Genomic DNA, 135,693 nt, shown 5'->3' with positions numbered 1-135,693 from the left:
GAATCTGACTTGCCTTTTGTTAGTGAAGAATTTCTTCACTATGTTTTTACTTTGGGAGCATTGCAGCAGGTTACATCACTTAGTAATGAAGTGGGGAAGCTAGAGCTGATGGTACCAAAGGCTGAATCTGAAAATGCTAAAGAAAAGATGCAGAAAAATACAATTCCGGAGTTGAAGCAATTACCTGAGCATCTTCACTATGCGTTCTTGGGGGATAGTGATACATTTCCAGTTATTGTTGCTACATCACTCACACCCGAAGAAGATAAAAAGTTGCTGCGTGTATTGAGGGAGCATAGAACAACCTTGGGATGGACTATTTCTGACATAAAAGGAATAAGTCCCTCCATTTGTATGCACAAGATTTTAATGGAGGAGTTTTACAAGCCAACGATTGAGCATCAAAGAAGATTAAATCCAGCAATGAAGGAAGTAGTGAGAGCTGAAATTTTGAAACTCCTTAATGCTGGAATCATTTATGCTATTTCAGACAGCTCATGGATAAGTCCAGTGCAAGTTGTACCAAAGAAGGGTGGAATGACGGTGGTGAAAAATGACAATAATGAGTTCATTGCTACAAGAACGGTCACGGGATGACGTGTATGCATGGATTACCGCAAGTTGAATAAAGCAACAAGGAAGTATCATTTTCCACTTCCATTCATTGATCAAATGTTGGATCGATTGGCTGGGTACTCCTACTATTGTTTTTTGGATGGTTATTCGGGGTATAATCAGATTGCTATAGCTCCTGAAGATCAAGAGAAAACTACATTCACATGCCCCTATGGAACATTTGCTTTTAGGAGGATGCCTTTTGGATTGTGCAACGCCCCTGCGACATTTCAACGTTGCATGATGGCTATCTTTTCTGATATGGTGGAAGATATAATGAAAATTTTCATGGATGATTTTTCAGTTTTTGGTACATCTTTTGATCATTGTTTGCATAACTTAGCTCTTGTTTTGCAGAGATGTGAAGATAAGAATCTAGTCCTGAACTGGGAGAAGTGTCATTTCATGGTTCAAGAAGGGATCGTGCTTGGCCATAGAGTGTCATCTAAAGGAATTGAGGTGGATCGAGCCAAAATTGCAACCATAGAGAAACTACCACCTCCAAAGAATGTGAAGGGAATCAGAAATTTTTTAGGACATGCGGGATTTTAAAGAAGATTTATCAAGGAATTTTCTAAACTCTCTAAACCTTTATGTAATCTTCTTGAGAAAAATTCTGTGTTTGACTTTGATATTGTTTGTTTGCAGGCCTTTAATGCACTCAAGGAGAAACTAATTCCAGCACCAATTGTGATTGTGCCTGATTGGAGTCAACCTTTTGAAGTTATGTGCGATGCAAGTGACTTTGCAATTGGAGTAGTGTTGGGGCAAAGGCGAGACAAGCTATTTAGAGCCATCTATTATGCAAGCCGAACATTGAATGAATCTCAATTGAATTATACGACAATTGAGAAGGAGATGCTTGCTGTGGTGTTTGCTTGTGACAAATTTCGGTCCTACCTCATTGGTACAAATGTGATAGTGTTCACTGATCATGCAGCACTTCGCTATTTGTTTGGCAAGAATGATGCTAAGCCTAGACTAATTCGTTGGATCCTACTTTTTCAAGAATTTGATTTGGAGATTCGATACAAGAAAGGAAGTGAAAATTTAGTGGCTGACCATCTTCTCGGTTAGAGCAAGAGGAAGAAAAAACAGATTCAGTGGTCCAAGAGGCATTCCCTGATGAGCAGTTGTTTGCATGTGAGATCAAACTGCTGTGGTATGCTGATATTGTTAACTACCTAGCTTGTAAAGTTTTACCACCTGATTTTACTTACCATCAACGTAAGAAGTTCTTACATGATATGAATTATTATCTTTGGGATGAGCCTTTATTGTTCAAAAGATGTCCTGATCAAATCATTAGAAGATGTGTGCCAGAAGAAGAGATGCGAGACATCCTCCATCATTGCCATTCATCATCATATGGAGGACACTTTGGAGCCACCTGTACAGCAGCTAAGGTTTATTTAGCATGAATAAAGAGCTGAAAAATTTTAAACTTCGGAAGATTCATCATGCAACCAGGGAAGTTCCTTTTATTTCTTCAATCCTTTTTACTTTTGCATTACAATGAGGACATTGTTTAGTTTAAGTTTGGGGGTGTAAACTCCTATAGTCATTTGATCCTCTTGTTTTCTAAGTCTTGGGTTGTTGATGGGTTATTTGATTCTCTTACCAAGCATGCATTGGAGTAAGATTTAATTCTCTATGACTCTGAAATTTGTGATTGAAGATGGTTTTGAGAAAAAATTTCAAAAATTTCTTTTATGACAAGTGGGGTTTTGTGAGTACTTTGGTTTAAATCTTTGACCTTGAACATAATTGAGCACATAGTCGTTTGTCTCTTATTTCATTTTGCTTATGAATAGAAGAAGTTGAATTAATTGAAAGAGGGAATTTCGATTTTGCTTTGCTCTAGAATCTGTTGATGGGTCCTTGAGGCGAAATCCTAGTTGAGACCAAATATTAGAGAAATGATCTAGACATTTCTTTGGCATAACCAAAAAGCTTTCCCAGCTGTCCTAAATATCATGTCATCATTACATGGTGTGTTTCCATAGTCACCCCCTTGAGCCTTCATAAGCTTTTATTTATTCTTTGAACTACATAAACCATGCTCGCTCTAAGCCTGAAAAACAATGAATCTATCTTTGATAGTTTGAGAAAATACTTTGGTGTAGAGTACATTTAAAAGAGAAAATTTGTTTCATGATGAACCGTATTATGTTTGCTTTGTGTGATCAAAGAAGAAGAAGAAGAAGAAAGGAAGTGACTGAAAAAAAAAAAAAAAAAAAAAAAAAAAAAAAAAAAAAAGAAATCGCTAAGCGGAGTGTGAATTACCTCAGATTTTGTTAAGGGAATTGTTGGTATTGCATAAGTGATTACAGCAATACTAATGCCACAAGTATGAGCATATTGCCAAGAAAGAGCTATGATTTGAATCATGTGGGTATCTCTTTTAGTATTCTTTTCACTAAGTATTTTTCCAATTTGCTTTGATTTTCCATATCCAGTTCTTTCTTAACTCTCACCCTGTGGCCTATCATTACAACCTTATTAAAGACCTTTTAATCTCTGATTTTGGTATTGACTACATTAGTGGAGATGATTTCTGAAAATTAGACTTATGGGGTTAAGTTTTAAGAGAATTCTTCTGATTTTGGTTGTTCTACTTTTATCTGAATTTGCAGGTGGTTTGAGGTTAAATTGACTATATCACACACACACTCAAGGTCTTAGCTTTAGGTTGAAGTAAGCACCTAACTCTTGCTTGACAAATTACAAATTTTTTGATTGATTTTCTTGCTATCTTTGATGTTAAAAGAGTAAGATACTAGAGATGAAATCTAAATTCATAAAACCTTGGTGAGTGATGATACTTCTCTTTCGGGTCGAGTTGATATTGCCTAAACTATCATTTGCTTTTCTTTTTATTTGAGGACAAACAAAGTTGTAAGTTTGGGGGTATTTGATGACTTGCAAAAATTTCGTATTGCAGATTTTATAAGTTCGCTCGAGTGGAAGCTTTCTCGACTGCCACTCAACAGGGAGCTCGAGCGGGTTGCTAAAAAATAAAGATCGCTCGAGCAGAGACATTGGCCGCTCGAGCAAAATCAGGCAGAGTTGAACGCTCGATATGCGCTTGATAAGACGCTCGAGTGAAATCAGGCAGAGTCGAACGCTCGACGTGCGCTCGACACCCCGCTCGAGCGAACATCGTATTTTGACAGATTTAGGGTCTTCCGCCGTCAGACCATATAAAAGGGATTTTTCACTCTATGGCTGTACTTTTTGATTGGAGAACACTTTTTGGGACTGAAAAAGACAACTAGAAGGATTCAATTCATCTGTTTTGGAGAGGGAATTCCAATTATTGCACGTACGTTGGAATCAAACACGAGCACAGGCGGGAGAAAAACATTGAATCATTTTCTTGAGTTTTTGAAGACGAGTTGCGGCTGCGAGGAGTATTTTTCAGTGTCTATTTTCTTCCAATATTTTCAGAACAATTATGGTGAATTCGTTTATGTTGAATTCCATTTCTAGCATGAGCTAAATTTTATTCATTCTAGGAAAATGATGTAACCTATTTCCGAACTATGCTTGATTGTCTATGCTAATTTAAGGCAATTCTCTCTTTGTTTATCTAATTTATTCTGAGTTTATTGCTTTTAATTAACTGGCCATTGATTAGATGATATTTAATCTTGTGATTTGCTATCGAAAGAGGGAATCATAGGGTAGATCTTGAATATTTCAGCATAGGTAAGTATAGAGATCGAAAGACTTGTATGAACCTATGTAATAATTAAATCATTGGTCTTATTGCTTTCTTGCTTTATTAATTTGCATATTCTTGTGTGAATTGATGAACAAGAATAATTTCCAATTGACTATCGAAAGAGGCTGTTGGATGGATTAGAGATTTGTTAATGAACAAAAAGAATTAAATTAAATTAGCTGGATAAAAAAAGCATAGTGAAGAATTAGGTGAAATCGATTTCCTAGAAGTTTTCTTTCCCATTAATTTGATCTTCGAACGTCAGTTTTATTTCATTTGCGCATTCCTCTTTAAGTTGATTTTAGTTTAATTGGCAACTACAAAAATCTTAGTGATTCCTCTAGATAAAATTGAGATTAGTATAATTTTAGTATTTGGCAATAGTAAGGTACCAATCCCTGAGGACGATTATCTTCTTATCACTTTATTATAAAACTACAATACTGTACACTTGCAGTTCTGCACCGATCAAGTTTTTGGCGCCAAACTCTTATATTTATAGTGTGCTAATTCTAATTTATGATCAAGTTGCTAACCTTGTAACACTAATCCGATATTTTCAAGATGTGACTGATTTCCTTTTATGGGTTTGGCGCTGACTAAAGAGAGAAATAGATTAACCGAGAGCTTTCAAAAAAATAAATGTGAGAGACAAAACGTGAGGGATGCTGTGAGAGGAATAGGCCAGTCGACTATTGGCGTGGTGAACTTGGAACATGCATGGTGTTGGATTGGGTATCTTTGGTTTGGTCGCTGCACTTACAAAATTTTATGTATTTTTCAAATAACGCACAGAATGGAAGATATTTATAGGGAGATTTATGAGAGTGTGCCGATGAGTTCGAGTTGGACTCATTTGCGATCATTCAAGAAGATATTTTGAATTTAAAAACATGATCTAGTAATTAATTCAATGTATGATTGGTAATGATTGAGGCTACATAGATGACTTCAGTCAGTGATAATTTTAAGTTGAAATAAATTTGTATAGTTGTTCTTTAGATTTTAAAAAGATTCTAACTCATTTAATAATAAATGAGATCTAATCTAGTTATTAACTCTAATTAAAACTCCTAATCAATTTTAATAATTTATCTTTCATGATCTTATCCAATATGGCCCATCAAATATAATTTAGGCCCAATAAAAATTTTCAATATTCCGACCTTATTATTATTGGGTCGGGTTGTTACAAATAATATATTGTTCGAACGCCTAACAACCGTTCAAACAATACATCAGTATTACCCTTGAAAGGCTGTAGAGGACATTCAAACACAATTCATAACCAAAGTTTGAACAACAATAGGGCATAATGAACTCCCATTCGAATGTGGAGTTGACAAAATCAAATATTATATCAAAGTTTGAAGACTATATTGAACGTTCGAACGTCATTCCCTATTAACACATTCAAACAAATATTAATTCACTCGAACAATCAATGTTATGCAGTCAATAATAGTTGTATGGTAGAACATAAATTATAACGTTCAAATGTTTCTTTGTGGCAATACGTTCGAACGAATTTATTTCGATCGATAACTCAAATGCAATACGTTCGAACATACATTTACCATTGAACAAACAATTTTCACTGTTCAACCAAATATCTGGGATGAAATAAATCATCTTGAAAAAAAATTACGTATTTTTGGGATGAAAGTCAAATTTTCGATCAAAAAAATCTTTTGAGACTGATATTGGGATGATCTAGGAAATTTTTTTTTTTTTTTCGTTCCAAAAAGAATTTTTGAGATGAAATTATAGTTTTTTGGGACAAAAAGAATTTTCGTAAAAAAAAAGACTTCTTCTATTGTAGTGTGGTGACCTTAATGCTTCCAATTTGATCATGCATTTTTTTGCAATGAGCCTTATGGTGATCAATGCTGGAGATATGTTTCAAATCGTGCATTAAGTTTGACGAAGATCTTAGTATGATAAAAAAAAAAACATGAGAAAATAAAAGAGAGTAAAAAATAAGTTAGATTGGAATTTACCTACTTCGACATTGAGGCTTTTGACCACATGGAATTGGTTGAGAGACAATTTTATTATATATAAAGTTTTTGCATATCAAAAGTTATTGAGGCTAAAATAGATTATCACAAAACTCAATCAAGCTCTCCAAAAGATAATGGACATGCAATAACAGATCACCACTAGACTTGGTCAAGCTCTCCTACATATAACACACCTGCAGATCAAATTCAAAGCATTTGTATTATGAATTCAAAATCAAATGATAAAGATAATAATAGTTAGCATGTTTTTTTTATTATATCTACTATAAAGATTATACATATCTTTTGTAGCACACTGTCTGTAATTGTCTATATATATATACACACTTCAAGCTAGCTCCCACCGAAAACATGGGAAGCATTTTTCAGAATTCTACATGGTATCACATACATGTTAGTTAAACTGGGATTTCAAGGCTCCTAGCCAAAAACATCCTTATTTATCTGTAAACGTGGCCCATCTCTAGTTTACATTCTTCTTTATAAATTTGATATTTTGATTATAGGCCCGGACCCAACTCATATAGCCCAATTGATCAGCACTCTTTAGACCACTATTGCTCTCAAAGACCTCGGATTCTTACATTTGTTTTTCTTGGTGTTTAAGCCCACTTCACAAACTCAAGACTTTTTCTAACTTAGCAACAATACATTATTGAACTTCTGCATAAGTCCATCATACTCCAAGCTAAAAGGGTCTCATCTCCAATGTCTTTGACAACTACTCTCACTCAACATTATGGAGCTCCCTTCTCAAATCCTACTCTCTATAGGAGCATTATTGGCTCTCTTCAGTACCTCATCTTCACATGCCTTGACATTGCCTACCCCCTCAGTTGAATTTGTCAGTTCATGTATAGGACTACCATAGAACATTCGACTGCAATAAAATGGGTCCTAAGGTACCTTTGGCAAACTACCCATCATGGTCTCTTGCTCCTATGTTCTAAATCACAAACTTTTCAAGCCTTTCATACTCTGATTGGGCTGGATGCACCAATGTCTGCTGCTCTAAAATAGGCTACTGTCTCTTTTTTGAACCTAACATTATTTCATGGAGTTCTTGCAAGTAGAGAACTATATCTAGGTTTAGTAGAGAGTAAAATACAAGGCTATTGCTAACACCATTGTTGAAGTTGTCAGAGCTAGATCCCTCCTCTCCAAACTGGGCGGCCGAAGGGTCAGCGACGGGAAGGAGAAATGGAGCAGCAGCGCGCACGGGGAGAAGGAGGAAAAAGAAAGAAAGAAGAAAAAAGAAAAAGGAAAAGAAAAAGAAAAGGAAAGAGAAAAAGAAAAAGGAAAAAAGAAAAGATGAGGGAAAGAAATGAGGTCCAGTCCTCACTCTGGAAACTAAAAACTGATCCGCCGAAAACGATATTAAAAACATAAAACGACTAAAATAAATTAAACACCACATCAAATAAAATAAAAATCAATTTAAAATACAATAATTTAAAATAAAACGACTACTATATTAATTAAATTAAAAAGCGCATTCAATGAAAATACACGCAAAAATGGGTCATCACATCCTCCCCCCTTAAAAACAAATTTCGTTCTCGAAATTTGCGAGATCAACCATCAGCACCAAAAAGATACAAGATACAACTCCGAACATATTTGAGAGATACATATCATCAACAACTCCCAACAAATCCAATGGTTATTATCTTCACACCATAAATTACTAATATTGACGACGTCTCTGTTTTACCTTCCGAACTTTCATCCTATTCCAACTTTGGTAACCTAATAGTCACTTCCAAAATCAACCATCCATAAACAAAATTTGCACGACCAAAAGATTAATCTCCTATTAAAACTTTGAATCACTACTAATTCCTCAAAATCAATACAAAATTTGAATACCTAAGTATCTCAAAAAATCATGCTTTCGCGCGCACTCTGATAACTCGCCAAAATACCTAAACGTTATATCTTCATAAATTAACATCATCAAGTACAAGCTCAATCCACACCTAATCACAAGAAAACCCTTACCACATTTCTATAGAAAATAATATACTTCCAAAACCACAAATCTCCACTCATTCCTTAGTTGGTCATCGCTGCCCTAATCAAAATCAACATTCCACAAAAATACATCCATGATTGTTGATAGAAATCAATGCCCATCAACCTCAACATCCCAAAATGAAAACAAGCATCATCCTTTCAAAATAAAACTACCACATCTCAGGTAAGGAATATAACCTAAAAGGTTCGAATCTATATCGACCAACCCACAAGAGCGACTATGAACTTTTACCTGACAATATATATTTAAAAGCTCATCACCTAAATTTTGAATATCATATAATCTGACAATGACTAATCTTAATACGAACCACCATAAAACTCACTAAAACATTATTGAAACTTTCTTGGTAACTTGCCCACTTATATCGACTTCCATAAGCCAGTATCTACACGACTAGTTTCTTCAATTGCACATCCCCATTAAATCTCAAGGCAGGCCATACTACTCAAATCTTCAATCCTCCAAAATTATTCCACAACACTCTTGGACCCTAAAGCCATACAACCTTCTAAATCTATTTATGTTATCCACCGTTGATGCCTAAGTTCTAACCTCCAAGATTTCATCATACACCACACATGGTGACCCAACAAATACTCTTCAAACTAAATAATAATGTATATAATTCTTCCGACTGAACACTTAGTCTCTAAGACACAACATAGCTCCCGAATTTAAATTCCTAAGTGAACTCAAGTCACGATTAATTCCTGCAAATAATCACAACAATCATCACCTACCATCATTCTATTGTGTAACCCACTTCGACTGTACACTTCGATCATCTTACCAAAAACTCACAGCCAAAATCAATAATCATCTGACGTACAAGTGATCCACTGCTACCATTTCCATCATCTAGATTTATATCCTCAAATCAACAAAAATCATTCCTGAATCTGCTTAACTTATATCCTTAAATATGTCAAAATCCATTCCTAAAAGTCGACCGAACATACAGCCCCCAAACCCAAAAATACTAAAATACCAACACTCAAATTACCATCTCCAACACCCCGAATGGACCTATATTTTTAGGATCGACAAAATTATTTCCTAACCTACACCACCTTAGTCCTGAAACCTGAAAAGAATCATTTCCTAAAATTTACCAACCCTATAACCCCCAACTCGAGAATAAGCATCTTCTAAACCATAAATTTCCAAAACTTAAAAAAAAAAAAAAAACAACCCTCTTCATGAGTCAGCAAAAACATTACCTTCTTGAAAATCTACACATCGATTACTTAAATTAGACGAATTGATGTCTTAATGGCTATAGACAAATTAACTCACAAAATGTCATCAATTTGCTTTAGGCAAAATTTGAAAGTTCCAATTTAATCGACTCCTCAAATGTTCGTTGAACCTACCATCTCAGGTTCCATAAACTCATTCCGTAAATCCTATAGAATTTTAACTTTAGATTCTTTGCGCTCTTATTAGTTGTTACCTCCGTTCATTCATGGCTCATGCCTTCGTCCTTATGGATTCAACTAAACCATGACATTTCCCTGCCTAAGCTTAAATCATTAAATAGCCATCTAACCCAAGTACGCGCACTCTATCTAGAACCATCATTGTACTCTAAAAGGTTTGAAACCTCCATCTATGCAAAGGAATACTATAACTTCAACATAATAATAACCATTTTTGAATAATAATAACCATTTTTGAACTAGAGCAATACCCCTAAACCTTAGAAAATACGCTCCTCGAAAATTTCCATATAAAAAACTTAACTCTGATCACCCCTATGGTAATGGTTACAGAGTAATCAAACTCTAAGATAGATCGAGTTAGCATACCAAATCCGCGTATCTAAAACTCAAGTCTTACTATAAAGCAGTTCATCAAGTAATTCTAAACCTTTGATCATCTAAAGATCATTCTCTGAAATCAACAAGATTGAAGACCTTAGATCCGATAATAAAACAATCGCCTCCCAAAACTTTCAAAATCTAAAACATTAGTTGATAACAAATCATTTCCTAGAGTCCACAAAACCTTAAACCTTAAATGAAACTCTCATCAATTTATTCTTGATGTTAGTTGAACTTACAATCTCCTACTCTAAAGACTCATTACATAAATTCTACAAAACCTAAGATCTCAATCATTTTAGGCGACTTAAAGCTAATTCCCCCCTCCTATTATGACTTGAGTTCCTACTCCACAAAGATCGCCTAAACCATATCATTCCCTTCAAGTCTCAATATTATAACAGCAAGCCACATCGATAAAAATTCCAGCCTATTACGCTAAATATTCACACCTAACAGTATTGTCGATCGTACCATCTTCCTGCCATAACACAGCCATTGACCCCATTTAAGAAAAACAAATAAAACCAACAACATAAAACCAAAAACCAAAACTAAACCACATAACAAGAAAACAAAAAGAAACCAGCATGCAATAACATAACTAAATAAATAAATACAAGCAAACAAGCTCAAATAAATAAAACAAATAAAACATGTCAAATAGCAACTTTATTTAAAATAAATTTTAAAACACAACTTTAAAAAATATTATGATACTACCTACGGGACATGTGGTTTTACCCAGAGCCAAACCGCTCTGATACCACCTGTGACGGCCCCGAATCTCCACGCACAGACATGGGGAAATTGAGACGTCCAGATGGTGATATCACGGGTCACCACCCTATCGACGAGTGCCAAGTGTGTGTAAAAACAACAAATGTGCACGAAAAAACACGCAGTGGATAGTAAAGTCATAAACTAAGTACCAGAATTTTTCTTAGTTTAATACAAACCTGTTCAAAACATACATAATAAAATATTACAAACTACAAATATCGTTTTAAAGCCAAATACAAAGCAGAGACTCCAACTTAGAACTCCGGTGGAGCCGCATCCTCGGGCTCAGCCTCCTCCTCCTCCTCGAACTCTACACCAAAATCTACAGTACAAAAAATAGTGCCGCAGGTAAGTAAAATCTAAACACCACTAGATAAAAACATATTAACTCCAACAACATGCATGAAAGAATGCAATGTACATAACCCATAAAAACACATTTTTTCCACGCATGCCAAAAATCCCATTTGGCCCCAAAAACATATTATTTTTCAATTCACGCCAAAAGTCTCATTTGGCCTATATCCAACTCATATCCAATTAATCCGTATGCACCATGACCTCCCCTAGGGGTCATCCGCACACCCTGGCTCCTGTGTCACACCACAGGTAACGACCACGCGTGTGACACCTAAACGAACGATGCCCAGTTCTGCACCCCGTGCGTTCGTAGCCAGGCATCCTCTAGCCCTCGCCAGCGAAGGGCCACAGAGTCGGTACGAAGAGCGTTACCATCCCACCCGCTCTCTTTGTCGCCCAACAACAACTCAGGGGATATCACTCAGTATATTACGTTCCCGAGTGAACAGAGGAGCTCCATCGAGATAATACCCCATCTCGGCTTGGGGTCGTGATACACACGTACCCGAAAATCCATTTACGCCAATAAAACAGGATTTTCTCAATTAAATAAAATGCACATGTAATGCACCATGTAATGCACGCCTCAATGCACAAATAACCAACCAATCACAAAACAACCAAACAAGCACTCTGTCCTCAATCCATCCGACCCCCGAACTCCTCGGACTCAGTCCGGAATCAACCAACCAGCAGTCAAATAATTATTGTAAGAGCAAAATATATTTAAATCTAAAAGTAGAGTTTGAAAAATACTTACAGCGCTATACGGTATTTTTTGAAAGCTCGCGGCGTCGCAAACGGCAGAGGAAAAGTAACGTAACAGTGTATTTTACACTGTGGCCGTGGGTAATAAATTACCCAATTTGGAACGGGGACAAACCAAGACACGAAATTAATAGGGAATGGCCTTGAGATGTTTATGAAGCTAAAGGAAGTGAGTTTTGGCCGTGGGTGGCGGGGGAAGACCAAAAATGGGCTGAACGGAGTTGAGCTCATGGGAGTTGCTCCGGCAACGGATCGAGGCCGGAAATGGGTGGGTTAGGTTGGCAAAAGGTAGGGAAAGAAGCTGTGAAGAGGTGGTGGTCGGAGGTGGAACGATGGCACAGAAAAAGCTCAAAATCCGTGTGGCGTGGAGGAGCTTGTGGCGGCAAACGGTGGCTCGGATGGAGGTGAAACTTGGTGGGGATATTCACCGGTGGGAGGGGAAGAAAACTGGGTGGGTGGTGTTGGCCACGTCACCGGCAAGCGGCGGTTCTGGGATGAGAAAGCAACCGATGACAAAGAGAGAAAGGAGAGCTGGTGCCGTGACTTCCAGCTGTGCGTGGCGGCTAACGGCTGGACGGATGGTCCTAAAAATTGGTGGGGGTGATCACCGATGGGAGGGAAAGATTTTGATGGGGGTGGTGTACTATACGGCAGCAGGACGACGGTGAACTGGGCGGCCGAAGGGTCGGCGACGGGAAGGAGAAATGGAGTAGCAGCGTGCACGGGGAGAAGGAGGGAAAAGAAAGAAAGAAGAAAAAAGAAAAAGAAGGAGAAGAAAAAGAAAAGGAAAGAGAAAAAGAAAAAGAGAAAAAGAAAAGATGAGGGAAAGAAATGAGGTCCAATCCTCACTCCAGAAACTAAAAACTGATCCGCCGAAAACGATATTAAAAACATAAAACAACTAAAATAAATTAAACACCACATTAAATAAATAAAAACCAATTTAAAATATAATAATTTAAAATAAAACGACTACTATATTAATTAAATTAAAAAGCACCTTCAGTGAAAATACACGCAAAAACAGGTCATCACAATAGGAGAGTGATCCATGATTGGTTAAGAAACATGTATAGTTTTGAAAATGATAAAAAAATAATCAAACTTGCTCCTTTAACTCCAACATAGGTTTATGAGGAGCAACTAAAGTTGAAAAGTGAAAGTAAGCCAAAAAGAAAAAGTGAAAGTGAGATTGAGCTAAAAAGTAAGAGTCAAAGTGAGATTGAGAAAAAAAGAAATAGTGAGACCGAAAAGGAGAGAGATAAAAAAAAGATGAGTGAAAAAAATGAGGGTGAGGCTGAAACCTCTAAAAAAAGAGAGAATGAGTTGAAAAACAACTATGAGGCCGAAAGTTCAAAAAAAAGAGGAGAGAAAAAGAGAGTGAAAAGGAAAAAGAGAGTGAGAGGCAAAAAGATAATGAGGCCGAAACATCAAGAGAAAGAGGGAGTGAAAAAGAAAATAGAGACGACTGAGAGTCAAGAAAAAAGAGTAGAGCCATGAGAGAGAAAAAAAAAAGAGATTGTAGAGATAAAATGAAAAATAAAAGTGAGTTTTTATACTAAGGCAAGCTTTTACACTGACGAATTTAACGACTTTTTGCCTAGTGTTGTTTTTTTATTGCAGGGGTATAAGGTCATGATTCATAGCGGAGTGTTTAGTAGATTGCCACCTATTAGAGAGATAGAGTATTACATTGATTTTGTTCCAGGTGCGACAATCCCTACCCGATCTTTTTTTGAAAAACATGAGTTCTTGATGTACTTGAAGAGACAAGGTAAGTTGACTAGAATGCATGTCAAGTGGGAAGAATGTATTGAGACTTTGCCTCATATAATCAAATACACACAAGATAAGAAAAGTTTTTTGGTTGATGCTTTAGCAAGAAGGAATGTCATTGTCTTCATTTTAGATGTAAGGTTATTGAGATTTGAATATAATAAGAAATGACATGTTAATGATGATGACTTTGCTAATGTGTATGGAACATGTGAGAAAGTATTGTTTGGTAAGTGCTATAGAATAGATTGGTATTTGTTTAAAAAGAATAGACTTTGTGAGCCTACTAGTCATATGCATGAGATGTTTGTGCAATGATGTGGTTTGTTGGAACATTTTGGTATAAAGAAGATTTTAAACGTGTTGCATGACCATTGGTGGGAGTATTGTTTGCTATTCATTGAGTTTTGTATATAATTGGAGTGATCATTTTGGTGTAAGGAAGACTTCAGATATGTTTCATGAACGTTTGTAGGAGTATCATTTGTCATTTATTGACTTGTTGCATGAACGTTTGCAGGAGTATATTTGCCATTATTAGGATTTGCATATAAGAGGACTAGGTATACTACTATTTCTTATTTTTCTTTTGAAATTGTTTATGGTTTTAATCCACTTACTCTTTTAACTTTGATACTTTTTCTTGTTAATAACAGGAGTAACTTGGATAGACCTTTTCAAATTCTTGAAAAAATTAATGATACTTCATATAAAATGGATCTTCCAAGTAAGTATCATGTGTCTGCTATTTTCAATATTACTAATCTTTTTCCCTTTGATGTAGGTAAAGATTCGAGGTTGAATCTTTTTGAAAAGATGGGGAATGATGGGCATTAAGGTGGACCAAGTCTTAAAGATCTTTTACAATTTCCAGATGAGGCAATTACAATACTAAAAGCTAGGAAGGTCAAGGAATGATGGACACCAAGTTAGACTTAGTTTGCAAAGATTGGTGCAAGCCACTTGGAATGAAGTTAACAAAAGCCCAATATTTAAGATAGGCTTGAGAGAATGAGATCTAGTTTTGATCCACGTAATACGAACTATGAACAACATGACCTAAGATTTAAGAATTTATTATTTGGGCCTATTATTAAGTTTATGTGATTGAGGTTTTGAACTTGTTTAACTCATTAAAAGGGTTTTTTTATTAGTCATAGGAATTAGTTTAGAATAATTAGGCTTGAAGATGTTTGGCCCACATATGTTTTTATTTTGTTGAACTAGGATTTTAAAAGGCTAAGTTACTATAGCGGTACTGTAGCCGCGTACTATTTACTAGGGATATTTTTGGAAGACTCATATTTTTTTTGCTAGAGTTTTGTTTTGGGAAGGCATATTTAAATACTCTTTGTAGCCACATTTTAACAAGTTTATGAAATTTGATGAATTTTATTCATTGTGAGTTGAGTTTATTTTCTCTTATTCTTGAATGAACTTTTGAACTTATCAAAAGTAAATCACAATTTTTGTGGCATTCCTCATTCGTAGTTTGGGTTCTTGAGACAAGTTTTTCAACGGGTTTAGATTTTAATATAATCTAGGTTCTTGAAACAAGTTCCTCAATGGGTTTAGGTTCTTCCATTGACTTGATTTTGACTTTCTTGGATGAGTTTTCAAATTGATTGTGGGTTCAAGAAATTCCATTTCCTTCGGTTCATATCACAAGGGCACTTTATTACATGGACTTAACTTCTTCTCATACTCCTCTTGAGCTTTGGGCTTACTTTGATACTTATTAGGTTGGTAATCCCACTTATTATTGCTCCACCATTAGTTATTGTTTTTTTCTTGGAATATGTGGCTCTGAGCTTACTTTGATACTGATTAGGTTGGTGATCCCACTGATCACTGCTACACCATTGGTTATTGTTTGTTTTTTCTTGGAACATCTATGAGATATTAGTGTAACATGAAACAGTAAGTCTCGATCTGGTACTAAAGTTGAGTATCACACATTGGCCAACACCACTTCTAAACTATTGTGGCTTAGATGGCTTTTAGCAGACATGGGCATTCATCAAAAGACTAGTTCTTCCATTCACTGTGATAACCATAGTGCTAGACAGATTGCTCATAATAATGTCTTTCGTGAATGTATCAAACATATCGAGATAGATTGTCATTTTGTTCGTCACACTTTCAGCAAGGCACTTTGCATCGTTGCTCGGTAGCCTTAGAAGATAATCTTGCTGATATTTATACAAAATCTCATCCACCCGATCAATTGGATAATATTGTTTCCAAACATTAGTTGACTTTGCCATCTTAAGTTTGAGGGGATGTTAGCATGTATTACCTACCTTAATTAGATTAGTATCTTTTCTAAAATTCTAATAATAATATCGTAATATTTTGTAAATATTCTAGGTCAAATATTTTATATTTAGGTATTGGTTTAATTTGCTTTATCATACAAGTTTGATTACACTATAAATAGGTGAACCCTATACATTGTCAATACACATTGAATTCTTAAGTCTTTTCACGTACAATTTTCTACTAGGTATCAAAGCAGACACCATCTTGGTGCCCCTAGTCACTACAATCCATGTTACTACACCTTTTTGTTGTAGCCATTGGTGTTCTCTTTAAAACTTTTCACACAATATTAAAGTGAAGCTCATCAATCCTCTATAGCCTATTTTTCTATAATTAATCATTCAAAATATTGGAGTACTTATATCTTCCATGTACAGGACTCATAATAGACCAATTAGGTTCAATTCTATAAAATGTTTAGAGAAGAATGGATGAAAAGTACCTCTGTTTCTTTTTCATTGAAAAAATGAATTTACGTACAAGTGTTTCTATATATATTACAATCAAATGAAGATATGTTATATATATATTCAAATTTTAAATACAAAATTCAAATCCCAGAATTTATGCATGCGATTCTCTTATGCTTGATTTGTGGTAACTGATAGCAATTTCCATTTTCGTAGCCTCTATTTCCATAGCTTCCTTTTTCGTAGCTTTCCATTTCCATATCCTCTGTTTCTGCAGCTTCCATTTTCGTAGCTTTCATTGTTTTCGTTACTTGAGATGCGGCTTGTAATTCGGCAGTTACAGGTGCACCAATATCCCCCTGCAATCGAAATGACAGATCCTGCAATTGAAGATTGGCTTGTAATAGAGTGAATCGAGGAGCATTCAGCGCTTTGGTGAGCAAGTCTGATAACTGGTCTTTGGAGGATAGAAATGAAACTTGAAGCTTCTTCCGTAGGACTTGATCACGCACGTAATGAAAATCGATTTCAATATGCTTGGTGCGGGCGTGAAACACTGGATTGGATGAGAGATATGTAGCACCAATATTATCACACCATAACGTTGGACATTTAGGAAGAGAATTATATAGATCATGTAGAATCGATTGAATCCATTGAAGCTCAGCGGCAGCGTTGGACAGGGACTTGTATTCGGACTCAGTGCTGCTTCTTGCCACGGTTTGTTGTTGTTTACAACTCCATGAGACTAAATTTTTGCCATGAAAAATACAGTAAGCACCACACTTCTATGGTCTTCACTATTCCCTGCCCAATCAGCGTCACTAAAGCTATGAAGAGCTTGATCATTTTGTTTAGAGAAGTGAAGGCCGAATGAAATCGTATGCTTAAGGTAGTGAAGAATTCGCTTCATCGCCTGCCAATGAGGTTCTTTGGGTTGATGAGTGAACTTGCTTACATGATGAACACTGTAAGCAATGTCTGGACGTGTAAAACCAAGGTAATGCAATGCGCCAACTGTACTCTGATAGAGTTGAGGATCACAAAAATCGGCACCTTCAAGTTTAGACAGATGGCAGGTGGTTGCCATTGGAGTTTTACATGGTTTTACTTGGTCCATATTCAATTTCCGTAATAAATCACCAATATATTTGCGCTGAGTTAAGAATAAATCATTACCTGTACGCAACGTTTCAACACCAAGGAAGAAAGACAGGTGCCCAAGATCTTTAACTAGAAAAATAGTTGATAAAGTGCCAATTAATGCATCGATAGCCTTAGCATCCGAACCCATTTGTTCATGAGTATAGGGACAAGCAATACGATGTTCAATTCCACAATTTTTAAAATAAGTGTTGAGTCGGCGAAATTCACCTCCCCAATCGGTTTGAACCGCTTTAATTTTTGCATCAAAGTGCCGTTCAACATATGTTTGAAATTGGAGAAAAATATTTTCAACTTCAGATTTATTTTTGAGGGGGAAAAGCCAAATAAATTTTGTACAATCGTCCAAGAAACAAACATAATAACAAGAATTATAGCTAGAGGTAACAGCACTTGGTCCCCACACATCTGAAAAAATTAGTTCTAAAGGTCGAGATGCATGATTAACAGAGTTTGCAAAAGGCAAATTGTGGCTTTTGGTCATCTCACAATCAGGGCAAACAGATTGCCTTTTATTGACATCAACATAAATTTTATTGGAATTTAAGACATTATTGACAGTTTGAAAGTTAGCATGTCCTAGTCAACGATGCCAATCAGAAATGGAAATACGAACACTGACGAAGGCAAAGATGGAAACTCGTTGAAGGGGATGAGAAAGGCAGTACAACCCATCTTTGCTATGGCCCTTATGAAGGATGTTCCCCGAGTAGTCCTTGATGAGAAAAAAATTGTTGTGAAACTTAAAATAAACATTATTATCTCGAGTAAACTGTTGAACAGAGATTAGATTTTTTGTGATTTGGGGAACAACAAGAATTTTATCAAGAACAAATGATTTTGAAGGTGTGGATAAAGACATGTTACCAACTTGGACCATCACCAACTTGGATTTGATCAGTGCCAACATATTCTTCGCCACGTACATTAAGATTATTGAAATTGTTGGTCAGATGATGCGTTGCTCCAGAGTCAACATGCCACTCTTGTTCAGGCGGCTGCTAAGTTTGGGTGGTGGAGAGGTTGGCTTGTGCAGTCCGACGTGGTGGTGGTGGTGGTAGAAAGTGGGGATCATAGCGCTTATAACATCTAGAGGTAGTGTGGCCAGATTTTTCACATAGTTGGCACCACAAGTCAGAGTTACGGGGTGAGAAATTACCTCTACCAGTGCCACGATTTGAGCCTCCAAAGTCACGGCCTCTACTGGAGCTACCACGACCACTAGAAAAATTCTAATGGCGTGCAGCTACATTGGCTGACACAATTCATGGTTGGAGGAATCTAGGAGTGGTGTGTTATTCGAGCTTCACAAGTAAGAAGCATAGAGTAGACCTCCTCCATTGTCAGTGACTCACCGCGAGCAGAGATGGTAGTGACAAGAGAATCATATTCTGGTCCCAAAACAGCAAGTAAATACGTGAGGGTGTCATCAGTGTTCAAGGGTTGACCAGCAATGGCGAGGTTGTCCGTGAGACGTTTAATATGCAAGAAATATTCACTTGCTGTCTGATTGTTTTCGAGCTGTTGAGAGTTGAGTACGGATTTGAATGATTTGAGCCCTGGATTGAGAGGCAAAAGAGGATGTGAGAGCAAGCCACACTTCACGAGAAGTGGTGCAGTGAGCAACCTACGCAAGAACTTCATCAGTGAGAGAGGAGTTGAGACAACTAAGAATTAAATTATCTTGAGTTTCCCAAACATCAAAAAGAGGATTTGGAGTCGTGGCGCCATTGTCGGCAACAAGTTCTTTGGACAGTGGCTTGAGAGAACTATCGAGGTAGCCAAAACATTTTTGGCCTTTCAGATAGGGAAGCATGGTAGCCTTCCAGGTGGGATAATTAGTACGGTTGAGTTTAGTAATATTGAGGAAGGAAGTAGGATTAAAGAGAGGGAGTTGAGTGGGCTGAACTGCAGGCATGATAAAGAGAGGGGGGGAAAAAAAATTTCAAAAAGATGACATTGGTCTAATGGCTTGATACCATGTAAAATGTTTAGAAAAGAATGGATGAAAAGCACATTTGTTTCTTTTTCTTTGAAAGAATGAATTTACGTACAAGTGTTTCTATATATATTACAATCAAATGAAGATATGTTATATACATTCAAATTTTAAATACAAAATTCAAATTCCAAAATTTATGCATGCGATTCTCTTATGCTTGATTTGTGGTAACTGATAGCAATTTCCATTTCAGTAGTCTCTGTTTTGATAGCTTCCTTTTCCGTAGGTTTCCATTTCCGTATCCTATGTTTCTGCAACTTCCATTTCCGTAACTTTCGTTGTTTCCGTTACTTGAGATGCGGCTTGTGATTCAGCAGTTACAAGTGCACCAATAAATTCCTACTCATGCACGTCAATGGGAACATCCAATGGGTCTATTGGTAACAAAGTACGTATCAAAATTCAAAATCGATGAGATGCTAGGACAAAGGGGGTTCTTGTCAACCAAAATCATGTAAGAATTTCCATTATGATCAGCTACGGTCAACTTCCAAATTTACATGAAGATAAATACAATTATTTTTCCTTTAATTCTGCTAGCAAGTTAAACATATATATATCATTGGCAGTCAAGTTTCCATTTTACATAGACATGGAACCAACACAAGCATTAAATTATATATCGGGAGACATTCGAGTATGTACATTATCAATGTCAATCATCTGCAAAGAATTGTCCTGAAAGATTATCCATAACAGCAAATTGCATATTCTCAGATGGTTTCCAATGACGCTTTCGTTGATTTATAAACCAGTTGTTGATCTGCTTCTGATCTAGGCCTGTTGATTCAGCAAGCGCAATCTTATCAGCTTCCTGAATGTTCAAGTAAAGCAAATCATCAGACTAGTCCATCAATCTAAAACGTTATGCAATTTTCCCAACTAAATACTTGATACAAAGAAGATTTCAGACCCTATATCCATGCTTAAAAAAGAACAAAATGGTGCCATATAAAGTATAGATCGAAGAGAGACCTCACCAAGATCTGCCATGTAGTGTCTGGTGTTTATGCAAGTTTTGAGATAAATGTCAGCTGCATGAAATTGCATGGTTTACATATATGGATTTTAAAGAGATGTTTTACCGTTGGATATGGCCATTTATAATGAACATTCCACCACTGAAGCAATGTTTGCCTTGCTTCTCTTGGTAGCTTTCCTTTCTTCTTCTTCTTTGAGAACTCCAGCTTCAAGCTACCAATGTGGCTGCCAAACCTACGTAGAAGCCTGTTTTTAAGATCTTGGTCTTCTACCCTCTGTTTACTGTCCTGAATCTCCACTTCGCCTCCACTAAAATCCTCTCCAGATGATACAGCAGCTTCATCTGGCCAGATGATTCCGAAAACATTAAAAAAAGAACAAAGATAATCCAGTACACATGCTTACAGTTGAAACCAAAAAAGAAGCAAGAAAATAATGAAACTCTTTTAAGAAATCCACACAAGGCAGTGTAAAGCATTGCGACTATCTCCTTACAAAAAAGAGAAGAAAACGGAGGTTGAAATTTTTTACTTTTCCCATGTCAATGCAAAACCATGTGAAAACCTTGTCTCCCCCAATTGGGAGGTGCATTTCTCGGATTTATGCCAGAAAAGATTACCTCAGATATGCTCAGACCAAATCCCCATCATGTTGGATTGTGGAGGTATACAAGGGAGTTGGAGACATTTTAAATTTGAGAATATGTAGCTAAACGTTGATGTCTTTGTGGATATGATTAGACAAAGATGGACGACTTCATATCAGATCCAGAGCACTGAGAGCCATTATCTTGGTAGGTAAGACAACGCTCGAGATAAATTGAAAGCTTTGAAGAGAGATTTGAAGACTTGGAACAAGCAGATCTTCAGTAATGTGAAATGCCAAAAGAGGACTTCGCTGCAGGAGTTACAAGGCTTAGAGGGTGCTGAAGAGGTTAGACTACGCTTGGAGAGTGAAGTCTTCGGAAAAGTCTAGTTTTCTTATATCTTGAGAGGGTGACTTTAATGGAGGAGATATCATGAAGGCAAAAGTTGAGGGCCTTATGGATAGGGGAGGGGGATAATGCATGAAGATCTTTCAACAAGTTGCCAATTCTGAAAGGAGGAGCATTGATACCTTGTTTAAATTCACATAGGAAAAGTTGGAAGGTACTAAAGTTAAAGTTGCAAGTCACTTTAATCTTGCAGACATTTTGTTATCAAGTCCCATGGTAATCACAAGTGCAAAGATATTTGTACGGGAATTTAATATACGTACACATCCAATATAAAATTTGAAGAAAACAAACTGAAAGAGAAGAGAAAAGACAATTAAAGTGATTCAGTCTTGGAAGCCAATGCCCACCGTGCACCAAAACCAAAAGACCTACGTCTTAGTCGACAGGATTATCTGTTACACTCACTAGAAATGTATTTGGTGAAATATTGGAGTACATATATATGCTAACACCTCAAAACTCAAGGTGAAAGGAAAAAGTACTCAGATTGGATAGTGCGGATTCAAAAAATGTAAAAGTGATCAGATTGGTGCATAAAGGATGCAATTGGTTGGTCTAGACCCAAATGTGGAAAAATCTCAAACAAAAGCCATCAAATTTTGACTCAAGACATGTTACCAGGTTGAAATGGTCATAAACAAGAAATCAGAATAGCGTCAAAATTCCACCAAAAATGAAAATGTTTGTGAAGATACGTAGAGGGACACCGTGGAAGTGCATGAGAGAGAGAGAGAGAGAGAGAGAGAGAGAGAGAACAACTCGACAAGAATCAGAACACATAAGAGATGGGAAGCACGTGGCAGAGGTAAGGGTCTAAACAATTTGAGTTCGAGTAGATAATGGGTGCTCGAACCAAACTCAACTGTTCTGCTTAAGAGCCCGAACTTATACTGAACACAGAATAGAGATTTCGGTATTCATCTAAGTCAGCTAGCTGCAATAGTTGTTTGAATTCAACTCAAAAATTGAATTATAATCTAGTCGAATGCTTGAGCTTGAATGAACTCAGCTAGTAGTTTACTTTGTGAACTTTAAAGTTTAACATGATGGTATAAACTACTACGTACTAAAATGTTACTAATTATCAACATTATGTTAGTAACATATTAAAAGAAGTTACATATGTTAATAATGCATATGGGCAATAACAGATAATAAGTTAGCATGTTAGAGATATATGTTAGCAATATAATGTTGCTAACATATTAACTACCATATATTGGATACACTAATTAGTGTGTCGATTAACTAATTAGTTAGCTTATTGATATACCTTTATACTACATATGACGTACCAGCATATATATCTATACATAGATTAATATTTTCAAACAAGCTTTGAGCCTAATTCAAGCTTGTTCACAAACATTTATCGTTCAACAATCAATCATAATTTTGCGCTTACAAATAGTTCGACGGAATAATATTTTCAACTGAAAAATATTAGATCCATATGAGAATTAAAAAATAAAAAGAAAAAAAAAACCTTAATATAACATGCACATAATATTACCTAAGAAGACTTTGTAAAATAGTTTTTTTAATACTTTAAAGCTTAGTTTTGATACAAAAATAGTTTCATCTCATCTCATCTTATCTCAGCATTACAACTTTTTCTAAATTTCCACACAAAATATAATAAGCAATTCAACTTTTTCAAATCCTAAAATAATAATAATATTAAAAATAATATTCTAATAATATTTTATTCAACTTTCATTTAAAACCACATCATCTCATCTCACCTTAGTATCTAAACTACACCTAAATCGTTTCGATATCGACTTTTCAAAATTACTTTGCCCTATTCAGAATAAACTAAACACACAAATATATACATATATATATATATATATACACATTACACAATCATTCAACTCTTTATCACAATATGAAGTGGAGTTGTCCATCAACTTTTGAATCACATTGAAATAATTCAAAATGAGATGAAAATAGAATAAGAGTACCATACATTGTATCACCAACGTGCAAAATTATTAGAATTAATTACAGAATCAATATCAGAGTTTCCAACCAGAAATTTTAATTTTCAACTTTTTCAAAATTAGTATCTAGACTTCAAAAACCTCCCAATTAGAAACATTTGTCAATTTCTTCCATCAATCTTTCAACAAGAGATTGACAAGATATAGATGTATAACTAATCTATGAGAACTGTTATAAATATAAAAAAAAAATTAAATAAAAGTAAATTTATAAATTAATGTAACTTAATATATTTCGATCTACTTTATAATAATAGTAATTTTATAATCTATAGTATTTTATAAAATTATATTAATTTATAAATTTACTTTTATATAATTTTTTTAATCTAATGTATTTCTACAAAAGCAAATACAATTTTTAAAAATTAAAACTGACCTGATAATTATGATTTGGTTGAGTGTGAATTGGACCTAAGAAGAGTTGTATCATTGCCCTACTAACTTATACCTAGAGAGACATTGAAGGGGGGAGGGCAGCTGGTAAAAGATAGACCCACATACATCCTTTCTGACAGATACTCCAGCAGACAAGGATTTGACAGCCTAAGAGAAGGGTACACTGCACACCCCACGCCTAGGTGGCAAACGAAAATAAAAAGGGATAAAGTGGGGCCACTCTCAGTGAATGGTTGCGTCGGTTGTCAGTCCCATTGAGTGAGCTTCAAGAAGATGGTATGAGATTAGATTGCTGGATATGGATATCTACTCTTAACGTTTGTATTACATTTTTACATTATTTTGTGAAAAACCAGCACCCCACACGCCCTCCACTCCTCGTCACACACCCTGCCTGTTTGTTTTTCTGTCTGAATCACTTCATCAATCAGTATGGTCAACCTCACCATCTCCCCAAGACCCCACTGCGTGTGGCGCAATGTGATGCAGACGACGAGTATTATATGTTCGATAGTATTACCCAATGAACCGAAATAAACTGTTTGATTCTGATAGCGCTATCACCGACTTTATGCAAGTCTACAGATGAAAAAAATGACCCTAGCTATGGAGAATTGGACCTCTCTTCACTGCATGCCCAGAGAAATCAGACCATCAAAGTACAGCTTTTAACGCAGCGAGAAGAGTTGACGAGGGTGCCAGACACAATGAAAGCGGACTACTAAAGTGGAAAAGTGCTTGATTTTTTTATAGGGTGAACTCAAAAAAGAGGAAAAGAAGCGTCAAAAGTGTCTACACCCAAAAAACGACAAGATGGAATGGGTGGGGGTGGTGGAGGCCTTGCACCTCCCCCAACTGAAACCTGAAATGCGGCACGTGCCATGCACATCATTAAGCGCGAAGACCCACGAGGTCCAACTACTAAATGTCCATGGGATTGACAGTCAAGCAGTGAGCAGGAGCAGTGTAGACAGAAGAAAGCTCAGTGCGTGGGGATGAGAAAACTCGGACAGACAGATACATACACTCTCTCTCTCTCTCTCTCTCTCTCTCTCTCTCTTACCCCCATAAAGCTGTACATCGCAGCGAAAACTACGGGCGTCCATGTGAGTTTACTTGGGAACTCCTTGGCCACCCGCTCGACCCGGGCTTTAATAGCAAAGCTTAATTTCATCGAACGTTTATTATCCATCCCCTCCCACATTTATTGACACCTCGCGATCACACACACTTACCAAATCACTTGAGCCTAGTTGTAGAAACTTTTTGAAGGAGAGCCACAGACACATCGGAGATCAGACCCAAAAATAGAGGAAGGAAGAAAAAGCATAAGCACTATTCTACAATATGCTAAAAGAAGAAAACCCCTACCTCTAGAATTTTGCCCAATTGCAAAAAGTAAAAAGGTACAGAACAAGGGCTCTACCGCACTTTAAAGAAGATTAACTCAATCATAGCAAAGGGCCGTCTAAACTGTGCCATGTTAATGGAACCCTTGGGGGACAAAATGCTAAAGGTTGTAGTATCCGCGGTGCCCTTGCATGCAGCAAAGACAAATACCTGGGATATGAACTACCTGACTAACAAAGACAACACTAATGCCAGCACAAAAAATAAACAAATGCAATATATAAAGATTGTTTTGCCAACCAAAAAAAGAGAGGGATACAGGAAATTAGTATATGAATTGTAGTTATTGGAACACTAGATTTGTCTCTGAAATGCAGCTCTTGCTTAAACCATGGATGGGCAAAGTAAAGGATAAGAGTTAACCAAATTCCAGTTATCGTCCAAGTAGTACGTATCATATGTGAGCATCATATTGCAAGTACATGACAAGTGCAAGATTTCCAAACCGCCATCGGGAAAAGGACGAGAGTTCCTTGTTATGTGTATCGAGACATTTCAATTCCTAGTACTACAAGGATGTTAAATAATTCAATGCAGATTATTCTACTTTCGTTTGTAACGGGTACTGTCCTATTTCACCCGCATATCAGGAGTGATAATAGCTAACAGAAGCTGACATGTCTTTACAATTATGCGGTTTAAAGATAACATTACTGAAGATGCAAGAGCATGCAGCAACATATCACAGAGACTCTGGGGACTTTACAATCATGCACGTCGGAAAACAAAGGAGATCCTAATATCGTATCAAACAAAGCTTCTCTTTCGTACCCAGAATGCCAACCATCTTACAATGACCTAAAAGCAGAGGTTGTAAATGCTAATGAAACTATTGCCCAGTACACAAATGAATTCATTAATGAAAAGAAGGCCAAAGAATGGGAACAACTTGCCAGTAAGCAACAATAAGAAAGATGCCCTCCAAATGCTAAAAGTTTGTAAAGAGAAGCAAACGTCTCTTATAGGTCATTAACAATCCAACCACGTGAATATATGCCTATAGAATGTCCAACGTCTGGACATCTGCAATGGTCGGATGTCTGAAAAAAATTTATCCCTTTTCTTGTATTTTTGGCAACTTAAGGAATCATACTTTTGCAAAAGAGGTATTTAGAAAACTCACGAAAACAAAGGTAGAGAAAGTCAAATATAATAATGATTATAAAGCATCAACAAAAAGTTGATTTGTACTTCCAAATAAAAGCAATGATGGCAGCCAAACAAAACTAACCAGATTACCGTTATTTACATATTTTTAGCAAAATATCATAAAATATCTTCAGCACTATCTATGGAACAAATAAGGCTGCATACAAGCCACCAAGGGTGGTGCTCATGTTCTTTGGATTATTACTCTCATATGGTTTGGCATGCGCTAGGTCTTGGGTCCAAATTCGAATATGGATTCATCCAAGACTTTTAAGATTACTCATCTAAGGATTCATTGAAGTTCCTAGTGGTGCTGTGATTTAGGTTATGGCTCAAACCTGATTTGATGGAGTGCATGTGGCTTCCAGCCATGTAGGGCCCTCCGATCCAGTTCCTAGCAAGTTACTAATATAGTCGTGCGCAGATTATAAGGAGACCTCCAGTTGTCCCCTCCTACCATTTTCACCAAGAAAAAAAAAATGCAGCTATACCCATGCCAATGGCAAGAGATCCATTCCTGTGCGAATGGAAATCGCAGCATCCTTTTTTGCCACACTTGAAATAAGAAATCTATGACAAGTAAATCACTCTCTTGCAAAAGACTATGTTTCAGATATTATATAACTAACCATATAGCAAGTCTGTGGCACTAAGAATCAACAAACTTTAAAATTAACTGCATGCAAGGAAACACAAAGCAGCATCAAATCATCAAGCCCAAAGGTAAGAATGTCCTTTTAAAAATCACGGCCAGGTATGCTCACATGATAATTGATATGTAAGATTCGTGTGCCAATCTTTTCTTGTTGATAATGAGAATGACTAACTGAATGAACTCCATTTAAGTTGGTTAAATTACTTTCAAACTACCCCAAAACAATTTCCAAGAAAGTATTTTAGATGTAACTTTAGCTGCCAAGCAGCATTTCAGCCGTTGGACAAATCCCAATGTTTATTTTCCAGGTCCAATCATCTGTAATGGTTTCCTCATGCTCTATCGGAACTCGAAACCATAATAAAGCAACCAGACCAGGCATCAATGCATGCCATTACTGTCAACTAAAAATTTTGGCAGGCTCATGTAATTTACAACAGATGTATTAAATGGATGCAATAAAATAAAAAGACACCAACATGTTGTGTCTTACAGTTTTTAATCATTTGTGCTAGAAAAGAGAGAGAACAGACAATGCTCCATCCAATCATATCAAAGAGAAGTACCCTTCCCAAAAGATCTAACAAATTAGATGCTGAAATAAAAGGAACATAGGTATACTTTTAAGTACTTTTTTCCTTCTAATCTGGTGTACTTTAAGTACTTAACTTACTTTATAAAGTAGATTAAGCAGCAAATTAATAAACAAAACGGAAGGCTCAATGATGGGTTTCATATAACATGAAGAAAGAGATAAAATCCCACCCCCATCTCACTCTTTCCTCCGCATCTATTCATGATAAAACAAAAGCTAGCCATTTTTTTCATTTCTTTCGGTTTGCTAATTGAAATGCCGGAAAAAGCTTGTAAGAAGTGGATTTAATTATTTAACTTATAACTTTTTTCACGTATGAGCCATTCTATGCCTTAATAAATAGACAACACGTTGAATAGTTAATTAAATAGGATGTAAAGCGTGTAATTAGGATTCAAGTTCTGGACTTATACTCTAACATCATGTTAAATTATAATTTGTTCCAAAAGTTTAAATTGTTGTGGACATGTGAATCTAATGATTTAATTTAAATTCTAACAAGGAGCATCCATGTAGATGATATAAATTTTTTAACTTTACACAAATTACGATTGTATCTCTTCTCATAATATAGACATTTAAATCTTTCCAATTTTTTGGCACTTTTTTCAGGTGAAAATGAGAACTCTTTCATGTTTAGTAACATAAATACAATTATTGAATTTCAACCCTTTACATTTGAACTCTATACTGCTCAATAATTGGTAACTAGAAATAAAACCACGTTAATGGATGACTCGTATTCAATCAACATGCATGAACTTCATAGAGATGTTACTTCAAAGATGACAACTAAGGGTATATAAGCGATCCTATAAGCTTTATTAATCTACTAACATAAACTTTCTCCATTGATATGTATAGAGCCATGTGTTGCAAGAATAATTAGAACTCATCTAATTAAGTTTATATGAATGATCCACAACATCAGCATGATTTGAGTCATTGACATTATTGGAGTATGGTAACATTATAGAAGCTTTCGAAATGGTTTTCTAATTAACCAATGCATTCTCTAAGCTGAAGAATCCAAAGAATGAAAAAGCATCTGTCTGCACACAGAGAGAGAGAGAGAGAGATCGAGATCACTAGAGAGGGAGAAACCCCATTTGAAGAGCTCGCGAGGAAGAACTGGCCTATTTGGGAGAAGCTTAAAACTGGATTCTCCAACAGTAATGATTATACGGAAAGAAACATGAAATGTCAGTGTTCTGTCATTTAAACTACTATTGGATATGTCTTAGTCATTACTAATCCCTGAAACGTCAAAATCAGAATCTCCAGTTCAAATGAAAACAATAAACTGAAAAGAGAAAAAAGGTTCTAACACTGTATAAAAGCATTCCCAGTAGGTCATAATCCCAAGATACGATTAGTGGGTATGGAAGCATTAGCTCATCTAATTAAGAAGTGGGTCTCTATTTCTCTAGGGTTTTTGTTTGTTTGGCTGATAATTTCCATATCCGATACTTTTGGTTACAATTCCACGAGGATTATCGATCTTCGTAAATTGGGTTCTTTTCGGAAACAAGAAAATTAAATGCAGAGACTAGTACTAGGAAAGAGAAGGTTTTTCGTTCATATGGGTTTCCTATGCTAACGTGAGCAGAAACCCACGGTATCGTGCGCATTAGTGAAGACAATGAAGGATATAGATAGTGATTGCTTCTGTTTCTTAAGACGGGGAACATAAATTGCAGTATTCTGTGCAGCAATAAAACCAATAAATCTTGGATACGATTCATTAAGAAATAACTTACTACTAAAAGTTTAAGCATCCTAATTCCGATTTCGGAGAAGCAGAGACAGAGAGAGACTGACCGGGAAGGCTTCCATTGGAGGCACCTATGCAGAGATTGGTGAGCTGCATTTCGATCTTGTTCAGAAATGTGGTTGCCTCATCTAAAGGCCTCGCAAGATCAGACTTGTACTTTACCAACATGTCACAGTAGGTTTCCTTCAGACATACAATGAAAGCGAAATAACTTAGGAAGCAATTCATGACGACAAAAGCTTATATATATGTAGAGAGAGAGAGAGAGAGAGGTGGGAGACCATGAACTCGTCGAGCTCGGGATCGGCTCCTAAACACGAAGAAACAGCGTGTCGACTAGAAAGCCCGTTTTCTCGCCAGATTTCATCTAACAAACTTACTATCTCCGGAGGCGCTCCTACCTTCAAAAAGAAGATCATTTCGATACATGCATCAAACCAATCTACAAAACACACTTGCAGACTCTCAAAATATGCAGTACAACAAAATTAGGGACTCAGATTTCTCTACCCTTAGAAATCCCAAGAAAGTTAAAGCTCGTAACACATGATTCGCCATGTAGATCATTTCGATACATGCATCAGACCAATCTACAAAACACACTTGCAGACTCTCAAAATATGCAGTACAACAAAATTAGGGACTCAGATTTCTCTACCCTTAGAAATCCCAAGAAAGTTAAAGCTCGTAACACATGATTCGCCATGTATTCAAAAAGAAAAAATATAACTCCTAATATTCCTCCTTTAAACTTAGAATTAACTGGGAGCAAATAGTAAAGGACCTGATGAACTTCATCAAAGCCAATATCAGCAGCGATAGTGTAACAGTACCCTCACCAGGTAGGTTGCAATTAAAAGCCACAAACAGGAAGCTTAAAATTCCACAACCACTTCCTCTTCCAGCTGTAGTAGTACATAGTACTTGACCCAGACAGACGCATAATAACTACATATAATTGAAATTTGAAAATTCCCAAATGAAAAACATGCTTTATAAGGTTAACAAAACCAAGTTTTTGAGTAGTTTGTGGCGACAAATACAAAGAAATGACAGAAAACCAGCGACCAGAACCAAAATATGTTGTGTGTAGATAGTTATATATCCGGCAGGACTAGGAGCTACACCTGCTGCTGGTTTTTGCACCAGGAAAGACGAGGAGGTCGTTATTATTCACCTTTTGGCAATCGATGTAAGCTTGAAGCAAGCGAGGGTAACTAGGATGGGAGGCGATTCTGGCTTTCATCATGCTGGACATGTCCTCCTCGCGTTGAATTTCGGGGGCGATGGAAGCGGCCTCCGATGCTACCGAGAAGGGCTCGTCGGATCCGAATATGGGAACACGATTGTCGCGGAGGGTACTCGCCGAAGAAAAGAAGCTCTGGTAGTAATCCGCCGCTGGAAGGATTAGATTTTCCGGGTACAAAAGCGTCTTGTAGTTGTCCGAGAACTCGGCCATTGAGGTCAGACCGTACATTTCATCCATCCCCAAGCACTCCTTCGCTATCCTTGTCCTTCTACTATCGTCTTCCGAGTAAAACGATGGAAGCAGACAATTCGATATGATGCAAAACAACAAGAACAAGGAGTACTTGGACACTTCTTTCTTAAAAATAACGAACAGTAAACAGCTCAAAATTATCTATCTTCATTATATATAGATATAAATATTGTATTGTTTTTGACAGAGAGTTTGGATTTGATGGAAGTAGAGTAGCAGAGAAACTGCAAGTGTTTTTGTTCTTGTGGGGTGTGCACTTTTCTCTCTCTTTTTTCTCCTTTTGGCGAGCAAACAAGCGGAAGATGTTTGAGAGGAAGAGGATGAAAGATTCAGGAGGTTGAGGGGTCCCTTCGTCTTACACTTTTTCTTTACCCTTTATATATTTATTTACTTTAAAGTAATTATAGCAGTAATTAATATTAGAGGGTTGATTAACAATCTATCATTAATGAGAACACAAAACCACGTGTGCGCAGTCAAATTGTCCGTACCCCTTCCCACAGGCAGCCTTTTCCTCAATGAGTAATATTATCTATGGTCATCAAATGTATCATTTTTGTACATATTTTAAAAAAAAAATTATTATTTTTTTCTATAAATTTCATATTTATTAATACTTTTATAATAACTATATAACGATTACATATTCACATCTCTAACTACCATTTTTCTTTTCTTAATCATGGTCACTACTAATTACAAACAACTCACCACTATTCTCTAAATAGCAATGTTTCACCCGCCCTTCACTCTCCCTTTCTAGTGAGAGCGTTACACTACCTTGATTCCCCACCCCACCACTGATCTTCTTCAAAAAAATGTCACCATGCAAATTGACACTCGTAAACAACATTAACGCATATTAAGCTTTGGTTTTTACTTAATTTCTCTTATAGATAAGATTCCATTAACACATAACCGTGAGGGGTTTGCACTACCTTAATTCGAAGTAAAGTTGCCAGAGATTTCTACACCTTCGCCCGTCACATTCTCGGGATAGGAAGTAAAGCTGGGAATGAGTTGAGTACTGGTAAGCTTTTCTCTACGCGTAGGCTTCACCTGCCAAGGTTATTTCTAGATTGTTGGCGAAGTCGTGATATATAGGCGGATTTCAAGGGTAGAGCGGGGCTTCATGTCGATGTTAAAGCAATAGAAGGCAAGTCTATAGGATGCATGATAATAAGATAGTTTATAAACAAAGAAATGAGATGAGGAAAAAGTTTATAAATAATAATAAGATTGTTTGAATTAAGTATTTATAAATTTTAGAAAAGAATAGATAAAAAGTTAAATAAAAAAAATTATAAATTTAAATATTATTAGAATATAATATTATTTTTAATTTGAAATTTGAAAAAATTAAATTATTTTTTATTTTTTATTCGATAGTTTAAAAAAATTATAATAATTAGTTTGAAAAAAGTTATAATTATTAGTGTGAAAATATTTATATTTAAATGATACTTACAAAGGAAATAAGGCCTATAAGATGAGATAGAAATTATTTTTAAACATCCCTTAAAGTTTTTTCTTCCGACAAAAATAAAAAAAGTGAGGAAAAAATCATGAGTACGGACAAGAAAGTAGAAAACACAAAAATTGGTATTGATTATAATTCATAGCATATATATATATATATGTACGTATGTGTGTATAGATTATATTCATCCTAGCTAGGAAATTTAGCCCCTTTTCGTTACTTGATTTTCAGTAAATTAAATGTTCCGATTATTACAAAATCCCAATGAAATTGAAATCTTAAACCAAATCGGCTATATAACTTACTTATAGGCCAACTTTCATTCTCTCAAGATACCTTAGATTCACAAAAGTGATGGAATCATGTGTGGGCGCTAAAAATGATCTTGAGGTTTAGAAATAGTATAAAAAGGTATAATTGACATGACTGTCGAATGGTTTAAAATCGATCTGTCCATTTAACGAAAGTTTTATGGATGTTCTGTTTATTTCTTACGTGACAATTGACATGACTAACAAAAATACACTTAAAATATTCATCCTTCACCTACGTTTTGTGACATTTTATGTTTTATTTTCAAGTAAAAAATTTAATCTAGATACAACAAAATTATGAAATCATATCACCCATAATTGGTTTATCAGAAGTTTTTGCCACACCCAATTAATAGAAAAATCCTCAAAAATTAATAGATATATCTTTTTGTAGGTCTTTTCAAAATGATTTAATTATTGTAAACGTCTTTGGATTAGTTGATAACACTTTAATTTCTCACTAAAAAAACCAAGAATCAAATCTTCCCTCGCATGTATGGAAAAAAATATTTAATTATTAGTTTATAATTTTATCAAATTAAGCACCAAAATGAAACTTTATGTGTTTCACATTAATGACCAAAATAGAGGTCTGAATTAATTGAAAAATGTAGCTCTAATATTAGTACGTAATTGAGCTTTTAAATAAATAAAACTACTTAGCAATCATTGGGATCAAATTGTGAAAAGTTGCCTCATTTTTTACTTATTTAATGAATAAGATATATAGATTACGCGTGCTACCTACAATCTACCCTTGCACACCAAATGCTAGGGGCGAGGGCAAACACCTTATTTGTTTGCCTCCCTACCCTGCCCTGACAGGGTGTGGGGCCCTACTACCCTCCCCTAGTATATACTACAACAAATCTAACCTTTTGTTATGAATATAATTTCATCCCAAAAGGTTACTTTTAGGAATAAAATTCTTCATTTGTCTTAGAAAGTCCCAAGAGTATGATTATAGTTTGAACAAAAGAAGTGTCGAACAGAAGGATTTGGGACAAAAAACTATCATCCCTAGACATGTTTACTGTTTGAATTGATGGTCAACTGTTCGAACTAACATAAATTTTTATTGGAACGTTTAATAGTAGTTCAAATGGACATTTTGGCATGAGAATTGCATATATTTTGGGTGTAAAGTATTGAACTTTGTTGGAATCGAAATATTGTAGTTCTCGTAAAAAAATGTTGTTTGAACTCACAAATTCTGTTTGAACTTACAACGTTTTGGTTTCGTTAAATATAAAAAAGATCATATTTAAACATTTTTACACTATCCTCATTGTGTAAAACCATTAACTCAATAAAAAAACTATATTAAAATATATAACATGTCACAAAACAAAACAAAAGTTAATGTCTAATAATTATTTTACTCCATGCTCAGAGTCCTAATAATCAACTCTATTTCCTTTAAATGAAAATCAACCCTATTTACATGTTGATCAATGAGAGGCATCATGCTCCCTCAATATTAGCGACAAGGCTTGCCCGTAACTCAAGAATTCCTTCATTGATCTTTGTGGGTAAAATATCAACAATGACAGCATGTATCTCTATGTGCATAATATCAGTAAATGCCTCATGAATTTTTATAAGCACAATATCAACAAACTCCTCTATTCGTCCAACTACTATTGTGGTGGTAGTATGTTTCTCTAAATGAACATCATTTATTTTACCATTTTACTCTATTTCCTTTAAATGAACATCAACCCTATTTACATGTTAATCAATGAGAGGCGTCATGCTCCCTCAATATTAACGACAAGGCTCGCCCGTAACTCAAGAATTCCTTCATTGATCTCTGTGGGCAAAATATCAGCAATGGTAGCATATATCTCTATGTGCATAATATCAGTACAATGCCTCAAGAATCTTTATAAGCACAATATCAACAAACTCCTCTATACGTCTAACTACTATGGTGGTGGTAGTATGTTTCCCTAAAAGTGGAATACTCATGCCCTCATTAGGCTCATGCCTACTACAGAGGAGGCATGCTCTTTTGCCCAATGTGACGATAATTATTGGGCTAATTTATGATTGTCGATGATTAAACGAAGTAACCTCCACTTCTACAGAGAGAAGTAGTCTAGAAATCGTTAGCACAAATGACAGACTACTTTCGGACAAGTACTTAGCCTCATCTTTGATCCGAGACAAGTAATTTAGGGACGGATCAATCAAATAGTATCTCGCCAACTGCAATATGAATCTAGCCGGATTGATACTGAAATTTGTATTTCCTCAAGTCTATGTTATATGTGACAATTAGCGCCAAAATCTGAAAGAATGGTGTGTAGTCAATATGCTTGATGGTCTAGTCACCATGATAAGGAGTTGTATTCTCAAACATCAACCGACATATCTGTTTATCGAAAAGCTCGTTCTCTGGGATAGTTTGCTCCATGAGCTCCTTAGTTCCATCCTTTTTTTTATTTTTTATTTGGGAACCGCTTCCAATGCAAGATATTCACCAATCTCATGAGGGATGTGAAGAATCTCAACTATTTTGTTAGATGAGAATGTAATACTCACCTTCCATATAATGAAGGTGAATGCCTCATTTGCAGCACCCATCTCACTGACTCTATGTTAGAACTAGAACTTGTACACTAGGTCAAGATAGGTAACCACGGATTGGTTGCAAATGGGACCCCATCCCCTATCAATCAATATAGACTCTAGGGCCATGCCCTCCCACATGACGTCGTTAAAATCACTAAACTTAACGACCCTCTCGATAAGTATCGGCCTGGGAGGTCATTTAGTGTAGTCAACGATGTTCACTCTAATGGCCTAGCACGTTTCAATCCAGAAGTAGACATGATATATAAAATTTGTGGATTAAAAAATATGATAGTTAAGATCAATAAATATTGGAAGCATTATGATACACTGGTATTTTAAGTAGTTTTTTTTTTTTTTTTTTTTTTTTGTATTCAAACAGATGGAAACGTCGTTCAAATAAGAGACAAAATTTAAACTGTATTAGAATCAAAACTTGGGTTGGTGTCCGAATTAATATAAGCTTTGTTCGAACAACAAGCAGTATGTAAATAAGACATAACTTGAATTACATATTATAGTTGTTGTTCAAATGAATGTAAACTCCGTTCAAACAACAAATAGTATATGAAAAAGTGGGATTTTGATATGTTATTTGGGTTGGTGTTCTAACACGTATTCGGGTTGGTATTCAAATGAATATTGACATCATTCGAACAATATAGGTGGTCATAGTGGGGAATGATGTGGTCCGAATCAACATATATGGTTCAAATGGAAAGTGCTTACATTTTTAAATAATAGTTTGAACTCTACTGTTTAGTGTTCGAACATTAAGAAATAGTATTTGGCAACTTTACGAGTTTGAACGTTTAGTGGAGATGTTCAAACTCAGCACCTGAGAAGACATCAATTGTTGAGTCAACTTGTTCCCAAAACTAAAACCCATAAATCTTGAAAGATTGATGGATTTTCTCCCCTAAAAATTTAAGGTGATTGAGTTTATACTCCCTCTTTCACATGGTTATCCACTGTGTGTGGTGGCTAGAAAATAAAAGAATGGGACTAGGATCCACAAATGGGATCCTAACCTCAGTGGAAACAAGCTATATTAAATATAATGACAAACAAAGTACCTTTTAGTAGCCAGGAAATTGTGTGACAATGGTGGTGGTGAAGAAATGGGTGAATGGTTGTTGGGTATTCGAAATGGTGTGATAAAGGGCGATTTAAAGTTTGAAAGATGCATACAATGGGAAGGATTCAAGTATTTATTCACACTGGATTTCATTCGAACAGATAATTTAGTGTTGAATAGGACATAATTAAAGTTCGTTCAACATTCTATATAGTGTTTGAACAATATAGTTTATATTCGAATGGCATAACATAAAATTCTATTTATCTAAATTATGTACCTGAATCTATTAATCTAATTTATTAATGTACATAAATAGTTAACTTATTACAAAAACTAAAGCCATCTAATATATGTTTTAGTATATTATAAATATATCTATTAAATATGTATATATATTGTACTAGAAATCTATCAAACTACTTATTATAAGTCTCATTCAACTATTTAAATTCATATATTTTTAATTGCAATAATATAGGAGATTATAAGAGATGGATGCTTGTATCCCATTCAACTATTCAAATTCATTGACTAAGTTATCCGTAATAACATAATTGTCCAGATTGTTATCAAACCACGTAGATAAACGATAACAAAATAATTATCTCATATATAAAAATATTCCTATGATGGTGGATGCATAAATTGTCTAGACATCATCATCTATATCTCATGAAACAATTCTTGGCGCTTAATTGCTAACTCCCTCTGCAGCTCCTCTTATTGTCATTGTCTTAAGTGCATCTCTAAATTAGCTTCATTCAGCTAGGTGGTCTCCTCCATTTCTCTCTAGCTTGATCTTAGTTGCTCAATCTCCAATTTTGCTTTTCTAACTCTTGAGAGAAGTTATTAAATCTACTCTTTGATCCTGAAAAATATTTAGAAGGTTTTACACACCTCCCCAGACCCGTAGATATCCATAAAGAAAGTAAACAATGGATTGAGAAAATATATGGATTTTCCTTAATATAAAAAATTGTATAACATGGAGCTATATATACATAAAGTGTTCGTTACAAAACTAAGTGAGGAAAGAATAATGTTTGTACATAATTTAGGAAAGAAAACTATGAATTATATAAGTTGGTCTAATTGCGTCAACGTCCAACTTCCTTATAAGGAAGCTTTTATTCTTGATAGCTGATTTGATGGATCTTTTCTAGGGATAGAATCCTGGTTGCCTTTGTTATTAACATAAGTTGTATGCTCTATCTTAGGTAGTGTCTCATGCGTGGACTTTCTTTATCACCCCTCGGCCCCCGCAAATTGAGCCGCTGTCAAAGGTTCAGTTTGGTTGCAATCCCTATTAGTTGAACATGAAATAGTGGCTTGATGAACATATCAACTAATTGAAGAGAGCTAGGAACATGACGTGTTGGAATGAGACCCAACACAACATGTTCACGCACAAAGTGATAATCAATGTCGATATCTTTGCTTCAAGAGTGATGGACAGGATTGCATGTTAGATGAAGAGCGCTAAAGTTATCATAGAGGAGCAAAAGGGTCTTGTCTAAAGAAACATCGAGATCACAAAGAAGAGTTGCTAACCAAGTCATTTCGGTAGTAGTATGAGCAAGACTACAACATTTGGCTTCAGTGCTGGAGTGTGAAACAGTATGTTGCTTTTTTGTACTCCAGGAGATACAATTTTGACTGAGGAAGGTGCAAAAACCAGTGGTGGAGCGAAGCATTTCTGGACATCCACCCTAGCCAGCATCAGCAAATGCATAGAGGTCAAGTGTGGAATTGGCGAAGATCTAAAATCTGAAATTGATAGTGCCTGAGAATCTGCTTGACCATTTGATAATGAACCTGGGATGGATTGTGCATGTATTGAGCAACAAGATTCATACTGAATGCCAAGTCTGGATGTGTGAGAGTGAGATATTGTAGTGCCCCAACAAGATTGCGATAAAGCTTTAGATTCGAAAAGGGTGGAGAAGTGCCCAGTTGCTTAGATTTGGATGTCATGGGAGTGACCACAAGCTTGCAATCTGTCATCTAAGCCCGATGTAGTATATCCAAGGTATATTGAGTCTGTGAGCGAAAAAGGACATTAGTATTATGTGTAACCTGTATACCAAGAAAATAATGCAAAGGTCCTAAGTCTTTTATGTCAAATTCACGATGAAGAGCATGAACAAATTTATTCAAGATTGATGTATTGGACCCAGTAAGAATAATGTCATCTACATACAAAAGGAGGAATATAGATGCATCAAATGATCGAAAGGTGAATAAGGGGAGGGGGTCAGATATACAATAAGAAAAATTGAATTCAAGTAAGAAGGAACTAAAACGATCAAACCAAACCCTTGGAGCTTGTTTTAAACCATATAAGGCATGGGTAATTTGCAAACATGATTTGGATGAGATAGATCAATAAACCCTGTCGGTTGCTCCATGAACACAGATTCCTGAAAGTAGCCATGGAGAAATGCGTTTTTGATATCTAACTGTCAAATTTCCCCCCTGAGCACAAGAGTAATGAATAAGATAGTTCTAATAGTACCAAATTTAATAATAAGAGAATAAGTTTCAAGGAAGTCAAAACCATCGATTTGTTGGAAGCCAATGGCAACCAATCGAGTCTTAAGACAATCAAGTTCACCATGAGCATTAAGCTTGGGTTCAAAAACCCATTTGTTGCCAATAATGTGCAAGTCAGAGGTGTAAGGAACCAATGTTCGGGTTTTATTTTTGGTTAAGGCAGCAAGTTCCTCATGCATGGCACGATTCCATCCTTCATGACTTAAGGCAGAGCGGATGTTTTTAGGAACCTATGGCAAGGACAAAGTAGTGCGTAAGTTGACATACTTGGGGTTGGGTTCACAAATACCTGCTTGAAGACGAGTGATCATTTGGGGAGCCATGGCAAAGTTGGGGACAGTAGATGGATTACAAGCTGTGGGAGATGCCATAGGAGTCAAAGTGGTATCCATTAGAGAGGATGACTAAGGTATTTAGTGGGAATGACAACAGAAGAAGCTTGTGCTTCTGGTGATGCAACCTGGGGAGAAGAGACATTAGCAATGGCAGAAGGAAAATCAGGTGCAAAATGGGAGGCATAGCGGCATCACATGTAGCAGAGGAGTTCAACCATTTTGTAAAGACACACATGGTGCCTAGGAGTTGCAAGTGGGCGTAAATATTGGTAGCATTTTTAAAAGAAACTGTTGTTCATAAAAAACAATATGTCGTGATACGTACATTCGCCTGTTAGGAGGATAAAAATATTTATAGCCTTTTTGTTTGCTACTATAACCCATAAACACACATGGTAAGGATTCATGATCAAATTTATTAGTTTGGTTTGTCCAGAGATAAGGAAATCATTTAGATCCAAAAATACTAAAGGATGAGAAATCAAAATGTCAATCATGCAATTAAAAGAAGGGAGAATCATTACCGAGAGTGGAAGAAGGTGTTCAATTTATTAAAAACACAGTGGTAGAAAATGTTTCCAAAAAATGTTTAGGCATACTACTATGAGAGAGCATTGTAAGACCAAGTTCTTTGATATTTCTGTGATGTCATTCAACCACACCATTTTGTTCCGGGTGTAGGGACAAAACATTTGATGTAGAATGTCTTGATCCTTAAGAAAATTAGCAAATTGATTGCTAGTAAACTCATCACCAACATCAATTTGAAACACCTTAATACATGTAGAAAATTGACAAGAGGTTTATTTTACAAAGGCACAAAAGGAATCATAAAAATCATATTTATTTTTTAAGAGAATAAACCAAATGAAACAGTTGAAATCATCAATTAAAACAACATAGTATGAAAATTTATCCAATGAATGTATTGGGGTAGGGCTCCAAAGATCACAATGTACTGTTTCTAGTAAACCATACTGATGATCGGATGAAGTAACAAGAGGTAGACAACTAAATTTACTAATTTGGCAACTGTCACAAATAGATGGTTTATTTTTGCCAACTACTTTGATTAAACCAAGGGACTTTAAAACATCAACCGTTACATGTTGTGGGTGTCCTAGTCTTTGATGCAATAAATCTGGAGTACCAGCTTGAAACCAAGTTGAAAATAATGCTTGATGTAGCTCTCGAATAGTGTAAAGATTACCCTTTTTGTGGCCCCTTAGCAAGACACGGTTGGTGGTTTGGTCCTTAATAACAAAGCCAACACCAAAAAACTCACAAGTAACAGGATGATTAGTAGTCAATTGTCCCACAGATAATAAATTACATTCAAGATCAGGAACAAGTAAAACAGATTTAAGAGTGAGTTGAAGAGGTTTCATGCCAATATATGTGTCACCAATGAGTGTGATGGATAGCAAATTTCTATTATCTACCATTACCTGGTTGAATCCAGTATATGGACGAAGGTTTTGCAAAATACTTGCATTAAAGGTCATATGAGCTGAGGCTTCATTGTTGGTCATCCATTCTTGGTTAGTGGGGTTGTGGATAATAAGCACAACAAGAGCTTTAGGAATATTAGTGTCTTGAAAAGCTTTGTCAAAGCGATGCCAACATTTGAGAGCGTGATGCCCATATTGTTTTCGCAATGGAGGGCCATTGTTAGGAGCAGTGTGATGGTTTCCATTCGAACCACGATTATTTTGATGAGGAAAACTTTGCCTTTGGAGGAGAAATGCTAATTGGTATTGCGATTGCTTCCTTTGTGAGTGAAGTAATTAGACCCCTTTTGTTTGTTATCATAGAAGGTTACATGATTACACGGTTCAGTGGCATGAAGTTTGTGTCAAATATCAAAACTTTGAAGCAAAGGAACAACTTCAGCATAGGAGGGCATTGGAGGCTTGAGCATGGCAGTGGTTCAGTGCTCCAAGACTATTAAGTAAGGAGAAAACTTTCTCTTTGTCGTCCATAGGTTTTCCAATCCTAGCAAGATTGTCACATAGATGCTTAAATTTTAGTAAGTAATCATCTAAAGAGATATCAAAAGACTTATACAGATAGGAGAGTTCTTGCCACAATTGAAATTCACGTTCTTGAGAGGATTATGCATAGGACTCACGAAGAGTTGTCCAGATTTATGCAGTTGAGTTGATGCCAATGACCAAACCAAAGGCCTCTTCAATAATAGTCTCAATAAGCCATCCTGTAAGTAAATGATTAGATTGCTTCCAGGTAGCATGAGCAGGATTCAACACCTTATGTCCATCACTAGAACCTTTAGGATCAGAAATAAAGGGAGCAAGAACTGGGCTTGTACCGGTAAGAACACCAACAAGGTCCTGGATTTCTGCCAAGATTAAAAATTGCTCAAGCCATAAAGGATAGTTCTCATTGTTTAGACGAAGGGTTACAAAATTTCCAACATTGAAGGAGGAAGAACCCATTTGATCAGAGTTGAAAAGAAATAGAGAAAAAAATGCAGAGTCTAGAAGCAGAGTGCTGGCGTTAGCCTTTGTTGGCTCTTAATACCATAAAGAAAGAAAACAATGAATTGAGAAAATATATGGATTTTCCTTAATATCATAAATTGTATAGCAATGAGCTATTTACAATGAGCTATATATACATAAAGTGCTTGTTACAAAGCTAAGAGAGAAAAATGATGTTTGTACAAAACTTAGGAAATGAAACTATGAATTATACAAGCTGGTCTAATTGTGCCAACGTCCAATTTCCTTATAAGGAAGATTTTATTCTGGATAGCTAATTGGATGGGCTTTTCCAAAGATAGAATCCCGGTTACCTTTGTTATTGACATTAGTTGTATGCTTTGTTTTATGCAATGTCTCATACATGAGCTTTCCTTTATCTATCCAGAATGAGGCCCCAAAACTTGGAAAAAATCTCAACACCGCTCAGTGATGATTCTTTAGAAGTAGATTCATTACAGAGTGCGATCATCTTGTCCTACACAAGAAAAAGAATGATTAACCAATATATATATATATATGAGATAAATATGTAATTAATATTACTGCTTTGCTTTGCTAACTGTGCCAACTCTTACATAGTTTGCTTCTGTTTTTGGGACTAGTCCATTCCCATCATGATTAATGTGTGATTTAGCATATAAAATTGTTAGATTATACTTTGTAAGATTCTCTTCTTCCTATAGACATAAAAAAAAAAAAAACATTATGGATTTTGAACCAGTAAGTTAAGATAATGACAAATAAATTAATTTATTTTTATCAGTTTTTTGGAGAGAAGATGAAAAAATCTCATGAGGATGAATCTTTAGTTTTGGTCTATTTATTTTATTTGCACAGCTCATCTCTTACAAAATATAGCAAAATTATGATATTCAAATGGTATAACCTTAAAATAATGCATTCACTTGATTTGCTGGGTCCTCAAATATATCATATAGTTTTTTCCACTTGTTTGGCTACATGCCTTGAAAAGGATTCTGACATGCCTCCTCAGAATTTTCAAATTTTTTATAATGTTTGTGGCATTGACCCTTATACTTGCAATATGAGACTACAAGTAGACTTAATAATAAGTTTATATCGATATCGACTTCCTGTTTTGCATAGGTCGTATCAGAGGACAATCTTAAAGAAATCATGTTTGGCTTTCATTATTATTTCACTAGACAATTTTTCGGAACTTGACTAGTGAAGTAACAATTAAAGTCACACATTTCTTTAGATAAATCTTTGTTCATTCTCTACAAGATTGGAATCTTATATAAACATATTATAATATGTTTTACAACTTTACAAGACGGATAATAATGACTCTATATTGGCTTCCTGTTTTGCATATATTTGAATGGAGAATTATCTTGAAGAAATGTGTGGCTTTCATTGTTACTTCATTACACAGTCTTTTGAATCTTGACTAATGCAGTAGTAATGAGTAGACAATATCTAAATATCAAGAACTGATGGCCTAGCAATTTTGGCATATGAATGATTAGATCAATTTTTTAAAATTACTTGGGTGGAAATAGAAACATCATTTAAGAATAAGCAAAATCTTATCATACGGAACACAAATTTCATCGCAATGTTGAGAAGTTGGTATACTAGGTAATGCATTATTTCATTATGTTAATTCCATTCATTTTTCTTATATATTATATCGTCAATCTAATTTTGCTTCAAAAGATGCATATGATGATATTCCAACATTTTATGCCTCCAGTTCCATTTCACACATTTTGTAGTTTTTTTATTATTTTGTATCATGACTCTAACTTGGAGTTTGATTGTAGTTTCATAATATTTTCATGAAAAATTGTTGAATGATATATTATGTTTGAGTTTCAAGTTTACTACTCATTGTTCAAATGAAACTTCATTTGTTCGAATGTGTACCCTATTTTATGTTCGGAACGTTGTAATCGCTATTTGAACCGTATAGCATTAACATATGATGTTCAAATGGTTACCATAATAGTTTGAACTGCAAGTCATTATTCCATTTGAATGCTACATTTTTTATTTAGATGAACTCACTTCTTTTCGAACATAAACATTTTGACCACAATAGTATTCGAACTGTGACATAAATTGTTTGAACCATATACAATTTCAATATTCGAATGGATTGCATATATCTTCGAACACAAATTTAAACGAGTACAACAAAGCATCCGAATAATAATCACTCATATTCGAATAGTAATAGCATTACCCTATTATGTTCGAATGAAAAGCTAAAACATTCGAACCATTTACGGCCACATTGTTCGAACGTTCTATCATCCTTATTCGAGCGTCATTTGAATTAGGAACTTTCTTATTCGAACAATTCAAATTATAGTTTGAATGGTAACTACATACCTTCGTATCATATATGGTTTTAATATTCAAACACAAATCAATCTTATTTGAATGTGTTTAGTATTCAAATGACCTACCATCCCTTTGAACGTGACTAAAGTGTTCAAATATCATTCTAATATTTTAACTGTTCAAACAATATTTTATGTTCGAATGAAAGTTGGCCGTTCGAATGGCTTTTAGGGAGGCAATGCTTTCGTCTTGAATTTTTTTGTTGTTCAAACAGACTTCGAACGGGGTCGAGAAAATTTTGTCTCAAAAGATATTTTATGGATGAGATTTTTGTCTCATTCCAGAATGTCTTTCTGAAAGCCTTTTTGGGACAAAATTTCTTCATCCCAAATTTTCTTCTAGGACGAAATTCTAATCTTTTGAGACAAAAAAACTCATCCCAAAATAGAGTTTATATGGTAGTGGTATTGTAGATAATAAGATTATAATCTATTATTGAACAATATAATTCTTATAAAACTCTATTCCGATTGTCTAAACCCATATAAATTTGTGTAAAGTAAACTGATTTAATTTTATATAACTTTATATTTGTTTTTATAGAATTATTTTTAATTTTGCAATGAGAATAAAAAAGGTATTTGGAAAGATATATATGAAAATTCATGTTCCAAAAACAATAGATGTTATTCGAAACCTTACGAACAAATGATAGGCAACTATTTATTAAATGTTTGTAAAAACTATTTATTATGTTTTACTTGTGAGCTTATCATTTAATGTTATATCAAGAAATATTGAGAGGATGATAATAAAAAGCATAATAAATAAATTTTTCCTTGTCAAAATTAAGTAGCTTGTGAGAAAATTCAAATTTATTCAAAAATTAATTAAAATGTTCGTGAACATAAAATGTAACACAATAATCCTAAAATTAAATCTCAATTTGTGTTTGAATGAAGACTAAACAAGCTTAATTTTACCACTTATACTCGCTTAAATTTAATTTGTTTATCTCCATATTAAATTTATTTAAAATAAAGTACTTTATAAAAAAACATTGAACTCGTTCGGACTATTTGAATATAAAAAATATTTGAGAATTTTAAAAATTTGTTTGACATTAGGTATGGGGAGAAGAAAGAAAATTCTGAATAAAAACATTTTTTAAAAATAAGTGTGTATTGAAGTTTGCGAAGGTAGATTTATTTTAGAATTTGTAAAAGTCGTATTAGTTTTTGTGATTGAGTAATGATTGGCTAATAATTAGATAAAAATTTAAAATTTTTAAATGGATTATTTTTATGTGTTTGAATAATATTTGAGGATGAAATTATAATAAAAGATTATAGATTTTAAAAAATTTAAAATTGCCAAACATACCCTATTCTCAATTTGCATTCATAAGAAGATAGAATGAATGTGGTACTCATGACTTTAACCTTACTAGCAAGAGGAATTTGGTCTATTTTAATTCATTCTTAAGAAATGTTAAAGATCCTCCTAAATAAAAGATGGATTCACTTTTTGGTATAACTAATTATCAAGTAAAAGAGTATTTTTCTTTAGATGTCAGGTTCTTATTTTTCTTTAGATGTCAGGTTCTTACTACTTTTTCAGAGTTAGTTTATATGTCAGGCTAGCATCATATTCACAACTCTTATTTTAACTTAAATTTGTGAAATGAAATTGATAGTTTATTATTATGATCGAAAAGGAAACATCCCCATCTTTTAAGTCCATTTCATGATTTACAATCACATTCCTCAACTATATATATTAGGATCAATGGAGGGTGTTTGCTAAAGTAAACTCACCTAGAAAAAGAAATGCAGAAGATGATGTCCCAACCTACTATATTATGGAACAAAATCGATAATAACACTTAAAAAGAATAGACGATAGTCACAAAATATACTAATTAAGTGACTTAGACAATATGAAGGAGCACCACTTTTTCACATATATAATATAAATTTGAGATCTCAAAAATTCCTGTTTTTAAATTGCAAGGATGAGTTTCAAAGAGATGAAATGTTTTAGTGTAAAAAAAATAAAAAAATAAAAAAAAATCAATTGGACTTTAATTCTCTTTCAAATATTGAGTACTACTATTTGAAAGCATTTACAAGACATACTATTTATAAGGTATAATTTGATTTGTAAGACTCGAATTTCAAAATTTATTTTCTAAATCGAATTATACTACGTGGATGATGAGTAATATAAAGGTCTTAAAATAGAATTATTCTCAAATATCTTATCTCAAATAAGAAGATTCTAACATTAATGTTTACATTTAATGGTCTTAATCATTTGAAATTAAGAAAACATTTTCTTTAATAATTTCATTAAAGCATACAAGAAAAAAAAGTCTAAATTATGGACATTAACATATGCTGGAAAAACAAAAGTTATTATTTTTTACAAACAAAAGCAATACATCATATGGGTATGATTAGAAATCAATTGAGGTGTGGTATAACTGGTAAGCCCTCTCTTTGCTACTACAAAAAGGAGTTTGTCGTGACTTCTAATCACCATATATGTATATTCTCTTTGCAATAGTAGATTCCTACAAACCCTAAGGAACAATGACCAGCTGTGAGCTATTGCTTATTTTTTAATTTCCTTTTTATGCGTTGAGTTTATTGTAACAAGGTGTTTGTTCGGAGTGCCTCACTCCCTCTTTGTTGTATTTTTAAGAAAGAGTGATTGGTTTACACAAAAATATTATACCAAAAAAAATTTACAAATTGATGTACCTAAATGTTATCATTAGATTATAAAATAAATATGACATATTACATTAATACATATCAGTTAGTCGTATAACTGATGCAATTATGGTTGAAAAAGTTAAATTATTTATTATATTTTATATAAAAATTTAAAAAAATTATAATAATAAGATAAGATGAGAATTTTATACCTTATCCCATATCTTAAATCTGCCCTTAATAGTGTGAAGTACTGCTTTTCAAGATTATATTTGGATTTTGGGGACTGATATGAGCCCCAAGCCCCAAAGACGAAGCTGAGTGGTTGGGAGCATGTTAAAGGCCCGCCTCAGGTCTCACATTGCACGGAGGTTAGCTCAAGAAGATGAGAGCCCAATGAACTCAACCGTCATTGTCAAGGCTTTTATCCACATCTTGGGGAATCTATTTGATTTTGAACTCGTAGGCATTTGTCTATCCAGAAGGATACGCGGACCAGGCAATGGCTTCCCTTCAGCTCTCTCTTCCTTCAACATACAGTGTCAGACCCAGGCCGGTTCGTTGTGCTGACGAACGCCAAACCCTCTTTAACCGTATAGCTCCTGTCTACGATAATGTGCACCCTCTCCACTCCATATCTTCTTTTTTCCTTGAATGCATTTCTTTATTTTATGGGTTCTCTGTATGTTTTGAATTTTCTAACTTTTTTGAAAATATCGCAGTTGAATGACCTGCTGAGTTTGGGTCAGCATCGAGTATGGAAAAGGATGGCAGTCTCATGGAGTGGGCAAGTATTTGTTTATTTAATTTTTGGTTTCCAATTATTGAACTTCATGTTTTGTTTTTGTAATATTGGAATTGTGGGTTTCAGAGCCAAAATGGGAGACCAAGTGTTGGATTTGTGTTGTGGAAGTGGGGATTTATCGTTTCTATTGTCTGAGAAAGTGGGATCTAATGGCAAGGTCATTTCCAACACCGAGTCACCGGCCATTGTAGTAAATTTTATGTTTTATGAAGTTGTTGTGTGATTGTTTTCTTTTACGTTTTTGGGGTTGCGCTTTGCAGGTGACCGGTCTTGATTTCTCAAAGGAGCAGTTGTCAGTTGCTTCACTTCGGCGAAACATGTCCCTGAAAACGTGCTACAAGAATATCGAGTGAGCATTGGTAAATCTAGCAGTAATCATTACTTTGCATATGATACACTGACCAAGAATATAAAGTTGTTCTCAAAACCATGTATTCGGAAAAAGTGTGTGCTATTCTCTTAATTGTTCTTAAAGTCCACTGTAACTGCCTCCCCATTTATTAGTTTTTAGTTAGAGACAAAACTAATGAATGCTACGATGCACTAATATAATGTGTTTCGTTATAGTTGGGTTGAAGGCGATGCCCTTGATTTGCCATTTCCAGATGGCTACTTTGATGCTATTACAATGGGCTATGGGCTACGAAATGTGGTAGATAAGTACAGAGCCATGCAGGAGATGTTTAGGGTCCTAAAACCAGGTCTTCTGAGTATAATCTCTCTCTCCCTGAAAAGAATGAAATGCAGTGAATTTGAAAGTGAGAGCTGATGTTATCATTCTTGTGTGATTTTCAGGTTCAAGGGTATCCATCCTTGATTTCAATAAAAGCACTCAACCATTTACAGCATCAATTCAGGTAGTCAGTGTGGGATGTGAATGTTTTTTTAATGAAAATCTTGTTTTAATCTGGGGCAATTGTTGCATCAGAGTATGCATTTAGTATGCATGTTGTTATAGAATGTGACAAGAAGGTTTCTTCACTAATTATGACTCGCCATCTATGATTTTCAAATGATTGATGGCCTTCCTGTTATCGTTCATATGAGTTATTGTATCTCATTGTATTTTATAGTGCCTTGGTTTTAGGATGTTATGTTCAACACCAAGTGTACCGGTTGCTGAAATGGAAATATGTTTTTCTTAAATGTCTTGATTTTGCAAGGAATGGATGATTGACAATGTTGTAGTCCCAGTGGCAACTAGTTATGGGCTTGCAAAGGAGTATGAATATTTGAAAAGCTCAGTTAGGGAATTTTTAACAGGTTCGTTGTTTCTTGAGTAACTGTGCACATGCTATTTTAGGTGGATCAGTTGGCAATATCTCTGTAGATTAAAAAATCTTCAAATAAAAAAATTTGATTAATTTTGGGAATAATGTATATTGATTTCCACCCTCCACCTAACAGTTGTTTTACATTTTGCATCCCAAACCATCAAAACTAGCACATTGGATCATCAAACTAATAATTTTTTGTCATATAAGACGCTGCATCTAACCGTGACTGTTAAGATGAGGAAAATAGGCTATGCGACACACTCTTGACAGTCAGATCTTAGCAAAGGGTGCTATTTGACTCTGAGCAATAGTTACAGAGTGCAATGTATCGTTTTTAGTATTTTGGGGTGCAAAGTAAAGCACCTATTAATTGGAGTGTGGAAGTTTACTTTTCTCATGCATATTTAATTCCTATACTTTGTATCTAAGATGGATCATTACAAAAGAGTTACTTGAGATTTTTATTGTTATTTCACAATATTGTCATATACACTGATTAAATTTTATGAAGCGCTGGAAAAGTGGTCGGTTTTGACATGGTTTGTCTATTATTTTGTATCTAGTAATGGTAGATTTCCAATACATTAAGAACTTGTCAAGAGGATAAATGGTGGATTAGGGTCAGTGTATTTCCACAGTAATTTCTTTCCAACTGAATTTTATCGTTTGATTCAGGGAAGGAGCTGGAGAAGGTTGCTTTACAAGTAGGATTCTCAAGTGCCAGACACTATGAGATTAGTGGAGGCATCATGGGCAACCTAGTAGCCAAACGTTAGATGCATGGATGGTATTCCTCCGGGTAGAGCCAATTACTTCTTTGCAAGAAAGAACTCATTGTGAATGAATGCCAGTACTCAAGCTGTAGGTTCCAAAAATCTAAAGTTTTCATATTTCTGTGTTTTCTTGTATTGCTGAACTGGAATTTCAGTAGAACACAGCTTATGAATCAATAGCAGCTGAATTTTCTTTTCTGTTCACATTGTTTCTTTCTTTGGAGTTTCAGTTGCTTCATTAGATTTTTAACATAACTGGAGTAGATATTGTAATGTTGATTTCCATTTATGTAATTTATACTCAAATAATACAAGAAAACTGCTAATTGTGTGATTTTGACTGCCATATCCTGTATTTGACAAGTTGAGATGTAAATAAATAACATAAATTTACAACATCGACCACGCAACATTTTTTCGGTGACAGATACTCATTCAAACCCAAATTTGGAAGAGTAGGCATAAATGTCTCCCTCAGTAATGGCTGAGTAGAGAACTTGCAACCAGAAGATGCCATGTTGTAACCTGAGACCTGGTTTCTTTCAGTTGAGTAGAACTTGCGATCACTGGGTTTTCCAAGAAACCATTCATTCTCCCTAAAATGTCACCAAGGCAGAAACAACTGTCCCGAGATGGTCACCTGGGACGGAATGAACTCTTGGAGACCGTAGCAATCGAATCAGACATTCCTGCTTTTGGATGGTAAAATGAGTCTTCACACGTGTTATTCAGTTCCATGGTTGTTTCATCTACAAAGGGTGGATTTGTTGGTTTAGGAAGGTGCTCCTCCTCCTTTGTTAGCATCTGCAAAGCCTTTGACATTGTTGGTCTCAATGACGGAATCTCTTGGGTGCACAGAAGTCCGATGTGCACCACTCTCAAGATCTCATTCTTAATATTGCTGTTGTGGTGATTATGCAGCATTAGATTTGAATCATACAAATCCTCAACTGTCCCTGATTGAAAATGCTTCCATGTCTATTTTGAACACAATGAAAGGGTATAAATGAGAACATTTACTTAATCTTTATACTAAAAACAATCCATGCATACCAAAATAGATTATCCAGAAAGATAAATTCTTTTTGCAAGCCACTTTTAACACCACTGAAATGCAGATTGAAAAAACTTCAAAACTCAAAATTTTAAACCTTTTGCTCCTGTCAATTTAGCATATATCGGTCTGCAAGTAGAAGTACTCATTATAAAACACTAAAATAGCACCTCTCTTTGAAAGGATAAAGTTGTGAAGCTTACTATTGTGACTAGGCTGTCCAAGTATTCCGAGGTTTTGCTCCTGTTGTTCTGCTTACCCGTAACAATCTCTAACACAAGCACCCCAAAGCTGTACACATCGGCCTTTTCTGTCAACTGGCCATGGGCTAGGTACTCTGGAGCCATATATCCTCTAAAAATTCATATAAAGAAATCACTGTTCTGTCTACTACAAGTGAACAAACCTATGAACACATCACCTACCTGTCTTTTATCACTAATACATGTTCTTACGCTGTTCTAAAATGTTAGTTAATTACCAAATTAATAGGAGAGAATCTGACATTTCAAAGCCATTCAATGATTGAAACAATTATATGGGAATCTAATTCTTACAGTGTTCCTGCAATGGCAGTGCTTATGTGGCTCTTATCTTCTTCGAATGTCCTGGCCAACCCAAAATCTGCAATTTTAGCACGAAGTCTTGAGTCTAATAAGATGTTACTGGCTTTTATATCTCTATGAATGATTCTGTTCTTCGAATTCTCATGAAGGTAGACTAAACCTTCTGCTGTCCCTACAATAATTTCATGTCTCTTCTCCCAGTTCAGTGCTTTACCTCTGTTTGCATCTGTCATTTTAATTGAAACAATTGACATAGTTACCATTGTTAGAATCCATCGTTGGGATTACATTTTTGGCACTTAAATGTAAGAATTAAGTGATTACCAAAGATGAAACGATCAAGGCTTTTGTTAGGCATGAACTCATAGATAAGAAGGCTTTCAGGTCCAGAGCAGCTGCAACCTAGTAACCTGACTAGGTTCTTGTGTTCAACACTACTTATAATGTTAACTTCATTGTAGAAATCCGCCACTCTATGTCTATTGTTGAAGAAAAGTCTTTTGACAGCAATCTCTCTTCCATCTGGCAGAATCCCCTGCGATGGAGGGAGGATTGGTTATCTTAAGATAATTTTTGAAATTCTAGGTACATGGAAATTGGAAGAGGGGGAGGATTATGTATTAGGGGTAGGAATGCAGAGAAACTACCTTATAAACTGTTCCAAATCCTCCTTTTCCAAGCTTGTTGGCATTATCAAAAGCACCTGTAGCCTTCTCTATAGTGGAATATTTGAAATTCAAGCTACTGTCATTAAGAATTTTCACCAATTTTTCTGCATCATTTGAACCTATGGAGCCGGAAAAAGGAAAAAAAGAAAGAAAGATTAATTACTTTGAATGTGATCAATAATCAGCAAGAAGTACTACAATGTTCCCAAGATAAGCATTTTTACCTCTTCTTTTCTTTTGTATATATCTGCGCTTCCTGATGTATACACCAATTGCTATTACAACTACCAAAACAATCACCGAACTGACAACTGAAACTACTATCACTATGGTGGTAACTGCACAGCAATAAACCCATGATCAAGCAAAAATTGTTCAATAGAGATGTTATCTTCCTTGATACCACAAGTATGTTATCTTCCTTGATACCACAAGTATGGACCCCTAGCATTATGCTCCATGTTTGATAACTAGATAATTCATTTACCTCTCGAATTTCCATTTCCTGGTTCCTTGTTGAGGAAATCTTTGTCTGAATACCGCATGAAGCAGCCGGTGTTCAGTGCTCGGCCCTCTGACCAAGGCAAGCATTCCAACATCGAAGCAGATGCATTATCCAAACAGACTTTACAAGAGCTAGCATTCAGATTCCTCCAACAATCAGCCAGCACATAAGCTGACTCATTCACTGCCACAGGCACAGCCACATGTGCCCTTCCATACCCTTTGTTGCTAGGTGCAGTCTCGACAGCATGCCTCACAGCTTTTCTAACCGATGCTACGAACGTTGAGTTCTTCCTTGTCGTATTCCCACACACAGCCCTGTCACCAGGTCCTTTATACTCTTCAAAGAAGCTATAATTCTCGGACCTCATGAAGCAACCATCGAGGTAAATGCGACCCCCATTGTAAGGGAAGCACTGAGGAAGAACCGTGCGAGCCTCAGCATAGCATAGTACACAGTCAAGTAATGGGAGATCCCCATAGCACTGAGCAAGGCCAAAGTTAGAATCAGGGCCTGAACCAGTGACTGCGACTCCAAAGCCTGAAACTCGCATTTGCTCACTGATTCTTTCCATTGTAGCAACAAAATTTGGTACAAAGATAGTGCTGTTGTGTTCAAGTTGGAGGCCACACGTTATACTGACTGTTTGTGACCTTGGATCTCCCAGTACTGCTGTTTCCAGTAGTAAGAGAATCTTGATAACAAGGAGAGTAACACATTGACAAGGGACTGAAGGGTATTCTTGCTTCATTCTGGAATGATTCTGGACCTGTAAGAGCATTTAACATGTAACATGAAACTGGGAAAGAAAATTTGTTGGTACAAAGAATGACAATTATAGACAACAAATAAAGCATGAAAACATTCCTGATACTGATTATGTGGCTACCATGATAAGCAGTCCTCCCACGGAAATGGTGGGAATCCAACAACCTTTGGATTGTAAAATACCTTTTTAAAATTTTTTTATTAAAAGAAGTTCTAATATATCAAAAATTCTATTTATAAGCTGGTGTGATAGAATACAGTTTAATAAAATACTTACATGACATAAATGATTTGAAAGAGAGATTTTAAATTTTGAATCTCACAATTCAAATTTTACCAGTGATATAGATAATGTACTTTACACACCGATTTGATAATAAAATAACTCTGTATAATAAGTTAATCCAATCAATTTCTAACCTGTTTTAGTAAGTTTTGTGAATTAGCATTCTCTTTCCGGCATCCAGATCAAGCAAGCACCAATTCGACTGGCGTTATGCACGCGTGATACATCATCAAAGCTCAGAATTTCTCTGTTACTGTACTCTTGTATACTTTATGCCACAGCTAAGTCAAAGAAGATAACCCACCTACCACATCCAACCATTTGTGGGGACTTTTGATAAAAAAAAAAAAAAAAATGGAAAATGATATAAGAACAACTATATTACAATCTAATTATAACTGAGTATATATATATATTTATATATATTTTGTTTCATTTACTTTGAGCAGCTGCAAGAACAGAATTTCAAAACTCGCAAAAAAAAAAAAAAAAAAAAAAAAAAGAGAGTGCAAAAAATGGAAAAAATAAAACTGAAAGGAAAATTAGAAACAACTTAAAAAAAAAAAAATAATAATAATTGAAACTAGCGCCTAGTGCCTGTGTTGCATGTGCTAGCTAGAGAGACTCCTGACAAAAACACCCCGATCACCCCGTGACCAGGTGTTGGCAGTTGGCACTTTGGCAATGACCAAAGCGGTGCTTGGGTCGTGCAACGTCCTAGACGTCTGTAGGGTAACCTATATTTTTGTTTTTTGTTTTATAATGATATTTTAGTTCCAAGTTTTTTAATCTTTAGGGAAACTTTAACGAATTTTTAAGAATATACTAATGGAAGAACTAAAATTATTAAAATCAAGGTTGTATTTGTATAGTGAGGTGATCTCAAATATTCTATGAATAATAATAAAAAAAATATTAAATAGTAGTGAATAGTAATACAAAATAATAAAAAATAAATAAAAAATAATGATAAAATAATGAATAGTAGTGAACTATCTAAACTTAGCCTAAAAATTTAGAAAGTAAAAAGCTTAAAATTACAATATAAGAACCATTGGGGTCAAAAGACAAACCACAAACAATCCTGCTACAGTCAGTCGAGACATGCAAACGCGGGGTAAATGTGCAGGCTACGTCAATTAAATTAAAAGTAAAAAATAAAAAAGACAAAAACAAGAAAGAAAAATACTCAGTTGGTTCGTGTCGTCTTCTTCTTCTGGGTCTCTCTTCTTTGTGTGAGTCTCTAGATCTCTCATCTTCATTTTCGAGTGGGTAGCTGAAAAAGGCAAATCTTTGAGTCTTCGTGTGGGTCATCTTCTTGTATAGATGAAAAATTCAAATCTTTTTCGTGATTTCTACGACCACTACAACATTTGTTGGCGCAAGTAGTTTCTACGACTGGTAGGGATCAAAGAGTTTCATGGATTTAGAGATTTTGGATAACCAAAGTTTTGGAAGCATCTATGAGTGAATATGATCTCGATTTCAAGAGTTTTTTTTTTTTTTTTTTTTTTTCTTGCACAGGTCATTTCAAAGTTTTGAAATCCGTTCCGGAGACCATTTCGGTCGAGGCACTGGAACGGAATATTTCGGTACCGGTACGTTTCGGTGTACCGTTTCGGGATTAATTATATATTATATATAAATATTTATATGTATATATAAACTAACAATTAATAAAATAAATACATATATATGTAAGTGTGTGATATGTATATGTGTATATATATAGAAGAATTAAAGATTTATAAAATGAATATATATTGAAAAAAATCATAAACTTGAGTTAAGACACAAAAATAAAGGAAAAAAAATTAAAGAATAGACAGATTATTAAAAGTAACAATACTTCTAGTGTACGAAAAGAGGTATTTGAATTCTAAAAGTACAATTTTATTCATTATTTTTCAACTTATTTACAATAGAGTTTTTTTTTTTTGGGATTGGAATAGTAATTCCTGCCAGAATACCGGAATTCCGGCCGGAATTGACCGGAACGGCCGGAATTTGACCGGAACGGCCGGAATTTGACCCGGAACGGAATAGACACCTATCCGGTTCTGGTCACTGTTCCGGCACGAAAAATTCCGGCCATTCCGGCCGGAACGGAACGGTTTTTAAAACCTTGGGTCATTTACTTGGAAGCATGTTCTTTCTGGCGTTACTTTTTACTAAAAGAGCTCCATTTCATGACCTTGCTTAAGAATCTTTATTGGCTCTGTTTTTGTATTCCTTAAAAATGAATTGTGAAGCTTTATTTCTAGGATTTTTGTTGACCTTTTTGTGATTGTATAGTCTAGTGCTTTGAATTTATACAATGGGATATTTGTGGTCGTTGCTTCTAGTGGTTTTGTTCATTCCAAGCACTTATGAATTACAAACTAGAGCTAAGAAAGTAGTTGAGCTACCCTTCCTCACTGCAAATTTTGGAAAATTACGTTGGAGATTTCTATAACCTATCTTCTTCTACACAGATGAGCATCTCATGCCAGGACAGTTCGGTTATTGAGCTCAAAATAATAGGAAATAAGCTTACTAAGGTCAGTGGGTTCAATGAAAGGGAAACAGTGTTTGAGCAAAGAGAGGAGAAGATAAGAGGGGAGACGAAGAAGAAGAAGAAAGGAAGAAGATGAAGAAGATAAGAGGGGAGACAGAAGAAGAAAGAAGATTTTCCACGATACGCACCGTTTCATTAAGGACACGTAGGACCCGACTGCTCGGCGACTGTCCCTCCCGTTTGCAGTTAGCATTTTTCAACCACAAATGACTATCTTAATATGGATGATGCTAGTGGACCACCTGGCCAGTAATTACCGTTGGGCGTACTACTAGCACAATTGTAATGATTAATTTTTATATTATTTTTCTAAGTATTCTTTTAATATACTTAATCATTAAGAAAAAAAAATATAATTTCACTAATAATCAATTCTTTAACTATTAAGTAAAAAAAATAAATTAAAAAAATTAAAATACATAGTCGGTAACATTGAGTGGTAAAATTGAGGGGCTCTACTAGTATTTTCATTTTAATATTAAACCCTTGGTAACTATACAAACGTAAATAGTTGACAATTTCTTTTACGAGACATGAATCATTTAGATAAAGAGATGAGATAGAATGATTTATAAATAGTAATAAAATAGTTTGAGTTAATATATTTTATGAAATTTTGAAAAATGAGAAAAGAAAAGTTGAATAAAAATATTAAACTTAAAAAAATTATTATAATATAATTTTTATTTTGAGATTTGAAAAAGTTGAAATTATTTTTTTTGTTTTGTTTAGAAATTTGAAAAAGTTAAATGTTTGAAATTAAAAAATATGTATATAAGTAGTGTTTGAATATTTGAAATGATATGAAATAGAATGAATTAGAAAGATATATTTTGCCATCCATACTAGATCTTACTGGCTGAAATTGTATGGTGTAACTTGTGAGATCAAGAAAAATTCTATACGTTATACTATTATCTCATTTGCATTACATTAAATAAGATGCATGTGACACATTTATCACTATTAAATGATCATTTATTATATGTTTCTTTATCATCAAATGATAATAAATATGTTATATCATATATAATAAAATACAAATAAAATAGTACGTAGTATAATGTATAGTATTAGTACAAGATCAAACACTGGAGAGATCTGTTTTCTTTTATGGTTTTCCATTATCAATAACTTTACGGCCTACACAAAGTTATGCGGCAGTTAAAGGTGCTATGAAGATTTTTTCTTCCATGGTTTCTTATAATTATAATTTATTATAGTTATTCTATTCAAGTCAATGTAATTAGATACAGCACACGACATGAAATTATGGAATGGTACGGTTTGAAACCTTTAATCAATCAAAGATTGCTACCATGTACATTAAACGACATCCATTAAATATCCAATTTGATTGGCGTATCCACCATTCCTACCAGCTCCATCAACTTGTTGATCTGTGACTGTTCTTTGTTCCTATTTTTCTGAAGGATAAGAGCACATCCAGTTTTTTTTTTTTCAAAACGTTTTTTTTCTATATCTGAGAAGAACAACATAGAAATATAGAATGGGGGATTCAGCCCTTGCTGAAATACGTACACAAGAAGTAATACATGATCCTGTGATTTTTGGTTTTGGTCGCAAGACATCTTTATTATCTTCCATGATCAGTTGCAAATGATGCAGAAACAAAAATTAAGCGCCGGAAAAAGGACAGAGCAAGAGCTTCCGGATTCCGGATCAACAAATTAACTATTCCATCCAACAAGCAGAGTATAATTCCCGCCAGATGTTATCAAAAGTTTGCAATACAGAGAAGCTGGGAGTTTAGAATTACCAGATCGGAGTAACTCACCGTTTTCTGGCATCGGAGTCGCTGAAACGACTCAGATTCCGGTGGCGCGTGAAACGATCGAGCTTTTGGCTTCGGTGGTTGAATGTTTCAAGTGGCAGCTGAACAAAGAAGAAGCGCATAAAGGTGAATACTTAGGAAGACTACCGACGACGTTTTTGACGGTTGCGGTGAGTCCACCTCGTGCTTTTGAATACAAGGCTTTCTCTTCCTTCTTCATGTCTTCTTTATTTTATTAGGAAAAGTTTGAAACGTATAAGACGAATAAATAGGTGTAAGCAAAAATTAAGAAATTAAGAAATTTCTCATACCATTGCGAATAACTAGAAGGAGATAAGGTGGGCCTCATTATTTGTATGGAAAATTCTAGTTGTAAGCATAATTGTACACTAATTTATGTATTAATTTAATGTAATTGGTTAAAATGTAGATTTTATTTAAAATAATATTAATTTAAATTTTAAATATAAAAGAATCAATATTGGTATGCAGATTAGTATGTAACTTTACTTATATATAGCAAAACTCTATTTGTATTGACATCAATGACATGTGAAAAAGATATTACTGCTCCTTGTGAAAAGAAAAATTAAGAAAGAGAGAATTCATAAAATGTTGAAGTTGGTTTTCTTTCGAATTCTTCTGCATACAATCGAATTTACAAGATTAGAGCTTAAGCGGCTGGCATGGCTAGGTCAAGATAGGAGAGACAAAACAAATTTCATAGACCCGATTCCCGTTTCCATCTCTCCCTTATTTTTGCGTTTTGCCATCCTAGGCTCCTCCTCACTTGCTTAGATTGCATCGCACCTCCCCCCTTTCTCTTGCTACTCAGATCCCATCTATCACAACTATAGTTGATCAATTTCTTTATAATGCTCCTTGACCCCAAAAAAAATAAATAATAAAATAATAAACAACGTAGTTGTAGCTTAGGGGTGAAAGTTTAAATCAGAAAATTAGAAAACCAACCTATTTGAACCAAACCAGATACCGGTCCGGTCCGAAAGTGGTTTCTATATTGTAAAAACCAGCCAAATCCGGTCCGGCTTCAATTATGTTCTTTCCGAGATTGGACCGGTTCAAAAACATATATATAAATTAAATTTGTAATATTATATAAAATATTTTTTATATTAAATTTTGATATATAATATATAATTATATATGAAATCTTTATATATAATTATATATCATACATTAAATAATTTTATATTATAATTTATAACATAAAGTTTTAATCTTAAATATGAATATTTATAACTTGTTTGAACATATGTTGTAACAGCCCGCTAGAAATTCAATTGTGAAATTTCTAGTAACTTTAGGAACCTCGTGAAAACCTTATAAGTTTTCACGAATCCATTAATCGTATAGGTTTTTGTCTAACTATATAGTTAGTGTTATTATTTACTATGGTATCATAAGTGTATTTTTGATTATTGGAGATAGTTAGAAGTGTCAAAATGTATTATGGTTTGTGCCATTAGATTCGGAGGATTATTTAAAGTCTTATGGCGCAATAATATTTTTTCATATTTTCGGACAAAACGTCTGTTCAAAACTGTAGATATTATTGGATAAAAAGAAATATCTTGAGGTAATTTTCGTGAATATTATTGGGTAAAAATATTTTGAGTTGATAGATATTATTAGATAAAAATATCTTAAGTTGATTTTTTTTTAGATATTATTGGATAGAATATTATAAGATAATCATTTATAGATTTTTTTTGGGTAGGAGAAAACTACACTCAACTCTCAACTCCAGCCTCATCTCTTCCATATCTCATCCATAAGTATCTCCAGCCACCTCTCCCCACGAAATTATCTTCATTTACACTTTCCATTGAAAGAATATCAAACTCTCTCTCGGACAGCTTTTAGGAGGTCTTTTGTACACCCATTTCGAAGCTTTTGTAAGTGTTTTATCATAAAGTCTCCTTCATATAAGTTGTTCCCTTTTGAGTCTAGTTTACATAAATATCTTATTTGCCCCATTTGAAGATCATTTGGTCAGTCAAATATTGTGTAAACTATAGAAAGGTCATTCTGGGAGATAAACTGGAGAATATGTTATAGTTTGGAGTTTTTGACCAAGCTAATGGATAGATATTGATCCAAAATTTTTATGGAGTATTGTTAACATGTATATGTAACTATTGGTTGAGGATTTTGCATGATTAAAGGTTTTGATGAAATATTTTCTTAGATTTAGAAACTTAGAAACTGGAAGAAGAAAAACAGTTTCTGTTTTAAGAAAGTTTAACTCTTTGGTGGTCTAAACCTATTCTAATGACTTTAATAATTTTATTGGAGGATCTTAAGTATCTTATATACATGTTATATTATTATTTTGAAAATATTTGATGTTAGTGTCAAAGATATGAAATTTTATGCAAAGAGATATTCAAATAAGCCAAAGTGTGGATATTCTTGGCTAAATTTATGTTTTGGTTAATTTCTAACCATGTGATCTTGAATTATAAGCTTATATATGTTTTAGGACATCTTTTTAAACCATGTGATGGTTTAGTTTGAAGATCATATATTTATAAGTCATAGATCAAGAGATTTATCAAAACTAGTTGAGGAAAAAGTTTCTGTTTTTGGACTAAGTGTAAAACCAAAAACTCCAAATGTTATTTTGTGATTTTGGTGACTTTAGTCTGATGATTTAAAGCATGGTTGATGTTAGGATGATATTATGAATATGTTAGAAGTAAGATTTGATTTTTGAAATTCTTGGAGATGTTTTGATTTAAGGTCAAAACTTGTGATTCAAGTGCGTGGATCTTTTTACAAAAAAGTTTGGTGTTAATTATTAGCTTTTTCTAAATGGATGTTTTAAATATGGTTTTGAACTTAGGATTGGAAGATGTTTGTTGCAAAATTTTGGTTTAAGCATGAGTTTTGAAGTTGGAAGGAATTGCAACAAAAATCAAGGAAAATGGCCTATGGATGTTTCGGCCATAGTGTGTTCTTCATAGTTGTGTTTTGTTTTAAATTTTTCTGAGTTGATATTTAAATTTAGGACAAAATTTACATGAGAAATGTAAATTTTGGAAACTTTTGGAGTTAGTATGTAAAATCCTTAAGTTATGGGTAAAACGGTCATTTTTCCACATGTAGAAAGTAAAATGAAAATTTTACTCTTTAAGTTAGTATTTTTTCATATTTCAAATTTTTAGTGATTTAGTTCTAACTTTTAGAATCACTAATGACAGTTCCTCGTGATCGCACTTGAAGTTTTATAAGAAACGCGGAGATCGAGGTAAGTTAGCTTTTAACTTACTAGCAGTCTACTGTGTATGTGTGCTAAGTAAAGGAACTATAGTGTATGTATGTATGTTATCATATATGTCATGCTATGCCAAGTTATCACGTAATTATCTATTATACAGAATTTATTTTGTCATCAATTTTTATCTGTTACATAATATATTCTGTTATGTATTACTGTACATTACAAGTACGTCATGCTAAGTATGCCATCTATTACATGTATGTCAAGTCATGTAATATTCACTGTTGCAAATATGTCATGTTAAATATGTTGTCTATTATATGTTATGTCATGTTACGAAATGTTTCTATCTCAAGTTGGTCATGTATTTCAAGTTATGTTCAAGTCACGTTATGTTACGTCAGGGCTTCAGTCCTTTTGTATTCCAGTCACGTTTCATCTTGAGTACATTATGTTTGTGTAGAATACATGAGGCCATAACAACTGTGGAGTATGTATTTAACTACAATTGTGATGCGTAGAATACATGGGGCCACAACAACTGTGGAGTATGTATTTACACGTAGAATACATGGGGCCACAACAACTGTGGAGTATGTATTTTTCATGTTAAGTCAAGTTTGTGTAGAATACATGGGGCCACAACAACTGTGGAGTATGTATTTATACGTATAATACATGGGGCCACAACAACTGTGGAGTATGTATTTTTCATGTTAAGTCAAGTTTGCGTAGAATACATGGGGCCACAACAACTGTGGAGTATGTATTTACACGTAAAATACATGGGGCCACAACAACTGTGGAGTATGTATTTTTCATGTTAATTCAAGTTTCAAAGCAAGTTCATGCTAAGTCAAGTTTCAGATCAAGTTCAGTTCATGTTTCAATTTAAGTTATGTCAATTATGCTATGTTGTACTCCAAGTTATGCTTTAATTACTTATGAATTTGATTATGCATTTATGCTTTTACTATCATCCATGCATCATTAGCTTGTGTGGAAGTTTTTTGTTAACTTACTGAGATTTGTAATCAAATCTCACTTTGGTAGTCCTAACTACCATTCCCCCCGAATGGTAGATCTTGTTACAGGACCTGAAGGAGAATCAGGAGCTGATCAACTAGACACAGTTGACTAAGTGACGGTGCGACATAAATGTTGATATAGTAATTAACGTAAATTACTACTTTTACGATTGAGTTGTATCTCTATTACTTTTTGGATCATAACCATTTTGGACTAGTGTTGTGATCTTAGTTGTTCAATGGATTTTTATGTATGAAGTATGTTTTAAACATTTGGGATATTTTCAATTTGGTGCATAGTATTGCTAAAGAAAAAATTTATCCGCTGCGAATATTGCATATTGTTAGATGCATGTTAGGAATATTGCATCTTATATGTCATGAACGGGGGCAGGTAACCTTGTGTTGCATGTCTCGACGCTTCAAATGTCCGTCCGATCCCAAACGGAATTTGGGGGCGTCACATATGTTATAAGAGTTATAGCATAATATAGTTAACTTAATATGTTAGTATTAATACTATGATATTAGTATAGTATGATACTATGATATATATTAGTATCATACTATGATATTAGCATAATATTATAATTTATAGTAGTAACACTATAATACTATGATATATTAATATATGATATAAATTGACACTTGATTAAAACCAGATCAGAACTGGTAAAATTGGAAGTATCGGTTTATGAAAGTAATAGATGCGGAATCATTTTTAAAAAATGCAAAACTGATGTAACCGGTTCGGTTCTAAAAATTTTTTAAAACTGAATCAAACCGGACCGTTACACCCCTAGTTGTAGATGTAGAACATGTGGTGAAAAGTGAGTACAATAGACATGGCCTTCTCTCTCTCTCTCTCTCTCTCTCTCTCTCTCTCTCTCTCTCTCTATCTTTGCTCTAGTTTTATCTTTTTGATGCTCTTTGAAAGTTAAACAGGAAAACCTATTTCTTAGAATTTGATTTTTTTTTTTCTTATTGGCGTAAAATTCCTTTTCTTTCTTTATATTTTTCTTTTCTTTTTGTAGATTGACATGGCTTCCATTTGTGCTAACTTGCCTTTACCATTGTTGGTACATGATATAGAAATTTGCAAAAACTCCTAGTTTCTTCCATTAGATGTGAGTGTTTAGGCTTTTGCAGGGACTCCTTTGATCTGAAGTTTGCAAAGCAGTGAAACGTGGCCATTTAAATAAAACATATGGACATCCCACGTCACCGACTCTGTGCCAGTTGCGCACTGCCAATTGCAAACAAGTTTCTCTTTTCTTTATAGGGAAAGAGTATATGAGAATATTGCAGAAATTAATATGATATTTTTTATTAGTTATGTATAGCCTAGTTCTATGTAGTAACTCAGTATCATTCGAGGTTGTGTCGAGTGCAAATAGAGATAAGGAGAGACTTGATTCTGTGGTGACTGCTTAGAGGGAGGGCGAGTAAGGCCCCATTTAGTTCCTAAGATGAGACCAAAACCATATCAGATGGTTTTGTATGGGAGAGGGTGTTTGTGTATCCAAACGGTAAACCAAACAAATTTATTTCATCTTACTTGATTTCATTACATCTCACTACTATTTATTGATTGAACAACATGTTGGGCAACTGACATGTCCCATAACATTTACCATCGGGGAAAGAAAAAAGATGACCACAACCACCATTCAATCTAGTTGCTTTTCTCCCCTTGTGCCTCTCTCCATTATGCTCACTTCCTTGAGAGCTCAGGTGCTTTGAGCTCCTATTCCTTGAAGGGCTAGTGGTTGGGGATGCTCGGGTCCTTATCAGACTTCTACTTTCGCATAAGGCCAAGTTTCTTGGCCTTCTTCTTGTAGTGCTCCTCCAAATTCCTTATGACCTTGTGCTTATGCTTCAATGGTACTATCTTGGTTTTGCTCTGAAAAAAAGGAAAAACAACATTAATGACGAAAAATAAGCAACAAAAGATAAGGAAAGGATTTTAAAGATTTGATTGTCGAAGGGGAAAAGGGTCTTTGCTTACTTTTGCTCTTCTTCACCATCTTTGCTTCTTGTGCGAGGTTGGAATTCATAGAGACAAAGGTAGCCTTCCTCTGATGGAGTAGGTAGGGTTTTTGGCAAGGATAATGATAACAGTAGGGTTTTTGGCAACGATAATGATAACCTTACAAATATTTTACAATTATTTAACAACTCTACGTGAAATAGAAGGTAAATTTATAATATTAAAATCTATTTTTAATAGAGTGGTATGATTTTATTGGTTGTTTGAAAATGAATAGTAAATTAGTTGTAAAAGAGATCCAGGATACATTTTGACAAACTGAAACGAGAGGGTGATGAAAAATCTTTGTTAGGCTTTTGCTTTTTAGGGTTTATCATTTAGGTGGGAATTTGAGCCAACCCAGTTTTATAAAAAAAAATTGATATTTTTGAGAATTATTGAATTATATAAATGAATAAATAAAAAGTTTAATTTTGTGATTTTAATATATTTATAAGTATTTTATTTAATAATTGATATTAGTTAATGAGAATATATTCATAAATAAAATTCAATCATTACAAATACCTTTTAATAATTAGTGAACCCACTACTTTACCAAATCTCAATTACAAGTTAAAATGATCTCATCTCACTTCTACATCCAAACACACAGACTTTTATAAACTAACTCATCTCATCTTATCTAAAAAATCTCACTACTATTTATAGAATATCTCATTTCTTCTCATCTGACTATCCAAGCAAGACCTAAATTAAAAAGAGTAATGCTAAAAATAATCACAGCCTGTGCAAGGACTATATATTATTCATTGTGAAAAAGAGTGGAATCTACCATTAAAAAATTAGTTTTTCTATATAAGTCTTATATTTACTCACTTTTTTTGAAAGAAGTGCGAAATGTTTGCACACCTTTTGACTGCAAATATAAATTAAAAATAAAGGGACAATGACCATAAGTTTTGACCCATATTCCTTAGTAGAGCTAAGGAGGCGATCACCATAGGCTTTTTGTTTTGATCCAACTTGTAGGTCGATCGATTGTGCCTTGAAACCTCGATCAATAAAAAGACAATGCATTTGTTTATTTTGGTGTGTTTTGTAGGAAATCTCCACATCCACTACCTCAGTGTTCTCTTTCAGGGATAGTAGGAACACAGTTGGATAGCTAGAGCTGAAAAAACATGATCCTCGATGGCATCCAAAGTAGATCAGTGACTATCTTGGTGCATAAGGTCCACAGGTCGGCAATAATGGAGTGAGATACGATGCATCTTAAAGATGTGAGGCTAAAGAACTTGTTGATGCCGCATGTGATGTGTAGTTATCAAAGTGCTAGAATCATGGAGGCACATGAGCCTCAAGCACTAGTCGAATGATTGCAGTTCATGGCTCTTTTGTGGGTTTGCACCTAAGGCCTTATGTGGTGTGACGCGTGATGTCTTTAAGTGGTTAGAGGGCAATAAATCTATCATTTGCCAACCTAGCTAAGGAGAAAATAAAGAAAAATTAGCAAAGAATAAGGAAAAAGTTGTACCTTAGAGGAGAATGAGATGAGGCAAGTGCATCTAATCCCTCTCCCTAGGCAGAAAATCAATTAGGGCTTTTGGTCTTTTATAGAGAAGGGGGAGAAAGGGTTTTAAGAAAGATAGAGGGAGACCTATTTTTTAAACTTTTTTTTTTTTCCATGTTCTAGTGTTTTAGAATGTAAGAAAAAAATAACATAAGTCTAATTACAACACCTTGAAGATAATTGTTTTATCTATTATTATTATTTTTTTTGAAAAAACCCTCATTTTATTCATATTGAACTTGTATCAGATACAATATACATTTTATCTATATTCAACTGAGTAGCAATTATCTTAGGACCTTCCTCCATCCAATACAAGTCTTCCTCACAATGTAATGCCATTTTAGCTAATTGGTGATCAGCAACCTTGTTGCCCTCACAATGAGTGAAATCCACCTCCCACCTAGAATAGCATTTAAGTTTCTCCTGCAAGACTTCCACCAAATGACTAGAACTGGAGTCATCCCTTTCTTCCTTAATCACAACATCAATAACTCCCTTCGCTTCCCCTTCAAACATAACATTCCATAGCCCTTGATCTTCACACAACACACCATAACTTCCCAAAAAGCAAAACATTCTGCAGTAAAAACACAACCACTTAACACCTTAACAGAATATTTTGTAGCAAAACCTTCACCCTCACAATCTCTGATTACCACACCAATTCTCAATCTATGAGAAGACACATTAATAGCAGCATCAAAATTGGCCTTCAGCATTAAACCCCTAGGTTTCCTCCACCCCTTACCTCCACTCATAGCTGGCTGGATAGCAACTTGGTTCATCTCACCCCTTAGCAGCCCTTGAGCCTTCTTAAAGTTTTCATATCCTGCAAATGAAAGCTATACAACACTAGCAAGAGTTAAGAATTTTTTGTCAAACACAAATTTGTTTCTTCTATGCCATATGTTCCTCATAATCATTATCATTTTCTCAATATTATTAGCAGAGAGTTCATTGTACAATTCCCCCCATAGGTGAAAAAACGTTGTCACTCCGACCCTTATTTTCTATACTGGGCTGCCAATCTTAGCCCAAACATCAGTAGTCGCATGGCACCACCAAATAGCATGCATCATCGATTCCTCATTTGTCAAATAGATAAGACACTTTGCATCCTCCACCACCCTCCTTTGACCCAAGTTCTTCATAGTAGGCAAAATGTTATTAGCTAGTCTCCACAAGAAATGTTTAACTGCACCTGCAACCCCTAGCTTCCAAATTTGCTTCCATATGACTTCTTTTCTGCCATACCCTGAGGTCTCCCACCCCTTTGCCTCCTAACTTGCTGCTCCATATGATAAGCACTTATCACTGAGTACTTTCCATCTTTTGAAGGTTTTCAAATTAATCTATCTTGCTCCCATAGGACTAATAAGTAAAGTTAGTATCAATTCAGTTTCATCCTCATCAAAAATTTGTCTCACCAAACCCACTTTTCATCCTCTACTAGCCTCATCAATTAGCTTGCACACTCGATCCTTAGCCTGGAAAATTTTCACTTGAGACTGCACACATCCAGTAACAGGTTTAGGCAACCATTTTTGTCCCCATTCTAATATTTTTTCCATTCCCAACCCTCCACCTCATACCTCTCCTTATCACTCCTAATGCAGACCATACACTCCTCCAAATAAAGGAAGGGGATTTACCCAAAGGAGCTTCAAGGAAAGGGAAATTTTTTATATATTTATCTTTAAAAATTTTTTTCACTAAAGAAGTAGGGTCCTTCAACTTTCTCCTTGGCTAACATAGCCAAGTTGAAATCTTCTAATTGCCTAAAACCCAACCCACCACCCAATTTACTCTGCCCCATCCTGCTCTACTTCCACTAACGAATCCCATTATCATTTTTATATTGAGACCACCATAACATAGAGAAGAGTTGCTTAATCTCACCATACAATCTCTGAGGCAGTTTGAAGACACTCATCATATATGTAGGAATGGCTTGTAAAACAGCCTTGATCACAATTTCTTTCCTAGCTTTTGAGAAAAAGCCATTTTTCCAATTCTGAATCCTTTTCCAAAACCTCTCTTTCAGTCTCCTTAGAGCATTGTATATTGATCTACCTACAATGGCAGGCAAACCAAGGTATTTCTCATATCTATCACAAATATAGGATTTAGCCTCCTTGTAAATTTCTCTCCTTATATTCTCTTTTGTATTTTTACTAAAATAAATGGAGGTCTTGTGCTTATTGAGTTTGTGACCCTAGGCCTTCTCATAGCATTCAAGTATAGCATACATACATCTCCACTCCTCTAAAGTAGCCCTTCCAAAGATCACACAATCATCTGTAAAAAGCAGATGATTGACCCTTAACCCTCCCCTTACTACAACTACTCCCCTTATCACACATTCCCTTTTAGCCCTCATAAACATTTGACTTATTCCTTCTACACAAATAAGGAACAAGTAGGGGGATAGTGGATCACCTTGCCTCAACCCTCTCAAAGGAAAACATTTCTGCCCTGGCCTCCCATTCACAACCACCGAGTAGCTTACTGATTGGACACACAACATTAGTAGCTTAGTTATCTTCACCCCAAACCCCAACCTAATCAACATAGCTTGCAAGAAAGATCATTCAACACGATCGTATACCTTATACATATCAATTTTCACAACCATATTACATGTCTTTCCTTTTTGGTTGGACTCCATTGAGTGAAGCAACTCAAAAGCAACCATAATGTTGTTAGTAATGAGTCTATTAGAAATAAAAGCACTTTGGTTCTGTGAAATAGCAGTATGTAGAACCTTTTTGACTAGATTAGCAAGGACCATTGAAATTAGTTTGTACAAGATATTGCATAAACTAATTGGTCTAAATTCCATCACTATCTTAGGCTCCTTCACCTTTGGTATCAAAGCTATATGAGTGTGATTTAGGTCTGCCATCATAGATCCCTCATTTAGAAATTCCAAAACTGCATAACCAATATCATTCCCAATAACCCCCCAATGCTTCAGAAAAAAGCCAACCCTAAAGCCATCAGGCTAGAGGATTTCCAAGGTGACGTTTGCTTAAGAGCTACATTCACTTTTTCCCTTCTGAAAGTCCCTTCCATATCTCTCCTCATATCATTAGAGATTTTTGGCTCAATATCTTCAATGCACCTCTCTATATTAGCTTAAGAAGGGTTATTGGTAGTATAGACTTCAGAAAAATACTCTTTAAAAGCTACCTCAATATCTGCCTGCTCCCTTATTAAGCACCATTGGGAATTAGAAACCTCAGATATGGTATTCTTTTTCTTTCTCTGGCTTGCACAAGTATGAAAGAATTTTGTATTACGATTCCCTTGTTGCAACCAATGAGCCTTAGCTCTCTGCTGCCCCCAAACATTCTCTTGTTTTAGCAACTCATTTAACTTACTGCTTACCCTCTTAATTTCAGTAATATTTTTAGGCTCGTCTACTGCTTTTAGTTCTTTGAGTTTACCAGACAAGGACTTAAGCTTTGCCCCTCTCCTTGAAAACTTCTTTGAAACCCATAAACCTAGAGCTTGTCGACATGAATTAAGCTTGCTTTGAACCTTTGACATAATACATCTCCCCTCCATCCCATACCTCTGCCACACTCCTTTCACTATTTCCCCACACTCCTCGTCCTTGTCCCTACTCATTTCATATCAAAATATTCTCTTACTTCTCTCAAGAGTAAAACTATCCCTTGAATATGTAAGCAAAATAGTTAGATGGTCAAAACACCAAGCTGCCACAGTTTCCACTTCTACTTTATTAAAAAATCTTCTCCAAGCTTGATTAGTAGTAGCTTGATCAAGCATTTCTTTAACAAAAGAATCATCAGCATGACCAATACTCCATATATATTTAATGCCCCTCCACCCAAGATCACTTAATCCCCCATTAGATAAAGCATCTCTAAAATCCTCCATTTGCCCCTCCCTCTTTTCATTTCCCCCCATTTCGCTCCTGGAGATACTATCTCATTAAAATTTCCTAGAACACACTAACCCACCTCAGTTGAAGGTTTTAAGATTTGTATAAGCTCTCAAGAACTCTTCCTCTTAGCAGCCTCTGGATGCTGATAAAAACCATTCAAAAGCCACTTAGAACTCTCCCCTTTATACTTCATCCATAGACTAATATACCACTGTGAGTAGTTCCACAATTCAACCCCCTCCACATCCTTCCACATCATCACCAAACCTCCACTTTATTCTCACGGTTCCACCACCATACAACACTCAAATCCCAATTTCTTTTGCACAACTTCAACTTTCTTTGATTTCAACTTTGTCTCCATAATGAAGATAAAGTTTGGCAACTTTTCTTTTGCAATTTTACAAAGGAACTGAACTGTCCAAGGGTTGCCAAACCCTTGGTAGTTCCAACTCAGGGCCCTCATTGATCCTGGCAGGGCTACCTTGCAGCTCCTGCCACTACAATTGTACCTTCAACTTCTCCACCTTCCATCCTTAGTTTCTTAACTTTCTTTTCTCCACTTTCAACCAGCTCCTTCCCCTCCCTTCTAGGCAACCTCTTCTTTTTCCTTATAATTATCCCTTGACCTTTTGGTTTAACCATTTTTCTTGCTCTCTTTTTCCAAGTCTTCTTGCCTTTAGTCTTTTCTTCCATAGTTCCCCCGCAATCCTCAATTAATGCCCCCTCCTTACATCTTATGGATTCCTTCCCTTTCACCTCATTAGCCTCTTCTTCTATCCCAATTTGCTCTTCCCCACTTCTCATGTTAGCAATTTTCTCCTCTCCCCCTTCTAGTTCCTTCTCCAACACTAACTCCCTTCCACTATCACCCTAATCCCTTGCCCTCTCACACCTCTTACTTTTCACCTCTGTTGACTCTCCTTCCTTTTCATCTCAGTTGACTCCCCTTCTTTAGACTCAAAAGAGCCTTTCCATTCCCCAGTAGCTTCATGAAAAGCACTCTCCTCTCCCAACTCATATCACCATTATTTGTTTTTCTCCTCCATGACTGCTTTTCCTCTACTTTCTTATAATTTTTTCTTTTAAGTCCCCCATAAGCTCTAAGCCATATGCCAAATTGTTCCTAAGAAGGCTTTCCATTCCCTAACCCTTCACCTCCTTGCATACACCCCTTCTCCCCATGAGTCAACCAACCACATTGGAAACACAACCGAGACATTTTTTCATACTTAAGTCTAGCCAACACATTCTGTTTATTCACCTTAATCCGTCTACCCTGAACGACAGCCCTCTTCAATGGAATTTCCACTTTGACCAACAAAAATTCCCCCCAACCTATACCATTCGCAGGTATATCCATCTTTATTAATCTTCCTAAGGATTCACCAATCAAGCATCCCTTCTCCTTAGTCATGCAAAACATAGGCAAATTGTGGATCTGGATCAAGAACAACTCATAATCAAAGCACCATTCATTCGGCTAAGCAAAAGTATCAAACACCTTGAGTACAAACAAATGGTTATCAAATAACCATGACTTGCCATCTATAACTCGCTGCTTATCAGCCACAAAGTGAAAATTGATCAGAAACTTGTTATCACATACCTCTTGGAATTCAGCTGGCTTACTGATACGCCAGATCTTATTCATCGTGTCTGATAAAACTTCCTTACTAATCAGCCTCTCTAGACAGATCTTCCCAACTAGGCTACGCTCACCTTGTGCCCAAACTTCCTCCTTAGCCTCCTTACCAACATTGACAACTACTCTATCATCCTTTGATAGTTTTAGCTTCTTCCACTGATCTTCCAAGCTCTTCATCCCGCCAACAGCGGACTCTACCATAGCTACCTTACACTCACTTTCCCCTGCAGTTAGTTGTAACTGCTTTTCACCACCTCTATTTCCAGAGAGAAAATAGAGAGGAGATTTTTTTTATCTATTAGTTGATATAGATTTAATTGTTCACATGGAGTTGATTAGAGATTATATTAAATCAAGAATTTGATCACTTGATTATTATCCTAAAAGAGAGATTTTATTTTCATAATTATCAAATACTTTATCTTATTTCATTTCCATGTAATTTTTCTATAAATAGAAATCTATGCTTTGTATTCAATTAAAAAAGATTAATAAAAATATGGCCATCAAAATTTGATCGATTCTCATTCTTTTCTTTTCCATTTCAATATTTATTATAAACTAAATTAATTCTATCATGATATTAGAGTCTGCTACCAACACCAGGCTCAATGCTAAGTAACTAGTTTCGTGAAATAATTCGCTTGATTTATTCTCTCTTATGGCTCCAACTCTCTCGCCGAATTTTCACCATTGTTCAATCATTTTCTATCCAAAATCTACATGTCTCCACCAATTGCCACACACTTCACTCAGCACTAGTTGATAACTTGATACCCCTTCTATGGTCTAAACGACATATTGTTTGAGGTTTAACTGAATTGACCTTTTATCATTAGTTCTTTCTCAACTTACATGATTTTGAACATCTATTGTGAGTATGGTTTGAGGTCTGAAACCACTTTGTGGCCTATTGTTATTGGTCTTGTTTGTGACCAAGGACTCCTTTCGGCCCATTCTGGGCCCAATTTGGTTTACTGTTGGCAATTTCCTGATTTTAGAGTTTCCCACTTTAAGTTTGAAGGACATTACTAGAAATAAAAAACAAATTATTTATTTAATATTATTGTTTTTTATTTAATTAATATTCATGTATATATATAATATTACTGTTTTTCAATTAATATTCATGTCATTATCATATTCTGGGACTAGTTAGTATAATTTTCAAGACAATATGCCCTTAATTTGCAAAATGCTCCAGAAATAGATTCTTTAGTTTGTTCTTTCTAGCTAGTTAAGAGAAAAAACTTTTAAGTTGCATTTTTCAGCATCCTATTTAAGATTTAGGCCAGGTTTGGTTTCACTAATTTTTAAAACTTTCTTATCTTATCTTATCTCAACATTTAAATACTATTTAAATACAAATATCTTTTAATTTTTTCGTCTAGTTATTACCTAATCATTACAACTAATTTGTCAAACTTCTAATCAAAACATGACAAATAATTCATTTTTTTCAATCTTAAAACAAAAATTATATTCTAACGCTGTTTTAACTTTTTAATTTTTTTATTCAACTTTTTATCTATTATTTCTCAAAATCTCATAAAAATCTTAATTAAAAACATTTCATGCTATTTATAAGTTATTTCACTATTATTCACAAGTTTTTAGTCATCTTATCCTACTCATCTATATAACCAAATGAGACCTTAAACTTAAATAAAAATTAAAAAAAAAAGGCACGCATACTGTGCATAAACATTTCTCTTTTTGAAAAGCTTACAATGCCAACTCATCATCAGAAGCTCAAAGATATATAGCATTCATCGAAACTTAATCCAATATCATGAAGTTATTATATATATAAGTAGATCTAACAAAATAATTAGCACATGAGATGAGACAATGAACATCAAAATAGGGTAATAGCAAACAAATAAAATAGCTTAATGATTATAACCTTTGGAGTTCTTTTGTGCAAACTCAATAAAAACGTGCGTACGGCCATACGTAAGTACTTAACATAAAAATGTCAAAAAATTTAAAATTCAGTATCTTTAGACGTTGCTGATCTGTACGTGATTTAGGCAAGGAAAATAAAATAGAATGCATGTACAATTAAATGAATTTTTGATGCATCACTTGTTAATGCTAAAAAATCACACAATAGAATGGAATGGGAGATGAGAGCCATTTGCGACTCTTGGTGACGACACGGGCCTCAATCAATATGGTTTGGAGCTCCCGCGTGGTCTGAAATAGTTGTTCGGTATCTATATGTATATCCATAGTAGTAAATGGATAATAAGTACAAAAAATATAAATAGAGATAGACACATAAATTTATGTGATTCAATATAGGGTCTACGTCTATGAGTTATTTGAAAGACAAATCTACTATAATATGAATATTTTACAATTTTTTATAGTCTCTTATTTTTTTCTGTACAATAGAGGTCATAAACTTATTTTCTGGAGATGACCCTCTCTCTGGTGCTCTTTTGTAAGGTTGAAAAAGCTGAAGGAATTGTATAAAAGAAGTCGTATTTTATTTAAGTCTCTATTAATAGTTGATGAGAAATTTGATTTTACGTCACCTCATCTCCTTGCATGCCTGACTTTTATCTTTTTTTTCTCATGTTTTCACTCTTCTCCCTTGACATGTGCCTTCTCCTATTGTCTTCTTATCACATTTGTTTTTTCTTTATCTACTCCAGCTTGTCACTAATTCCCACATGTTTTTAGTGGTAATCTTTTGATGGGTCGGGTTTGACAGATCACATTGGCCTTGTGATATTTTGTCCTCTTCATCACACAACCAATATTTTGATAAATAGTGAAAAAGCATAAATATATATATATATATATATATATATATATATATAATCCGAATAGGAATTATCTATTTTTTAGAGGCAGAGAAAAAAAAAAAAGTGAATGTGAATCAACCTAGCTATATAATTTTAAAAGCATTTTCTTTATATTTTATTGAGCCGTACGTCTCATCATTTCATTTTATCATTTTATTTTATTTTATATTCTATATATTGTCTTTATTACGACAATATACCCATTCACTTTATTTACATTTAAGACTAAAAAACGAGCTTTGAAGATAAAACTTTTGGTACCACTTAACTCTTTTAATATTTCTTTTACAATAAAGAAAAAAAAGATTATTCATCTTATTTTAGTTATTTACTTCGTTATCTACTCTTTTAAAATAATTTATTTTAATTATATACCAACTCAAAAAATTAATAAACATCGGAAAAATCGTCCGTATATATACCGGCATTTATATAAACATAGGAGCTTTACCAGCTATTTTAATTAAATTAGGTACGTAATATTAAGTTTGACTGGGCGGGCTGTTTGTTTTAACTGTTACAGCCTGGAACAACAAAAAGCCTACAATTACAGAGACAAGATGGTTTCTTTCTACAATCATGGTAAACCTCAAAAACTAATGCATGTAAGTACTTACCAAGTCTGTTTTGTTCAAACATTTTATTTTAAGGTTACCAAAAATAGCCAAATACAGACATAACTCCCCAGAGGCTGAGGCTTTTGATCATTGACATGTCTAACAGCTAATTTCCACCATCCATGTATCTGTATCTATTTATATGGAAATCTCCCTGTCTCCCTCATTTACGTGCCAACTCCGGCTGCGGAGATCTTCTTATCACAGATTCGAAGGGACCCAAAAACGTTCCTCAGTAATTGGAGCCAAAAACAAGCCACCCCCAGCCATGGCAATCAAACACTTCGCCTCTTTATCTCTGGTCATTCTGGCATTGGCCACAACCCTCCTCGCCGGACAGGCTGAGGCTCGCCGTGGCTTAGGAGGTAACCTCTGCCGCAGAGCCAACTATCCCGCCATCTGCCGATCAGCAGTAAAGGGGTTGAGGAATCCATATGCCGCCATGTCTTCAGCCATTAGGCAACTGATTGCCCAGACCAACAGGGCGAAGAGGTTGGCTGCCAAGCTTGGAAGGTCCGGCGCCGGGGAGGTTTGCAGGGAAAGCTACGCGGATGCAATTGGCGACCTCCGGACGTGCTCGGTTAACCTGAGAAGGCATGACAAGCCTGGCCTGAATATTAACCTCTCGGCTGCACTGTCGGCTTTCGGAGACTGCGACGACGCATTATCAGATTATGGAAGATCTCCACTGAGCAGAAAGAACCAAGCCCTCCATAAGATGGCTAGCAATGGCTTGTATTTGGCAACTCTAATTCACTAGACAAAAGCGGGCGGAGAGATGGATCTAGGCGCGTTTTGGATATCATGATTCATGCATGCAAATATATGTACACTTAATTTGATGATCGAGGAATCAATTTGATCGATCTTGTGGTTTTTGGCTATTTTAATGAATACATATATTATGCGGGTGAAGATGTTTGTATGGATCGAGGAGTCAAATGCATAGTTCTCGTGACTGTCTGATCGATCATGCATGACATGCACAAACTTTCTATCCCAACAATTTGTTTATGAGATGGTCATTTTATTGAATGATAAAATTCTCTTTTAAGAAATTTTACCTGCATGGACATGCATATATATATATATATATAATAGTTCTCACATATATGTACAATATATGTACGTACATATATAAATAAACACGTATTACAAAAAAAATATTTATAACAAGTTATTTACGATGAAAATAGTTATTTGTGACGATAGACTTATTTTAAAAGGAAATAATTATTTAATAAAAAATAAATTGATTACAAATAAGTAGCTTTTTTTGAAGCATGCGTAATATTCTAACGTTTCCTTTTCTTTTACATTGCGGTATAAAAAGCATACAAGAATCTTATTGGATGTACAAAAATGTTTCAATTCTTTAATAGGAAAAACTCCAATTAATTGTAATAGCCAGTAATCAACCTCGATTCTGGAGGATTAATACGGTTTACAAAAGCCTTTAACAAAAGCCTACGTTCTGCACGCACAGGTATTACCCTTATTCTCGGCCCAAATCCTTTTCCCACAGCCCAGCTCACAGTCAAGAGGCACATATTAATGCAATCAACCAAGCCCAAGCCTCAAACATCCTTTCATCTATTTTCCCAAACCTATGGAGCCTTTCATCTAGCACAACAATCCTCCCACACCCTTTCTTCCCCTCAGCCAAACCACCTTGAAGCCCCTACCATCATCACGGAAATATATGAGAGATGGACATACCAAACAATCTCGTGACCGTTAGGCCCCAACCCCTCTTCATAGTGCCCGAATCACCCACCATCCTTGTTAGGGGATTTTTCCCCTAGGCCCAAAAGGCCCTGAGGCTGGGTCCAATACCTAGGAGCCCATACTAGTCGAGTCATCCATTGACCCAATTGAAGGGCTATTGACCTGGATAAACAAATGTTGGGCCTTGGGGTAGAGATCAATCCACTACCCAAGGTGCACGAGAAAACTACCCTGGCAAAAGAGAATGGGAGTATGCCATCTCGACAGGACTAAACCCTAAGATGAAACAAAATATCACGCCACATAAAATGTGCCCACCAGAGGATCACACTGCATTAATTAATTACATCCTCCATAGGGCCATGCCGCATTAAATGGGTATGGCGGAAGGGACTTCAGGAGGACATCCCTCCCCCCAGCCGATAGGGTATGGCTACTTGACCCTCGAGGCCTGGTATAAAAGGGAACCCCCATGTATCAGAAGAGAGTTACATTCTAGACTCTTTGAATTCTCTCTACACTCTTGCACACTTTTCAAAAGCATTACTAAATTTGGCATTGGAGGCTCTCCTGACCACCACAAGAGCCACCCCTTTTGATATTTTCTTTGTGTTTGTAGGCCTCAAGATCGAAGACTCGGACTATGGAGAGCCCAATCCAAAGTCATACGAAACACGACGTTAATAGTGGTGTTGTCTATTGGATCCTAGAAAACTTTTGCATGTCCTTTGTATGCCTACAAGAACCTGTTCTTAGGCAATTCGAGACCAGGAGGAAGCAACATCATCAAACATGGAAACTAGACTAGTAACGATGGCAAAACTAATAGAGAGGCTAACCAGGCCCTTAAGGATAATGCCCAAGAACCAAGGCAGGATGAAGAACCCATCAACAGTGAGCATCATGGGTCCAGAAACGTCGGGGGAGATGATGATGAAGATGAAGAAAGGAAGAACATGTAGAACAAACTATGCAACCTTAAGGGAAAATATGAGGAGATGACGTAAAAAATGGGCACCTTGACATCGATAGACTAGTTGCTCGTCAGCTCAGGCCTACCGTACATCACAGAAGTGATGGCGGTACCCCTACCGCTGAAGTTTCGGGTCCCCCTTGATGGGCCCCTGGGTGGACCGAACCTTAGAGATCCTTTGCAAGTTCCAAATAGGCAATCACAAGATCAAAAGCTAAGAAGAGCAATGAAGTAATGCATGAATTGGTGTAATCTACCTAGGTAGCAAGAGCCCAACATTTAAGATGGGCTTAAAGAATGAAGATCCAGTGTTGATGAATTTGATATAAGCTATGGAAGGGGGCAACAACATGACTCAAAGGCTTTGGGCACTTTAAGACTTTCAACTTGTTTAATTCATTTAAAGGACTAATTTTATTAGTTTAGAATAATTAGTTTTATTATGAGAAGGACTTAAGGGCATGTTGAAAAATTTATTATTTTGTTGAGCTGGGATTTCAAGAGGTTACTATAGCCGAGTTACTGTAGCGTAGTACTGTAGCTGCTGCACTATTCACTCATGGGCATTTTTGGAAGATGGGGCTTTATTTTACCTAGGATTTTGTGAGGTTTTAGTTTAAATACTCTTTATAGCCTCATTTTAATATATATATATATATATATATATATGAAAGTTTATGAAAACTGATGAATTTTATTCATTGTAAGTTGAGTTTATCTCTTCTTATTCTTCGTTGAACGTTTGAACTTATCAAAGGTAAATCACAACCTTTGTGACATTCCTCATTCGTAATGTGGGTTCTTGAGACAGGTTCTTCAGTGGGTTTAGATTTTAATATAATCTAGGTTCTTAAAACGAGTTGCTCAATGGGTCTAGATTCTTCCATCCATTGACTTGATTTTGGTTTTCTTGGGTGAGTTTTCAAATTGATTGTGAGTTCAAGAAATTCTAATTCCGCGGGTTCGCATCACCCCCTATGGATATGTATGACTAGACCCGGGACCCAGTCGAGCATTTTGAAATCTTCAAGATGCATATAACCTTGCATGGCTTTCTCAAGGAAGTGGTCTATAGAGCCTTCTGCTAACCTTGAAGGGACCAGCGAGGGTGTGGTTTGGTTCCTTGGCACCCAGCTCTATAAAAAACTTTAGGGAGCTGGCCTGCCTATTCTTCATGTAGTTCATGGCAAAAAGGAGAAGAAGGTGCCACGCAGCATTCCTTTTCCCCATCAAGTAGGGAGAGGACAAGAGCTGGAAAGCTTATCTAACCAGGTTCAATAAGGAGCACATGACGGCGGAGGACCAGGATGAGAAGATCACCTTGGCGGTGCTCTTAGAGGGACTGTGGCCTCGATCCTACTTCATGCCAGAGCTGGCCAAGAGGAACCTAGCCGCAGTATAGGAGTTCATGGACCAGGCTGATAACTTCATCAATGCCGAGGACACACTATGCACCTTAACCGAACCAAGGAATAAGGAACTAAAGCTGGTGGATAGGAAGGGAAAGCCGCGACTAGGAGCCTTGCTCGCGAAAAGGCAGATAGGAGGCTGCACGATGGACGAAAAGAGGAGCTCCCCTCAACTGGACCGCTTAGCCCTTGCCATCCAAAAGGATGAGCGCCAGCCAGCCCAGGAGGACAACCAGCCAATACGTCGCTACTGTACCTACTACCAGTTGACCACCCACAACACGAATGACTGCCACTCCATGTGGGGAAAAGGCGACCATTTAGATCAAGCAGCGCCAAGATATCTCCACATTTGAAGGGAGGAACAAGTATGAAGGTAATGAGAAAGAAGCCCTGATAGGAGCTATAGGAAAAGGAGAGAAGAAAGCCCGTGAAAAAGAAAACTTGAGTGAGTTGTATCCCTAATTAGGGGAAATCAGAACCATAGCAGGGGGATTTGTCAGCGAAGAAGCGACCTCTTTCAGGAGAAAGGCACACGTTAGGGAGGCCCAATATCGAGAGGTGTACTCGGCAGCATACCGCCCAAAAAAGTATAAAAGAAGCAAACCTACACCTGTAATCTCCTTCAAGGAAGATGACAAAGAGGGATTCCTCTACCTATACGATGATGCTTTAATGGTGACCATGCTAGTCGCCAACTTCACCACAAGGAGGATCCTCATCGACAATGGCATCTCATCTGACATCCTAATTTGGGAAGCATTTACCCACATGGGGATAGATGCTACCTGACTCCAATCAGCACCGATGCCATTCAAAGGCTTCTCCGAAGAGATGGTCCTACTTGCCGAGACGATCACTCTATCTGTCTTGGCGGGTAGCGCTCCCTACTCAGCCCTTGTCATGGTTGACTTTCTGGTCGTGAAGGCCCCCTCCTCTTACAATGCCATCATTGGCTGCCCGTCCCTGAACAAGCTCAAGGTAATCACCTCCACCTTCCACCTGAAGATGAAGTTCCTGATTGCTTAAGGAGTTGGAGAAATCTGGAGAGAATAGATCTTAGTGCGAGAGTGCTACATGCAAGAGCTAAAGCCAAAGGTTGGCAGGGTACCTATGGTGCGCTCCTGGACCTGTTAAGACCAACTAGTAGCGTGGGTATGCACCTCATATGAAGTCGCAGCTAGCTTTTGTCAGAGACTTAACTTGCCACAATTGGAGGAGGAGATGAAGGCTCATATAGGAAAAACGAGGAGCAAACTGGTTCCCCCAAAGGCCCTACAAATGTGTAAATTTCATTTTGTAGAGCTTTCTTAATATTATTATCGTTTTGAATTTAAATTGCTGTGTAATTTATTTTAGTTTGTTTGGGATTTAAAATTGTGTGGTTAGTTTTTATTAGTTATTTATTATATTTTAGCTTGATGTGATGTTTAAATTATTTTATTCGTTTTATACCTTTTAAAGTTGTTTTCGTCGAATCAGTTTCTGGACTCTAAAAGTGAGGATTGGACCTCATTTCTTTTCCCCATCTTTTCTTTTTCTCTTTTTCTTTTTCTCTTTTCTTTTTCTTTTTCTTTTCTTTAAGTTTTCTTTCTTTTTTCTTCTTCTTTCTTCTCTGGTTTTCTCCCGTGTTTGCGACACACTCTCTCTCTTCCATTTCCGTCCGTTTCTTCTACCGCCCAGCACCGCCACTCACCGGCGACGTGGTCAAGACCACCAATCCAAAAATGTTCTCCTCCGACCGGTGCATCTCTCCACCAAATTTCACCTCCATCCGAGCCAGCGTTAGCCGCCACGAGCTTCTCCAAGTCGCACGGTTTTTGGGCCATTTCGCCGCCGTCATTCTATCTCCGGCCACCATTTCTTTACCACATCATCACCTACATCTTGCCGTCCTAAACCGCCCATTTCCAGCCCCGATCCATTGCTGGAACAGCTCCCATGAGCTCATCTTCGTTTTTACCTTTTTTCGCTTCCACCGCCATTTCGTCCGCCACTCACGGCCCATTCTCAATTCTATTAGCTTCATAAATACCTTTAGGCCATTCCCTATCAATCTCAAGTCTTGGTTTGTCCCTGTTCAAAAGTGGGTATGTTACAACCCATGGCTACAGTGTATTTTACACTGTTAAGTTGCTTTTTCTCCTCCCGTTTCCAGCTCCTTGATCCTTCAAAAATTAGGATATAGCGCTGTAAGCATTTTCCAAACTTTACTTTAGATTTAAATATATTATTACTTTTACAATAAATTCATTGACTGGTTGGTTATTCCGGACTGAGTCTGAGGAGTCGGGGGTTGGATGGATTTGAGGACGAAGTTGTTTGGTTGGTTGTTGTTGATATTGTGATTTTTTGGATAACTTATATCTTGAGGTGTGCATTGCATGGTGCATTCATGTGCATGTATTAAATTAAGAAAAATGGGTTTTATATGTGTAAATGGATTTTCAGGTACGTGTGTATCACGACCCCAAGCCGGGATGGGGTATTATCTTAGTGGAGCTCCTCTGGTCATTCGGGAGTGGATAATACTGAGTGACATCCACTGGGTTGTCGCTGGGCGACGACCGGATCGCACGATACGGTAACGTTGTCGTGTCGACTCCGTGGTCCCTAGGCTAGAGGGGACTAGAGGATGGCCTGGTCCAAGTATCCGCTAGGCGCGAGACTGGGCATCGCTCGTTTAGGTGTCACATGCGTAGTCATTACTTGCGGTATGGCACAGGAGCCAGAGTGTGCGGATGATCCCTAGTGGAGATCATGGTGCATGCAATAAATTAGAACTGGTTTTGGATACTGGATACGGGCCGTTTTCTGGGAAAATGGAATGAGATTTTGTTTGACGTTATTGTGATCCATGTTCTGGAAAAACAATAGTTTCCTTGGTTTGGGCCATTATCTCGGATAATGGCAATGACTGGTTTTAAAAGATATGTTTTGGGCCAAAATGAGATTTTTGGTGTGTGTGAAAAAATGTAAATTTATGGAATATGTGCATTTGGCATCTTTTCATGCATTTTGTTGAGTTTAATATATTTTATCTTGTGGCGTTTGGATTATTACTTACCTGCGGCACCATTTTTAGTACCGTAGATTTTAATGCAGATGTTGAAGAGGATGAGAAGGCTGAGTTCGAGGAGGCGGCTCGGCCGGAGTTTTGATTTGGAGTTGTTTATGTCAAAAATTATCTCTACTAGTTGTATGTCTTGTAATTTGGTTTGAAACGATTTTTGAGACTTGTAATATTTTATTACGTGTACTTTAAATGAGTTTGTATTTAAACAAAAAAATTCTGGTACTTAGTTATAAGACTGTTATTATCCGCTGCGTGATTTTATGGTACACTTGTTGCATGTACACACGCTTGGCACTTGGCGATAGGATGTGTGACCCGTGTTGTCATCATTCTGATGATTCGATTTCCACGTATCCGTATGTGGGAATTGGGGGCGTCACAGGTGGTATCAGAGCAGTTCGGCTCTGGGTAAAACCACATGTCCCATAGGTAGAGTACCAGAAAGTTTTAAAAGCTTGAGTTGATATTATCTTGTTTATTTAATTTGAGTTGTTTTTATTTAACTTGATTTTATTTTATTTGATTTAATTCCATTTGAGTTGGTTTGGTTTGGTTTGATTTGATCTTATTGGAATTGGAAGTATGTTGTTTTATTGTTTTATTTATTTCAGTGTATGTTATTTTATTTATTTTGTTTTAATTTATTTTGATTTGTTTTGTTTGGAGTTGAAATTGGGGTTAAGGGTTACGTATGGCAGGAAGGCGGTATTATCAAGAATACTATTATTAGGCATGAACATTTAGTGTAGTAGGCTTGAATTTTTAGCGGTGTGGTTTGCTTTTATGATGTTGAGGTCTGAAGGGAATGTCATGGTTTAGGCAATCTTTGTAAAGTAGGATATCACGTCGCAATAAGGGGAATTAGTTTTAAGTCGCTTAAAATGATTGAGGTCTTAGATTTTGTAGAATTTATGTAGCGAGGCTATAGAATAGGAGAGTCTAGGTTCAACGAACTTTAAGGATATGTTTAATAGAATTTTATTTAAGGTTTGAGGCCTTATAGATTTTAGGAAAATAAGTTTATGGTAATTAAGGTGTTAGGTTTGACAAGCTTTGGGGGAAATAATTAAATTTCAAGTTTTAAATTTCGTTGATTTGGACGAGTAATTTGTTGGCAATTGGGGCTTTAGATTTTACAAGTTTTTAAGGTGAATGTTTTGGATTAAAGCTATCAATCTTGAGAATTCAGAAAATAATTTATTATCCATTAATGTTTTAGATTTTGAAAGTTTTGGGAATTGATTGTTCTATTATGGGGTGTAAGTTCATTGATCTTAGAAATTTCAGAAAATGATTCTTATGTGATTTAAAGTTTTAGAATTGAAGAGTTGAAAGACCGATTTATAATAAGAGTTGAGTTCTTAGTTTTACAGACTTGGTGTGCTAGCTTGATCTATTTTGGAGAGTGATTAGTTTGGAACCATTAGATTGGGTTGATCCAAGTTGAATTACTGATGTGTGAAATTTTTTCAAGGGAGTATTTTTTTTTTTTTTTGGGATTGAAGGTAATGATCTAGTTCGTGTATTTCTCTAATGAATGAAGATATCGATCTAGTTCAGAAAATGATTATTGTTAACTTGAGGTTGTAGTAGCAGATTTTAGGAAATGATTTTTATTGATTCGGAAGAAATAGGTCCATCGAGGTGTTGGAAAAAGTGGTTTGTGTTGATATTGAATGTGGTCGAAATTGAGGCTTTATGATCTATAGACTTTTGGGAATGGATTAATAGCAGGTTTTAGATTAATCTCGGTACAAAACTTTAAGCAATAGCTGTTTGCTAATTTTAAGGGTATAAGTTGAGCAGATTTAGGAATGATTCATGTTGATTTGCGGATATAAGTCCAGATGATGGAAATAGTAGTAATGGATCACTTGTACGTTGGAATGATTATTGGTTTTGGCTAAGGATGCATGAGATCGACACGTGATAGTGGTGAGTCGATTAGAGTGTTCAGTCGAAGTGTGTTACTCAATGGAATGTTGGTTGGCAATAATTGTTATGATTACCTTAAGGAATTAGTTGTGAATTGAGGTCCTATAGGAATTTAAATTTCTGGAGGCTACACTCTACTTTGAAGATTGAGCATCTAATTGGAAGAATTATGAACATTGTTATTAATTTGGAAAGATATTGTTGGGTTGCCATGTGCAGTGTATGATAAAATCTTGGAAGTTGAAACTTATGCATCAATGGTGGGTAGCATAATCATATGTATGGGGTAATAAAGTGTTAGGATCCATGAGTGTTGTTCAATAATTTTGATGGATTGAAGATTTAAACAGTATGGTCTGTCTTGAGGCTTATTTGTGATGTGCGATTGAAGGAATTAGAAGTTTTAATACTAAAGTTTTTGAGAGTACAAGTAGGTGGGTGAGTTACCAAGAGCGTTTCGATTATGTCTAGGTGAAGTTAATGGTAGTTTATAGTGAGTTTAGTTATTGCAAGATTAGATGTTATTCAAAATATAGGTAATGAGCTTGAAGTGTGGGATATCGGATAGAAATTATAGGCGCTTGGTTGGCCGGGAAGGATTTGGGCCTTTTGGATATGTTCCTTATCTTTAGAAGAGACAGATGTATTTTGGGATGATGTTATGTGTTTTCAATTTGGGGCCTTGAGGTTGATTAGTATTGATTTCTGTCATCAATCAATGGATGTATTTTTGCGGAATGTTGATTTTGATTAAGGTAGCAAGAGCCAAATGAGGAGTGAGTAATAATTTATGGCTTTTGGAGGTATATTATTTTCTATTGAAGTGTGGCAAATGATTTTCTTGTTTTCAGGTATTGAGTTAGCTCGTGCTGTTGATTTATGAGGACATAGTCTTTTGTGTATTTTGGCGAGTTATCAGAGTGCGCATGGAAGCATGATTTTTTTGAGATAATAAAGTATTCAAATTTTGTGTTGATTTTGAGGAATTAGTAGTGATTCAAAATTTTAATGGAAGATTAATCATTGGTTGTGCAATTTATGCTTATTGATGGTTTACTTCAAAAGTGACTAATAGGTTACCAACTTGTGGAATATAATAGAGGTTTGGAAGTTTTCTTTTAGCATGAGAGTCGATTGAGATTAACACAGTTTATGGCGTGAAGATAATAACCATTGGAGTTTACTGGGTGTTGTATTAAGTTTTTGTGGAATTGGAGATTTCGGATTACATAACTGCCTTAGGAGTACTAGAAGTGATGGTCATTGGGAGATTAGTGCAGGTATGATGGAATCGCCTATAGGAGTAGACAAGAGAGAGAAATATCATTAATTGTTTGGGTGTTAATGATGGTATGTTTCTCCCAAATGTGTTATGAGTTGTATCTTGTATCTTGCTTTGTCAATGATGTTTGACCTTACAAATTTCGAGGACAAAATTTATTTTAAGGGGGGAGGATGTGATACCCTATTTTTACGTGTATTTTCAATGAATGAGTATTTTAATTTAATTAAAATATTAGTTCTTTTATTTTAAATTATCGTATTTTCATTGGATTTATTTAGTTGTGATATTTGTTTTGTAGAGCTTTCTTAATATTATTATCGTTTTGAATTTAAATTGCTGTGTAATTTATTTTAGTTTGTTATGAGATTTAAAATTATGTGGTTAGTTTTTACTAGTTATTTATTATATTTTAGCTCGATGTGATGTTTAAATTATTTTATTCGTTTTATAGCTTTTAAAGTTGTTTTCGTCGGATCAGTTTTTGGACTCCAAAAGTGAGGATTGGACCTCATTTCTTTTTTCCATCTTTTTTTTTTCTCTTCTCTTTTCCTTTCTATTTTCTTTCTTTTTCTTTCTTTTTTCTTCTTCTTTCTTCTTTGGTTTTCTCCCGTGTGTGTGACACTCTCTCTATCCTCCATTTCCGTCCGTTTCTTCCACCGCCCAGCACCGCCGCTCGCCGGCGACGTGGTCAACGCCACCCACCCAGAAATCTTCCCCTCCGGCCGGCACATCTCCCCACCAAATTTCACCTCCATCCGAGCCAGCGTTAGCCGCCACGAGCTCCTCCAAGCTGCACGGTTTTTGGGCCATTTCGCCTCCGTCGTTCCACCTCTGGCCACCATTTTTTTACCACATTATCACCTACATCTTGCCGTCCTAAACCACCCATTTCCAGCCCCGATTTGTTGCCGGAGCAGCTCCCACGAGCTCATATTCATTTTTACCATTTTTCGCTTCCATCGCCATCTCCTCCGCCACCCACGGCCCATTCTTAATTCCATTAGCTTCAAAAATACCTCTAGGTCATTCCCTATCAATCCCAAGTCTTGGTTTTTTCCCGTTCAAAAGTGGTTATTTTAAAACCCACAGTCACAGTGTATTTTACACTGTTACATTGCTTTTTCTCCGCCGTTTGCAACTCCTTGATTCTTCAAAAATTAGTATATAGTGCTGTAAGTATTTTTTAAACTCTACTTTAGATTTAAATATATTATTGCTTTTACAATAAATTCATTGATAGGTTGGTTATTCCGGACTGAGTTTGAGGAGTCGGAGGTCGGATGGATTTGAGGATGGAGTTGTTTGGTTGGTTGTTGTTGATATTATGATTTGTTGGATAGATTGTATCTTGAGGTGTGCATTGCATGGTGCATTCATGTGCATGTATTAAATTAAGAAAAATGGGTTTTATATGTGTAAATGGATTTTCAGGTGTGTGTATCACAACCCCAAGTCGGGATGGGGTATTATCTCGGTAGAGCTCCTCTGTTCACTCGGGAGTGGATAATACTGAGTGACATCCCTTGGATTGTCGCTGGGCGACGATCGGATCACACGATACGGTAACGCTGTCGTGTCGACTCCGTGGTCCCTAAGCTGGCAGGGACTAGAGGATGGCCTGGTCCAGGTGCGCGCTGGGTGCGAGACTGGGCATCGCTCGTTTAGGTGTCACATGCATAGTCGTTACCTGCGGTGTGGCATAGGAGTCAGAGTGTGCAGATGATCCTAGGAGAGATCATGGTGCATGCAATAAATTGGAACTGGTTTTGGATACTGGATATGGGCCATTTTCTGGAAAAATGGCGAAGTTTTGTTTGAGGTTATTGTGATCCATTTTCTGAGAAAATTGTGGTTTCCTTGGTTTGGACCATTATCTGGGATAATGGCAATGACTAGTTTTAAAGGATATGTTTTGGGCCAAAATGAGAATTTTGGCATGCGTGGAAAAAATATAGATTTATGGGATATGTGCATTTGGCATCTTTTCATGCATCTTGTTGAGCTTAATATATTTTATCTTGTGGCGTTTGGATTATTACTTACCTGCGGCACCATTTTTGGTATCGTAGATTTTGATGCAAATGTTGAAGAGGAAGAGGAGGCTGAACTCAAGGAGGCGGCTCGGCCAGAGTTTTGATTTGGAGTTGTTTATGTCAAAAATTATCTCTACTAGTTGTATGTCTTGTAATTTGGTTTGAAACGATTTTTGAGATTTGTAATATTTTATTATGTGTACTTTAAATGAGTTTGTATTTAAATAAAAAAAATTTTAGTACTTAGTTATAAGACTGTTATTATCCGCTGCGTAATTTTATGGTACACTTGTTGCATGTACACACACTTGGCACTTGGCGATGTGTGTGACCCATGTTGTCATCATTCCGACGCTTCGATTTCCACGTGTCCGTACATGGGAATTGGGGGAGTCACAAGCCCTCAGCTGCTCCACAACTTACTTTCCTTGTAGGCATCAACAAGCAGGAGTGGGTCCAGTCAAGGACTACCCATCCTTTCGCCATCGCTAGCTCTGCCTCCAGGCAATATCTCTCCCGCTTGCGTAGTGGAGGGTCATCATCGCCACAGAGTGAATTTTCTGATTCTCCTTCTCAACTGCCTCCTGGCTGTTAACGATGAAGTCAACCAACATGTTGGCTTCTTACAACCCATCACGACAGGCAACAGAAGCGAGTGATCCTTCCCCTCACCCAAGATGAGCGGGCTAACCTCCTCGGGCGTCATAGCAACAACCACAATCCGCTTATCAGTTGGCGAGGTAGATACGAGGGACTTGACTTCCATCCATGAAGCCTCATTGCCCAGCCCAACGACATACCCATCTATGATTTGAGCAGCAACGATTGTGGCCATAATATCTATAACAACCCGCTCATTCTTTCTCTTATAGTTATGAGTCTCGTTTTGTGTGTCGAGCCTCGATGGCGTGTTTCAAAAGATATCAAGTGATTTTTAAAGCAAGTCTAATATTTTAAAGCTTATGAATATTTTAAATGTCCTGTAAATATTTATATAGGATATTTCCAATGTTATTGGACTAAGCTTAATTTTAAATAACACAATCATAATATTTTTGAAGAGCTCCAAAAATATTATAATTGTGAAAAATTATTTAATTTAAATAATGTAGTCATTTAAAAATATTTTGAGATTTAAATTATTTTGAAAATTCTAAATTAATTTAAATAGTTTTATTCTCTTCAAGTAATTAACAAGACTTCATTATTTTAATTAATGATGAAGGAATATTATTTTATTAACCTTAGTTTATAAAATAATATTCTATCTTAATTCCTCTCAGTATTTTAAATTAAATAAATATTTAAGCATTTTCAAATCAGTATTTAAGCTGATTGTTAGATCATTTTATAGATTCCTAGACAAAGGGTCTAAATTAAATATCCAAGCCTCTAGCCTTTTTACCTTATTTCCTCTCTTTCCCTCTCTCTCCACCCTCTCCCTTAGCTTGCACGAGAAGCTCTCTCTCCCTCACTCGATCTCCTCAATCAACCGTGCCCAGCCTCACCACGCCACCACCCCAGCTCCACCACCCCACCGGTGACTCCCCCCCACGCCGACGACCCCTCCATGTGGAACCCAAGCGCACAGTAGCTCTCCCTCTCTCTTCTTCTCCCTCCAACCAAAATGGGTTCACCATTTCTACCCACCATAGAGTTGCTGTACGTGGCCAACTGGGCCACCAAGCATTACCATCAGTTCCACCACTTCACTGGCTCCACCTCCATGGCCTTCCTTTCCCCCAACTCTCTCCCTTTCCATTGGACCAATTCATGCAAGCGCACACGGCATGCACGGATTTTCCACCATGCGTCACTGTACATGGCTACCCAGGCCACCACACCACCACCAACGACCACCTCCTCTCACCAATGATCTTACCCAGCCATCCCCATGCCCAGTCGAAGTCCCCACTTCTCTCACTCTCCCTGACTCTCTCATGGGTGTTTCTCCACCTCACGGCTAGATCTGCAGCCTTGGACCACCGTACAGCCACCACCTCACCACCACAACTCCACCGCATCTCTCTCAAGCCCTCCATGTCCAACCATCAACCAACCAACCCTCCCTCTCAATTTCCATGAGACCCATGGCCCAAACTCCCTTCACGAACCATTGTTCATCCACCGCATGCCACCTCAGCACCACCATGAGGCCACCACTCTATGACCACGACCAAGCATTTTCTCACTTAGATCCACACCTGTAGCCACCTCTAATAGCCCAAACAGCCACTGTAAGCAGTTTAACCACCATGTACAACTCTTCTGACGCCTTTGACTATAACGGGCAACGAGCAACACACGAGTTATCCTATCAATGATATACCCTCTATCCCTCGTTATTTATATTAAATGTTAGTTGATAGGTTGTGGACTGTGTTTTTAGTATTGTGGAGTTTGCTGTATAGTGAAGTGTTGGGCTTAATTGTGTAGTGTGCTGTATAGTGTTGTGGACTGTGTTGTGAAGTATAGGTGTGAGGTGTGTGCCGTAGTTGTGATGCGGCATAGTGTTATGAAGGGAGTACACGTGGAATGTACTCCATGTGATGGAGTGATGCACCATATGGCGTGTATGCCATAGTGGTGATGTGGCGTAGCGTGTGTGAAGGGAGTACACGTGGAGTGTACTCCATATAGTGCGACAATGCACTGTGTGGTGTGTATCATAGTGATGTGTGGCATAGTGTGGATGGAAGAGAGTTCACATGAAGTGTACTCTGTATAGTGTCATGATGCACCGGGTGGCGTGTCACCAAGGTCGGGATGTCGTAGTTGAGGAGCGTAGAGCATATTGTGTGGTGTCGGGAACTGTGGAACAGTGTCCCGAAATAGTTGTGATGTGACCCTGTCATAGTGATGGGTGTCACGATGTAGCTTGGGAGTAGTCTTGAGCTATGTGACGTGACGGAGATGTAATTGTGAATGGAGCCTTGTCGTATCAAGTGTTGGGATAAACTTGTAAAGGGATCGGGAAGTAGGAAGGCTTGCTGATTGGGTTTAAATAGACGTTGGTATCGGAGTATGGAGATTGTTTATACAAGCTGGCATTCAATGAACTATAAGTTGATGTTAGGTGATAAAGGGTAAGGTACATGTACATCTGGTGAGACACATATATCAGACGGATTTACCATATATAATGGGTAATCTGCCCTAATCATGGTTACACAATGTTTAAGCCTCATAGTTGGCTTAAAGTCATGTGGCATGTATGGATGAGAATGATGATTGAGTATGGGTTAGGATGCATGAAGGTGGTAATAGATATGTTGTCTAGGATTGGGATGCGTGACTTAGTTGGTCTAAGTCATGCATCGAAATGTGGTTAATAGGAGAGTAAGACGAAAGTCTTAGTGTCATAACTCTAAGGTGAATCACGGAGGTTCATTTTAAAAGATAACACCTCGAAGTAGAACACTGAATTTAGAAAAGGTGACACAAGTGGATCCCAAAAAGAGGAAATGTGATAAGGAAGACATTGAAGATGGAGGTAGTGACTGTAAATAGACTCCGAAGGTTTTAGCATAGTAAATGACACGTAAGAACATAGGGATATACGGAAAGTGTTCCAAGTGAAGTGTAGTTCTATTTCTAAATTAGTTGCTTTGGTACTAGATTGAGAATGACGTTAAGGTTATGTGTATGCATGTAGGTTGCCATCTGACATGCACATGAATGGATTGCATGAAATGAATATGGCATGGAGTCCAGGTAAGTATTACGCTCATATTCTTTTATAATCTTCTAAATAAATGAAAATGAAAATGAAATGCTTTTCCTTACAATGCTTTACGAAATGACATGTACTAAAGAATACTAAGTTTAAGTTTTCAAGAATAAGTATGTAACGGCCCTTCTTGGCAGTCCATTTTTATGCACCCAAAAGTATGTAAGTGTATGCATGTGAATGAATGTTATACGTAATAAGTATTGACTGTATTTTTAAGAAATGAAATGTGAGGCTGACGCCTCATGCTATAAGCGATGCTTTAAAGGATGCGAAGAAAGTGTTTTTAAATATCCCTACGAACTGATACTTTAAACGATGCCATAAACTGATGTTTTAAATGATACCATGAAAGATGATGTTTAAGCTCATGTTTTTAAATGACTTTTATGAATGAATGTACTGAAGGATTGAAAGAACTAAAAGAAATGAAAAGAACTGAAAGGATTGATCTGAATGAAAAGACTGAATGTTTAATGATAAAAATACGTAACGGCCATGATTGAATGAATAATGGTACCGAAGGACTAATCTGGGTAGATTGCAATGCTGGGTAAATAGTATAGGTAGTGCACCTAGTGTTGCACCCTAATGGAATGGATTCGTAACCCATGGCCATGGGCGAAATTAAGGTCCAAAAGACCTCTAACCCTCAAACATGGGGCGTAACAGTGTGCAACGGCCAATGAAAGTGATAAGAAAAAATGAATGCATGTTAAGAAAGAATGTATGTATGCTAAGACTCTTTAAGAAATGAAGGCAGCGAGGCATGGGGAACTGTTTTACGGAAAAAAAAAAAAAAACCCTTTTTAAAGAAAAACCCTACCTCATAACATTTTAAAGAAATGAATATCTATGTATTGTATGTATGGAATGATAAATGCATGACTGAAAACCTATATTGTTATATTTTAACTGTATAAAGTAATGCTTACGAGTTATCAACTCATTTTAGTTTTTATATGTGCCCTTTTAGGGACAAGATGAGCATGAAGTATTAGGATGGACACGGCACAAGAGGAAAAGCATGGAAACCTAGGCATAACATTTTGTATGAGAGATTTTAATTTATGAAATTTAATATTTTCCATTGTAACCCTTTAAATTAAGAAACAAGTTTTATATTATAAACATGAAGTTTTTTGTATCCCAGCATGAAATGAAAAGAAATTTTAAAAAAAATGGTAATTCCCATCTATTTTCTTAAAATCGTTTTCTAAAGGTCCCAGCACAAGTATGGGTGTTACAATATCGCCTGGGGAAGCTTCACCCCGAGAAGGCCCTTGAACAAACGTATTCCACTTGGCAGGGTCGGACACCTCTACGGAGTCACTAGACGCATCTTCAGACTCTTGATCCCCAGCCACAGATTGGGTAGTGGATGCTGAAGAAGGAGTCATCTCCACATTGGCTTTAGGAGGTGGCTTAAACACTAACAGTTGATGAGGAGCCTTCTCCAGAAGGACCCCCTATAAGTGCATTTGGAGCAAGTTATCCCTCTGAGTCGTATCCTGCGGTTCCGTGGGCACCAAAGGAACCTCTGAGTTAGCAACCACCACGAGCTCGACGACTAAAGCAATAGATGAATGAGGAGTGGCCGAGGTGCTAAGGCTAGAGGATTTGCCCTTCCCCAGCCCATGGGTAGGATCCACGGGAGATACTTGAGTGGTTGGACTTTGAACAGGCATTGTGGGCCTTGGCCGCTAGACTATGACCGCCACCACCAGTTGACCCAAAGGAGATGAAGGGTCGCTGCCAGCCCTGGTTGCCTCTGTGCGAGGCTTCTTCCCTTTTCCATTGAGGGGAAGGCTCGGAGAGCACTTCTTCGGCAAGGCTGCTTGTAGGAGAATGGAAGCACCATGACTGGCAAGGATAGTGTGACCAATGGGAGGTAGACCTGAAGAACCTCTAGATGAACAAGAAGGGGGTGCTACCTTGCCCACTCCTTAACGATGGCGATGCGGCGCAACTCTTCAGACGTGGGTGTTGGATACATGGCCTTGTCCTTGGGAACTACACCCCACTAGGCCCCGATCGAGAACTCGGCACGACTAATTTTCCCAGTAAGGACTCCCATCCTTGGCTAGATACCAAGAAGAACTTGTTGGTCCAATTCGCGATCTTGTCCCGGCACCCCTCTTTACATTATGGGTCAGGAAGAATTTGTGGTCGGTCAAGTCAGTATGCTTCAGGTTATACTTGAAGCAGCACATGTCGCCATAGGATGCAGCAATATATTAGTATTCTTCAAGCATTCAAATGGAGCTAGGCAGGAGCTAGCCCAAGATGGTGCAGAACTTCCTAGAGGGTGAAGAAACGGCAGCCTACCCGAAAGAGAACATGCTGGGAAAGAGAGCAATGGGCAATGCGGAATCATCAGGGTCGAGGACCCCTCTCGAGGCCCAGGAACTTTGAAGAACACCGTGTCAGGTATGCAGTAGGTGGAAATCAATGACTGCAGAAACTTGTGAGAGGCCTCTGAGTACTAGTAATGGCCGATGTAGCCTTACTCCGAAATACCAGCCTCGGGCTGGTTTTGCTCGTCAAAGTTCATAGGTTCAGTTGTCCTTTTGGCAGCCATTTTGAGTAAGCACGATGACGGAAATGAAGGGAAGAATGGAGATGCAAAGGGAAAGCAAATGAAGTAAAAAGGGATCGGCGAAAGCAGGATAGAGTTTATGTAGGGGAGCTATGGTTGACCTTCCAGCTTCCACGAACTGAGTGCAGGAGATAGAACAATTCAAATCTGGCACGATGTAGCGCGAAAAAGAAGAAACCCCCTGACAATCATTATTGCGAGGGCAGACATAACTACAACCATTGAGTATCGTGATCCAATCTTCAAGAACTACGTTAAAGAAGTTGGAAAGAAAGGAAAGAAGGAAAAATTCCCAATGGCCTAACCTAATGAGAATTGGCGGAGTAACTGTTAGGAGATTTTTCCCCCAGGCCCAAAAAGCCTTGAGGCTGGGCCTAATGCCCAGGAGCCCATACTGGTAGAGCCATCCGCCAACCCAATTGAAGGGCTATTGACCCGGATAACCAAATTTTAGGCCTCAAAGTAGAGATCAATCCACTACCAAGGATGAGGGGAAAACTGCCCCGACGAAAGAGAACGGGGACACGTCATCTTGACGAGACTGAACCCTATGGTGAAGTAGAATATCATGCTGCATTAGATTCGCCCACCAAAAGATCACGCCGCATTAATTACATCCTTTAGAGGCCATGCCACATTAAATGGGTATGGCAAAAGGGACTTCAGGAGGACATCCCTCCCCCAGCTGCATGGCATGGCTGCCTAACCATTGAGGCCAGTTGTAAAAGGGAACTCCTATGTATCAGAATGGGGTTATATTCAAGACTCTCTGAACTCTCTCTACACTCTTGCACACTTTCTAAAAGCATTATTAATTTTGGCATCGGAGGCTCCCCTAGCCACCACAAAGGCCGCCCATTTTCAATCTTTTCTCTTTTACGCAGGCCTCAAGATCAAAGACTTGGACTGCTGAAAACCCAACCCAAAGGCATATGGCACATGACATTAACAATCCCTTTGGAAGAGCATCATACTGAGAGAAAAAAACATGAAGAATCAAAGGAAGAAAACATTCAACCTGCTAAAAAGAAAGGCAAGTTGGAATCAGATGAAGTTAAACTCGAAAATACCCCACTGGATCAACTCCTCCATTAAAAAAAAAAAAAAATGTAGCAAAGAAGAAAAGTGGGGCTAGGAAAAAGCACAACCGTAGATCCCAAAGGACTTATAAAGCAACAGCCTACACTCTTAAGCCAGGGACTACAATGGTATGGGCAATTACCGAAGCGGTGGCCGGAGCAAGCTAGGAAAAGCTCCCAATTCCATGAGAGTAGCTTCATATTTATGTTGGGAGCTTTAATAAGAGACTATGATCCAAATGCCATCATTTTGGTTGAAACCAAAACTATTGTTGAGAATACTAAAGAGCTCGTAAGAAGCATAGGTTTTCAACTCAATACACCTCCCAGATGGACAACGAGGATGCCTTTTGCTTACATAAAGACTGGTCTTCACTTCGATGTTGTTAGCATTTCTAGTAATATTATCAATATTTTGATGTACTATGGTGTAAATTCTTCTAGTTACTAATGTCTCTTGTTTATGGGCCCGGCTATTGGCAACAAAAAGAAAAGTTTTGGACAAATATGTCAGTCATCATCTCCAATTTCAATTTAGGGCCCCTGATATGTATTGGAGACATGAATTACACATGTTCCCATAATGAGAGGGGGGGGGGGGGGGGGGGGGCGGGGGGGGGGGGGGGGGGGGGTGTCTCCCTATCCACCATTCAAAGTCATCTTATGGAATTTGTCCATAATGAAGGTCTGATAGATAGAATGAGGTTTTTAGGGCTCCTCCGATACTTGGTCTAACAAATAATGAGAGGGGAAGGCTAATATCTGCGAGATGATAGATAGAGGGTTAGCCAATGCTCAATGGAGAATCATTTTTCCCAATGCTCAATGCTCAATCACCCAAATTCTAGCCACCTCCTCTGACCACCACCCCTTCCTCTTTGACGCCAATGGCATTCTTGCAAAACTCCCCAAACCCTTCAAATTCAAAGACTTTTGGTTCAGATACCAGAATCGCTTAACAACCATTTTTGTTGCTTGGAACCACCAATGTTAAGGATCCTTTATCTACATTCTTACTCAAAATATTAAGGTGGTAAAAAAAATTCATTAATGATTGAAACTACAAGCACTTTGTTCATATAAGGGAGCTAATCAAATCGCGCAATACAAAAATAGATTGTGTTCAACGTTTGGCCCTTACAGGTGATAACAAAGCAAGAGATGAAGCTTTGTGCACAACTCTCCATGAACAGATTAAAAGAGAATAAGCATTGTGGAAACAAAAGTCACGACAAAATGGCTCCCCTCCAATGATCTCAACTCCAAATATTTTCATGCTAGTACGGTAATCAAATGTTGCAGAACTCCATTGATATGCTAAGGATGAAGAAGGTAACTGGAGATTGGGACAAACAAACATTGGAGAACTATTTTTTAATCACTTCAAAAAGACATTTACATCAAGTAACCCACAATTTTCTTTGGAACTATCTAAACTCATTCCCGGCCCTAGTTATCGACCCTATTAGCAATACTTTTCTTTGTAGCACCCTAGAAGGGTATGAGGTAAGGAGGCATTATTTTTCCATGGTGCTCACAAAGCCCCTGGACTGGATGGTATGACTGCAAATTTCTTCAAAATGAGTTGGCAAATTACAAGCTAACATATCATAGCTGTAATGAAATATTTCCTTCAACATAACCATCTTCTTCACGAGATAAACCACACTCATATTACACTCGTCCCCAAGAATGAAGCCCCAACCAATGTGAGTAACTACAGAGCCATTAGATTGTGCAACATCACTTACAAAATCATTTCAAATATTCCTGCTGGTAGACTCAAAAAACTGCTTTACAAAATAATATCTCCTTTGCAAGCTCCATTTGTTCCAGCGAGAATTATCCAAGAAAACCCCATTATTGCTCAAGAGATCTGTCATAAGATGTAACACCCACGCCCAGTATGAATCTCGTGTCCATTTTTTTTTTAATGGATGAAAAGTCCACTTAGATTTTAGCGAGTAATTTTGAGAATATTTTGCGGGTCCAATTTTTGGTGTTGATGGTTTATGAATTTTTATTGGACTTGTTAATTAGGTTAATTTCAGTTAATATTTTATAGACCTAGATTTATTTTTATTTGGTATTTGGTTCGATAATTTTGAGCAAGGTAGGCTAGTTTGAAAGGTGACTTGTGACCCAAAATTCAAAGAAAAACCCAAGGATAATTTTAGGCTCCAAGACATGCACGGCTTTACGTCCGTCTCGACTGCACGTTAACAATCCCTTGGCACCTCCTCTCCTGATTTTTTTTTTTTTTCTCTCATTTGATTTTTAACTTCCCACAATTCTACAGTTTGCCTTTGCTTAACTGATTAGATATATACTCAAGACTCTCCCTCTCTTTTCTCTAGGGTTTTCCAGTAATCAATATATATATATATATATAGATGATAACTTCGTCACGGTAGAGAGAAGACAAAGCCAAGACAGTTTTCTCCCAAGCTTCCAGTTTCTTTCCCCTGGACCACGCAAGGCCATCTATAGCCTCCAACCCGCCCCTAGTGCCCGGAATCTGCAACAGACCACTGCATTTCTTCACGGCCAACCACCAGTGGCACACCGAAACTGCCGAGAGGAAGAAACCCACCCTTCTATCTTAGACTCAACTTCTATTTTAATCACCCTAAAAAAAAGAGCAAGTGTGTCCAACCGTGCACTGCAACAGCCACCAGTTGCACCTCTGTAGCCACTTCTCCACGTTTTCAACCCACATGGCAACCACTGTTCTTTACAACAAAAACATATCACTTGCTCTCCAAAAGCGTGAACCATACCTTGCCACAGTTAGACCACGACTCCAACGCCACTCAGCTCCACCCCGGGTCACGGCCAGCCACCTCTCTACCTCATGGTGAGTTTTCTCTTCCCGTGACACCGTGATCTCTCTGTCGGTGTTCTCTCTCTCTCTCTCTCTCTCTCTCTCTCTCCCCCAGTGTTCTTCCATATCACTGACCACCCACGACTGCTGCGTAGCCCCTGGCTCCTCCGCACGCAATCTCCTCTCTCGATGAGCTTGAAGATTTTCTCCCTCGTCGCTCAGTGTTTATAGCCTCTGTAAGCCTACCATTTTGCTCAATTGTACGTTGTCATGTTCAGTTTTTCTAAAGTGTATAGAATTTGGCCTTTAATTACTAAAATACAACTAACTTTACTTTGGCCTTATGTTCCTTTATTTTTTAAGCTCTTTTGGGCTTTGTTTTAACTGTTTTGCTATATACAAGTGTTGAGGATGATTGTGAATCATATCCTCCTTGATTATAGGAGATATTTTTGGGTAATAGTTTCCATAATTAGTTATGTAATATACGATTATATATCCTTCCATTTCTGTACAAAATTGTCAACTTGTACTTTTTCCTATAAATGAAAACGTCCTCACCAAAGCCAAGTATGGTGATTTTACAAACCTTCTCATGGTATCAGATTCCTTTCTGGATTAACCTCCGTCGATCCAATGGCTTTTGACTCTTCTCTTCCTCTTCAAATGATGGTTCATATGATCACCATCAAGCTTTCCTCTACCAACTATCTTCTCTTGCGTAATCAAGTTCTTCCCCTTCTTAACTCTCAAAACCTTCTTGGTTACATTGATGGCTCTGTTCCTGAGCCTCCCGAAACTATTTCTTCTGATTCTTCCCTTGTTCCAAATCCGAAGCACGCTGCTTGGAAATTTGAAGATCAACGTCTTCTTATTCTTCTTCTTTCCTCTCTCACGGAAGAAGCTATGGTAGAGGTGATTGGTCTCTCCACCGCTCACACTGTTTGGACTACACTGGAGTCCTCCTTCAGTCACTGATCGAAGACCCGTGAGATTCGTCTCAAGGATGACTTGCAACTTCTGAAATAGGGTACTCGTAGTGTCACTGAGTATTCTCGCTCCTTTAAGGCGTTGTGCGATCAGTTGGCTGCCATGGGTCGTCCTGTTGACGACGCCGACAAGGTTCACCGGTACCTTCGTGGTCTTGGTCCTGAATTTGTTAATTTTTCAACTGCCCAGCTTTCTATTTCTCCTTTGCCACTTTTTCGTGATCTCGTTCCCAAAGCCGAAAGCTCTGAAATATTTCAGAAATCTCTTGAAGCACCTGCTGCTTCCTCGGCTGCTTTCACTGCCATGAAAGGCTCCTCTGGTGCGTCCCGTAATGGTGGGAATTGAAAATCACATGGCAAAGATGGCTTCTCACATGCTGGTCGTGGCAAGGGCCGTGGGCAGTATACTCCTCACTGCCAGATTTGCCGTAATGAGGGACACACTGCAGAACGATGTCGTGATCGATATGCCCGGGCTGATTCTCATGCCCAGATTGCTGAAGCTTTCTCTCAATGCTCTCTTGAAGTTTCCGATGTTGTCTGGTACACGGATACTGGAGCTTCTGCGCACATGACTCCTGATTGCTCTCAGTTGGATAAGGCTGAACCTTATAACGGTAAGGATTGTGTAATCGTTGGTAATGGAGCTTCCTTACCGATCACCCACACTGGTACTCATTCTCTATCTAAAAATATCACTCTGTTGGATGTTTTAGTCGTTCCTCAACTCACCAAAAACTTGTTATCCATCAGTAAATTAACCTCTGATTATCCACTTTCCATTACTTTCACTGATACGTCTTTTACCATACAGCACTGCGCAACAGGAAAGGTAGTGGCAACCGGTCGTCGTGAAGATGGTCTTTATGTGCTTGAACGCAGTCATTCGACTCTTCTCTCTGCTCTTCAAAATAATTCTCTTCGTGCTTCTTATGATCTTTGGCATGCACGTTTGGGTCATGTTACTCATTCGGTTATTTCTCTATTGAATAAAAAAGGGCATCTTTCTGTTACTTCTTTACTACCTTCTCCTACTCTTTGTGTTTCTTGTCAAACTGCTAAAAGCCACAGATTGCCTTTTATCTCTAATGATAGGCGCTCTTCACATATTTTAGATCTTATCCATTGTGACATTTGGGGCCCCGCACCCGTTACGTTTATTTCTCATTATCGCTATTATATTATTTTTATTGATGATCACTCTCGCTTCACATGGTTTTATCCTATGACATTAAAATCTCAAACCTTCAACATTTTTTTGCAATTTCAAACTTTTGTTGAAGTTCAATTTTCTCGCAAAATCAAAAGCTTTCAAAGTGACGGGGGGGCTGAATTTACGAGTCATCGTTTTCACACCCATCTCCTTGCTTCCGGCATCCATCACCAAATGTCGTGTCCCTATACTCCATCTCAAAATGGTCGAGCTGAATGAAAACATCGGCATGTCACTGAAACTGGTCTTGCCATGTTATTTCAATCTCATGTCCCTTTAGCTCGCTGGGTTGACGCATTCAGCACCGCTGTCTACACTATCAATCGGTTGCCCACACCTGTTCTTGATGGGCTCTCTTCCTATGAGGTATTGTATGGTAAGCCGCCCACCTATGAAAATTTTCATCCTTTTGGCTGTCGTGTTTTTCCTTATTTACGAGACTATGCATCTCATAAGTTTGCTCCCCGGAGTGCTGCTTGTATTTTTCTTGGTTATAGCATGTCTCATAAGGGCTTTCGGTGTCTTGATCCCACTTCTCAACGTATTTATATCACACGGCATGCTCGTTTTGATGAACTGAATTTTCCTTTTGCTGGTTCCTCTTCCTCACGATCTCCTCAAACTTTGGACATCTCTATCTTTTGTGAGCCTGTTTTAGATTCCCTTTCCCCTGTCCCTACATCTTCTGCTCCATTATCATCTATTACATCTTCTTTATCGTTGCCATGTGTGCCTTGTACTGCTGATTCTTCTGGTATTTCTGTGCAGCATTCTCCAGCTGATCCCTTACCACCAGCTGATTCCTTCACACCAGCGTCACCTTCTGCAGTTGATGCCTCGTGCCCTCCCATTGCTTCCGCTACTCTCTCTGCCGAGTCTGCTCCAGCTGCATCTAATCATCACCCGATGATTACTCGGGCTAAGGCTGGTGTCTTTAAGCCTAAAGTTAATGCTTATGTTTGTTCCTTGCCTGCTTCTCCTTTGTTTCATTCTCTCATGGCTACAAAGGAACCCAAAGGTTTCAAGTCTGCAGCTAAGGATCCAGGATGGGTTGCCGCGATGGATGAAGAAATTCATGCTCTTTCTTCCAATCGCACTTGGGACTTGGTTACTCGTCCCTCCAACACCAATATTGTTGGTTCCAAGTGGGTCTTCTGTGTCAAATACTTGGCTAATGGCACCATTGATCGTCTCAAGGCTCGTCTCGTTGCTAAAGGATATTCTCAACTCCTTGGTCTTGACTTTACAGACACTTTTAGTCCCGTCATCAAGGCATCTACTGTGCGTGTTGTTCTTTCTCTTGCTATCTCAAACCGGTGGCCCTTACATCAATTAGATGTCAAGAACGCCTTCCTCAATGGTTTTCTGCAAGAAGATGTCTACATGGAACAGCCTCCGGGTTATGTCGATTCAAGATTCCCTAATCATGTTTGTAAGCTGAAGAAGGCACTTTATGGCCTGAAGCAAGCTCCTCGTGCCTGGTTTCATCGCTTCAGTTCCTTTTTGCTTCGTCTTGGTTTTCTCTGCAGTCGTGCTGACACATCTCTTTTTGTTCTCACTCGCTCTGGCAGCATTATCTATCTATTGCTCTATGTTGATGATATTGTTGTTACGGGCAATGATGCTGCTTTACTTTAGGATTTTATTCAGCGCCTCCATTGTGAATTTGCTACCAAAGACTTGGGCTCCTTGAGTTATTTTCTTGGTCTTGAAGTGTCCTCCTCTGCCACCGGACTCTTGTTGAGTCAAGCCAAATATGCTCATGATATTCTTGCTCGTGGTCAAATCCTTGATTGCAAGCCAGTCTCCACCCCCATGGTTGTTTCTCAGCGACTTTCCTGTGATGGTGATCCTTACTCTGATCCCACCTTTTATCGTTCCATGGTGGGTGCCTTGCAGTATTTGACTATTACTCGTCCTGGTCTTGCCCTTGCTGTAAATTCTGTTAGTCAATACATGCAATCTCCTACTATTGATCACTTCCAAGCAGTCAAGTGCATTCTTCGCTATGTCAAGGGAACACTTTATTATGGGTTGTCTTTTTCTCCTTCTTCGCCCACGGGTATTTTTGCCTATTCTGATGCTGACTGGGCTGGTTGCCCTGACACTCGTCGCTCCACTTCCGGCTATGCATTCTTTCTTGGTGAAAATCTTGTTTCATGGAGTGCCAAGAAACAGCCCACTGTTTCTCGCTCCAGTTGTGAATCCGAGTATAGAGCATTGGCTCTCACAGCCTCTGAAGTTACTTGGCTCTCTCATCTCCGTCAGGATCTCAAGGTCTCTTTGAAGCATCAGCCCTTGCTCCTCTGTGATAACAAGAGTGCAATTTTTCTCACTCTTAACCCCGTTTCTCACAAACGGGCTAAGCACATTGATCTCGACTATCATTTTGTACGTGAGCTCGCTGCCTCGGGTGCCATTCAGCCCCAATATGTGCCATCTCACCTGCAGGTTGCTGATGTGTTTACAAAGAGCCTCTCTCGCCCTCTCTTTACCTTTTTTTGTTCCAAGCTTCACGTTCGGATCAATCCCACGCTTCGCTTGCGGGGGGGTGTTGAGGATGATTGTGAATCATATCCTCCTTGATTATAGGAGATATTTTTGGGTGATAGTTTCCATAATTAGTTATGTAATATACGATTGTATATCCTTCCATTTCTGTACAAAATTGTCAACTTGTACTTTTTCCTAAAAATGAAAACGTCCTCACCAAAGCCAAGTATGGTGATTTTACAAACCTTCTCAACAAGTACGGTCGCATACTAATTTATATATCAATACTAATTCATTCATACTTAAAATTTAAATTAACATTGTTTTCAATAAAATCTACTTTTTGACCAATCACATCACATTGATGCACAGATTAGTGTACAATTATGCTTGTAACTATATTTTTCCTTGTTTTAAATACAAATTTTCTATAAAGAGAATAACTGAGGTTTTAACTGTATTATTTTTAATTTGGGTTATATTTAATATTTTTTTAAACTATGCATATTCCTAGTCAGATAAATATATTAATATGTAATTTTTTTCCATGTAATAGTATTACTCAGTACTAATTTTACAACTAGACTTTTTATAGTAAATCGTAAGTTTTTCTTTTAAACACATTAAACCTATTATATGAAATAAATCTTGGATGGTTTTAAATTATCGTTTTCATAATAGTTTATAGAGATATGAGTTTTAAATATGATTAAGTTAATTTCCTAAATGAATTTAAGTAGATGGAGTTAGCAGTCCTTTTAGAAGTTTGGTAATGTTTAGTATCCTGTATAGGTGACGATTGGTATTCATTCGGCACGATGTGAAATGATTAAAAAAAATTAAAAAAGTCCAGATAAGCGGGATTCCTATGCTAGGCTTTACACGAAATGTTTAGACAGAGATTGACTTTTTGAAAATTTTACATATTTTGTTATAAATGAGAATTTGGGAAAAAAACGATGTCGTTCATTTATTTGCATTACTCATGAAATCTGTATGAAAAAAAAAAGATGTTTTTTGGCATGCATTGTGTAGACATAGCTTCATTTTGTCATGTTGTCTATAAACTGTGAAAAACAGCGATATTGAAATTCTAAAAAATTATGCCTTGATTAGAAAGATGCTCTGACTGTTGTTTTTAGTACATGAGATGATCTGAATATGTTTTGATACTTTGTTTTGTTTTGATATGGCATCTAAAAACCTTTGGCATGGTATACTGATTTTGTATCTGACTCTGTCTCTACTCTACTCTGTTATGCTCTGCTCTGTTTAGGTTGGTACCAACTTCTCTATCTCTGAGTGCACCCACTTTGTAAACTAAATGATTTTTATGTGGTCTTTCCTGTGTGCACACTCAGCGCTCTAAGAATAATAAAGAAAAGATTTTACTTTTGTTTCTGCCCAATTTGGCGGCCAGGATTAGCAAAAACCTACCATGGGAGTGAAATATGGTCTCTGCTTTGTAAGATGCTCTATTTTGATGTGATGATGATGCTCAATTTTTGTTATGCCAAAGTACTCTAAGTTTTATATGTCTTAAAACCATCACCCTGTTATGTTTGAAAACATGTTTTGTTATGCATGGTAACTCTGAAAATTATTTTGTTTTGCATACTGTACTTTGTAAATGCTTATGTTTGTACGCTAGTATATGTCCTCTGCTTATTGAGCTGTTGATAACTCACCCCTTATCTCCACAACATTTTTAAGATGATTTTGGATATTTTAGGTAAGGATCAAATTATGAAGCATTGGGTTAGATGATTTAAAAATAGTGGTTTAAGCTTAGAGAGTTTCTATATGCGTATTGAAAAAATTTATTAAGAAATCTTATTGTGTTATGATGACTTAGCATTTTGAGAAATTTATTATATTAAGGACATTAGTTTGAATCAAAATTTCTTTATGATATTGAGAATTTGAAATCTATAATTATATTGTTGAAATGTGAGTTTAAGTGACAGGAAGTAACTCTCTGACCCCTAGGTGATCGGGGCGTTACATAAGATATGCTAGAAACAAGGAAAAAGTGACAGCATGACTATTAAAGTAGATATGAAAAAAGGTTTTGATAGAATGGAATGAGATTATATTCTTTATGTTCAAATTTGCCTTGGTTTTAGCCAAAAATGGATTCAAATGATCAAAGAATGTATCACCACTCCCAAATACTCAATTCTCCTCAATGGTGTTCCATTTGGCTTTTTCTCTCCCACACGTGGTCTTCTGCCATCTTGACCCCCAATCACAAACATTTTCTTTGCCGATGGCCTCATCATCTTTGCGAAAGCAAACCTGCAAAAAAGCACACACAATCCAATCTACACTTCTTACTTATATGGTGTGGATAGGATAAAGAATCAACAATAGTAAATTCATTGCCTTCATCAGCAAGAATATGCCCCCGCAAACAACTTTGTCCCTTCTCGACACTTTGCACCTAAAAATATCTCCTGCCAAAACTAAACACCTTGGCCTACCCCTAGTTCTTCCAAGCTGGCAAGCAAAACTTGTTTCCCAAGCTGCTAGAACCACACTTATAACCTCTGTGGCTTCGACCATTCATTCCTACAATATGTTAGCATTTCTTTCTTCTCTCCAAGAACTTTTGCAATACCTTGGACACCATGCTTATGAAATTTTGGTGGGGATTCAAACTAGACAATGAGAAGCACCTTTTCTTGAAAAGTTGGAACTCAATCTGTCAACCAAAACCTTTGGGAGGTCTAGTCATTCAAAAGATGCACGACCTAAACATTTCCCTCCTTTCCAAACTCAGTTGGCAACTCTCTATAGGTTGCAATAAACTATGTGCCATCGATAGATTGAAACCTCCCAAAGGCTTTGGCTGACAACTATCAAACCAAATACATGAAAGATGATCACTTCCTAGATTCTAAAGTGAAACCTTTGGATTCTTGGTTTTGGAAAGGCTTATGCAAAACCAAATCTGTAATCTCTCAAAGGAGCTTATTTCATTGTCAAGAACGGGCAATCCATCAACACTTTATCCTCCTTTTTCAAAAAATAAAAATAAAAATAAAAATAAAAAATCTATCAACATTTTCTCTGATAATTGGATCCCCCAGTCCCCTCACCTAACCCTAACCCTAATCTAGATGCCTTAACTCTTGTCTCCGATTTCATCCAAAACAATCTAAAGCAATGGCTGGATAGATATAAAATTTTCTCATCCTTTAAACCCAATATTGCTAACTCAATTATCAACATATGCCTCCCTCAAAATGATAACAATGATGAACTCATCTAGGCCCCATCTCCGTTCGGCAAGTTCTCTATCAAATCCACATACAATCTCATCTCTAAAAATTCAATTCCTCTTTAAAACTCAGCTCACCACACAATCCACTAGAAAAAGATTTGGAAACTCAAACTCCAAGCTCGCCTCAAACTCTTATTCTGGAAAATCAATTGGAACTCCCTTCCTACAAAAAGCATAATAACTTCCCACCTTCACCTTCCAGCCACAATTGATATCTTGTGCCCACTTTGCCACTCATCCCTAGACACCTTAGAGCATACCTTCCTTAGTTACCATTTATTTTGTGTTATTTGACATCAATCTCAATAGAATCTTCTTAAAAAGCATATTAATGTTGAAGGTCCCTGCTGTTTTTGTGCCCAACAAACTGAGACTACAACACATGCCTTACTTTATTGTCCTGCAGTTTTCCCATGCTGGACTTCATATGTTCCTCTTATTCAGCAACTCAAGACAGACTTATCAATCTATCAAGTAGCTTTGGCAGTGTTAAAGCAAGGTAAGGAGGATGAACTAGCTGTGTTCTTTGCTATTGCTTGGGGCTTCTGGGGGAGAAGAAACCAAATGGTCCATGAGCAGAAACTTGTTGCAGTTCAGTAGGTAATGGACCATTCTTTATCTTTGTTAAAAGCCTCTACTGATTTGAAGCAATTGTCTAGGCTGAAAATACGTGAGTTTTATGATTGGAAGCCCCCTCCTTCGTAAATGTAGATGGTGCTGTGTTTGGTGAGATTCATAAGGCTGGGGTGGGGTTGGTGCTCAGGGATAATGCAGGCAGAGTAATTTCAGCAGCAAGTAAGGTTGAATATGAAGTGTCTAATGCTGAAGCCATTGAAATGTTGGCTATTTTCCATGGTCTACAACTATGCGCCAGTATGGGTCTCCAAAGACTGATTGTGGAATCAGATTGCTTGATGGTTGTCCAAGTGCTCAACAATGAATTGGTCCCTGATGCAATGTTAGTACCATTATTGAGTGAAATTAGAAAGTTGAGTGGAATGTTTGTTGAATGTAATTTTCAACATGTTTATCGAGAAGGTAATCGGATTGCTCATATCATTGCCCGATATGCTTGGAATGTTGGGAGTATCTCAATGTGGAATGTTGTTTTCCAGACTTTATTTCTCGGGTTGTTTGGTTTAATAAATGTCTGTAAACTCTTTTTGATTAATGAAAGTTTGAGGTTTTCCTAAAAATAAAAATAAAAATTGGATCAATATAATCATCTCCCCAAATCCCACTCTAAACCTCCCTCTTGATTTAATCCATCAATTCCAGATTTTCGCATCAGTAGCTATGGATCAAATTTGGATGTTCCGAAATAAAGCTAACCACGGGCAAACCATCCCCTCCGCCGTTGAAATTAGGCAATCCCTTCTATTGGTTTCATGCAAATAAATTATAACGCCGCTACTCGAGAAAGCTTCACCATCATTGTAGGCATATGCAACAACTCGAGCAGAAATTCTCAAGTCATGAGCAAAGAGCATTCAAGCATCTACTCCCCTTTATGGTGAAGCACAAGCAGTGTTGTTAGCTATCAAACAGACTTTGGCACTCAAAAGCTCAATTTATTTATCTTGAAGACTACTCACTACTAGTCCACAAAAAAATCAGTGGTTGTTCTGGAGATGTTGACCGGTCTATCCAAACCATTATAGAGGATTGTAGACAACATCTCAACCAATTCAAAGGCTGGAGGTCTTTACATGTCACCCGAAGTGCCAATCATATGGCACATGAGCTTGCATAAAGGTTTGCTAACTCACTCTGGTTCAACAACATTACTTAGGATCCTGTCATGCATGACTCTTTGTATTGGATTCACGCTGGATTTGACCCCCGATACTCTGTATTACTACTCTGTTAATTCTATCTATATATTACTTGTTTGCCGGGGAAAAAAAAAAAAAAAGTCACTCGTCTTCTCTTGATTTCTCACGGGAGGGTGTTATGTAACCGTAGATTGAGGGCAATGGCCAATTTCTAGAGGTTACTTTGATGTTAATTAAGAAACTTCTTTCAGGTTTTGTAAGCTGCACTATCTTAGAGAACATTCTTCAATGAACTTGCCACTGTTTACACAAAATGCATGTGGATGTTTTCCAGGTGTCGGGTTATATGAACAAACCCATTGGCCTTATACAGGGCGATCAATCATAATGGGATTCAATTCCAATGGGGAAGATCTAGAAGCTTTTGCCGGTGCGGGGCTTCATAACAAATGAACTTACAACTCTCCAACACTGTTATAATAGACTACCATGGCTAGATGGATAGTCCATGTTATTACTACTTATACTAAAATGTTAAACTAATAGGAAGGAGTAGATATTAATCATTTATATTTTTCCTAACAGTCACTATGCTTGCATTATATATATTCTCGTATCAATTGCAGGTGAAGTTTGTTCGAGGTCTGTTTATGAATTCCAATCTTATATAGTACGATTCATATTTCTTTTTCGATACTGTGCCAATGATGAGGAGGAAGTTTGTCCCAATACTGTTGCCTTTTTTTTTTCGGCTATAAAATTATATGTTCATGATTGCATGTAGGACAACACCACATGTATGACCGAGGAGATCAAGGAGAAAGAAGAAATACACTAAGAAAAAGTTAAGGAATGGTATAGCTGTAGTAGTTGACACAAATAAAGAATAAAGTAATCTTGGGCATATTCCTCGTTGTTGATCTTGTTGGATTTGGTATGGATATACGGCTTTTGGGTATGTGTCCTCTCAAACTTGGGTGAGATAAGAAGTTCTGAGGCATTAAGAACAAGCGTGGCCAACCAAGAGACTGAAATTCATTAACCTGCAGGCATCATTGTATCATTCATGATCGATCTTGACAATATCCAATGGAAATGGCTTTAATTTGTTTGGTCATAATTTCTTAATGCTTATCAAAACATTTGGAAAATGGAAAGACATCCGAAGTTCAAAGAACTGAACTCTATTTCAAGAATCAAATCAACAGTAATAAATCAGATGCTTAAAAGGAGCAATTCAAGGAATCTCGAAAATAAACATAATCGAAACCACATGTTAATAGCAGAGAGAAGAAAATACAAATAAAAAACCAGTCATCTTGACAAGCTACAAAATCCTGCTCCTGGATCTCATTTTCTGAAATGCATATGATGAATGAAAGGCAATATATGCATTAAAAGCAAACTGTTTTATTATACACGGAATCCTACAATACATACTAGATTCTGTCACGCATCTCCCAACAAGAAAAATCAATATATATTATTTCCCTTGATAGCGTGGACATCCCTCTGCAGCAAAACCAGAAACATCGATCCACACTTCATTTAGGCGACCAGAAAGGTGACGTGAAGAATTGTATTGGGCAACCGAGTAGAAACTTTTATCTACCATTACTGCTCCATTAATTCCAGTCAAGTACTTGTTTAGGATGTTCACAAGAGCTTCACTTTCCTTTTTAGCATTATCATCCTTAGCAAACCCAGTAAACTTTCTAACTGCTATGCAATGACTTCTCCACTTGTCAAACTGCAAATTTAGCTCAGGATTGGGCTGTGGAGGGTTTCCCACATATTTAGTAGAGACATAATATCTTACAATATAGTCGGAACCGCGGGATGGTGGCGATGATGACGATGACGACGATGAGTCGATGCTTGTTAAGACTGGAGCAGTCATTGTAATCTGAGAATGGTCGAGGTTACCACCCTTAAGGTATTGATACAACCTGATGCAAAAGCGACTAGTACAAGTTAATTTAAACTTGTGTTTGAATTTTTTATGGAATCCTCATGTTAATGGGTGAAGTGGCCACAATCCCAAAATTTCCCGTTCAGTCAGCTTTATCTGTAGATGAACAACTACACGAGATCCCCCTTATTTGGAAAGTACATTCAGCATTACCAATACGAAAATTGGGCTCAAATTATAACGTTGCATATTCCATATAGAAACGACAGAAGAGAGAGGATTCTCAATGTAAATTTCCTGATAATTAAAGAAACCAAGTTTCCATTGAAAGTTCTGACATAGATCTAGCAACATGCAACATGGGATCGAAGATTCGAAATACCTTTTGTTGTCATTATTTTTTCCCTTTTGCTTCATTAATTTCCATAACGACCAGAGAGGGAGAGAGAGAAGGATGATACTTCAGAGAGTGTGTATATATATATATATATATAAATAAAGGTGGTCGGTTTGGATGTGAACCTGTGAAAGCCATCTTTGGTGGACTTTTCGAAGGAGGTTGCTCCTCGGACGAGGGCAGACATCCACGAGGGCTCAAGGTAGAGTCTAATCTCGAAATCAGATTCCGAGTGCATCACTGTGTATTTTGGCGATTCGATCGCGTTGCCAGAGATCAGTACGAGGTAAAAGTACATTGCTATTACCAAGTAATAATAATATTGGAAAAAGTAGAGCGATGAGTTTCCCATCTCGATCGGCTTTTGTTTGTGATTCTGTGTCTCTACTGAAAGCGCATTTCCTCTGCTTTTTATAGCCAAGACAAGTATTGCCCGAAGTTTGCCCTATACTTCTTCAGTACCACAAAAAATACCGCTCAGCTGCCGATGCAAGTGCCGCTGCTATTGCATGTTACCTGCACGTGCCTCTCCATTAGTGGGTGCTTATTTCATATATAATTTTTTTTTTTTTGCCCTTTTTTCCACTTTTGCTAGATCTACAACCTGCAATCAAAACACAAATGATGTGGATTGCTGTCCTATTAGCGTTACGTGTGGTACCATCATGAAAAATGTGCTCAATTTTGTTTCTGCATGCATCTCCCTTATTGAGGTTTATGAATTCTTTTTTTACCTCGAGGAAATTCCATTCAAATAACTCAAAAACTCTCTAAGTGACCATTGATACTCCTAACACTACTTTGCGATCATCCGAACCATGGAGCTATCTTCACTACTACTTTGCAGTTAGTTTGCTCAGAGTAAAGAGCCCTAGCTAGTATATATAGTGAAATTTTGACATTGATTTGTACATTTGGTTGTATATATCCTGTTCCCAGAATTTGCTCCCAACCTTTGTAACCTCTCTTAATTTATTTGTATAATTTCTACACTTGTTTTTGGATTTCGATTCTCCAAAATCGTATCTGAATTTTAGGGTATAGGATCAGTAATATGAGACACTCATGATCAGTATAAGATTTGCTTAAGGAATCCAAATCTTTATACTTATAACAATTACCAAATTATTTCCTAATTAAGATATTGCAAGAGCTTCACAATCAGAGAACATGATAAGGCAGATAGAAAGCAGTGTTCCAAATTTTATGTATTAATCAAGGAGTCAGTGGCTTCAGTACTCCCATCACTATCAGATTTTCTTATTGCCCACTTGTGTACGTGTTGAGTCTTGAACGAACTCATGAAATGCTTTGCATATGATCTAGTCATACATGAAAGGCACCAAGTATGAGATGGGCATCTCACCAACCCTAGTAGTGATATCTGCCATAGAACGAATAATAAGGAGAGGCACAGAATTGGCATAGCCAACAATCAGAATCTTATGGGTTTAGTTCAAAATTAATCATGACCCACTTTCCCAAATGACGACAAAGTCATTTTCACTAGTCCATGATTCGATCAACATAGGATACTTTGGAATCTATTAAATTAATAACCCAAGTTCTATATCTATTACTAATGTAACTTATCTTTAATATAGTGGATGATAATGGCCAACTAGGAATTGCTTTTTATTAGAAAAATATATGTTTTTGTTTGCAGCCTCATTTGAAATGCCAAAACTTCTATTTTTATAAGTTTTCTAATTAAATTTCCCTGGTTGGAAAGAAAAGTACTTTCACGGTCAAACAAGCAATAGGGATTATATTCATCTAGTAACAAAGTTTATATAAAAATTAGAAAGATATGTTAAAACAAAAACCCCAATAAATTAAGTGTTCATAAATGTTTGGTTTACAAAAAAAACTTTACAAAAATAAACTTATAAACTGACCTGACTTAAAATGATATGTCAAATTTTAAAGTTCCTTTATTGTAAAGTAGTAGATTTGACACCTGATATTGAGTCACATCAGTCTGTAAATTTACTTTTACAAGATCTTTTTGTAAGCATAATACTTCTTATAAAAGTAACATAATTATCCTATGAAGATGTTTTTTAAAAATAACGAATCACAGGAACTTATGGCCGGGCGATTATGGTGGTCGTGTAGTTCAACAATTTCTTAACCGAAGGAAAGGAGTAAACTAATATTATATAAGTATATATATTTATATATTGTTATAAAAAAATGGTAATTGTTGCGAACGTGTTTCGTATTCCTCTTAATGACTTCAAGTAACCTGTAATAAGAAGATGAGTGGGGCTCGATGTGATGGGGGATAGCTTCGATGTCTGAGTTAGAATGGTCTATCGAGAGAGAAAACCTTAAAATTTTGAGATAATAGTTCTGAATTTACCTTACGCGTATTCTTTGTTGGCCTCTATTTATATTCGTTGAGCATGTGATGATCAGAATGGCTTGCCTCATGGCTTGATATTCTCTAATCCTTGTTGGATTGCAAATTGCTAGGACTTCGAATTGACTATTATGCTGAGGGCAATCAATACATCGGGAAAATGTTATAGGCGGATATCATATCGGGAGATTTCCTGTACGCTAGGCGAAAGTTATAGGCATATATCACACTAGGAGATTTCCTATCCTTTATATTATTAACCCACCATTAATGATAGCTAATTTGAATTCCACACTAGCTCGTTTCGGGTGGTTGGACCTTTGGTATGCACTGAGCAGGCCCTTGGCATTTTGGTTCGTGGGCCTTTATTGTATAGGGTTTGGCCCACTCTTTAAGAGGGACTATTTGGCCCTCCAGTTACCCTGAGTGTGACGAGAATTTCCAACTCTGGTTTTGTTAATCCCTTACAACTTGAGTGTATTGCTTAGGTTATTTGGGAATCTTCTATCTTTGCTTCACAAGTAGCTGCTTCAACAAGACACCTTCCCACGTATGAGATGGCATGTATCAGCTTAGGACAGTTTTGATAAGTAAGATAAGAATTTTGAGTTGAGATGAAAGTTTAAAATATTATTTTTTAGTATTATTATTGTTTTTGGATTTGAAAAAGTTGAATTGGAATTTGAAAAAGTTAAATTATTTATTATATTTTGTATGAGAATTTTATTAAAGTTATGTTAATGAGATGAAAATTTTGAGTTGAGATCTTTTTACCAAACATGCCCTTATTCTTCACGTCTTTTTAGGCAGCACAAGTACACAGGATTTGTTAATTCCATATCTTTGTTAGTGACATTGGTTGCGATCTCGTTGGGGCTGTCTAATAGTCACTATGATATGATGCCCCTAAACTCTACTTGAGATTTGATAGAGGTTGAAGCATTGAGACATGCAATACAAGGTTATACACTCCTACTTACGACAATTAAAATGTAATGCACCTAGAATACTTCTAGCAATATACAATAAATGCAACGGAGATTTTTTTTTTTTTTTTTTTTTTTTATCAACATAGATTGCACCAGAATAACTGATTCCCAAAACATATTTCATTTCATTAATACATAAGCACATTTATCATTAATCCAAAACATGTCTTTTACACAAAAAGTCATCATTCTAGAGTTATAACAACTTAAACTTCATCAAAAAGCATAACTACACACCAAGCCACTCACACAGCTCGGTGATCAATGTCAAAATTACATCCAAAACTGAATTATAACTGCCAACAACTCTTTTGTACTAGTTCCAATCCTACTCAACCTCATCCAGTCTAGGATTTTGTGATCAATGCTGTCCTATCACGTTTTCTACCATTCTGAGTGGGAATGGTAGTTAAGACTATTACGGTGAAATTTTTCAATATCAACAAATTATGTGCTTAAGCTACCATTATTCTATAAAGCATATGTGATAATAGACATAACATGTATGCATGACTAACATGACCTTACACTTGCAAGAAAAGACTTTAGAATTATTTTTGTACTTCATGATATGCTTTCTTAAAGAAAACAAACTCATTTATTCATGTTCATATCTTATAAAGTTACTCAAACAGAATGCCTACACCATGAGTTCTTTATTCATTTCTTTAGAAATACTTACACAAAGTAGACTGCCTATGTCTTAACATTCTATTAGAGATACTAAGACAGAATAGAATGCCTACGCCATGAATATTTCATTAGGTATATCCAAACAAAGTAGAATGCCTACACTATGAGAATCCTATTCATGCTTGACTTGAAATAAAGATGTGACAGACTTACATGGTTCATGACATATGTTCATACTATGTGAAAAATATTCATACTTATGATGTGTGACATCATGACATAGCATAAATATTGCAAACATAACAAGAGTTAAGATAAAACATAGTTCATTTGCATGAAATTTACTATCTAACATACTGTCATACATTGAGAGTAAGTTAGAAACTAACTTATAAATATCCTTATGTACAAACATAGAGCTAGCTAAAATGTAAAATATTCTAAGGTTCTAAGGTTAGAAAATCTCATTTAACTTAAGAAATACAAAATTTACTACTTGTAGTGCAATATTTTTCAAAATTGCCCTCAACTCTTGAGAATTTGTAAATAGGCCCCTAAACTTTCAATAATTATAAACGGGCCCCAAATTTCACCAAACTTGACAAATGTTATGTATTTTCTATTCTAAGTCCATTTAGGAACTTAATATTTACAAAATCAAACATCTACTATGAGAACCCTGCCTTGGCCGAAACCTCTAAACACTAATTTTCAATTGATGTGATTTTTAGTCTTCCTTGCATACCATTTATGCTATAATCCAAATTTAAGACATAACCAACACTTAATCCCTAGCTTAGAATCATGTCAAGCCACCATATACACAAACACTGACTTGTCATATGAAGTAATCAACACAAAACATCAACAACCATATAATCTGAAACCTTGATGCATGTGACAATTCTAGCATTTCTCTTGTAAATGACTACAAGAATCTTAATAAATCATCAACCCTATCTTCTATCATGCTAAGTACTCATTCCTAGTTGATAACACATATCACTAAGCAATAAAATGCAAGATATTAAAGAGATAGAAACTTATATGTGCCATAAACCCTAAACCAAAACATGTTTGTTTTTGTTCTAGAATATTTTGACTAAATCTTTAGGTAACACGAAATTTTATTGAAGTAATTCACCCAAACATATCATATTATTCCCTAGCTAGGCCTTAGCATCATTTTGAAGCATATAATAACCAAATTCAAGATTAACATAGATAACTAGTCACAAACCTCAAAACTTGCATTAAGATCATGTGCTCATACATTTGCATCAAATACTCAACTTAAACCCTTTTCACAAGGCTCAAAATTAAACTGTACATAGATTCAACTCCTATTAAAACCAATTCAAGACTCTAGAGCTCAAAGAATAAAATTTATCAAAGAACTTCATGCTTAAAGTTTCAATTTTCCATAAACCTAATGGAGCATGCAATTTCTTTAATGAAATCTCTTGTGCTATGAACCCATACAAAATATTTGCATACATACATGATAATATCATCATTAGAACCAAAAATATATAATATTATATAATATTTCAACACAAAACCCCAAGGCAAACAATACATGCTAGTCGAATCCTTCAACTCCAACATCCTCAATATTCAACCATTAAACCTTAAGGAATATTATTCCAACACTCAGCCAACAAGATCTTAACTTAGAGCAACTTAAAATGATATAGTGGAGAGGTTGAGAAAAAAACTTTCCAAGATAACTCCAATTCACTCACTCGATTTGTTCTCAAATTTGCCGAAGTGTAAAAGTTGGCTTGTGTGCAAGTGAGGAGACATGGTGGGGAGTGTGGCACTAAGAGGGATGAAGAAGGGGCTGCTTGTGGTTGGTTAGGGTAGGGTGTGGGTGATGTGAGGTTGCTTGCTGGCTTGGACAAAAATCTTTGGTGGTTGGGCTATACAGTTAACCGATTGAGTGGAGGATGGGAGTGGGTATTAAAGGGTAGCATTGTTTGTGGAAGGAGACAAAGAGTGGAGGCCATTAGGTTGGTGCATTTTCCCTAACAATAGATTGCTCTCGTTTGGGCTTTGGTTAAGGTTTCAAGTTCCAATTCAACTTGGGTTGGTCATGGGTGGTACTATGGTGTAAGAGAGGGGCATGTGCATATAAGAGGAGTACTTTGAGGTGTGATGGTTGGTTGTAAAAATTGCATAAGTCAAGTGGGAAAAGAATGGACAAAACCAAGTGGAACATGGAGGTCATTTGGGGTTTTGGTTTCAAACCTCCTTTTGAGGGCTCGTCAAGAAGGTACATGTGTAGGTGGAAGGGTATGGTGGGTGTAAGAGAGGCATGGGCATGTAAGAGAGTATAAGGTTTGCTTGATTTTCACTCAACCTCCTAGATGGTGATGCGATAGCTGCTTGGTGACATGGTGCGTTAGGTGCTAGGTAGCGTTCCCCGATTGACCATTTAGCGTCCGAGAATTTTAAAACTTTTTATTACACCATAAAATCCTAAATTTTCATATAAACATAATAGTACAATCTATTTTATTTAATTATAATCCTAAGCACCTAAAAAAATTCTAGGCATTTTGTTCCCTTAGCGGATCATAATGTTGCTAAGCTAATGAATCTGAATTTAGCTTAGTCTACTATCTATAAGATTTCTCCTACATTTTCATGGCCTATTACAATCTAACTAAAAGAAATTATGGCTATCGAATTCCCTGGGGGTGTTACAGTCACTACTCTTATTTAAACTCGATTTTCGTATTTTTCTATTTCTTGCGGTTGTGCCTTCTTCCCCAAACCCTAGTTACTTTTTACAATGGTACTCTCCTCAACTCTTAACTTTTTCGTATCTCAATTTTTTCTTCTCACTATTCATTGTTTCCAATGGCCCCTCGTAATGCTTATCTCTTCGATTCTCACGACTCCCATCCTTTGCATACCTAGTCATCTCTTAACAAGCTTGAGAGTTTAGTTCCTACCACCCAAATGACTTTGAGGGCCTCCGTTGGTATGCTAGAACTTCAAAGGTAGACCTAGATTCAGTGAGTAACTCGTATGGAGTCTGGGCTTTATAGTTTTGGAGGTTCCTAGGGCCCATCATCAAGACGTTGATTTGGAGGGATTTTTTGAATGGGTGGATCAACATATGAATATGCTTCTAATGGTGTTATGACTCCCCTTTTTTCATTTGATTTGGGACATTTTGGATGATTTGGATCTAGCCCATTTTCAGCTCCACCCTACTGTAGGAAGGATTTTACTGTCATGTTGCATTGTGTGGCATCAAGTTTTGGAGTCTGCTGACGAGAAATATCCCAACCTCACTACTTGGGACTTGTTCTATATCCATGGTATTCTGCATTTTGATAGAAATTTAAGTAGTTTCCGCTCGTGGACTAAGTGTAGGGTGGTGCATCTGGTGACCCACTATTCTCATGCAAAGGATTGGCACAAAAAATATTTCTTTGTATTTGGTTTGGGTTGGGAATACCTGGTGGTAGAAGGTAGCCACCAAGAGTTTCTAGTTCGGGCAGTGTGGGGTGTTATCCTTGAAGATCGTGAGTTCAATGTGGTGCCTTCCACTCTAAAGGAGGCCCACATTCAACAAGTTTATTCTTGGGTTAGATAGAACTCTAAGACAGTTTATACTGATGTTCTTCTTACTTGGGTGAATTTTGACCAATTTCTGATTATGCCAAGCCATTCTCACATTATTAGATGCAATTTTTTTAAGGTTCCATCCAATCCTTGTAGGCAAATAAGGGCCACTTCCATTCCACCAGAGCTCCACCTAGTGATTCAATCCATAGTAAGAATGATACTTCTAGTGAATCTAGCTCTAAGGGTGCTTCCATAACCTTGGTTGTTGCTATCTAGATGTAGGCTTCATCGCTTCCTAGAGGCAGTGAATCGGTACAACAAGTTGATCAACAATAGCACGTTTCTTCGCCTCTAGGAAATAGTGGATCAGATTGTCCAACCTCATCTTCTCATAATTGCTTGGAGGAGATTCTAAAGCAGATGGAAGCTAACTTGTCCCTAGTTTTGGATGCTGAGCCTTCAGGCCAAGGGTAGGTCTATTAGCCCGTATTCGCTCCTGACCGCTTGGTTGTGATCCTTGATTAAGAGAAGGTGGATATCGCCATGGTGCTGCATTCCACAATTCTGGCATTTGTGCCCAAGGGCTCTGTGGGTCCCCTTCTTGGGGTGCCCTTTGAGAATATGGAGGACATGTCTCTGGCCCCGAGGGATTTGGTCAAAGCACAAGAGGTCAATGTATTTCTACAGGATTACTACAATAGTCCCACACCATCCATCCCTTTTGTAGCTTCTGGTGGGAAAACTCTTAACATTTCATTCGATCCCTAGAGGTTATCTCGTAATGATCCCTCAAGTGTTGACCTCAGTGGGGGTCGTGCTTCAATTCCTTCCCCACCTTACATTTTTTCCCCTTTTGAGCAAGTACCTTCACTTGCTAATCTAGAAGGGGTTCTAGATTTGGTTCCTCTTTTGGGCTAAGTTGAATCTTCTGGTAAAGGTGGATCAGTGATCCCTGTTAATGCTCTCTTCACGCCACCATCATTCGTGGTTTCATTGCCCCATCATTCCTAGCAGGCAAGTGGTTCTAGGCCCTCATTCACTGGTAAGGAACTTAATTTTTAGGGTTACCTCACCCTTCCGGGTCTTATTCCTTAAGGCTTACCTCACGAGCTAGCAACCACATGGAAGAACCGGTGTGAGACATCACACCCCGACTAAGGGATTTTTTTTTTTTTTTTTTTTTTTTTGTCTTTGGTAAGCTTCTTCACTTTAGTTATTGCATTATTACCTTTCTTTCCTTTTCATAATATGGTGATCAACTCGCTGGTTGGGTCATTAATTGCCAATTTTATCTAGAAAATGAGGTTTGCTCTACTCTGGTGTCAAGACCACTTGTCAATTATTTCTGAGATGAGGGCAGAGAGGGATGAGTTGGCAGATGCATGTTCTCATTGGGAGTCTTACTCCCACATGCTAGAAGAAGATGTTGCCGGCCTCCGTGACAATGTGATTGGTCTTCGACATGATCTTAAAAAGTTTGGGGAAGAAGTGTCGAGATGCTACTTCGAGGCTAAAATCTTAGAGGAAGAATGTGACACCATGTAGAACAGGCTCCAACGTTTGGAGGAAGAGTTAGAGGAAACCAAACACAGCTCCTTGGAGAATGATGGTATGGCGGCCCAATCAGAGAACACTATTTGGGAGCTTAGTTTAACCCTTGACTATGTCCGTTGTGAGATGAATCAGCTGAAGGCTCTATTCGTGGAAGCTAACAAGGACTTTAAGGAACATAAAGAAAAATTCCTTCAGCTTAGTCGTGTTATGGAGACTCACAGGAAGAAATCTATTGGCTTTGAGAAGAAAGTCACCAAGTTGGAGGATGAGTTGAGAGCTTCCAAAGAGGAGGTTGGCCTTTGTCCTTAACTTGGGGGTTGGGTTATAAACCTGGCATAAGCATAGGAACCACCTGTTGAAAAATCCTTACAGAAATTTAAGGTCCTTGGATTTGAACTCCATTCATCCTGGTCGTGCCACATAATAGGTCATTGATTCCATGGGCCAAGATATGATGTCTGATGCTTTTACTCCTCTAACTCTGGACTCTTGATTTTTTATTATTTTCCTTATATTTACTCCTCCAACTTAGGTGTTACAATTGAGTGCCTAATGATAAAATTAGAAGTTTAATCTTGACACATCATATGTCAATAGAGGCAAAGACATGTCAATGCCCAATCACCGCAATTGCACCTTGATGCATCACTTTGTGCATTGCACCAATTTAGTGCCTAGCACACACCAGATGCACCTCTTTCTCAAGGTAATTTCATGCTTTAATATCTCACATTATTCGTCTTAGTTCAATTTGATTGTTGGACTAATTGACTCCAAGGAAGCAAACCAAAAAGACCCTAATTGGTTCCATTAGAAGCTTAATTGAAGCCAAACCGAGTGGCATTGTGTTTGTTTGAATTTCTGCTCTTGGTTGAGCCAATACCACATGCCACATCCCTTTCCCTACAATCCCCATGAACCCCTCAAAGCCATCATAAAGTCTTGACCAAGTTTTCCCCCAAGCCAACACCACAAACCGATAGGCATCAAGATTGAACCATTCAGCTACTTCACCCTCTTCCATGAGCTACACACACTTGAATACTTGGTAGCCAATCCTCCACCTTCTAGCACCTGAAAAAGCCTTCAAAGAGTGTCATGATACTTGCACAAACCAACCATGGAGGCAAAACAAAAGTGATGCAAGCAAGAGATGAAAATCTGTCCAGATTTTCATACTACTACCCGACAGCATCATGGAATGACTTCATGCCTTTTTTTTTTTTTTTTTTTTTTTTTTAATTTTTATTTTTTACACCATGGTAGAACCTGCACCCACTTAGCATCTTGTAGCATCTGAAATGAAGAATTCATGGAGTTTTAAACATTATTCACCTGCACAAGTGATGACACAAGTTGGAAATCTCACCACCACACTCCACCACCTACTCAATCAATCACCAAGCCCTCCTTTAGCCAAGGTCAACATACCTTTCCCTCTTGAAGCCTATAAATACCTCCCTCACTTCCTCATCTCTCCACACCTCTCTCCAAGCCGCCTCTTGAGTTCTTGAGAGATTTTCTTCCCTTAGTAAGTAATAGAGTAAAACCGAGTGAAGTTCTTAAAGTTATTGAGCGTACTTGTGTTGGGAGTTTTAAGGGCCATGAATTTCTGTAAGTAATCTTGAACTATCTATTGTTAAGTGTTAGAATGAAATTTTAGGCTTTAAATTATGGCATGGGAATGGATTTTTGAGTGAGTTTAATTAAGGTTTAGCATGCTAATGTCAAACCGGATCAAACTTGAAGTTTTGATGAAAAAAATTATTTTGGGTTGAATTTTTTTAGCCATGGAATGACTTGATATGACTTTATGTGATCCAAAAATGTCTTAGAATGAATTTTGAAGGTTTAATTTCGAAGTTGGAGGCATGCCATAATAGGCTTTAATTCTATCTTGTGTTGATCATCTAGCATACATCGGTTTTTGATTGGTTTATGCTTAATTTATGTAAGTTTTGATTATTTTTACCTAGGATTGGATAAAGTGCATTTAGAAATCCCTTGCAATGGGATATGAAGGAAAATGTATGATTTGATTAAGTTTTTGAAACATCTCTTGGTGAAGAAAGCTAGACATATCATATATATGCTTAATGGTCGAATTAATGAAGATTAAGATCTTAAGGTCATGATTAACTATTGTGATGAGCTTTTATAACCTAAGCCTAAGTTTTTAATTTATCCCGAAATTATAATTACTATTGGCACTTAACGAATATGAGTACACATGCATCCATAGAGGTTGAATTGTTGAAATCATATCAAGGTCTTAAGGGATTGCATGCCATGGGTTGGGTGTGTTTGGCATATTTGCACTTTCAATTTTTCAATTCTAAAGAAGTAGATGGTTTTAGAACATAGAAAATATGAGGTATATGAAGTTTGGTTAAATTGGAGTTCATTTGCAAATAGTGAAAATTTAGGGCCTTAGTAGCAATTTTGGAGAGTTGGGTATTTTTTGTAAATACCTATTTTTTTTTTTTTTACCCTTTTGATTTTGAACATCTTCCTTAGAATCTCAAATCTTAACTTACTTGTTTACAGCCGCTACGATTTTTCAAAACTTGGACATTTTGTAAGTTGGCTTTTAACTTACACTTTGATAATTTATTTATGATTTATTGATAAATGCCACATTCATGATATAAATGTCATTTAAGCATGAAATATCATATTATATGATACATTGAGTACATGATTACTTGCTTACATGACATGTGAAATTTTTTCATCCAATGAGTCATTTTATACAAAATTGTCTTTTTCACATGAAGCATTTTTATAAACGCGTGTCATGAAAAATATTCTCAAGCATGGCATGAAAACTTAATTTTTATCACAATCCAAAAAGTTAGGATGGGGATTTATCCTCTTGGAACTCCTTTGTCCACTCTGGAGTTAGTAAAAATGGAGTAGTAAACCCTTAGGTTGACGAAGAATAGTCAACAGGCTTCAAATAGATTTTTTTTAAAGAACGCCTAAGCGAAATCAAAATTTGACGACACCTATGACTGGTGGGTGTATATGTTATGATGTTATGATAATGTTATGTTATATTACCAATGCATTGAGAATGAGTCTATAGACAACGTAGTTTCAACATGAGTTGTACTATGTCATCAACAAGTCCTCACAATGCATATGAGGAATTGAGATGATACCATATGTTATTATTAATGTGATTGTTAATGATACTTAATAGTGATGAAATTTTATGATTTTAAAGTTGAATTAAGAAAATGTTCTCTGTAAGAAAATATGCTTTTTTTTTAAGTTTTTCTGAAAAGTTGAGGAATCTGAATAGAAGACAAATACTAATTTTTTGCATAGCATGCATTTCATATTTATCATTTTTTATGCATAATTTATCCTTTTACACGTTGGTTGTTTAACTTACTGAGATTTCTAGTAAATCTCATTCTGTGTGGATCTACTACCATTCCTCTCGGGATGATATAAGTTATATTAGGACCAGACAAGGACGGACAAGATGGACCAGTGGATTCGACTAATTGAAGAGGAGCTTGATCTCGATCGAAGATTAAATCTTATTTTGATGTTCATAGCTCTAACCCTTCGTATCTTAAAATGTATGAAGGAGTTAATCTAATAATGGAGACTTATTATTTAAGTATTTTATATTGAAAATATGCTACCTTATCGTTTGAACTCATTATGAATATTGATGCTATTGGGATATTTTAGTTCATTCTCTTATCAGTTACAATTATTTACCCTTATTCCATTGCTATTACTGTATACTGCTAGTTAATTGCATATTAACTGTCATAAAGAGGGGTATGTAATATTGTGTTGCATGTTCCAACACTTTAAGTATCTATTACATCCCAAGTGGGGGTTTGGGGGCGTTGCATCAACTTAAGGGGTGTGGGTTGATGCACTTAAGAAAAAGTCATCACCCTTTCGTCACCACGTGTGAGTGCGAGTGCAAGGGCACTCGGCTTAAGGGGCAAAGGCTTATGTACTCAAGCTTTTCTTCTCCTTGTGTCATCATTCTTGCTTCCTTTAAGACTAGGCCTCCAACCTTGAATGATATGATATTGACCCTTTTGTTGAAGTAGTGCTCCACTTCCTTTTATTATCTGTCATTTGTGTTTCAGCTTCTTTCCTTCTTTCCTCCAATAGATATAGATGTTGTTCTAGCCTTATATCATTGGAGTCTTCATTGAAGTGTTAGACTCTGTAACTTAGCTTCCACTTCTACTGATACAACTGACTTGCTCTCTTAAGTCAAGGCAAAATGGGTTTCTCCTGTTGGGGTCTACAAGACTTCTGACAACTCTTCAGCCTATTTTTTTTTTTTTTGTTTTTGGTCCACCAATTTCTTTTTCAAAACTCCAAGCAAGATTTTTTGGTTGCTTCAACTTCCTCGTTGGCTTGGGGGTGGCTTGAGAAGGAATATTTAAACTTGATTCCCAACTTGTCACAACAATCACGGTAATGACCAAATTCGAATTGACACCTATTGTCTGAAATTATGCTCTAAGATATGCTAAATCGGCATATAATAGCTTTCCACAAGAACTTGGTGATATTGTTCGTTATGATAGTGGCCAAAGCTTCTGCTTCCACCTAGTTGGTGAAGTAATCTACAGTAACAATGACAAACTTTACTCATCCTTTACGTAAGGGAAGGGACCAACTATACTAACTCCTCATTGTGCAAACAACTAAGGCGATGTGATCGATGTTAGTTCTTTTGGTAAGAAAGGAGGCAGTAGTGCTTATAATTGTCATTTTGCACATTTCCTAACGAATTCTTCCACATCCTTGAAGATATGTGGTCTTAGCAGTAACTTGTTCTCATGACTTTTCTTGCTAGGGCTTTTCAAAACAAAGTGATTTCCATACACTCATTCATATATTTATACCAATATATATTGTACTTCTTCAAATGAGACACATCTTAAGAGGGGAGTAGAGAAGCATCATTTGCACAATACTCTATCTATTAGGGTGAAGCTTGTTGCCTTTTTTTAGCCTTTCTTGCCTCCTATTTTTCATCAGGGAGCTCTCCTATAGTCAGATATTTGATCACGTCCAGTGCCCATTTTGGTCCACCCAATTTTATTTATGAGACTTCAATCCTTATGGCGGGGATTTTTAACCTTTTTATTTTTACCTCATAGGGAAAAGTAGATTCTTCCATGCCCGAGGCGATTGGTGCAAGCTTATCCAGCTTCTGGTTTTTCTCTTATAGTATTTGCTTAATGTTGAAGTACTAGAAATGGTCGCATTCTTCCCATACTTGTTGTAGGTATTTCTTGAGTTTCTTGCCTTTCGCTACATATTCTCCCATCACTTGAATGAGAACAACCTGGATATCTGCCTTCACATCCATTTCCTTTGCCCCTAATGCTTCTACCAAAATGAATCCTGTAAACAAGGCCTTGTACTCTACCTCATTCCTCTCGGCTTGGCTTGGTGCATCATTTCCTACACTTCTTTGCCTATGGGCTTTGTTTTCTCGATGGAGGTTATCCATTTCTAGAGTCAGCTTTTTTAGTCTTTCTTCCATTTTTGCAAATCTACCCTCCATCCTATTGTTTGCTTGATCACTGGTTGTTGATGTTTCTTGATCGCAGATTACTTGATAGTGCATTGTTGTAGGCATACAAAAGTACGTTGAGATATCAGGAGATCCTACAGACGACGCTAATTGTTACAAACGTGTTTTGTATTCTTGCTAACGACTTCCAGTAACCTGCAACAAGAAGATGAGTGGGGCTCGGTGTGGGAGGGGGGGACAACTCTAATGCCTAAGTCAGAATGATCTGTCGAGAGACAAAATCTTAATTCTAAGATAATAGCTTCAATTTTCGAAATTACCTTAGGTGTATTCTTTGACCTTTATTTATATAGGCTGGGTATGTGATGAGAATGACTTGCCTCATGCTTTGATATTCTCTAATCCTTGCTGGATTGCAAATTGTTAGGACTTCAAATCGTTTGTTATGTTGTGGGGACTCAGTACACTGGGTGGATATCACACCGGGGATTTCCTATTCTTCATATCATTAAATCATCGTTAATGATAGTTGAATTTGAATTGCACACTGGTGCATTCTGGGTACTTGGACCTTTGGTTTGTGCTGAGCAGGCCTTAGCATTTTGGTTCATGGGCCTTTATGATATGGTGTTCTGCGCACTCCTCAACAAGGACTATTTAGCCATTTGGTAATATCATCATGTGGAACAAGTGAATGATTGAGTCGTTGTCTTTTCTATTTCATTGATGTAATTCATGCAAAAGTCTTGCAGCATAAATTAAACCACCATAATTAGCTCAATTTGAAATTATCAATTAGCTAAATTCTTCAATAATTTAGCTAAATTCTGCGCCATGTGGCTTCTCCTGAGAAATCATTTCCATGACAAACTACTGCATGTTGATAGAGTATTATGATTTGAAAAAATAATAATGCTTAATACCCCCCATTTCACAATCTTATTTAATTGAATTGATAAAAGATTATTATATATTTATACTTTTTAAAGATTTTACAAAATTTCAAAAATTTGAAAATGTGAAAAAAAGAAGTTAGTTTTTATTAAAGTTGTAAATTATAAATAATTATCAAATTGGATACTAAAGTACGATTTTTTTCCAAAGAATAGTTAATGATGGGTCCTATTATTTTTATAACAGGAAATGGCTTGTTAAGGAAACCGACGTGGTGTAGAGGTTCGTTGGCTAAACTGATGTCGTGTACATATCTTTTGTTTTGGTGTGAGAATGCAAAAAATTTGGATGGCCACTGAAGATATATATATTTACTATTTTTTTTATACGCTAGCCGAACTCATTTGGAACACTTTAGTTTGACGTATATTCATAAAATTCGTTTTTCCTTTTTGGAAAACGACTTGCTTGTATGGAAAATAATGAGCATAAAAACTTGGAATATTAGTAACAGTCCCTCTTTAGACAAGTGCATCCTATAAGGCCACTTTATCGGAGACCACTTAGAAGGGGACACATCAGCTGAGTACATAAAACACCACTAAACTTGGCCACACCAAAACATCTTTACAGAATACCCAGCCCGCAACTTCTGTTTTCCTCTTCCCCTTTTCATAAACCCAGCCGCAAAACTCAAACAGTGAACTCAAATTCCTTTAAGTTTTTTGCAATCCTCCAAGATCGGGACATTAAAAGCATTAAATGGTCTTATGCTTGTTGGAAGGATAAAAATATCAGTCCCTGAAAGATCTAATTCTTGTAATGTGGAATTACAATTAAGTGTCAAAGAAATCCAATTTTGATATGACAGTTTTTAAGATTGAAAACTTCCAGTGATGGAAAAACTATTGCGGAAGATGGAGTAGGATTTGAACAATCATAGGCATAAAGTTCCCTTAGGTGCTTCAATTGAAACATGTTGCTTGGTAAATGCATAAGATCTTTACAGCCTCCTAAATTCAAAATGCAAAGCCCACTGAGGTTCCCAACAAATGGAGGTAGTTCTTTTATGGCAGTGTTGTCTAGATATAATTCATGTAATCTTTCCATTTCACATTCAATTTTGGGAAAGTTTTATAGGGCTAGGGTTGTTGCTACAATTTTCATGAGCCTCGGAATCCATCACCATCACATACCACTGCCACAAGTGGCCTTCATTGACGCCGACAAGTCTTTCCCTCAATCTCTTTCACTCTTTGATCTCACTCTATCAATGATATATTGCAGTGAGGTTCCAGCAAAGCTTCGCTTAGCCACCACTGCCACAAACCTAATTTCATCAGAGAGAGAGGATGAGAGGGAGAGAGAGAGAGAGAGAGAGAGAGTCAGTGATTGAGAGGGAGAGAGAAATGGGGAAGAAAACTAATAGAAAGTGGGTTCCTCTAGTTCGGTTTGAGAGATAGAGAAAGGGGGGGCTGAGTTGAGGAGGGGGGGAGGAGGGGGTGAAGGGGGATCTCGAAAGATGACCCTTCAATTTGATGTTACTCTACAATGCGCCCCCACTTTGCAGAACATGTATCCCCTACGTGGCTTTCATCTATTAGTTGCTGTTGTTCTACACACAACGGATTCACCGATTTGAAGTTATTCTCTATTAGTAAATGTAAATCTGTTTTGTTCTGCACTTTTCTCTCTTTTATTGGTAAATGTAAATCTCCTAAGGGTTCTTACATTTTTATTTTGCATATCATTTCCTTAAATCCAACTTGAGACTGGAACTTGGTCTCCAGTCTCTAGTTATGACGAAGCCATTATTTGGTTTTCTTATCGCTTGTGGAATCTAATTTGGAATATTATAGGATGCCAAGAGTAAATCATGTTCTCATGTAAGTACAAATATTCAAGACATGAGTATCTATGATTTCTTCCAAGATCGATTAAACTATGTTTCACTATATCATTTCTTCCAAAAAAATATGGCTACAACTAAAGTATGTACACTTAGATATCATTCGGTTATGCTTGGTTCAAGGTTACAATAGAGTAGTTTTGAGGCCTTTTTTTATTTTTATTTTCCGTATATTGGAGAAAATATCGAGTATTGGTGCATTGATGCACAAGTTTTACATATGTATTGTTTATGAACTGATTTCTCGAAAGCCAAACTTCATAATTATAACTATTAATTACACATTTGAGAGTGATATATCATCTATCAACATTATATTACAAACTAGAACAAGTTATCCCACTTCACATTCTAAGAGTACTTTTTACAAACACTATTCTACAGTTTCAACTAGATCGACAACAACAATAGACTATTTTATAAACAACACCAGATTACAAACATCATTGAAAATAATACTCCATAAAGAATTTTCTTAAATTATTCTCTTATTGGGAACCCATAGTTGCAAGCTTCTTTTTGTTATGGCTGTTATTGTTCTCTTTTGATTTATAACTAGTATTGCCGATTGATGTCCTTTATTAGAAGTATCAAGCTAGCAAGTGGTCTCCACCAATAACTGCACTCTCCTTAACATAAATAATGTAACAAGAATAGATTCACATTTGCCAATCCACGATTTTGCAGCTGGTTCTTGCCAGAGTGTTCCGGATGAGTTTCAGTAGCCAGCGTATAGAAAAAAATATGAGACATTTCTTTAGTCATCAGTGGCTCATATAGCCAGGAAAAACAGGAGATATGTACACGACATCGATTTGGCCAGCATAACTTTACACATGTTGGTTTCCCTCAATGAGATTTCCTGTTATTTTTGTAACAGGACCCAAGCCGCACCCGTTAATGATCACCTCAAGTAGGCTACAATCTATGTTTACTAAATCAGGCCTTTTTAAAATAAGTGACTCGGCCCATTTTAAAGAAATGGACTATTAACGGAGAAAGGGCTTTTAATTGTCACTAAAGAATGCCAACTATAATCTAAATTAGCCTAAACTTGAGACTAAAGGGCTTCTGGCCGGGTTTGGACTCATGAGAAGCCTTCCCCCGCACACCCCACCCCCCCCCCCCCCCCCCCCCCCCCCCCAAAAAACAAACACATTAAAAAACCATATAAACTATCGGCACTGAAGGCTTAGATTTTGAAAGTCCAACAAACTGATGTTGTGCCATTTATGTGTAGATTATAACCTATGAATGTTCTGCTAATTTCTAGGGCTAGGTTTGGTTCTTTAGTGATAAAAGATGCAGGGAAAAAGATCATGAGAAACCCATATATCTCTTTATATATATGCTTGATGCTATCATCAATCAGCTATCATCTGTCACCTCAATGTTTATCATATCTAGAATATTAAATTTTAAAATTATTCTATTCTCAAGTCAGTGTATAGAATATATCATCCACACATCACTTAAATGATAAGATTTGATTTATAAGATTCAAAATTTTGAGAAGTTATGTTTCAAATTATATAAATTATACCCTGTAAGCACTTTACTATTTGTCTAGATCTACACAAGACTTAATAATATAATTTTTCTAAATTTAAATCTGAAAGACTGATCATGTGTTGAAGGTGGAGTGCTTAAGGCAGAAGCATAGGTGCTTCAGCTCTGGTAGCAAGTAATCAGTTACAGGTAAAGCAAATCTGTAAACAAAATTCGATGATCATCGAATTTGAAAGAAATGATTGTGACTTGGGAATAAAGGTTTAACAAAATAATTAGCAACCGGCCTAAACCCACAGCCATATGGTGATCAGGATTAATCCATGCATTAAGCCCATCATGCATGATGCCATGATCAGCTAATTTATACAAAAACAACTGTTTGTTGAAGTTGCTTATAATAGATCAAGATTTTCTTAGTTCGATAGCTGGAGTACCCATGCACATGATGATGATGATGCGCAGGCAATATTGAATGAAATATATGATTAATCATCATGTATTGTTCCCATATAGCAAGCAACTTTGCAAAGAGACTCCCCAGCTTTCAGACTCATGTATTTAGTTAGCTCGACCGAGCAACATATATATATGAACATCATGATGATGCACGTGATGATGTATTACTAGAGATGTGGCCCATGCATGATCAGATTATGCCTTAAGGACATCACAAATGAATAAAACATAAAAAAAGAAAAATAGTGCGTATAGAAAAATATTGGTTTTCGACGATCCAATTTTCTCTTAATTAATCATGACCTTTTATGCGCAAACCAGCTGGTTGGACCAAAGGGAAGTCAGCGACATGTTCCGCTGGCTTATGTCCGTCCCTTTGAAAACAAACCCCAGCTTTCAGCCTTTCACCATAGATCAGTTGCTCTACTTTTGACTGGGGAACGGCCTGGATTTTCTTCTTAATTAATTTATATCTTGCTTTAATTAGGAAAGCTGGCCATGCCTCTTAGACAAAATCATTGCCTAACACAACTGTACGCGGTTGTTATTCACTTACTTGTTAGTCTTCCCTCAAGCCGTTCATATCCTCTTTTTCGCCTTTTTCTAGAGCCTTTTGCATTAAAATATGACTCCTAGCTATTTAAAAGAATAATTTAAGAATATCCAATGATCCCTTGTATATTAATTATGGAAAAATCTGATTGTAAGTAATTCTGCGTACCAATACACGCACTCATTTAATGTGATTAGTCAGAAAGTCAGAATTTAATGAAAATTAGACCAATTTAAATTTTGAATATGAAAATAACAGTATTGATACACAAATTAGTACATGAATATTTTGTACATAGCAAAACTCATTAATTATAGAGCGAAACATGCATGTGCCCATTTGATGAGAAAGAGAACGAATTAATTGGTCACAAATTTATATTTTATGGCAATTAAAATATTATATATATTTGAAAACATACATTTCAATACGCTGACATGAAATAATTTAATTAATTTTCTAAAAAAGTTAAATTATTAAATTTTCTTGTAAATCAAATATATAATTATATCATGTCCTTAGTGTGAAGATTGAGTGGTCGGTCATCTACACCATCCACACCAACTTACAAGTAAGACTCTAATTAAATGATTACCCAAAATTAAAAATAAAAGTTGGTATTTATAGAAGAGGCTTTGAATTGGTCATGCAAGCCCTACATATCTATCATAGTACCGCTCTTTAATTTCATGATGAATAATGTTATAAATCATATTTTCATTTCACTTTCATTTTACTACATAAAACATGACATTTTTAGTACTATTAGATATTCATTTTTATTTAATGAAAACTCAAAGGTTAATGGGGTATATATCATCTCCTCATGGTAGAGTAAGTGTAGGATCATGATGGTTATATAGTTTGTAGAATTTTCTTTTCGTAATTTTATGTATTCTCTTCTTTTCATGGTTGTCTATATATAGAAGACTCTCTTTACTGGATTTGACTTTGCGAATACACCAACTTGAAACTAAAATTCAAAAATCAGACGCCTAGATGCTGTTCCAAAATTGCTTAATTGTTTTCTAATTTTTCAATATCATCTTACACTTTGGTCGATCGCCGTACACAAAGGAAATAAAAGAATCAGTGTTTTTTTCATTTACCATTAAATTAATTTGGGGTTGAGATTATCCATAAAAAAATACCTCCTCAAACTCCATGTTCCATATGTCAAAAGATTTCACAAAAAACTTTAATACAAAAGTAATTTGCGAAAGGTTCTTTAGACTTTCCTTTGAATTGAAGTCCACATGAGACCAAAAATTAGCGGCTCGAAATAAACTGAGTCAAGGAATTACAACTATGTCATCATGGCAAAACCTCTTTAATTGTTCTTTTGCAAGCGCGCAGTACTTGAAATTCAAGCCCATCCCCACTGAAAATGTGGTAATGATCCTCACACATGATATAAATACTCTTTGATCACATTCCCCTGTCGGTCATCTTTTTCAAGGTTTCTAGGAATTGGGTCTTAAAAAGCTCACCTTTGGTTCTTCCTTGTGGGGTTCTCAACCCATTAGAAGAATATGGATCTAGTCATGGTGTGTAAGCCAATACAATGAAAGGTTGTAGTCAACCAGCTTTTAAGGAGATATGGGGTCTTTGTCAACTTTTTCTCTTGGGTGGATTTGACCCATATTAACCATAAGCCCCTTGAATTCATCCCAAAAACAATGCTTTTTTACTTGGAATGTAAGACTATCGTTGTGCAAAGCCTGCCACTTGGGATAATAGTCACTCTTGTTCTTCCTTCTTTTGTCCATTTAATCAGGTAAAATAACCTAAGAAAGACACAGAAAGATGGATCCTCTGAGGTGACCATTCTTGTCATGATTCAACTCGCAATCTAGAGTCAATGCAACCAAATGGCATTTAGATGTCAGAAAAGGAGTACTTTGGTTTCCAGCACTCTTGTCGTGTCAATTAACATACATACATTGTGGCCCTTTTGTGAATAAATGCCATTCCTTTTTCTTTATGCAGATGCCACAGGGCCATCCCTCAGAGTCAACTTGGAGACATTATGATTATGGCCGGGTTATGAGAAATACAATTAAAAAAAAAATTAAATAACTCCAATCTAGGCAAATGACCACCTCAAGCATTGGACAACTTGACCAAAGAACCAAAAAAACAAACAGTTATGTGGAATAGTTTTAGACCACATGATTTGAACCACTGATGGTAAGAACATATATAAAGACTACTACATGCTCTAAATTCCTGTCATTATAATTCAGATAGAAAATTCTAGGATATCTTGATTATGGTTGATAATTTTTTACACTATTTTTTAAATTCTACTTGAAATTAATTTATTAAAATTGAGTATAACCCGTTTAATTAAATGGGTCAAGTTCGAGTAGACATTTTTTACACTATTTTTGTACAACTCGTCAAACAGACCTTAACTCAAAATGAGATTAGCACTTGGTCAAGATTGACTCGTAAGGGACCCAAATTTCGCAAAATGATCTGAACTTGACACGACAATACCAATTGTTAGGCCTAGTACTTATTCCTCATTATAATTTGGTTGGTGGGAACTCCCCAAGTCGGAACGGAGACCCAGGGATTGGCAATAAAGAACGGCAAAAAATGATCGGTACTGTGCTAAGGGATTCATGATGGCACTCTTAGATGCTGTTTACCTGCGCGCAAGACTTTCCTTCAATTTGGTTTGCATATCTCCATCTTCTAGCTAGGCATATGCACTGATCATGTCAGCCTTTCTTCCTCAAGATGATGAAAGGTAAATTCTGAAAGCACTAGAAAGATAAAAGATGTCATTCACGTTGCTTCAACAATATTGCAATCTTATGGACTCATCTCATATAATTATGCTCAAATATTTATCTTGTGTAAATTTTTAATACTAGCAATAATATATAATCTTAAAAATTATAGCTTCTATGTCAAGGCCGATAAGCAATACGCAGCTTTACTGATTCATATATATACACTCAGATACATGCTGATGGAATTATATATCCATTAATTAATATCTTACAGAAAACTCATTTGTCATGAAAGGATCCATTTTACACGTATAATATGTTTCTTGAATGTCCTTTCGGGCCACATTTGTCGGTGTTTCCTGAATTGAATTGCATTGTATTGCACCCAATCATTGCACGTGCACACTCACTGCATCCGCATGGGATTACCACTTGATGACTATGATTTTATATTTGTAGTTAGGTTTCGAAATTCATTGCCAAACGATGCTGTTTTCGTCTAATTATGGAGCCAAGTAATAGTACTATATACTTTATTTCTACTGCAAGTTTTTGTTAGAGCTTTCAAACTATGGAGTCTGGACCATCCTTAGAGTGTGGATAGCTGGATTTAGCTGGTGTAATTTGAAAGGGTTAGCAAAAATTTAAGACCTCAGACCACCCTCACTAAGCTAGCTAGCTGCTACGTACCCAACCTATGTATTAAAATTCTGTAAATAAATAATACTTTTCCAGCTTGGTTTAAAGGCATCTGAAATCACAACCATTCATTACCCGTATACATATTGCTACTATTAACGACCAGGGTCTAAGATAGAATCATTCCAGAAGGGCTGGAGCGCTTCTGCTAATTCAATGGCATGCAGGATAGATAGATATCGGTTTGGTTCCACTAAGATATCTTTTATGTGTACCACTTGAATTGGTCTGGAATGAGTGGCATGTTATGGGAGCCAAGCAAGCTCGCCAAGAAGAAAGAAAAGGGACAACATCTTTTGGGAAAATATTCCTGGTCCTCGATGCTTTTCTATTGTTTGTATGATGCAGGCGTGAGTGAGTGTCAAAACCCTGAGAAGTAGATGCAGAAAAATAAAATCAAAACTAGTTTAATAATTAATAAGTGATAGAAAACCATGAATGAAGTTAAGCCTGATTTGCATAATTATGGTAGCTTCGTTTGTGCTCCAAAGTGGGACAAACGAGAAAAAAAAGATAAGAAAAAAGAAAAAAAATGAAACGGGTGCATGCAGTAGTAGAAATGCTGGACATATAATCAATCCAAGCTAGCCTGGGTGCTCAGTGATGTCATGTGCCTTTAGCCATGACATCATATATGTCCTCTAATGTTTCCGTTCGCATATGTACGTAAATGGTTGCACATTGTTTGAGAAGTTTTTTTTTTTTGACATGCTTGGACTCTAAATGTAGTGACAGACCATTAAGAACTTCAGTTCTTAGTTACATCGACCTCTGGGATATTCCATGATCTATTGCAGTAGCGGATGTAATTAAAGTACCAAAGTGGAAATAGGTTATAAGTCTGTTAATTCTTGTTCCTAAATGATCTAAAAAAATGATTTTTTTTTTTATGTTAATTAATCCAAAAATTGAAGAGTTGACCCTTTAGTGGCAGAACTATCAAATATCGTGTCAAGGAAGGGTCAACTTTTTTATTGTGTGACACATTTATATAAAGAGTAATGATAAATATAATCTTAAGGTGTACAAACTATACACACTTCATTTGAAAAAAAGTACGGTCCACCATTAAAAAATAATTTTTTTTTTCATATAAGTCCTAAATTTACTTACTTTTTTTTTTTTTTTCAAAAAGTGTGGGCGGGGCTTGCACTTGAATATCCTAGGACTATCAATATAATTTCTCTTATGTAAATTAAAAAAGAGATTGAAAATTATAAAAACGTAACTACAAATTATTTTTTATATAAATTATCGAAGTGAAATAATTTTTCTTGTTTTTCACTCTGGATTCCATATTAGGAAACCCAATATTATATAACAAAAAATTTTGGAATCCATATTAATAAGTTTATTATTTCTTCTGATCTTAGTTTTAATTTTAATTTTAGAGAAGCCACACCCTTGAAAATAGATAATATATATAAATTAAATAAAATTTTGAGACTATAAAAAAATGAAAAGAGATATTTCTAGGTATATTGTAATTTTAAAAAATTTTAGAGACCATAGAAAGATTATAAATTTTTTAGAGTCATTATCTATATTTGTAGAATTATATATAAAATCTAAGGGTTATTTTATGATTTCAAAAAGTTTTAGAGAGTACAACGCCACAGCTATCCTCGATTCATTTATCGATTAAAAAAAGATTTAATGTTAGAGATACCACACATTTTTACAGTCTATAAAAATTCCAGTGTACCAACCATTGGTAAACAACTGCTAAATGACCTCCAATGAATGGTATGGAATCGCGGGGCAAGCCACATTAATAGAATGTCGTAAATTCAAAACTCCGCATTCACACTTTTGAGATTATCGAATTTAAATCATTTTTTCTTAAATTATCCGAGACACATTTAACTAAAAAATCTTTATCGAGAACTTGTCTAGTACTTTCAAAATAAGTCGAATTTTGTCATAAACAACTCGTACCAATAAAAGAAAACCGAACTGCTCGTGAGTGGAAGATTGAACACCGCATGCATGGGTGCGTGAGTAGGCATGCAGAGAGTGCACATAACCAGATGCGCGTGCAAAGAGAGCAGACCGGCCCAACACATAAATAAATAATTGGCTCACTCTTAGAAAACGACTTCTCAAAAAGATGTGGCACTTAGGATTTAGGAGAAGCCTACATTCAGAGGTTACGTTAACAACAGGAAGCATTCACATCTTATTGATACGGCTGCCTTGGTGGTTACCCACCAAACGTACAACTCTCCACCAATCTGCAACTCAACTACTGTGACATTGGCAACAGCCCATCATTTTCCTTGAAAAATTATCCAACCTGGAAAAATTTTCACATTAACAATTATATTCTAAGAAAACTAAAGTGGGTTAGCTTTATTTTGTCTGTTAAATTATTATGGTAAATGAGAGAGAATGAAAACAGACTAGCTGACACAAAGAACATCTCGGGAAGTGAGAAAGAGAACCACCCCCAAAGCAAAGAACTTTGGAAACCCAGAATCCAGTGT

The 135,693-nt window shown here is 36.4% G+C and overlaps 6 protein-coding genes across 17 annotated transcripts in view; 3 read left to right on the top strand and 3 right to left on the bottom strand.

Annotated features, from left to right (window-relative positions):
• Positions 1–20,254: 20,254 nt before the first annotated feature.
• On the bottom strand, positions 20,255–31,624 carry LOC122312711 (homeobox protein knotted-1-like 6). Of its 5 annotated transcripts, none has more exons than XM_043127379.1 (6): positions 30,959–31,624; positions 30,063–30,182; positions 29,829–29,964; positions 20,901–21,139; positions 20,796–20,815; positions 20,255–20,629 (listed from the first exon to the last, which is right to left on the bottom strand). In XM_043127379.1, exons 1-6 carry the CDS (start codon positions 31,265–31,267, stop codon positions 20,590–20,592), a joined length of 864 nt encoding a protein of 287 aa, XP_042983313.1. In that variant the 5' UTR covers positions 31,268–31,624; the 3' UTR covers positions 20,255–20,589. The 5 variants fall into 5 exon arrangements, with proteins under 5 accessions (XP_042983313.1, XP_042983310.1, XP_042983314.1 ...); XM_043127380.1 differs by having other exon boundaries at positions 20,409–20,629; positions 20,791–20,815; XM_043127376.1 differs by lacking the exon at positions 20,796–20,815.
• Positions 31,625–47,502: 15,878 nt separating this feature from the next.
• On the top strand, positions 47,503–50,218 carry LOC122313616 (2-phytyl-1,4-beta-naphthoquinone methyltransferase, chloroplastic). Of its 3 annotated transcripts, none has more exons than XM_043128777.1 (8): positions 47,503–47,752; positions 47,882–47,946; positions 48,031–48,121; positions 48,225–48,313; positions 48,532–48,674; positions 48,760–48,821; positions 49,128–49,227; positions 49,917–50,218. In XM_043128777.1, the coding sequence occupies exons 2-8, from the start codon at positions 47,927–47,929 to the stop codon at positions 50,015–50,017; spliced, it is 606 nt and encodes a 201-aa protein (XP_042984711.1). In that variant the 5' UTR covers positions 47,503–47,752; positions 47,882–47,926; the 3' UTR covers positions 50,018–50,218. The 3 variants fall into 3 exon arrangements, with proteins under 3 accessions (XP_042984711.1, XP_042984709.1, XP_042984710.1); XM_043128775.1 differs by having other exon boundaries at positions 47,507–47,775; XM_043128776.1 differs by having other exon boundaries at positions 47,523–47,775; positions 48,532–48,665.
• A 57-nt stretch (positions 50,219–50,275) lies between these two features.
• Positions 50,276–58,453, bottom strand: LOC122313614 (cysteine-rich receptor-like protein kinase 2). Of its 6 annotated transcripts, none has more exons than XM_043128772.1 (10): positions 58,217–58,453; positions 55,051–55,137; positions 53,996–54,191; positions 52,790–53,576; positions 52,527–52,640; positions 52,282–52,421; positions 51,959–52,169; positions 51,626–51,860; positions 51,272–51,422; positions 50,276–50,992 (listed from the first exon to the last, which is right to left on the bottom strand). In XM_043128772.1, exons 4-10 carry the CDS (start codon positions 53,556–53,558, stop codon positions 50,651–50,653), a joined length of 1,962 nt encoding a protein of 653 aa, XP_042984706.1. In that variant the 5' UTR covers positions 53,559–53,576; positions 53,996–54,191; positions 55,051–55,137; positions 58,217–58,453; the 3' UTR covers positions 50,276–50,650. The 6 variants fall into 6 exon arrangements, with proteins under 6 accessions (XP_042984706.1, XP_042984707.1, XP_042984708.1 ...); XM_043128773.1 differs by lacking the exon at positions 55,051–55,137 and having other exon boundaries at positions 51,626–51,692; positions 51,795–51,860; XM_043128774.1 differs by lacking the exon at positions 55,051–55,137 and having other exon boundaries at positions 51,626–51,692; positions 51,849–51,860.
• A 16,863-nt stretch (positions 58,454–75,316) lies between these two features.
• On the top strand, positions 75,317–75,808 carry LOC122312692 (pectinesterase inhibitor-like). Its single transcript, XM_043127356.1, has one exon. It carries the CDS (start codon positions 75,317–75,319, stop codon positions 75,806–75,808), a length of 492 nt encoding a protein of 163 aa, XP_042983290.1.
• A 32,903-nt stretch (positions 75,809–108,711) lies between these two features.
• Positions 108,712–110,219, bottom strand: LOC122313059. Its single transcript, XM_043127772.1, has 2 exons — positions 109,910–110,219; positions 108,712–109,424 (listed from the first exon to the last, which is right to left on the bottom strand). Exons 1-2 carry the CDS (start codon positions 110,134–110,136, stop codon positions 108,959–108,961), a joined length of 693 nt encoding a protein of 230 aa, XP_042983706.1. The 5' UTR covers positions 110,137–110,219; the 3' UTR covers positions 108,712–108,958.
• A 25,393-nt stretch (positions 110,220–135,612) lies between these two features.
• Positions 135,613–135,693, top strand: part of LOC122312534 — a 5,440-nt gene continuing 5,359 nt past the window's right edge. Inside the window, exon 1 of the mRNA XM_043127176.1 lies at positions 135,613–135,693. This exon is cut by the window's right edge and continues 790 nt beyond it. The gene's annotated coding sequence lies outside the window, so the exon portion shown is untranslated.

This window comes from Carya illinoinensis, chromosome 6 (assembly GCF_018687715.1).
Source record: "Carya illinoinensis cultivar Pawnee chromosome 6, C.illinoinensisPawnee_v1, whole genome shotgun sequence".
Lineage (NCBI taxonomy): Eukaryota > Viridiplantae > Streptophyta > Magnoliopsida > Fagales > Juglandaceae > Carya > Carya illinoinensis.
The sequence above is the reverse complement of the archived record's forward strand: the minus strand, read 5'-3'. Positions and strand labels throughout refer to the sequence as shown.

Bases quoted from the DNA above. Each gene is read 5' to 3' on its own strand.
- LOC122313616 (XM_043128775.1), top strand. From the start codon at position 47,662: ATGGCTTCCCTTCAGCTCTCTCTTCCTTCAACATACAGTGTCAGACCC. The intron at 47,947-48,030 runs GCAAGTATTTGT...TGTGGGTTTCAG, and splicing joins ATGGCAGTCTCATGGAGTGG to AGCCAAAATGGGAGACCAAG. The intron at 49,228-49,916 runs GTTCGTTGTTTC...CGTTTGATTCAG, and splicing joins AGTTAGGGAATTTTTAACAG to GGAAGGAGCTGGAGAAGGTT.
- LOC122312692 (XM_043127356.1), top strand. From the start codon at position 75,317: ATGGCAATCAAACACTTCGCCTCTTTATCTCTGGTCATTCTGGCATTG.
- LOC122312711 (XM_043127376.1), bottom strand. From the start codon at position 31,267: ATGGATGAAATGTACGGTCTGACCTCAATGGCCGAGTTCTCGGACAAC. The intron at 30,183-30,958 runs GTGAATAATAAC...TTCTTTTTGAAG, and splicing joins CTTACATCGATTGCCAAAAG to GTAGGAGCGCCTCCGGAGAT. The intron at 29,965-30,062 runs GTCTCCCACCTC...GTATGTCTGAAG, and splicing joins CCGAGCTCGACGAGTTCATG to GAAACCTACTGTGACATGTT.
- LOC122313614 (XM_043128772.1), bottom strand. From the start codon at position 53,558: ATGAAGCAAGAATACCCTTCAGTCCCTTGTCAATGTGTTACTCTCCTT. The intron at 52,170-52,281 runs GTAGTTTCTCTG...CCTCCATCGCAG, and splicing joins GATTTGGAACAGTTTATAAG to GGGATTCTGCCAGATGGAAG. The intron at 51,423-51,625 runs GTAAGAATTAGA...ATGAATTTTTAG, and splicing joins ACTGCCATTGCAGGAACACT to AGGATATATGGCTCCAGAGT.
- LOC122313059 (XM_043127772.1), bottom strand. From the start codon at position 110,136: ATGGGAAACTCATCGCTCTACTTTTTCCAATATTATTATTACTTGGTA. The intron at 109,425-109,909 runs GTTCACATCCAA...CTTTTGCATCAG, and splicing joins ACCAAAGATGGCTTTCACAG to GTTGTATCAATACCTTAAGG.